Genomic DNA, 121,832 nt, shown 5'->3' with positions numbered 1-121,832 from the left:
TAGAGGGATATTGTAGATCTTTTAAACATAGAATTCAGCCATTTTACCACAGCTGGCTTAAATTAACATCTGAAAAAGATTTTTATACTTGTATCTTTGGCTGAGTAAATAAAAATATCATGGCTGATTGGGAAGCAAGCTGAAGTAGCATTTCCTACGGAAGTTGGATGTGACCCTCTTCACTGATGATAAGGAATAGTCAAAAATAGGCAACAATTCTAAGAACACCGGAGTCTTACAATGCCTTAGCTTTGCAGTGTTAATAATATAGCCTATCTTGCCAGAGAATTGTCCACTGCTACTTGAGGATATTAAGTATGAATGCTGCCACTTCAATTTTCACTTCAGTCATACTTGAAATATGTCTTACATGGTAGTTGTTTTCAGAACTCATCGTGCAAATTTATACCTTTAGCAGTTCATTGTTTACTAAGATGATTTAAAGTGGGAAATTGTTTAGTCTTGAGCATACAGATTATGATTGGAAATAAAGTTAGTGCCTAAAATGATAATGCCCTGAGCATATTATCTGTATTAATGTAATCAGGAAGGATTTTTTCCTAATAAAGCATGATTTAAAAAACAGTATGCTCTTGTGGACATGTATCTAAAGTTTGTAAAATTGTAACAGATAGTGTTCTTAGGTTGTTTTTTTTTTTTTTGACAGTCCTATCTATACCTGTTTTTTTGCTGTGTGTTAGACAAATTTTGCTGTGATTTTTATGGAAAGGAAAGAAAATGTGATTGTGAAGGGTAGAAGATGTTAGTATGTAGACAAGAGTCCAGTCTAAATTGCATGAGGGTTTCAGTTCATACAATTTACAGAAATGTCATGTGATTCACCATCAGGGTGGATGGTCTTGGACTTGTGAGCTACTGGGAAAGAGTTTGCATATTTCATTGTAAAACCCTTAAGAACTCTGCTGGCCTATTCACATACTTCTTTTTGATAACCTCATAGCTAGTAGGGAAAAAAAGGGAATTAGTAAATGTTTCTAGTCAGCGTTGCCCATTCCTGCAAGTCCTTTATTTCTGTGAAGGGGAAGGAAGAGAAGGTAGGTGTGTAATCTAAAATTTATTAATGTTTCTGCTCTGCTGTGCAGCTGAGTTTGGAAATATTTCATTTGGAAAACTGACTTTTTCCTCTGCTAAATAAAGTCATTCTGCACTTGGAAGCACTTCCAGATCCGGTTGGCATAGTCTGGTTGGTCAGCCAGATGGATCTTTTTGGGGAGAGAGGAATGCAGAGGAGGTGAAGGGGAACCTGTGGAACTCTTTCAGTGCGCTTATTTCTGATAAACGAGAGGGATGTCACGATTTTCTTGAAGTGCAGTAATGGATGGATACATGATCTTCCAGGAGGAATCTTGTTTGAAACAAACTGATTTTTACTTCTGTCACTGGTGTGTAGTGAAATGACACATGTCCTTTCTCAGTCCCCATACTTCAGATGAAGATGGCAGGCATCCCTGTCCTGCTTTTATCTTGAGGAACATGGAACATGGATGACATCATTGTAGATATTGGTCAAAAGAAGACCTTGAATTTTTTTGTCACATTTGAATGAGCGTTGCATGCTGATTACATTTCTTTCTTTTTAATCTTTATTGATGTGAAATTGGAGACCTGCTCTGTTGTAAACTTCTGTTCACAAAAGTTGAACTTCTGTGTATCATTTTTGCAGTAGAAGGAAACGTTGTTCAAGGTAATCACTTGATGGGATACATTATGTATATTTATTATCTGTGTGTTCTCATGTGTAGGTGGCTATTCATAGACCATACTTGTAGCTCCATCTGCTGTGCAACGCTTTGAGTCAAAACATTTTACAGTTTGTTAAACACCCTTTTCCTTTCTGTTTTAACACTATTGTATTTTGGAGTAACAGTTTAGGTTGAATATGTAGTTCTGCATTTCTCACCTAGGCTTGCAGATGCGTGTATTAGAGATGAAGTTATCATGGAAATGATCTTGAACAAAAGTTATGTTTAATTACCTGTTTTTTAACAGTAGCTTTAGGAGGCTGCCTCCAGTAGTTTTGGATTTTCAGGAAATGTTCTGGGAAGAAGTGGATGTAACTTTGTGTGTGTGGTAGGGACTTTCCATTCATTAGAAGATCAGGGCTTAAATGAGATCTTGAAGTTTTATAGCAGATAATCTCATGAGACTGTCTAGTCATTGACTCAACTGTTGTGAACTACTACATACACCACTAACTCCAGTCCTCCTTCATTTTCACCAGACAATTAAGGGCTTTGTCCCTGGTGGTCACATTTCTGGGGTGGGTTTATTTTGTTTTTTCATGCTGGTGGATGTCATCTTGAAACTTGAAGAAACAATTCTGTGCATTTGAGATTTCTGCTGTTTTTCCTGTCAAGATCAAAATGCCAGTGGACTCCAGCATCTTTCATTAAGGAACTAGTATAATACTTGTGTATCTCTAGTGGGGTAGCACAATGTGCTTAAAGTAAATTATGAAATTGATTATTTCACAACAATAAAAGTGACTAGAGTCAATTTTGGAAAAACTTACATGCATTTTGCCAATGACCTTGTAGTATTATATGATGTTATGAACATTCATCACACTGTTTCTGAAGCACAGGCCCATATCTTCCTAGAGGCTTTAAATAGCATAAGGGGAAAAAAAATAACAAGATTATTGTACTTTTCCTGGTGCTATACAAGCAAATAATATTAATTACAAAATAGAAAAGGGAAAGATCCTGGATAGAAAATGAGATTCCCTGAAAATGGCAGGGTTGGGGGGAGAGATCCATAGTGGTCCTAGAAAGCAGCACAAAGGAATGCCTGGAAACCCAGGATTTGGAGAGGCAGTGGGATTCCTACAGAAGTGAGGGAAATCCTAGAAAGTAGTGTTGGCATTTTCTTGGAAAGCCAGGAATTGCAAGGAGGTGCCGTTCTGTGCAGCAGTGTGGGCATTGTCAGGAAGCAGCACAGGAAACTCCAAGAAAGTAATGGGGCGTGGGGGGGCTAGTTCTTAGGAAATATTTGGGGGACTCCTGGAAAGCATTAGGGGAAATTCAGGAGCCCAAATGCCTAGATGATGCATACAAGTAAGCCTGATCATTAAGTATTTAAATTTTTTTTTTCTTTAATGTCCTTTTATATAGAGGTACTGGCCTGTCAAAAGATGAAGGTACGAGTAATAATGCTTATGGAGAAATAAAAAGGGTAGATTCTTGCAGCAGAAAGGGGAAGTGGGTCCTCAGTTCTATTACATCTGCACAGTTGACCTATTTCGTGCACTGAGCAATGTGTTTTCAGAAGCAGCCTTTTATGTGGGCTGGGATTTGGCTGCCCGTCTTTGAAGAGCCCTAAGAGTCTGAGTCAAGTTCATGGGTTACTGTGCTGTAGCTGAATCACAGTTTGTCCATCTGAACTGTGATCACTGAAGCATATATAATATGGTTTTCTCTATGTGGGCCACAGGTGAAGGGTATCATTCTGCATTATGCTTTATTTTGATAAAAGAATAGACAGCTGCTATAGAACCAGTCCTGCTTTCAACCCTTTGTGCTTATTTTACATTCTAGTTGTATATTTTCCCCTTCCATAGTGTTGATTATAGCAATTTTTCAATCTGAGTCAGATTTTTTTTATTCTAAGGAAGTCTAATTGCAAGTGTATTTCCCCATTGGATCAATGAGATCTAATCCAACTGACACCTGTGATCCAATCCAAGGCCATCAGTAGAGTTTTGTTGCTGGAGGTATAAAGAAAGAGCAAACCAACTCTCTTGATTGTAGTGGATAGTTGGGCCCACTTTAGGGTTGTATGAAACTGTACTCTTAACACATGTGGCAGTGCTTGGCATTTTAGCAAGCTGATTTATCTCAGTCATGTGCCTGAAACCACAATTGCCTGTAGTCAGTTTGCCAGAAGTGTTAAGGCCAAATGCTGTTGATTTTAAAGGCAGTTGTTGGTGATGAGTCTTGGGTACAGAAAACTAAAGACTGCTTCTGAAAAGCGGATGCTGAATTCCTGTGTATCTGCTTGTTGCAAAATGTCAGGGATAGCTGCCTGCCTTGTAAACTTGTAGAGGTTTTTCAGTCTGAAACAAAATTGAGAATTATTCACTTAATACTTAGCAACATGTCTTTAAAATGCAGTTCACCTCCTGACCATGATTATAGTGTTCATAACCTGAAAAATACAGTTGGCAGAAAAAGTGCTCTCCTGAAGGTTAGGGACAGAAAATTTTGTTAAGATCCATATGACAAGACACAGAAAATGGGGAAGGAACAGAGTTAGAGAGGAAGTAGTAATTCTTCATTTTTTCCTGCATTCTGAAACTTGTTTTTGTTTGTTTGAAGCCACTGTCAGGGGGAACTAATGATCATTAACCAGGAACAATCAGGTTCTAGTCTTGAATGGGATCTGCCACAGCTGCTGGAAAGAAGCTGTTTTTTTTCAGATTCTTCTGCATCTAGTTAAAAGTCCTGCCCCTTCATCATTTTCCCCTACCCTCTAAGGAGATTATGCAGTGTTTTTCATAGGACAACATATAAATTATTGATGAATGTGCTGACTGTTACCTGGAAAATTACACCAGACTGACCAGGTAAGCACAGTGTGATGTGTGTAGCTAAAAGAAAGCAATAGAAGGAGACAAAAAGTCTTTGGGGGTTCAAATCAAGCAGTAGGATTTAAAAATGAGCTGCTACTTGCTGCTAGGCTGTCATATGTTTTGGCATGTGGCATCGGTCCAAAGGCTTTTATTTTCTGACAGAGTTCATGCTGCTTTTGTTTCACTTATCCCGACCCTGACTTCCTGTGAGTCCTGTGTTTCTGTGCTGAAAGTTGGTGCGTTAACAGGGTGAAGGTTCATCTTGAAAAATACAGCCTCTTCAGGCTGCCAACAGAGTGCAGCCAGATGTGTCAGTACAGCAGGTTGCTGCAGAGAAGGTTTCTTCCAGCAGATGGCATATGGAGTTTCTTTTAACAGTACCGGTATCCAAATGAAGTAATTATCTACATACATGTGTGTGTTTACAGATTGCTTGCTTGAGCCAGTCCCAGTGGTCTTGGGAAGAGGAGATGCCAGGGAGCATCCCTAGCTGCTTCGGCAAGGTGAGTGTATTCTCTAAGCTCCTGCTTCCTTTGTATGAGGGATTTTCTTTTGTGATAGGGGTAGTGACAGCAAATTGGACTCTATAAAAATTATCTTTACTCCATGGAGTTTGTTCTCCCGGGTTTCCTGTAACTAATAATGATTCTGAAAGAACAGGAATCTCCTGTTATGTTTATGTTCTTAGGGCTTGAGCTGATCAGGCAGTGAAAATGATACAATAGCACCAACCGTAAAGAAAATATGTTATTTCAAAAAGGAAGGAGAAGACAGTTTGTTGTGGGAATATATGATCAAAAAATGCCTTTCCAGTCTGAGTGCAGTTTGATGCTAGCACGAGTGACTGTGCCATGAAATCCCTTGGGAGCTTGTCAAGTGGACCATCTCTCCATTCTTCAAGTAATGCTGTTTTTCCCTTTAAATACCAGATCTATTTGATAGTGGATCGGATAGTGACAAGTAAAATGTTAATTAATAATTATTAAAAAGTAACATTAACTTCTCCCTCAAAGAATACACATAATGGGTTAGGCAAGAAAGTCAACAGTGAGTTGGACAGAAGATGCCATGAGAAAAGTGAAATTTACTGCTCTATATTGGCTCAACTCAATTCCTGCTTGATGGGATACCAGTAGCAGATATGCATTGTAGAGTGATCAGAAACAACACCAAGAAATTACCTGCTCTTTTTTCTTCTCAAAGCAGAATCACACTCATGTGAGAGTCTTGATGACTGCTTCCCTTGCTTCTTATTAAAGGCTCTCATGATAGAGATCCTGTATTTCTCCCAGTAATCTATTCTAGTGTTTCATTATCCTTTATGATACAAAGGTTTTCTTCATGGCTAAACTGCTGCCTCTCTTGCAATTTTGGACCATTAAATCTTTCTTATAATAAACTGTGACAGATGTAACCGTTCTACCCAGAATAAGTGGAAATGAAGAAGCGTAGATGGCCCAGCCTTGAGTGATGTGTGCAGGGGCAGAAGGGTCCTGTAACACCATCTGTAGATCTGTGGTGTCTGCAGCAAAAAACAGCTTTGGCAGCTCAGAGCCTGCAGGGTTCCTGCCTTGCTTGTGTCCTGCTCAGCTTCCCTGTCTAGTGCCTTTCTGCTGCTGTGCCACGACGTCTGTGCCAAGATACTCTCTGGAGCCTTCAGTGGAAGTACTGGAGAGGGCTGAGCAGGGTCTGACAGCTCCTCTCTCTTGTGCATCTGTTCCGAATCCTAGTGCAAGAGTGATCCTGTGAAGTCATCTGAAAGGGGCGAGTCTGCCTGCGTGTTGGTCACAGGAGAGGGCAGGGAGGCGTACGCTTCAGAAACTTCTTGCTAGCCAGGTCTTTAGCTTTCGAAGAAAACCAAAACCATGAATGAGACCTAGAATTCTGTGAGATGAGAGAGCAGGTAGGATTCAATGTGCTTGCTTCTGTCATAGAGGTGATACATAATTACTGGGTGGGAGTTTCAAGGGTAGTTTGTGTCTGCAACTACCCCACTGCTGAACTAAGCAGGGACAGAAGAAGGGGTCATTATTCCTCATAGAAAAACTATTGTGAAAGCTTAATATTGGTGAGCAGTCCCACTCCCACACTACAGAGTTGATTGCTGATGTCTTCAGAGGGGATTGAATCCTGCCTATTAACTTCCTGATGCATGAGTTCCGTTAATGACCTAATTTCATCTGAATTCTGGACAGTTTCAGTGGTAGGGACATGCATGGTGTTGGGTAGGAGGATTCTGGTGCCATCTGCATGTCACTGCCATGCGCATTGCATCTAGCTGCTTCGAGCTACTACTGTCTACAAGAAAACGGTGTTTGTTCTAAGTCAGGCTTAAATATTAGGGAAGTCTGGATTGTAAATTTGGAGTTTGACATCAATACTAGGTTGAATTTTAATTTCTAAGCCCAAATGACTTTTCCTGTTGCTGTGTTTGCTGAATTACATATGTTCCAAGTGGCTGCAGGTAGATCTTGGGAAATAAAGAAAGGGCAGTTGGTCTTTGTGAACCGTGCCAGTGCAGGCCTAGGTTCCCATCGCGATTAGCAGATAGACCCCCTGCCCTTCTCTCGGATGGCCTGCAGAGTGGAATGAAGCGGAGCCACCCAAAAGAAGCGCTGGCAGCTCCTTTTGCAAGAGGAAATTACCTGCGAGTGCCAGCAACAGGATTTTTGTTTCTCGTTTTCCCTGCCCGATGTGACCAATGCCCAGCGTGCGTGATCTCTGCTCTAAGAGGGTGGGCCGTGACGGTGGTTATGGGTCGGGTCCGCCCGCAGCGGTGCGTCCGAGCGTCAGCGGGGGCTCGGGCTGAAACCCTGGGCGGGAGAAGCCCCGTCCCTCCCGTGCCGGCCGGCGGCGGGGCCAGCCCGGCCGCTCGCCCCAGACCTTCCCCCTGCCCTCGGTCCCGGCTCGCTCCGGCGGGCAAGGGCCGGGGCGGCCAGGCCCCGCCCCCACCCCCTTTCCAGACCCGCCCCTCCGGGGGCGAGCCCGCGCCGCACTTCCCCATTGGCCGCGCGGGGCGCGGGGCTGCGGGCGGCGGCGCGGATTGGCTGCGGCGGGCGGCGGCGGGGGCGCGCAGGCTGCAGGCAGCGCGCGAGGGGGCCTGCGACGATGCGTGCCTAGCCCGGCGCGGCGGCGCGAGGAGACGCAGCCCCGCACCTCCCGGTGAGCGGCGGGACCGGCGGCCGCGCCCGGGGCCGCTCGGGGCGGGGGAGAAGGGGCCTGCGTGGGTCGTGCGTGTCGTCGTCCCGCCCTCCCCACCCCCCCCCCCCCCAAGCTTTCAGCCAGGCTCTCCTGCCCGGCGAGCGGGACTCCCGTAGGCCCCGCGGAGCTGGGAGCCCTCAGGCTGCCGGGCCGCCCCCCTCCCGGCGAGCGGCGTGGCCCTGCTCGCCGGGAGCCCCACGTCGCGCTGGGGGAAGGAGTGCAGGCTGCCCTCGCTGCCTGCCCGCGGCGAGCCGCTGCCGGGCTTCCCTCCGCCGCTGTCCCCGTCCCCGAGGGCTGCCCTGCCGTGAGGGGGGTGTCGCTGAGGGGACCCAGCCGTGGCCTCTCCGCGAGGCTGGCGCGTCCGTGGGGGCTGAGCCGCGGGGGTGCCGGGTGCCGCAGGGGGGCTGTTCGTATTCCCGCCAGCTTTCGGGGTGCTGACATCCTCGCGGGGACCTCTTTTTGTCGGACCCCGCGAGTGGGAGACAGGGCGCGGGCGGCAGTCCTTCCCGCTAGGTGCGGGGACCGGCCGCGGCGGGAGGGTTTGTTGTCACCCGTGCGATGCGCCGGGTGAGGAGGCGGTGTGGGCAGTGCCCCGCGCCCCCCGGGCGGCACTGTCCCTGCGGGCTCCTGCCCCACAGACACACAGGCGGACCCCGGCACAGACCTGCTGGGGTGGTAAGGGGAAGGGAAGGGAACGCGAGCGCATAACACCCGTGAGAAGATGTATGCATCCCGTGGGGAAAACACGGTTGGCTTTGCATATAGCTCTCCCCTTCTTAGTAAGTTGCAGTCAGCTGAGGGGAAATCTTCAATAACGGTGTTTATGGAGGCCTGCTGCTGCACTTCCAGCTGAGATTCACCGATTCTTTTCAGTTTCCTGTTCTCCAGCAAATGCTTGTGATGCAGAACCCAAGCTATGTACCCAAGGCTTTGCTTTGAGACCTCCCTGGCTTCATTCCATTTTCCTTCATTTGTACTTTAAAGTAGTGTGTGGCACTTTAGCCAGAGCTTTGCCTTTGCCTGGCTTGGCTTTCGCCTCTGTGATTCTCCTTTCTTGTTTATAAAATAAAGTGAAGGGAATGATATACAAAGAAACTGAGCTATTGTGGGAGATTTCCAAGTAATTTTGTAATCAGTAATGAATGTGCAAGCTTACAAAAATTGGATTTTGCCCTGCAGTTCAAAGGCATGGCTCATAGGTGTTGGTTCTTGAAATAGTCTTTGCTCCTATAATTTGAGGCAGGAAGTTCAGTAAAGGATGAAAGCCAACTGGTATAAAAGGAGGGTACTAGTAGTGTTACCTTCTGGAAGCTCTACAGTGAGGAAATTACCTATTGAATCCTTTTATAGTCTGATTATTGTATTATAAATGGAATTGAGGACATTTTTTGCAGCTCTTCTTGCACTGGGTTTTTTCTTACTGTAATTGGTCTTTCTGTATACCTGAGTAGTGTGAGTGTTGGGCAAATTGTGTCTGGGCTCAGTTTGTTTGCTCTGACTGGAGTTACATATGCAGTCTTGGAGGTCAGTGATTCAAGTGCTGGATCATAGCTCACAGTTCTAAAGCACAGCATATGAAAAAAATACCTGGATGTCATAGCATTCCTTATCCTTAGCATTTAAAGCACTTCATCAATGAGATAAACATCACTGGACTGACTATACAGATAGGGAAACTGAAATAGATACAGGGAAAGAAAGCTGTTATTGCAAGTAACCTGCTGGGTAGCCTTTGGACTCGGGATCAGTGTTCAGGTCTTCCATGTCTGAGGTCAGCCAGTGCTCTGCCATTACACTGTGTTGTACCTCTTGGACAATTTGGAGTGCAAAAGACTGGGATGCAGACATCCCCAGATAATGGAGACCTGCGTCTGTAAGCGTATGGTGTTATCAGACAAGCTGACTGCTTGTAAAATGCATGGGGGGAATAATTAGGTTTAGAGCTATACTGTACAGTGAGGTGCCTTGTGCATCCAGATACAAAGTAAACTGAAATAAGTGGATAAAATTGGGTATTTTTGCCCAGGAGGCAGCAAGCACAGCATGCAGATAAACGCCAAGCAAATCAGTAGGTGTCCTGCTGGCAGCTGTGCTGTCATTGGAAAAAGAAAATGTCCTGATCTGGATTCTTTCAGAAGCAGAGAGGAATTAAGATGCTCACAGGCTGTGTGTATAGTCATCTAACCCAGTTCTTGCTGCACCTGCCAACAGCTTAGAGGTTTCCAGGTGGTTCCCCTTGCTCTGTCTGGTTTGTATGGTACTTAACAGTGAAGCTTCTGAACCATTTGTACAGTGCCTGGTATCCCCCACAGCTGTATTTGTCAGCAGCCTAGCAGTAGCTGCCTGTGTGCGTAGGTACAACCACACGGGTCTCAGCCTTGCCTGTGTGCTTACAGGGACAACTCCTGCCCTCTGAGTTTTAACTTGAACTGCAGTGTGTGTTCCTGCTTTGTGCTCTGATCACTGGGCCTGAATTAAAGCAGCTCAAGTTACCTCATGACATACACCTCTACTACTGTTTAACTTCATACTTTCAGTGATTATAATGTCAGGCTTCACAGAATTAGGAAGATGTCACAACTGATCTAAGACAAATTTGATCCGGTTCTTGGCTTCCCAGCTCTGTTTTATGACTTCTAGGATTTAGAGTCCATTCCACAAGCACTTTGAAATATTTTTAGCTGTTTCAAGTACAAATAAAGATTCCTTTCCTTTCTTAACCAAATGGCAACAGGTTGTGGAAATGTCTCAGAAAAAAGGGCTGTTTAATGGTGGCACACGTGTGTACTGTATGAACAGTATAGCATTGACTGTTTTATCCTAAAATCTTACTGTATTGGCTCTATATCAGAAACTTTTAATCAAATGATGACTCTCTGAACTTAGATGAATCTACTTTGCTCTTGGCTTTGCATTTGCAAGAGGGAGCAGAGAGAAGAAAAATATGTCTTGATGGGGTAGTTCTGTTTCATGGAAGACACTTCTCCTCTTTATTGTTTTTAAAGACTATTTGATTTCTTTTTGTATGTTGAAAACTGTCAATCTGTGAGCACTGTTTTTGTTCAAGCAGGCTTTTCCAGTAGTGCCTACTCTTACAGTTCTTTATATAAAGTTCTTAACAGTTTTTCAGGCATAATGATAAGTCTGAATCAAACAGTGAAGTATCTTATCCCATTTGAAAGAGTAAGTAATAGAAAAGAGCTGGATTCCATCAGAAGGAGAGCAGCTAGTACTGACATGTAGGAAGCTGTGGAAATATTTGTAAGTAATGTAAAAATGACACATCAGGAGCAATGCGGCTTAAAGACCATGAATACACTACACAGATAATTATCAGTGTGGGCCTACCACCTATGGAAGGATGGATATGCTTTAAAACTTACGTAACAGATTTATCATACAGGAGGCTGAAAACACCCTATTCTTCTTGCAGACCAATCTGCTTTCCAATTCCTTTATGGAAAGAAGAGGTTACCTTAGGGGTCAGAGCTGCTACCAACTTAAAGCAGATAATTCTACCAGTGACTTCTCTGTGGCTTGAAAGCCATACATCTCTGTCCCCTCTCTGTTTCTGAATTTTGTGATCTGTTTTATCAGATCACAGTCGTGTTTCCTGAAAGGACGGCTATGGGCCAGGAAAATAGAGAAGGTGTATTTTCCTAACCACATGGTGTTTGTGCAAAAATAACAGTATTCCCGGGGTTTTTCCAAAGCATGCAAAGTGTACAAAACAGAGAACATTGTCCTAAACTGTTTCTGTAGCTTTCAGACTCTTTTCTGATCTGTGGGAGTAGGGTTCTGGACTGCATCCTTGTATTAGATTGTTTGTCTTTCCCTTTGCAAAATATTTTACTGTTCATTTCCCATCTCTTAGCCAGATACTAGAAATTTAGCAGACGAATCAGGTAGGAACCTTGCTTATGTGTTGCAGTTCTCGGTCATAGGGAAGAAGATTGTCTGTCTTGCTGTCCAGTGGAGGTATGTCTATTTGCAGCAGAGTGAACATTTTCAGAGAGTATGATTTTCTTTTGAAAATAAATCCTACTTTTTGCAGCAAGAGGTTTGTTCTTCTGTCTTAGTTTGTGGTTTTAGAGTGTTAACGCATTTTGTGCGTGGCAGGTTCTACAGTTGTAAATTCGGTTGAGGATATGAATACATGTTCTAACTTGGGCTGGATAGTCATTTAATTATTTTACTGCACCAGCTAGGAGCTGATCTCACTAGCTGCCTTTGTGAAGGTATATTGCAGTCGCTCCTGAAGCTGTACTTCGGAAAGCTTGATGCCTGCAGTCTCAAGGACACAGGTCTGCCCTACTGATGAACTTACTTTTTAAAAAATTATAAAGCTGCACTGTTCTGGTTAATGTGAGAAAGCACTAAAACCACTCTACTAAAAGTGCTGCCTTTAGTAAATGAATGCTGCCAGCTTGAAGAAAAGGGTCAGGAATGTGAACTTAGTTATTCAAACTTAAGTGATTCCCTTTTATATTGTCTGCTGCAATTATTGTAGTGAATCTCTCTCAGTTTTAAGGCAGGAGAAAATTGTGTAGATGAGTGCTTATATTGTACTGTATCAAACTTATTTTTGCCTCTGGCTGAAAGTAATTGTAATATATAACTCCTTCTGTGTCAAGGCATAAGGCACTTTAAAGGCAATAAAGCTTCAGACTTGGTGAGTTTCCCATTTAGATTTTATGATTTTACTGAAATACAACTTGGCATTGTCAGGGAGTGGTGCTCTCTAAGAAGTGTTTATCTTCTTGTGACTCTTGTGAAACTGAGTAGTTTAAACAAAATCTAATTCTGATGGTGTTTCTGGGGGCAGTTTAGAGTAATGCAGCTTGCTAAAGATTTCATGTAAAAAGTCAGTATGTCTCAAGTGCACTCTGGGTGACAGGATGAAGTGCCAAACTACTGGTTTATCTGTACATCTATAATTCTGAGAGTAAAACAGCTTCTAAACCTGTCTCCAGCTTTCCTTATCTTGAACACTTGAAAACATTCCTTATTCCAGACAGAATTTTCTTTGCCATCCCCAAGCAAAGCTTGGTTTAAATTTTACAAGTGAGAATACGTTGCTTTGCAACTGTTGTACCCATATATAATCCTATTTTACTTAGGAATTTTTTAGCAATGTCTTCAAAATGCCTGGAGTTTGAAACCTGGCATAGCTCAAGTACTTTTTTTTTTTTTTTTTTTTTCTTTTGGAATATGTTTCTAGCTAGATCTGCAGCAGAAAATTATCTGGATAACAGCAAATACACCGAACAGTCACTCTTTGAGCAATTCTTACCTGGCACCTGTTAAAATTCACTAGTAGAATCCAATTTAGCCTTGGCCTGTTTGGGGTACGGCAGCGTGCCCTCTCCCAGCCCAGCTTGGCGGGCGATGGTACTGCGAGTGCATCCCTGAGATACAGTCCTCCAGGGCAGAAGACTCTTGCTTAGCCATGGGAGGAGACTGCTGCTGTGGAAGAACCCTGCATATGCTTCCTTTGGTTCATAGCACATTTGTATTTTGTGCTGACTCCTTAAGATACTTCTCACTGAGTCAGCTGAGAGATTTGGATTTAGGTTCCTGTGCCAAAGTCTGCTCTGCATTCCCCACTGACAGTGCTCCTTTCACAGCAGTATCAGCCATGTTTGTGAGCATGAATCCTGGCGTCAGGATCGGCCCATCTTTCTCCCATTTCTTTCCATCTCCTCTGCCATCTGCACATCTCAAGGACCACATTTTCTTTCTTGAAGCCTTTTAGCCTACCCGCAATGCCAGCATGACATACTCTCTATTTCTACTGGTCTTCCCACATAGCTTTCCAGCCCTGGTGTTGATCTGTGTCTTGGATCTCTTTCAGGGACTCTTAGTCCTACCTGTCAGCTCTGAAAACAAAAGCTTTTGACTGGAAGACCTCTATAGATCTGTAGGAGCTATAGCAGAACATAGACTAACCAGTTGGATAAAAGACCTGTGTGGAAAAAGGGAAGCTGGAAGGGTGGGCAGGGTAAACTGAAAGAAAAAGTGCGGAGCGGCGCTGTCCTGCCAGTGACGTTAGCGGGCACCTCAGCCTGGAGTGCACAGGTTACTCGTGGGTCAGTTGGATGGCTAGGAAGCCATTTGTGACTTCTAGCCATTATTCCACATCCAACTGTGATATAGTTATGGGTGTGGAAGAGTATTACCAAGATGTGGATTTCCAGAACAAGGTTTTCTTTCTAGTTGTTTGTTGAGGGGAGGGGTCTGATGGCTTTTGTTTTTTTCCTCCCCTTGTAACCTTGGTTTCATCACTGGTTCCTCACCGAACAAAACAGTGAGTGTTGGGAGAAGGTATAAATTAGTGACAATGTTTTCATGATGTCCTATTTTTGATGTTTTTCCCAATTTTAAAGTATCTAGCTTCCACCTGTAAGCCTTATACCAGGCAGAGCCCAAGGCAGCAAGCTCTTGATGAAAATCTGTACCCCAGTGCTGGATGATTTCATGCTGGCTTTCTTGCCTGTAATATTTGTATTAAATCTCCCCTTCCTCCTCCTCCTTCCTACCCAGCAAATGAACAACCCTACAGATTTTTTCACAAGAGATGTCACCACTTACTGTTCCAGCACTTTTCCTTTCTGAATGAAGTAATGCTTGAATATAGGCTTGCAGAAGTCACTGAGGAAAACGGGAAAAAAAAAAAAAAAGCTGTTTTCAGGGAGAGGAGAGAATAATACCCCTCATTTGTATTTGTATCGCATCAGACTCAATCTTGATTAAAGTCTTTGAACATTACAACAGCATGCCAATTTTGGCTTCCTCTTTTAGCAAAGGATAGTGTGCAGAGGTTCTTGGCAGCATCCCTTGACAGTAAACACAACTGAAATCAACTCACATGTTTTAAATTGGTCTGGCTGTAATACAAAAATGTGAATAAGTAACGTAAATAATATAAAGTATTTTAGTTAAGCTTGGTGCAACTTATTAGCAGTCATATTTTTTGTTTGTATTATGTTTCCTCCAAATCTCTGTCAGGCATTCTTCATGTTAGATGCCAAATAATGGGAACCAGCCATCTTGTTCTTCTCTGTCACCTCTCTTTCCGCAGCTGGTGTGAATGACATTTTTTTTTTTTTTCCAGGTGCTTGCTCGATACTAGTATTACCACGTACACCAAAAAAAATTGGGACACTGGGAGTAGGATGGAGGGAGTAAGTTTTTATTGAAGCATTTTTAACTGCTCACTGTGTAAATCTGATGAAATAAATGATTGCCTCAGTGGAAATTTGAGAATATGGCAGGTTAAAAAGCTGTGTAGAAACCAAAGCAAACTGCTCTGGCATGACAGGACAGATTTCAGGCATCAGGTGCCTTCTGGCAACAGGCCAGAGCGTAATCCTGCCACATAGTGCTGCAGACAGGCTAGAGGCCATGACTTCTGAGTCCTTACTGATTTCATCATTTCAGGTGAAGCACACTGCTGAGCATACTGACAGCAACGGTCCGGGCGGCAGGCATGAGGGGTGTGTCTTACCTCTATGGACCATGCTGCCATCCACCTCAATGTTCTCTTGTCCTGGCTCCAGTATAAAGCACACCTTGTTTTTTGCTCCACAGCTATTGCTGCAATGCAGCTTCCTGGAGAGGGAAATAGGATTACACAATCAGAATGTGCTGGTGGAGGTAGAAATGCAGAGGATGAGCTTTGCTCAGGTGAACTTCACGCTCCTTGTTTGCAGTACAGTTTTTCTTTGAGCTGAACTTGTGACTACGCTGGACACTGTGAAGCGTTTGGTGATGTCTCTTCTCCAAACTGGGAATCTCTCTGGTGTGGATGGGAAAGTGAGCCATGCAGGTGACAGGAGAGCTAGATGAAAGTGGAATTCTTCAAAAAAGAGGCTAAGAAGATGCTACTACCCTCGCAAACCCAAGGTTGGTTGCGTGACATCATACATAATTTCTCGATGCAACACTTGCATAAGGTGTATTTTTTTTTTCTAGAAAATATGCAGGGGAAATCATGCTCCAGAGTGATCTGATAAATGATGGGAAACAGCTCACGGGTCCAATGTTACTGGTCTGAATGGAAAAGGGAGGAGAAAGGGACTGTTTGTTACATCTGGTCAAAATCCATATGCAGCCTTGCATAACTGATCCTCTGCTCTGGCTGGTAAGCAAGCTTTGCAGGCTTGCAGCTGCATTCCTCTCATCTGTTGTGAAACTTCACTCTCTGGTTATCTGTTCCAGCTACTGTCCCTAGTTAACAGCGAAGAGGGAAAAGGGGAAGCTTAAGATAATACTGACACACTGATTGTAAAGGCTAACAAAGCACGTGATTTAGTAACTTCTGTGAAGAATTATCTGATTACTGATAAATCCTGCAGTTGCACCCATTTGGTGAAACCCTGATTTTTATGAAGGAGAAGAAAAATTTGCCTTTTTTTTTTGTCTTTTTCTGAGCTGCTATGGCAGTGCTCTCTTGGGGCCTCTTGAGAGGTTAAATACCACTGAAGGAGGATGGAGGACAGTAGTCTGAAGGGAAGTTCTCTTCTGTCCCATTGTGCTAGCGCTGCTTACTTTCATGAGTTATCCTTAGAAAGATAAGTATTTCCATTAACAGATTTTTGTTAAATAAATAAACAAGTTGTTTAACATAACTACTAGCTCCTTATGCCATGCTGACTCTATTCATCCTGGTGTAACTTGGGGGAGCTGTTTAAAATCACAGCGGCAATAGACTTACCTTGATCTCTGACACGGCAGTCATTCCTAGAGTCTATTAGTGCCTTTGTGGCAATAGTGTCACTTAATAGAGGCAGGCTTGTATGACAGTGCAAAAAGAGAGGATAGCTGCTGCCCCATGCCACTGGACAGCTTACACTTACATTAAGATGCCTTTCTCTCCCCTTGTTACAGCATTTTTGTGGCATTTGACAGAGAGGGCAATCTCCTACCTGTCCCACCACACTCAGGCTAGTGGTATTACCAGGTGATTTGTTACTTTATCATTACAGCCTATATTTGCATGATATTTCCTTGCAGCACCCATGGCTGTTTCTCATGGGATATTTGCGGAGCTGCAGGACATCCAGTGGCTCTCTTGGTGGCTGGAAATTAATAGAGCCAGCACAGAGCTGCTCTGAAACAGTTGGTGCTGGAGGTGCGGTGTGCGGCACTGAACACCAGCTGGTAGTGGCATGGATGCTGGCTTGGGGTACTTCTCGCAAGGTTTCAAAACATGCTTGGAGTGTGGGTGTAAGCAGATATTCCAGAAGGTTCTCAACCAAATTCATAAAATCAGTTCTTCTCCATTGCTGCTTTTAGCTTGTCTGCAATTCCAGTCCAATGGGCCTTCTCCTTTATGAAATGGAAATAGTGGGTATCTTCTGTGATTCCAGAGCAGCTGACATAATATTATGGGTTTGTGTCCCCACTCTCAATTTGTGCAGTCTCTCTGAGTATCACAGCTACACGAGAATTCCTTCAACAGCTTCTTGATTCCAGGTCCCTCTTCTCTGACCCCAGCAACTGAGCTGGACTTGCTCAACTCATAATAGAAACTGTTATGAAGATTTTCCCAGTACTAGCATCCTTTTCAAAACTGTCCAACGCTTCTTAACTACCTAAATGTGACGTACAGAGTCTTCACATTCATGTGGTTCATAGCTTGTGTGTACCAGACTGAAAGAAGAGCACTCCGTCACTTATGTGGATGTCAGTGTTTTCGTGAGAGTATGGGTGCAGTATAGATATACCTCAGTGAGACTTTACCAGTGAGTTTAGCTGATAGCATACTTACTAAAGTCTAATTTACCTCCTCAAATTGGTGTCCAGGTATTTAGTACTTGTGTGAAATGTAATGAAGCAGCTTCATTACTTTTGTCAACTAGGCAATATCTAAGGAGTAAATAAGTACAATTTATGCAGTAGCCACATAGGGTTTTTTTCCCTAGTGGGTAAGTTTCAGATTTTGATAACCTACAGTGAGTCTTCCAGTTACCAGTTTTTCTACCTTGCTTTTAATTCAACAGTGCTTTGGCTCATTCACATCTTCAATTTTGTGAATGGGCCCAGTGAAATAAAAGGACCTACTTAAGAAATATGTATTTTGCTGAATCAGATTGACTCTAGTTTCCTTGACCATCTGGAGCCCAAAAATAATTTTCTAAACATACTAGGGAATTTAGCCACAGAGTCTGTTGATTAACACTGTGTACAACCTATGTTACCTAAACTGTTTTGAAAACTGCTCAATTGCTATTTTTAATCTGTTGCCTGAATAAACAGACAATAATAGGACTTTTGAATAGTAGAAATTCGTAATAATTGTGCTTAGTTCTTACTCCTCCTTCTGAATGAGAAGTGCTCGTGTTTAATGGGAATTAAAGTAGTTGGCATCTGAAGAATGGGGCAGGGAGGGAGGAGGTGTGATCCCTGTGTGAGTGTTATACCAGTTACTGATTTGTAAGTAATGCAGGTGCAGTTCAGGTGTGCCCTTGCACATATGCAACCTCTGACTGCCCACGAAAAGAAATCCCTGGATATTAGTGGTATTGATTATGGTGAATTCCACTGTGTTCATGAGGCTTTCTACTTCTTTCAAAGAAGAAAAACTACCCCTGTACACTTAGTGTAATTTTATTGAATGTGTTACAATAGGAAGCAGTCTTCTGACTAGCCATAGGTTGGAAGAACTGCAGTGTGCTGGGTTTCCTGCAAAGCTAAGCAATCCCAGTCTTTCCTTTTATTTTCTGTTTTGTTCTTCATGGTAATTTTTTTTGTCCAAATAAGATTCTTATCCTTCTGTCTGCAAACTATTTGCTCAGATTTTTATAATTAACTTGGGGTCAACATTTCTATAGTCTTACTTTATGTTTTCTTCCAACTGCATTGAAAGACTTTTTAAATACATTTTAAAGTGAACCTAGTAATTACTGCTACTGCTCACAGTACCCAAAAGTTGATTTGACACTCCAGTTGGTGCTTTATTCCTTCTCTAAACATGGCAAGCCCTTACAAGGGATGTTGCTTTTCCTCTTCATGCAAGTTTGGAATCCTGAGATCCTGCTTTTTAGTCTTGTGACAACTCTTTTTTGAAGGAGGACTTAGGACTTGGTGCTGAGAATCCTGGTGTGCCTTGCATTCTGCTCTGTGATACTAATGTGTTTTGTTCCCAATTCTTGCAGATGTATATGACATTTAGGATTTTGACATCTCGTCTCTACCCTAGAACTGCTATTTCTGGATACTGAATTTTTCTCAAGTACTGTAGCTCCACGTTGTTTGAAATGCTTTGTTTTTCCTAAAAGAGGTTATTGCAGATGCTTTCTAGAGTGTGAGACAGGGATTAAGGAGGGCTATAGAGTTGCTTCTGGAGGAATCTGCCATCATTTGCAGTGAAATCCAGCAGTTGATAACATAATTAAACCTTCCAATATTTTCCATAAAAGCAAAATATCCTTTATACTAACCTTGTGCTATTTACTTGCTCTTGTGGACCAGCCTGGTCAGAATCTGATCCCCATTTTGCCTTGTATCATTCTAATATATTTCAGAAGGGTGTATGTAGTATAGATACATAAAATCATATCTAACAGTGGAAAGGCATGCTTTTGATTCTGCTAAAGCAGGAGATTATTTTCTAACAGTGAAAAATTGTGTAACAAGTCTTCCTTGGAAAAACTGCTCATCAGTTCAGATTGCATGCTTATTGTGGGTGGTCGGCGGTCCTTTCCAATGGCAGAGCATTCGACTAGATCTTATTACCAGTGTTTTCTTGATTAAATCAAAAGAAAGTCTGTAGCTTTCTTGTTACAATTCACAGTTTTGTTAACTGCACATTTTTAATACATCTTAAATAGGTGTTTAGCAGTTACAGTTGCTTCAAATCGCTGACATAAGAATGATTTCTGCATTCTGGACTGTGATAGGACTTACAGGAGTCATTGTCATCCTCTTTGTACACGCAGCCTGCCAGGCAGGGTAGTTATGGATACGGAGGGGCTGTGCTGTAGGCAAAGGGGCTGAAAGGAGCCATACGTAACAGCAAGTACTTACATCCTACCTAGGGAGTTACAGTTCAGTGTTGAGCCATTTGATGCAAGGGTTAAAACAAAAAAAAAATCCACTACAAATAAAAGTCTACTGCTGAATTACTCTCTCTGGAGGATAAGCTTCCACGCAGTTGAACATAACGCAGCTTAGTGTGATGGGACATGACACTGTTTGGAGTCTGTAGATGATGTTGTTTTATAAATTGTTATAGTACCACTGTAGCACCTCACAATAAGAAATACTTTCCATCTAGGATAATTTTGTTTAATGAGTTTAGCGTCACATCATGTAAGATAGCACTCAGCAGAGGCACAAGAATTTCTTTGTCATACCTCGATCTCCCCGAATTGCACCCTTAGGAGCTGTAGTCCTGATTATTCACTGAATAAGTGTAGTAATAAATCACTGATACAAAGCATTGCCTTTGAATCGAATGTTTTGTATGTGGTGAGTGTAAATACCTACAACTTTTATCAGCCCTTCCCCCTCTACTTTATGATGTGTCCCTTCACTAACCATCTGTCTGAATGGGATTATTGCACTCTTGGTGTTAGATTAGCTAGTGAACAATTTCAATTTAGAATCAGCAGTTTGTTTTACTGTCTGGCAACTAGTACAGGCCAGTTTAAATGTCTTTTGCAGTCTGTGTATGTAATTAATAACATTTTAAATTACAAAAATGAGGCGATACCATCTTCAATCTTTAATTTGGATCAAATCAACAACTTGTTACTTGGGAGTGATATGGTGTCATGTGTTAACCCCAGCTGGCAGTTAAGCAGCCACTTGCTTACTCTGCTGCAGTGGGATGGGGGAGAGAACTGAGCAGGGGAGCAGAAAAGTGAAACGCATGAGTTGAGACAAAGACAGTTTGATAGGACAGAACACTTTGACAGAAAGTGGCTTGTTTGGGTCAGCTGTCCTCTCAGCTTCTTGTGCACTCTGCTGGCAGGACAGTGTGAAAAGCTGTAAAGTCCTTGATTTAGTATAAACACCACTGAGCAACAACTAAAACATTGGTGTGTTATCAACATTATTCTCATCCTAAATCCAAAACACATCACTGTACCAACTACTAGGAAGAAAATTAACTTTATTGCAGCTGAAATCAGGACATACGCTATCTGTCTTCTAAACAACTGCAGTCTGGGCTCCTTTCTTGACAGCTGCTAGCACTTCACGTGGGATCCCAGGCCACAGTCTTATGGCAAAGGAGAAGGGAACTAAAACAGAGGTAGTCATGTCTGATACACTTCTTTATCAGTGTTTTCATTAGCAGTTTGTCTGGATGGTGATCAGTTGTCCATTTTGTGTAGAAGAGCTATGTCGAACAACATGGTGACTTTAAACCACGTACTCCTGCAATGGATATAAATTGGTTGTGTGGATGCTGGCGTCATATCTGTTGGTGTGTAAATTATCTGTGTCTGAGTAAGGTTGCAATGAAGAGAGACCTACAGAGTGTGTTTGGTCTGCCTGAACGACTTTCTATCCCTTGTCGTTCCTGTATTAGCTGGGTAATCACAACATCCACCCCAGCCGAATAAATGCTGCTTCTGTTATTGCACTGAGAGAAGGTGGAAGAAGAAAGCATGGTGCTGCAACAGCAGCACAAACTGAACTTGCAAAATTCCCAGGGACCATAGCAGCTTCCTATAAGCATTGCATCTTCTGTCCTTGCCGCTTGCTTCTGATACCTGTCCTTCCCTCTGTCTGTCTTAGACCCTTCCTTACGCCTCCCTGTGCTTGTGCTGAACTCAGACAGCACAAGTCCAAGCTCGCTCTGCTTCCCCGAGGACCCAGCTGCTCACTCATCTCCCTCCTTGCAGCACGTGGGTGCAGACACTTTGGTCGCAGCCCCTCGGGCAGGTTTCAAATCCTGCAGTTAGGAAAGCATCCTGCCAAAACGTCACATCCCACAGCTGGAGCCTACGGGAGAGAGAGCGTAAAGGAGGTCCCACAGCTAGGATCTGGCCCCTGGCTCCCTGCTGCAGTGCAGCCCTGCCTGTTGGGGGGCAGGGATCACCCCTTCCTCTGCTCGAGTCGTTTTAATGTCCTGATTACTGAAGTGGGTAAGTCACCATCTTGCTTGTAATAATTACAGATTTCCTCTGTGATTTTTCTCTCGTTGGTTGCCACAGCAACTGTGCAGTGGCTCGGCCGAAATGCTGTCACAGGGATTTAAATTAGAAGCGGCTCAGCCTTTTCCTGCGCCCTGGCGTATCTTCCCTCTTGCCAGCCGGCACCATGGCAACCTGGCGATGGCATCCCTGCCTCGGCGATGGCACCCTGTGCTCGCCTTCCCTGGGCCCACGGGCCTGAAGGGATGCTGCTGCTGTTCTCTCTGCATAACCGCGTCTCGAGCAGTGTGTGGTGGGAGGTGGTGTTGGGGTGCGTGCTGGCTGTCGTACTGCCTGTGCACGACCTGAAGGAACTGAACCGAACGAAGGTTATTTATGATAGTTGTGTGCCGGGGTGTCGGGGTATTTGCAAACCAGAGTAAAATGAAGGGTTTTAAGGACAAAGCCTGTTCTTCATCTTCCACAATTCTTGAAAACGAAGGGGCCATTTCCAACATCAATACAGTCTGGCTCTGCATCTCAGGAATTTATTTTCAGAAACCTGCTGAGAAGGTATTCAGGTGAACTCAGGCTCCCAGGGGTCCGAGCCGATGAGCTCCGCACACATGCTGGAGGTGCTGGAGTAGCCATGGGCAGAGCCAGATGATCTCGGTTTGAGGCGGGTTGGATATTACTCTCCACTGGGTTTGGCTGAGCATGGGCTATAGCTGACAGGGGCTGGTTTCATTAACCTTCCTTAACTGGGGCATTCCCTCCAGCTGAGCTGCAGGGTCACAGCTTGAGGTTTCCTCTGGGTGATGCCTGTCCTCGCTGCTGGCAGTCGTGAGCGGCTTCTGGAGGGAGCTGACAGCAGTGGCATTTCTCATGAATGCAGCCGACAGCAGCCGACTCTAAAGTGAAGGAGAGCACGGTGTTTCCAGCCGGCAAGCTGGCAGCGGGCAGTTTTCATCCAAGTCATGTAAGTGCCTTTGCCTTGTGCCTGCGTGCGGGAGGGTTAGCACAGGCTCCGGCCGAGCCTGCCAGGGCTGCTCCCGCGCGCCCGGTTCAGAGGGGAATGCGTGTCTCCATGCCTGCACAGGCATGTGGGAGATTAAAACGGCCATGTCACAGATAGGCATGGTTAGGTGTTCCCCCGTTTGTTTGCTGGACCCCTTGTAAAAGAAATCTGCATGCGTTTGCTTTTCTGTGTCCCCAGCTGAAATGGGGGTCACCTTGAGAAATCAGAGCACTTGCTCCCATTTAAAACATTTCTCTTGGTTTGGTGCAGGCTGCCTCCAAGTGAGCTATTTTATGAATTCAGGAAGCAGAAGAATAAATTGTGCTTTTACAGTACATTTTATTTTATGCTATTTATCTGTCTGTTTTCATGACCTCTGAGGAGGCAGTTTTAGGATGCTGAGGAATAAAATCTTACAAGCAGTATAACTGGATTTTCTTGGATGAAACTCCACTTGAGGGTATTCTGCAATACTTTAATTTTTCCAGTACTGCAGAATGCTTGTGGAGCAACTAATCTGAAAAGCACAGGTGTGTCATAATTAAGGTGTTTAACCCATTGAGGGCTGGACTGTTTTGGTGTGGGAAATGTGTGGAAATTAACAGGCATGGTTTGGATATGTTGTTGCCATCTGCATTTAAAATAATGGATTTAAAATACGCAGGCTTGAAGAGAGGTTCTTATGCCTAACACACTGTAAAGTTCACTGAAATATCAAAGTGCAGTTTTTTTCAGTGGGAACTATTAAGGAATGACAGAATAAAAAAATAATTTTTTAGCTAACATTAGTTTAGTTGTGCTTGGTTTTCATCAGCATTTACATACAGTAATGCCATTTATGTAGGTATTTGTGGATCTAGAACTTGCCCAATTTCTAACAGATGCTCTTTTGACCCCATTTTTTCTTTTCCTGAGACAATGTATTTTTTTTCACAGGAAGAGGTAGGCACATCATATCCTAACTTAGCTGTTCCAAAGGTTCTTGAATCAAAAATGAGCTGCTCAAAAGTTTAGCAGGTCACCTGAATCCTAGTGTGCCATAATCTCAACATTCCCACCTGTTCTTATTTATTGGATTATGGATCAGGAGTCTCTTCTTGGTCTAATATTTGTTGGAGAGAGGGAAAACAGAGACAATGGCAGAAAGATTTAAAAAAAAAAAAAAAGTTTTTCATATCCAACCACTAAACCCTGCTTAGAGGACAACTAAGGAGGTGAACCTGGACACACGAGTCTAATGACACTTCTGACTGCAGATGAGTTTTAAAACTTGATGGAAGGACAGAAGGTTTCTGTTCTATCCTTGCTGCTGGTTCAGCTCTGATTGTTGGTCTGATTAGGCAGGTAGGTATTGCCATGTCATGATGGATACTGTATGGTACTTCCAAGTACACATGAGGATTTTGTCTCATGCATTGCATCTTGCTTTGAGCTTTTGCTGCAGTTTTCAGAACAGACTGACTTGAATGCCAGCTGAATGTGGAGTGAGATAAGGTAGCTGTACAAAAATCCAGTTTGTTAGGATAAGAGGGAAGACTTACACTGTTGAGTGCAATATTTATTGTTTTGTCAAGACTTGAAGGACAAAACCAGTCTCCCCATTTCTATTTTTCTGAACAGTAGTGGGAGTGCTTGATCCTGTTGGTGTCAATAAATAAATAAGCAACCATGAATAATAGACACTTGAGCTTTACTTGTAACTATGACAACTGTGTCCTTGACAACTTAAGTACAGTCATGGAGTTTCCAATTACATCCTGTTCTACACAAAGCCATTAAGGTTATTAGAGGCATAAACAGCAAAAGCAACTGTCAGCTTGTAAAGTATTTTCTGGCAGCATCCATTTTGGTGGTAGATACACGTTTCCATTTGAAGATAGCTGTTGCTTGTTTTGTTGTCAGTGTTGCTTGGTGAATGCCTTGGTGAGCTGTGCTCTCCAAGGACAATCTCACCATTCATTGGTGAGAGTCACTCTTGGCACTGACTTTTTTGGCTGCTGCCTGTGAAATTGCACCAGATAAGTGTTGAGCTTCAGAGTGCTCAGGGGTCTCTTTTTGATGTGTGGGTTGTCCTGTAGACCCAGCAGACCTCTTCTGCAGAGCGTCTCAGTCACTGCAGTGATCCTGGTATGTGACCTTGATGTTGTGGGGTGCTCGGAACCACCTTTGCTTTTCAAGTATGAGGCTGTGGCCTTTGATTGACCAAGTTGGGTGAGGAGCAGCTTGTTTCTTTCTATGTGCCATCTCGTGAGGATGGTGCTAGGTACTGCTCTTCCTGAAGTTGAGAGTTTTAGCTTTGTTTTGTGCTGGGTTTGTATAGATGCTGGATGGAAAAATCTAATGCTGATCTTATGTGAACACTGGATACTCATTTTCTTGCAACTGTCTCTTAACAGGACCTTCCTGTTCCCGTGATGATTTGAGATAGCCTTAGTCTAGCTATCACTAGAATTTCTTAGTGTTATTCTGCCGAACTTCTCTTTCAAATGCTGTTATAAGCTAATTAAATTTTTTTTTTGGAACTATACCTTTAAAAAAAACCCTGTTGTATTTCATTGTGTGCACTCAGGCTTTCATAACTACATAGTCTATGTTGAACTCTTAACTCTGCTTCTGGGACCAAGTGAATTGCAGTTAAATACATCAACATGCTGACAGGCTGCTTTATTTACTTTGTTGTTTACTACATTTAAGTGGCTAAAGCAGTAAATCAGGATTTCTAGCGTCACCCTGCGCTTTGTCAATAACAACTTAAGTCATTCAGTTTTTTCCTGCTTTGATCTATTGGATGTAGACATTCCCCATCTCCCCAAAGGAAGGTGGGGTGGTACTTAGTGATTGCAGTGCATTTTCAAACAGCGAGTGCTGTATACATCGAATCTTTTTATGTAGATACCACAATGGCATTAGGTTGCCCCTTTCTCAAATGCAGAGTAAGGAAGGGCATGATTTTGTTTAATGGATGACAGCCTCAGCTGTCTTCCACCTCACCCATACTTCTATTTCTTTGTGAAATTGTGGGGATATTCTAGACCGTGGGATCTACTTGAGCTGTTTTTAGAAGTAAAATACTTGAGCTGCATCACCTAAGTCATGAAAGATGCTTGTTCATGAACACTGCAAACCAGGAGACTTGCCTTCCTTTAACAAACGGCCTTAGAATTTTCTTATCTTTTTAAGACAGGGCTCTTCAACTCTGTTTTGTGGGCCCTAGACACACACTGTCTGCCTGAAGTTGATGAAAATAATAAAAATGAGTAACAAGGGATTTTCAGGAGTTTATGGGGTGCAGAATGTAGGACTGGTTAAGATTTTTCCTTCTAACTTGTCAGGCTGTTGCAGAGTAAGAGATGATAGGGTATGGGCAGCATGAGTGAGGCTGGAAAGCTTGTCCCTGGTCAGCTCAGAAGCTGCAGTCCCATCCAGCTCCGGTTTTGGCAGCCTTTTTATCTTTCTTCTCTTTCAGAACTGCTTATTTCATCTCTGACTTACTGTACGAGTCACTGCTCACGCGACAAGGTCTGTGACTCCCTCTTCTTAGGTGTCCATGTCCTGGCCCCCATTAGCCAAACTCTTTCCAGCTTGCCTCTGATACATTCCAGTCTGATTCTCTTCCACAAAAGCTGTTTGAAGAGCCCAGATGTGCAGGTATGGGAGCGCTGGGGAAGTTAGAGAAGAAGAAGCAAGAGCTCATGGAAGATAAACAACACAAAAAACTGGACCACTAATGCTCTGTCACGCAGTGGGTCTGTCATAGTAGTTGGACTCACTATCCTGTGAAGCCAAGGAAATTAACTTTTAATTACAAAGAAAGCCAGCTTTGCAGTGTTTCCCCACTTCCAGGACATCTATTTGAGTATTGCCAGGCTTTTTAACGTTATTCTTTTTTTTTTTTTTGGTCACAGGAACTATAGCAGACTTGGCATCTCAATTTGCAGTTTCTTTCACTGTTAAAAAACAGATGCAGAAAACAGCAGTGTCAGAGCACGCTGAGCTGAGAAGTGGAGAGCCTTCTCACCTCTCTGAGAAACACCCTCCTTGCAAACTGTCTTCTCCAGCTCACCTCCAGGCTGCCAGGGCAGGCTGGGGTGTGGAGAGGGTGGGTTTGCTTTCAGGCCTGATGCCGGTGCCTGGGGGCTCCCGACTGAGAGGGGCAGCAGCCACCGCCGTCTGTGGGGTGGCAGAGCTTCGGGACGGGGGGCTGCTGCCCTGCGCCCGCCCGCAGACCTGCACAGCTCCCAAAGCAAAGAACACTTGTGCTGTTTTCACACCGAGATGAATCTAAGCAAGCAGGACTAAAAGATAGTTTGAGATATTTTAAATTTCACAATCAACACACAGTACAATGATACTCTCGCTGCTGTACATCATAGAAAAGTCAAGCAAAGCAAAACAGCAAAGAAGGAATGAATTTGCCTTTACCTCCCTGCTCCCCAAATACCTATTGTGAAGACTTATAGAGTAATTGCCACATGCAGATTGTGCGGCTGTTTCCAAACCACTTAATTGTTCCTGGTTAAACGGGTTTGAAGCAGTTGAGGGACAGCTGAATGTCCCCCGATGAATTTAAAACATGCTTCTGTGTCTCTGGCATGAGTTGCAAGAAAAAGATGCAAATCTGCAGTGCTGATTTCTCATCTGTGTCTTGCAGTGTTTCTGTTTTACCTTTTACCTTTACATCTATCCCAAGGATGCTTTCAGAGGCAGGTTTTTGCAGGCTGCACTCTGAAACATGGTAATTACGCTGTGTTAGTGTCACTGCTAGCAAGTGAGAATGTTACACAAACTCCTAGTCTGTATGTTTTTGCTCTTGTATCTGGATCAAGCCCTCCTGAATGTTAGGGTCCCTCTCTAATTTTTCTTATTTTTCCAGGGGTTCCCCATAAGAAACATAATCTTGTTAGCTCACAGGACCAATGTGTCTTTATGTGTTCACAATAGGCTACTGCTACTGCTGCTGAATGACTGTTGTCGTTCCTAGTAACTAATTTTGCCTGTCAGAAATAATCACCCAGTACAGAATTTTAAGAGCTGATATTTAAAAAAAATACATGTAATTTCACAGCATGCATTTAAAAACTTCACATATCCTTGCTTCGTGTGCTCAATAAACTGTACTGAGCTTCCCCTTTGAAAATATTTTTTCTTACTAAAAGAACGTGACTGTGACTTAAACTGTATTTGCCAAGGCGTGTGTTTAATGCAAAATTACATACAACAATATATGCAAATATATTTACATATCTGCAAAATTAATGTAGTGAACATTCACTTCAGAATAGCTCTTCTGTACAGTCATCTGTAACAATGGCCTTCTCTGGCTCAGACACTTGCCATTAGACAGATAATAATTAGAGAAGACTTTTATGAATGTCTTTTTCTGGAAGAGTCTCACTTTTTTGAGGTCTAAGATAGCTAGCATTTAATCACACATCTAATCCAAACACTGTCCTTCGCATGCCCTTTAGAGTCTGATATCTGAAACTGGTGGATGTATTTTGCCTGGATTTTAAAGAATCTGAAACTGTATGTGGTTGCTCCAGAGCAGCAGTGGTGATGGAGTGTGGCTTTGCTGCGGTTTTGACATGTGCACAAGAGCTGATTTCTGCTGTCTTGCAAACTGTGCTGCAGCTGCTTGCAGTGCTAGAACAAGCTAGGCCAGCGGTAATTGATCAAGAGATGTATTGTGGAGGCAAAATTCAATTGGTTATGATGATAACCAAATAACATGTGCTTAGACAAATATACTAATCACATCAGCTGATCTCCTGTGAATATTTGTGTGCATGATGGAGATGGAAAAGTTGATTTTAGTTATACTCACATGTGATATTACAGGATTTATTCAGACTCAGGACTAGAAGACGGTAAATCATTTTATATAACAACTGTCAAGGATAATTGGGACTAAGCTACTTTATTTTTAAACCTCTTGCAGTAATTTTTTTTCTAGGAGTATTTCAGAAAGCCAATACCATTTTTGAGCCTTTTATGAATACTGTAATTTAACTATTAAAGGACTTCAGATAAACAGTAAATGTAAGTAAAGGGTAAAATAACATTCTGGGAGCAAAGATTTAGGAGTGGTTCACCTAGGGAAGGAAGAGTAGGTGCCGCTGAAGGGAAACCTGGACACTGGTGGGTACAACCATGTAGTGTGACTGGAGGTATGTTTGATTTGTATGTGAAGAGGCATCTCAACATTGTGGGAAAGGTAGATTAGTCACTTGGTCACAAAACCTACGGAAGATCTCTCGGGGATTAGAAGGACGAAGCGAACCTCGGTGGGTTGCTTTAGCCTTCTGTCGTAGGTACGTTTGCACTGCTTCGTTTGTTAGTTGCTGCAAAGCTGTGTTCATGTTAACTTTTAACAGGCTCCTAGAGACTTTTAGAAAGTAATACTTTGCAGAGCAGACTTACGGAGGGAGTTGTAGATTGCAGAAATACAGACCAGATAAATAGCTCTGAGCAGAGGATATCAATCAAGGTAGTTAATCATTGTGAGAGGTGCTGGGCCGACTCACCCTTCCAACAGCTTTTTTCCACAGTGGTAGTCTCACTGACTTACTTGCATTTGTTTTTTGCTAGAGGATGGTCACAACATAAGAAATTGATGGTATTGGGATATTTCTTTATGCATTGATTGTGCAAGAGTTAGCACAACTAAAGAAAGAAGCAAAGAGTGAAAAAATAATGAATGAATTAAATTAATCTTGTCTTATAAGTTGTTACTCTTTTCTGAAAAAAATTAACTAATTCCCTCTACACTTCTGACCCAAAACCTTACGAAGCTAATCTAGTTTTTTCCAGCATGCACACAAATGTGCAAGTGTTTGCTCACCTTGGCAGATTTAAAAATAATTGAATTTTAAATTGAACTCGGAGCAAGCTAAGTGAAACCAAGTACTATGTCAGTTGTCTGGGAAGGCACAGGGAATTTTCTTTGTACCTGAGTATTAACAGGTCCATGAATTTATAGATCTCCATAGGCAAGGAGGCTTTTGTTTTCCTTTGCCAATTTTGAAAAAGCTCAAGCGTGAAGGAAAACAAATGGTATTTTGGCTAAAGTCAATACAGAAATTAAATTTCTGATATGTTAGTGTTGGGTGAGAGATACTTCCCATCATGGCAGCAACAGATCAACTGCTTCCCTGCATCTAGTCATCAACATCTGTTTGCATATTTTATTGATGGCATAGAAATGATGTAAGCAGTAAGCTGTGATCTCTGCTGGAAGATCAGCTCTATTCTCAGAACATATTTGTTAATAGTTCTTTCCAGGAGGTTTATGGATAATAGTGACATTTAATTTGGACTGCAAGCCTTGTTCCATTGCTGCTAGATGGTCTACACCCACTGGGGGTGGAGGGACATCCAGTGAGGTGAAAAATGCCTGCTTAGTCTCTACAGGCAAAGAAGGGCCCCTAGTGTCCTACAAAGAACACAGGGTACCACACTTGTAAGTGTAAAGTTTGCGTTTAACCTGTGTCCTGGATAATAATTCAATGACCTGTTTTATGTGTTTATAACTTCCAGCCAGGCTTTCTGCACAGGTGATACTTAGTGAAAAAGGAGTCATTTTACTGTTCATGCTACTTGACTTTACAAGGTCATTTATATTTAACTAGCTGAGGTGGAATCACAGACTGGTTGAGGTTGGAAGGGACCTCTGGAGTTCATCTGGTCCAACCCTCTGCTCAAGCAGCCTCCCCTAGAGCAGGCTGCTCGGGACCATGTCCAGCTGGGCTTCGAGTATCTCCAAGCATGGCAACTCCACACCCTCTCTGGGCAACCTGTCCAGGCTTTTTCTGTGTTTAGATGGAACTTACTGTATTTCAGTGTTTGCCTACTGCCCCTTATCTAGTCACTGGATACTGCTGAGGGTGACCCTCGCTCCTTCTTTACTGCCTCCTGTCAGGTATTTATTACACATTGATGGGATGCAACCTGAGCCTTCTTCAGGCTGAACAATCCCAGCTCTCACAGTCTGTCTTCGTAGAGATGGGATTACTTGGTAGAAACTGTTTTTTCAGGGGATTGATTTTCCTTTATTTCTTAATGCTTGTCCTGCTGTCTTCTTGTATTAGATGAAATTTTTCTCATAAATTTAGTATGACTCAAAATAACAGACTACCTACATAGAGAAAGTAGAGAAGAGCAAGGGGAAACAGATAATGATCTTTACCCCCTGGCCCTGCTAAAGATGGGAGATACAGATTTAGCCTAGAAGTCATTTGCCTCAACAAGACCTAGCATCAGACTTGGGTCTCAATCCTGAGACTCCTCTGAAGATTAGCATTAATCCATCAAAGCCTGCTTTCAGTTTCTTTGGAATGAAATTAGTGAAAGGGGAGATGGAAATGAATGGCACAGTAATAGTGGCTGCATCCATAGGGACATGAATAAGCGTTTGTTTTTCTTTTTTTTCAGAACGTCATCCAGAAAAATTCTCAAGATTGAGTCTTTTTGAATAAAGAAAAGATAAAATGGCATCAATGTTGCTTAGTCGACAGCTGACCTGTTGCCTGCAGCAAAACTCCAGACTGCTTGTACTCGGTAAGTGGTTTTCTGTATTTTCTTGCTTTGTATTTGGTAAATGTTCACTTCGTGCTAGTGGACAACGTTCCAGTTTGAGGCATTGCTGAGGTTTGTCTGGTGGTGTTGAATTTTTCAAAACTTGAAGAGTATGATGGTCTGTGTCTTAGATAATGATGCAGTTGTAGACTGGAAGTGGCCCACAAAGGTGCTGTGGGTTATTTTTTTTTTTTTTAATTCTGCAAACAAGAATTCATTTAGTCAATCATTTGTGCTGTAAACAAGCTAACTGAAACAAAGCTCTTCAGCCCTTGGAACTCTGCTCTTAACTTTCTGTTGTTATGTGGTGCAGAGATGAAACAGTCATCCATCAAAATCATCCACTTTTTGTCTTTGTGCAATGTAGCATGACCCTGCCCATCTTCCCTTGGGGAGAGGTTTTGTGTGACTGATGTGAAGAGATGGCCCTCTCTGGGGATGTGTGTTTCTGCGTGGAGTTATCTCTAGTGTGAAATAAAAACCTACCACGTGACATCAAACTACTTTCTCCTCAGTGTATAATGTCAAGCTCTTGCTTGGCCCCAGATTGTGATTTAGCACGTATATGTGTACACTGGACCTACAATCTCTGTGAAATACATACGAAAACTAAATTTCTGTTGGCTTTGTTGGACAAAGCAGTGTAGAATCTAAGACCTGGCATCCAGTTCATGTGCCGTTATAGTGAATGCAGTATGGCTGAATGGCTTTTTCTGTGATTGAGTAAATATTAATGTTTCTTCTCTTCTCCAGCCCTTCTTCTGCAGTGCCATTGCTCTCCTTCTGCCACTGCCAGACAAACACAGAACCCTTCCATTTGCTCAGAAACTTAAACGTGATTGATTTCCGTTTAAATAATACACTTTGGGGAGCAACTGACCTTTGGCTAAAGAACACAAAGTCTGGTCTTGGAAAAGTGTTAGGTCAGTGTTTCAGTACAGGATGTGCTTCTATGTATGGGAATGACGCACTGATTATCTGCGCTGTGCAAGAGCAGTGATTGTGTGGTTGATAGCGGACAAGGGAAAGTGCTTGCAGCAACCAGGCCTTCGCTAGTTGTCAGTCCTCTGAGCTAATCTGTCATCTCAGTATCACTTAATGCTCCCTGTCCCTCTTGTGTGTCTTGCATGCTTCTATGCTGCTTCCCAACCACAAAGACAAATACATTGCAGTTGTGCAAGATACCTGAGGTCACTGGAGGGCAGATGCACTAATTCACTCTTCCTTTCTCACTATTGCAATGAGGGGGTGTAGATCTTCAAGAAGAAAGGACAGCATCTCTGGGCTCCATTAATCCATCCTTGCTTTCAGGAAACTTGTAAGTGGGAAAGCCTGCTGAAATATTGAAGCAAAGAATAGAGGGCCTTGGCTACGGGTTGTATAACAGACCTGAGACTGCTGGGCCTGAATGCCTGGCATGGGTGTCCAGAGGCTAGACAGGATGGAGCAAGAGGAGAACCCCTCACCAGAAGGAACCATATCCTGGCAGTTTTTCAGCCTGCAACATTCCTGGCTGACAGAATAGGCAGAAGGCTCTGATGCTTGTAGCAAAATCAGAGCTTCAGACCGTTTTTCTGGTAAGCCCCAACTAAGGTTGCAGTGCTGGTAGTCTTTGCTGTTTTAAGGAAATGCTGAGGGCGACATCCAGGAGCTCTCTGCTCCAGAGTGCTCTCCTCCAAGGTATTTTTGAGCACTCAAGTTCAGAGCTTTACAGACTAAAAAAGGGACTTGTACATTACTCCCACAAAAATCCTGCGGTGCCATTTGGTCTGCTAATGTTTTTTTCTGTCAGTAGTGAAATGACAGGGTTTGCAAAGGTGTGATGGAGGTGAAGAGGAGGAGAGAATAGATTGCCTCTTGGTAGAAATCTCGACATCTGTGGGCTGTCATGTTTCAGTTGTGTGTGTGCATTAAGCACAATAATCCTGTTCAGCCTGAATCTATAATAAACTTATTTACAGAAAGGTTTTTTTCATCCTTGATTATTTCTGCTTTTTAAAGCAAATGTGGGAGTTAGCATTGTGCTGGTCCTGAGCATGGAACAAACTGGTTACTGACAAAAAAAGGGGCATGTGAAGAGGAAGGGTGTTGACAAATTTGCATTCATTGCAGCAAAGAATCACATGCACATTCACTGTTGTAAAACAAGTGGGAGCAAAGGTATGAAAATATTTCTAGGAACCTTTTCTCTAGTTGTACATGGCAGATAGTGTTTAATTCTAATTAAGATGGATTTCAAGCTCTCAATCCTTTAAGGAACATGGGTCAAGAGATAAACATCTGGTTGGAGAATCTTTTTTACTTAACCATTGTTTGTAGAGTTCTCATTACTAACACAGTGCAAGCTAACTAGAAAGGGAAGATTAAAATAATTTAAGTTGATCAAAATGCAAAAGCTAAGCAAACCATATGAAAATAATACATAGCTTAAATCTTCCCCAAAAATGTGAAGCCTGTAAGTATTTGGAGTCCTTATGCCTTCCTTAAAAATAAGCCTTAATCAGACACAGTTTTATTTTCCTTATGTATTTGATCTACTTTATAGTTTTGCCTCATAAAGTTCGCTAGAATTTGAAGGGTGACATAAGAACAACAGACTGAGTAGCCAGCCTAATCTGCTTTTACAAAGACTCCTGCGTAGTGCTGTCAGTACAGTAACAGCCAGGAAATCCAGGAGAGGCGGCTGATGTTGGAGAAATGATGACATACCTTGGTGTTACATCTTACCTGAGTTAAGCTGTATTGTTACAGTCAGCCCAGTGTGCTGCAAGGTGATCACAGCTGGTAGTCTGAATGTAAATACTTACTCCACTTTGTGCCAGCTCTGGTTTTATCAGCTGTGCCACTGTAGTAGGAAGGCTGTTCCATTTCCATGCTTCGAAGGCAGATGAAGATGCAGTTGGTTGTTAGCTGGTAGGGTAGTACCATAATTATGAGGACAGGCCGGGACTCCAGAGATCTAGGTTCAGTTTTGTATTGATTACCCTAAGGGGTTGAGTTAGTCTCTGAATCTTGAACTGGAAAGCATGCCAAAAGGTCAGTCTTCTGCCTTAAGATAGCATCAGTTTGCATTAGTGTATGCCCATGCCCTTCTATGATGCTGACCTGTTCTTAAAGACACCCAGCAGTGTGGCTTCTGCAGCCTGCCCAGGCAGTCTACTGTATTGCTGAACTGACCTTACCTTTTAAAACTTTTCTCTAATATTTAACCTAAGTTTCAAAACAGGAAAAAAAATAAAATCCTTACTATTTGTCCTGCCCTCAAAGGACCTGGGAGCTGGAATGTTTTATTTTTTCTTTGCATTAGTCTTTCATGTATTTAAAACCTATTACCTCCCCCAAGACCTTGTACTTTTTTCTCAACTGGTCTAAAGACTGTTTCAGTATCTCCTTATAGGTCCAGTTTTTCTCCTCCAAATTCTCTGCACTTACATTGCGGTGCCCTAAATGGACTAGCTCTGGTTCAGGCAGTACTTCATCTATCTCAGTCTGTTTCCTATCTTCCTACAGAGGATAATAATGTTTTGTCTCACAGGTGTGCTCAGTAAAGTCAGAGAGATGTTCATGTTAATTATTGACTTGTCCTCATCACAGTCACTGGAAAAAGGTTGGAAAGCCATGAGGAAGATTTACTCTCAGTCCTACTTTTGCCTCCAGTATTATTCCTTGCTAAGACTTTTTTCATTCAGTTTGTACATTAGGAGCTTCCTTAGGAAATCAGAGAGAACAACCTGGATATGTGTGAGGGATGTGTGGGAGAAGCAAGGATCAGTTCCCTTCTCTGAATTGTAGAGAACATGGGGACTTGAGGTCAGCTTCAGCTGGTGACCTGGGAACTGGTTGTTGATGACTCTGGAGTGCAACCTCTTCCACTGGACCAAGTGAACCTTTACTCTCTGTCTAATCAAATGTTCCCACAAAAAGCTGAGATAGATAAAAATGTTTGTATAAAAACCTGTTGTTGGAAGGAGGCTCTGCTAAGTTTGGACTTCAGTTCTCAGTTCCTTGAGTGAATGTAAAGCCTTTAATGTTCCTATCTAATTTTCTTGCTCTTTCTGTGCCACAAAGGGTGGCTGTGGCAATGCTGTCTGTGTTTTCCCACCTGGGCATTCCTTGTGGCTGTTCATCTCTAGAGGTGTCCTGATGAGCTCTCATAGCTATTGCTCTGGTCTGTTGTGCTGCAAATGAGAAGGCATGTTACAACTGAATCAGATCACAAGACCTAGAAGAAGACCACCAGTTGGATGCTCCTATAACACTACTGAAGAGGATTTGAGATTATGCTGTGATGGGGAGAGTGAGCTGTTCTTACTCTTTCTTACAGGAGCTTCTGTACGGCCTCTTTGGTATCAGATATTTTTTCTTAGTCTTTGGAGAATCCTGTTCCAATAAAATCTCCAGTATGTACGTGGGAGTACTGAAACACATACAGTCTCATGTGGAAGAGCTTCTGATCTTACAGCGTAAGCACTCTGTAAATAGCAATCTCAGTTTTCACAATATTATGCAATAGCGATGTTCGTTTTTCAAACATCTCTAGCTAGCCTGGCCTTTTGCCATTCCATTTCAAGATCTGTTAGTAACAGATTCTACTTGCAACACCTAAAAGAGGACTTGGGGGAAATCACAGTCCTCCTACTTTTGGCTGTCAGGGCCTCCACGCTCTAAAAATTCTGTCTGAAAGATGGTTTGATAGACACTGTGGAGTGGAAGTTAAGGACATGCAAGGGAGATTGCCTTTCTGCATTCACACAGGGCAGCAGTACTATGGCACATGTAATGTGCCTCCTTGGGGACTGGAGAGCTTTGACTTTACACTCTTTCATAGCAGAACACTTGCATTTGAGAGATCTGGTATGCCAGCATTTATTTTCACCTATCCTCTTTTTTTTCTTTTCATTTGACCTAGTTCCTTCTCTTAATTATACTGATGTGATTTCAGTGCCTCCACTGGAGTTTCTCCTAGGTAATATCCAGTTGTTGTACACTCAGGAGCTGTGTTTATATGTGTTATTTGTGGTCAAACATATCAGAGGTTTAAGCACTTTCTTTCCAGCCTTGTGTTGAACCTAGCTCTTGTTAGCAGAGATCGCTACATAGCACAGAAGCCTGCTAACAGTAGTGCTCTTTGTGACTACCAACATCACAAAATGTTAGAAGGGTGTACTTATATTAATTATGTTGCTATAGCAATGTGATACTTTGTTAAAAATTGCTGAGTGAGACACCTGGTGAGTGATGAGGGTAGCACAGAAAAGTTTGAAAATGAGCTTTTCTGTCTGCTAGCAAATTATGACATCCTGTTAGATGAAAAGGAAGGATGTGATAATTTGCTGATGTTAGTCAAATGTTTAGAAGGATGATGTGTGTTGCATAGAGCTTTGAGAAGTCTGCGAGAAGCAAAAATAGTAGAATTTAACTTACTGTAGCCACCCTTTTTAAATGGGATGGGTAGAAAATTCTCAGCAAATCGCTCAGCCGATGTGCTCTCTGATAGTTTCATTAATAGTACATATGATTGTTTTTTGACTTTTGCCATGATGTGAAGAAACAGCTTTATTTACCAGGGAAAAGAGGGTGCTGTTCTCAGTCATATTAGCTAAATGTGATTTAAGAGCTTTCCTAATGCTTCTTCAAAGACGGACACTCTGTTGTGGCCCGTTACCTCTACACACTTTTAACATGAGAGCTGAGATCATGTGATTTGGTCCTGTCCTTAAATTAAGCAAATATAGCACAAGAAACCCTTTTTCTATTGCAGTTTCGTCATAGACCTCAACAGAAAGTCAGTGGATTGACTTGATCCATTGATTCAAAGGCATAACTTTAATTAAACATCTAGGTACTGATTTATATGCAAGTTATAGTGTAATATAAATGTAAGAATTTTAACCTAAAATTATATTGTTTTTAAAAATATATGTGAGGATGTTTAGGTCAATAATATATTTTTGTTAGGCATCCATCTTTTCTTTTGTAGAAATTTTAAAATAAAAAAGCCGCACAGCCTTCAGGCTGTCTACATGGAGAAGTTGGAGCAGTACAGGTGCATCAGTATCAACAGTGACGGATTATCATGTGCATATGCTGTCAATCCATCAGTGGTGAAGTCATAATAAACATATGTACTGTGGAGATTTGTTGGAATTTCAGCTCCACCATTTGGGGAAATACAGATCTCACTTGGCCTTTGTGGCATTTTCTGTATTCCAGATCTCTTATTACAAAGATAATGCTGTTAGTTCACTGAAAGACAGCCACCAGATATTCTTAATTCTTGAAAATACCTTGCTTGGACATAATAAGAATCTCAATTTTTATCTGTCCCATCTCTGTTGTCTTTTGGAGAGGCAAAGTACAGTGACCAAAACCAAGACCTGATGTGCAAATGTCTAAACTTGTAAGTATCAAATTGGAGTAGCCTGAGTTATGGGGTGACTTCAGGGTTTCTACTGTAAGGTAGTTGATATTGCAGGGTAAGTTGATAGTAAAAAGTCAAATAGGAGTAATTTGTGCTAAGTTGTAAAGTACATTGAGAACCTTCAAGACAGACATGCCAGCTGAGCAGAGCACTTTGCAGTTTACTAGGGGATGAAGCACCATAGTGAGTGATCTGATTTACTTGCATTTACTTACATCATTAGGAGAATGCAATACTGGTACTTGGGGTGGGGGGAAGCAAGAGCGACAGAGTATGGCCTCTGGGCTGAGATCTTCCTCGAGGCAAAACAAAGCAGATATCGATGCAGCCATCCATCACGCAGTGGCCAGGTGCTTGGAAAAGCCTTTACAGGAGAGCGAGCTGCCTCCGGGAGCTGAGCTCGGTGCGCGCCGCCTCGGGTGCCTGGAAGCAAGAGGCAGCACCCCTGCCCTGCGGCCGTTCGGGGCCCGGAGGACAAAGTGTTGCAGTGTGTCCAGAGCAAGGGATGCCAGAAAGCTGGTGAGTCTTCACACCGGGGGTGGCCACACCGTCTTCACCAGGGCTCTGACCTCAGTGCCTTTTGAGAGCAGTCTGAGCTCCAAATCTGCCTGTACAATAAGGGCAGCCTGTGAGTATAATGAAATGGTCTGTCTGAAGGGGAGCAGTGCTGGGGCAGTACCTCTCTGTTCATTAAACTCTGCAACACTGAGCTGAGCAGAAGTCCTCAGCTAGTAAAAGCTGCTGTGCTTCCTTTCATTTCATTTTCATGAGCATTTGGACAGGTCCCTGAGCACTGAGGTAGCATTAGGCTTCAAAAGCCTTCAGCCATGTGGCAATAAGACAGTTTGGTTCTTTGCTGTTAAGATGGTGTTAGGTGAGGAGAGATCTTTACGTGTGAGTGCCAGTGACGTGCACAACCTGTGTGTGCCAGTACAAGTCACACAGACAGCTCTTTTCAGGAGCTGGCCATTTAGACTATCGTTAATATTGCTGATTGGAGTCCTGATTTACTTGAATAAGAGTAGGGTAATTAAAAAAGAGTTAAAAGAGAGAAAGCAGGGGAGCCATGTTTTTGTGTTCTTAAAATTTGGGTTGTTTTGTTTATTTTTAACCAACCCTGTGAACAAGTATGCATATCTGACGAGTAGTGAAGTGGGCTATTTGGAATAAATCTGTTGACCTTGCTAGAAATTGTGTGAGTTTGTGCCAATCATTTATGTTATACTCTCAAAGGGAGAAGAGGTTCATTTAAAAATAAAAAGTTTGAGGATTAACTCTAGTTTGGTTTTAGCTTTTGTTATCAAAGGCTTTGTTAGTATATTGAGGTTTTGTATTTTAGATGGCTTTGTTCTAGCCTGTATGTGTCATCCTCTGCCTAAGGAGAAGAAAAAAAAAAAATGATACTTTTCAAAGTCATTTGGTCTGGTAACATGGGGCATTTTCATTTTATTTATGGCAAGCTCTTCCTTCAAATTCAAGCCATAGTGTTTACCTGAGCTAGGAGGTGGAATGACTCTTTGGCAAGTGTAAGGATCAATAAATCAGTATAGCCGCCATTATACTGGTATTAAAAAGAGCTACTCTGTGGGCTCCTGAAAACAAGTATATAAAATTAAATTTGTATCAGTGAATCAGCCTAGAAATCACTTGCTTGTAAAGCCTGATGACATGTAGCATGCTGTAGGAGATAACAAGCAAATGAAGGGAAACCTGTCACTTGTGATGCTCATTTTTTAGATGGCTCTGGTTTGCAAACTTACTGAAAATTATTGTGGTTTGGATAAGCTGCTTCTGAAGCTGTTTAAAAAAACATTGTCTCACAAATCGACCTACATAACTAATTTGATAAAAATGATCTTTAAATCAGCTCTTCTTCTGGGAAGACCTGTATGTTTTAGTTTCACTTGACCAATCTTTGCTGTATATGAAAACCTGTCTGCTGATAGACACTAGCTATGCCAGTGTGCATTAGTGCAGCACTGCACAGCAAGGTATTGTTTGTTCTTAATTGCTCATATGTGCCTTTAGCAAATATCTAGTTCAACATACCAATGCAAAAAAGGCTGTAGGATAAACAGTAGCAAAAAGATTATGATCTTCCGAAAAAGGCTGGCTGGTTTTGGTCTTCTTTTGCACACAGCCTGGCTGATGGAAGCAACCTCTTCTTGACTTGTGATGTTAAACAAGTTAGGACAACAGTAAAATATTCTCCAAATTAATTTACTGTTGTACAGCTCTCTAAATATGTGTTGTTTTCATAGGAGAGACAGTGCCCTTTTCAATATCCACAGCAGAACTTTCTTAGAGAAAGAATTAAATTTGTGTTTTAATTTAAAATCTTCATCAGTTAAAATATTTCAGACTGTCCTTTAGGGAAGAGGGAAAATGTCATCCACACCTCACGGGTCATAGTCCGGAAATCTTTGGCTATTGGTCTCAGTTTTAGAGCCTGGCAGTCAGGCATCCTCCATGTTTGCAGGAGTGGCTTGGTTGTTAACAGAAGAGGAAACCTTTAATCACTGTCCAAACAAGTGCATTTTTCTTATGAGAACTTGGTTAAAAAGACTGAGGAAGGCAGTGTGGCTGTGTAAGCAGCTGCTCAGCTGGGAGGACTCTGGGAGATGGATGGAGGGGCTGTGGCGGCAGAGGGTCTCTGGCAGCAGAGCACCAGGCAGGCTGGGAAGGCGGAGGAGGACCATGCATTAGAGTTCACCTGTCTTAAATTCACAGCTGTGTCAAATGATTCCAAGTATGCTGCTGGGTCTTCATATCTTTCCTGTTACTGCTGACTACCAAGATATCCTATATATTCTGTGCCTTTCTTGATGCTTTCCCCTTTATCGTATCAAGTAGCACCCAGAGCCTAGGGAAAGGGAAAGAAGAGGACACAGAAGAAGGAGAAATGGTTGCTGCTGGTTTGCTGTGTTGTCCATCGAGGAAGGAACAGGGTGCACAAGAGGGTTAGTTTGGTCCATTTCCCCTTTTAGGCCCCATAGTGTGTCTACTAAACCTGCACCTTTATTTGCTATGAATTGTATAGTTTTGATCTTTTATATGCAGTAGCTTTTTTTTTTCCAGTGTAGCAATTGTCATGCAGTCTCCGATTTACATGAACGCTAAACAGAATGACACAAAAATGAAGTGTTGCTGTAACGAAACCTATTAATAGCTTTGCGGAGAGGCACTGACGCATCTCAAATATAAGGACTTGGAATTAAAGCTGTGGAGAGTAATCATCTTTGCAGACTAAGTTTTTCCAGAATGAGCAGTGAAATTAAGTGCTTGGTTAGAGAGGGCTGTGATTTTTCAGATAAAGTTTCTCAAAATCTGGCTTGCTTGAGACGTCTGAACTTGGGCTGACACAAACTGAGGAAAACATCTCTAATCACTATTGGAAATTTTGGCTGAATGGCTGTATTCGAAACTCTGCTAAGCAGTATCATAGTACACCTTCTATTTTTCTTGATAAATACTCGTTTTATTTGACAACTGTTGTTTCCAAACAAAAAAAGTTTTTAGTATGTTTCTGAAACAAAACTCTGGCAGAAATGGCTATGGATGGAAGTGAGGAGGGGCTGGTGCTGGCTGGGATTCCCAGCAGCAGCGCTGCACCCAGTGCTTTTCGGCACTGGGTGCTGGCCTGCCTCCCCGTGCATCTCCCGTTCTGCACCTCTGCCAGATTGGGGTGTGTTGCATCGTTTTAGCATCTGGCAGTGCTGGCCTGGCACAGCATGCTGCTGGTGAAGGGTAACCAGACTGGGCTGCTCTGCTCCACGTCGCCCCGGGCAAGAGCTGGTCTTGCTGGGCTTCCAGTGGTGAGTGGGGCACTCGGAGCTGAGGAGGAGGAGGAAAGCTAGGGATCTTCATTTTGGGCTATCCAAATTGCACCAACTTGAAAATGCCTATTGCCAACTAAAATAAGTTATGTCCTCATCTTCTGGGTGTTGATCTGGTCCAGGTGTGATACCCCAAAGTTAAGCATGTTAAGATTAATTTGTTGTTGACATCATGCTGAGTAGAGGCTTGCAGGTGCTCCATGACAAAAATATAATTGGTAAGAATGTTAATTTAGTTCAACACTTAACCAGAGTGTACAGAGCAAGCTCATAGTCTCTTGCTGATCAACTTGGTAGAGCTCTTGTGTTTATACTTCCTTTGTTGCAAATGTACAATTCCCATATTATCCTGTAATCCCCTTAATGGAATATATACATACTTGGAATATATGCTTACCAGAGCTGTCTCTATCATACAAAGTATGCCTAAGCCCTGTGTTTTGAAACACATATTTCAGAAATGGAAGTTAAGCCTGTTAAGGCAAAAATCTCCCGTGTTTTATTTTGATTTTATTAAGATGTCATGGTTACTATGATTCCCCAATTACACACGTGGATAAAGAACAGCAAGGTCAGAGGCAGGATCAGAGGAAAAATTGTGACTATTTTTGACCCAGATTTCAGAGTTGCACTGCAAGATGCTGGATTCATGTGAGATTTTGAATTTATTTTAAACATAACCATTTACCTTTCTGAGACAAATCTTTCCCAAATGGTGTACTTTGAGCATCACGATTTTTTTTTTTACCTGTGGACTCCATCAGGCTTTGCGGTTATTACTGATAGCGAATGGAGCCATCTCTGAATAGGAGTGGGGAATTTACAGCAAAGGCTTGCTCAAGGCATAGTGGACAACAGACTCAGCAACAGAGATGGAAACAGATGTGTTCTCAGTGCTCCTGCCCTTTACAGTAGGATTTGCCTCTCTTTCTCTAGGGTTGCCTTGTCATTTGACTTGATATTTTTTTTTTTTGAAAGTCACCTCACTGGTATTAGTTTTATTTTAACACTTGTCAAAGATGAGATACTTAGTTCACTTCAGACAGTACAATGTAATTGGTCTCATCTGTCAAATGTTCTCAGTCAGGTAAGGTATGGATATTTATTCTGAGAGGAGAGCACAGAAGATATGGTCTGTACTCGGGTTTTCATTATTTCTTACAGGACACAGATATATCAGTCAAGCTGCAGCTAAAATTGATGTGGATTTTGATTATGATGGACCTCTGATGAAGACAGAAGTTCCTGGGCCACGATCTAGAGTAAGTTCCTAAAAAAGGAGGGTAGCTTGTTTTGTTCGTGTTTTTTTTTTTCTTTAGCTGTGTAACTTGCTAGAAAACAAATTCCATTCCACACATTAAATCTGATATGTATAAACATCATTACATAACAGTCTATGCCCACTTTTAACAAGATGCTGAGAATTAAAAGCTCATGAACTAAATGCTCTTCTCTGAGAGAAAGATCTGAATCTCAACTGCCAGCTTCCTGTATGAACGAATTGAAAGCAAAAGAGCATCAGTTTGATGAAGCATCTCATCAGGCTTGGTTACTTGTGCTCCTGCTGAAACAGAAGCTTAGTTGGCTTTTTCTGATGTAAAATAATGCCTTGGTTTTGAAATGAAGCAAGAGTTTCAATTTGCTGGACACCGTTTTACTCTGGCAGAGTCAGTATTTATGTGGTGGTAGGGGGTGATTGTTTTTTTTTTTAAAAAAAAACAACAGGAGCTCTCTTTTTCTAGAACCAATGTGCCGATATCCCTTTGTGTATCTCTGCTTTCTCATATTTTCAGATATCTCTTTTGTTTTCTTAGTTCAGTTGATCAATATAGAAGAGGCAGCTTTCCCTTTTTGGAGATTTACAGTTAAACTGTGTTTGCAGCCCATGTGGCTCTACATGCCACAGTTAATAGTTTTGACTGTAATATTTGCAAGATGCACTATGAAAGTTCATGTGACAAGTAGAATTGCTTGGTGAGCACATAAGACTGAAAGTTTTGCATATGATTTATGTGATCATAAAAAAGAAACATACATTCTTCTTCAGTATTTGGTAATTACATACCTGAGACTCTTTGGTGTTTGATCTTCTACAGGAATTAATGAAGCAGCTGAATGGCATTCAGGTAATTTGTCAAGTTTTCTGAGTTTGGGGGGTGTTAATACTATGATTTCAGAACTTGTTTAAAAATCCCATTTTGTATGTTTAATTCCATACCAAAAAAATGGTGAAATACAGACTCAGGGTTTCCACACTGAGTATATTACGTATGGTATATATGTGCATTTGAGTAAAATATTTTTTAATATATTTTGAACACTGCAGATGTTTTTTTGCTAGTATCTGATTTTTCTTTTAAATGCTGTATGTACTTTTTGATTTGTTATGAAGTGGCCAATGAAAGCATAGGTATATTTGATCTTGAGCTTAAAAGTATGTCAACCTCAGTGCATATTGCCTTCCCAAGATGAGCAGGTCCTCAGTCTGTGCTTCTTTTCTGTAGAAAAAATGTATACTTGCCCCTTAAACAGTCCCTTTTTATAAAAGCTCTACAGTTAATTCCTATGCAATGCATATAATGTGTCTTTGTATCTTATCATTAGATATTTTTATCATTTTGCTGTATAACCACTAGTTGCACCTTGATACACACTGTTGCTTTTTAAAGTGTTCATTGTTTTTTTCCTTTAAGAATGCAGAAGCTGTACACTTCTTTTGCAATTATGAAGAGAGCCGAGGGAACTACCTAGTAGATGTAGATGGCAATCGCATGCTGGATCTCTACTCTCAGATTTCATCCATCCCAATAGGTAGGAGACAGTTGTACCAAAGCTTTTTGCTTTGTCCTCAAGCTGTTGTTTTCTTATCTCAGCCACTACCAGAGAAGTTGGTTGATTAACTAATAACAAACAAAGCTGAAGTATGTATAATGTACTAGGGCACACTTCACTGCTGTGTATTATGTAGTGGTGATTTTGAATAGCTGAAGAAGCTACAAATCCAATACTTACAGCTCTCTTGAAGTACATAGTGGTACCTGGGAGAAGGTCTACTATTAATCTTAATTTGAATATGCAAGTTTGACAGTTTAGGTTGTCTTTGGTTGGATTTGTGTGCTTTGTGATTCTGTAACAGTATGTTACTGTTTTAAACATTAGCAAACATAACAAACATTTTAGCATTAAATTATATGCCTTGGTTAACATTTCTATGTGAAAAGAAAAAGGAGTTGGCTGTGTAGACTCCAGACCAAACACCAAGTTGTGGTGCTGAGTGAAAGCAAACGTGGCAGATCAGTTGGGCTGAGGAACCAAACAGTGGACTTGTCGATTGCTTGGGAAAGTCTGCTGATTTTTTTTTTTTTTTTTTTTTGTGAAGCATTTCAAGAAGTAAAAGAAGCAAGGCAGAAATGTTGGCCCCAACTGCAAGGAGTATAGGTTTCAGTAGGTGCTCATTTTGTTTGTTCCTTGTCCATGGTTCCTTTCAGTTGCTTAAAAATACATTTCCACGGTAGCAAAAAGAGCAGAAGTGCTGGGATAATTTAAAAGGTAGATGTTGTGCTATGTATAGAAACCATGATGACTCAAAATCATCTCTGCAGGCCTTCTTTATTGGGAAACAGAATTTAGTGATGTTCAGGTTGTTACCAAATTTTGGCATCTAAGACCTTATGACTGCAGTAGGTTTTCAGTTGTCCCAATCTTCATTGCTGATAGTTAATATTTTTGCTCTCATGTAACACCTCAATATGTGTAATCATTCCAGAACTCTTCAGTGTTTGTAGCTTATTTTCATCAACACAGATTCTAGATATTTTTATCTTTTAGAGGCCATACTGAGATGTTTGTCACTGCTAATGTGGAAATAGGGTGAGACAAAGGAGAACAATGGTTGTATTCCAATGCTCATCTAACTTAAATGGGATTGGATTTTAGGTTTCTAGGAAAGGAAGTGCATGGTCATGTAGTTGAAGGAAAATCAGTGCATACTCCAAAAGAATTAAATTAAGGTTGTGCAGACATAAATATAAGACTCCAGTACTTATAACTGATCCTCAGCTAAGCCATCTAACTCCTCCTTCATGTGTGGCAATGCCGCCTTGAGATTAAGCTGTGGTTTTTTGTCCTAGAGGACATAGTCCTCAGTCATGAAGGAACTATAGCACAGTGCTTCATACACCTCCTCAGATAATGGCTCTACGATGTGTAGCAACAAGAAGTAAATGGAAGTTTAATAGTAAGAGGCTGACCTAAATCTAACTGAGCACACATCATTAATGTATTTTTTTTTTTAAGTTGTACTGAATGACAAGACTGACTATCTGAAGCTGCAGAGGTTGCTAATAATGTCCCTCTTGGTGACGGAGTTAGGTTCTAGACTGGGACACCAAAACAAGATCATAAGGTACTTGCTAGTCATCTGTTCTTATCTGTCTGCAAGTAAATCCAATAAAACCTTTCATGAATCTGTCAGAACTCCCCAAGATTTAATAATGATCTCCTACACTAGAATATATTTATCAGCAGAGGTTGAGAGGTAATAAGTGTCTGTGTGGAGAGATAAGAATTAAAGTATAAAAAACATCTAGGCAAAGATGTTCTGGGCTGCTTCTTGCTGAAAAACAAAAATTAACAGTTTTGTATCACATGGGATTTGGGAAGTTGTAGCACAACATACTCCTTTAAACCTGTATCTAATCAGTCTAATAGAGTTAGAAACCCCATGGAGCCAAATGCAAGAGGGGATTCTATTGACGTGTTTACTAGCAAACATCCTGGAATAGCAAATGAAACAATCTGTTTTTCAGTGCTGGGAAGGAATGTTTGGGGAGATGCAGAGAGGTGTAGTTTGATATTATTGACAGCAGCCTGCTGCTCAGTTCAGATGGATTCTTTGGACTTTCTCCATCTCATTATTTAGCAGCCTCCAGTTTCTTTCCTTTTGCAGACAGGCACATTCATGAGCCTGGAGGACATGTGCTTTCCTGTTGCATTGATCCAGACAGACAGCAAGAGGGATGGAGCAGGTGCCCTTCTCTTAAGAGCCAGCTCTGTCACTTCTTATGGGAAAGTATTTGAGAGTGGATTTGTAAAGCTACAAACCCTTGTGTTGGTCATGACAATGAAACGAGTTACTGTGTGTCTGCCATCCCAGCCTAGAGCTTTTTGATTTTGTCTACCATAGTTTTGTAGCAGTTACTTAATCATTTAGTTCTTTCTGGTGTTAGTTTTATGACTATGAACCCATGTTGCCAGTTCAGCATCTTTCTACACGCAGACCTACTCTTTCAGAAACAGTTGGGCTTTAAGAATTCTCTCTTCTTTTACTGGGGCCTGTTTGAGGATGCGCCAGTGGAATAGGGAATGTTAGGAGGAAGACTAGGCCACTCGGCCTGGAGCCAAGAGAATGGGAGAGACATCATGTATGGGTAGGAAAGGGTAAGTTATACGTAATAGAAGCCTCGAATTTGTGTTACATAAAAGAAGATGCAGAGATCTCTGCATTCTCTGCATCCCTTATGCTGCAGGGAAGGGATGCTGTCATGGATGAAAGTATTGGACACAGTTATGATTTAGTAGCAGTTTAAGAGTTATTAATGGCGTGAGGTAGATCAAAAAATTGAATTTTAGCAGCACTTAATGATTAATCAATTTAAAGATTAGTAAGGTGATTTAGTAGTATATGTTAAGATTAAGATAGTGACTTAATTACAGATTTGAGAATGACGATTCGCACTAACTTATTACAACGTATTCTAAATCACAGTACATATATATTCTAAATCAAAGTGTATATATATATATATATATGTATAAACACAAAACATATACACACAAGCAGCACAGAAATATTTGGATATCCAGTGAAATATATAGACACCCACACTGATGAAGGGAAATGTGCATATTCAAACACCTAGACAGGTAGAGGGGTGGATGGAAGAGACTAGTCTATAGTTAAAATTTCCCTCTTCTCAAGTTTGGAGCAAATGCTCACAATGAGTTGGTATTCCTCAATGGCAATAATTGAGTCTTGAGAAGTCTGGCTTCATGCTGGCCTGTCATCAGCTTTGTGGGCAGACAGTCTTCAAACTTTGAGGAGTCTGTGCCTGAGAAGTGTCCCAGCTCAGGGGAGATGCTGGTCACAGCCCACTGTGATCCAGGACAGCTCAAAGGTCTCGCTTAGAATTGCTGTTTATAGACTCTGAGATAATTGACTTTCATCAGATACTTTTCCATTTCAGCCCAACTTGGATGACAGAATATTCTGGTATTTCCTACCAGTTGCACAGGCCTAGAACTTGCTAGATTTTGAAGTTCTGGTATCACCTCCTTTGGGCCCAACCCAAGTACAGATGTATTAGGCTGTCAGAAGGAGTTGTTCTTAAGTGATAGGGGAGAGGGCAGAAAGTAGGTGTGCTAAGGGGCTGCCTTAACGCTCTGGCCCACTACCTTCCTCAATTCATCTTGGGTTGGCGTGTGGCCCGGAGCAGGGGAGATGGCACCGAGCGGCCCAGGAGACAGGGGGGAGTTGCACCAGCACAATTCACCCCATGACTAAAGTCAATTTATCTTGTCCATAGAGTGACGGTGTGGTTGCCTCTTGCCTCTATGCCTATAAACAGATAGTACTGTAATCCAATTATAATTTGAGGGAAATTTTGTGTTTAGTTAGCCTCTATTCATTAATCAAAGTTTCATTAAATGTGATTTAAAGTGATATTATGCATGTGAGAAAATATATACGTGGGGAAATTTCTGCATTAGTGCAACTTGTTTAGCTATCCTCCAAACTCTAACATACAAAACAATGATTAACAACAAGCAGAGTATAACAGCACTTACTAGTATTACGATGGGACGCAACATCAGGTTCAGTGCTCCACTTGCTGCTGGAGACCATCCAAACAGGACTTCCCACCATGGGTGTTCTCCATCCTGTTGACTCTTTTTAACACTTGATGTATTTCCTTAACATCATGCTGGACTGTGAGTCTTTGGTCCAGTTTCTTGTGCTTGTTGTAGAGAGTTGATTAGATCAGAGTGGTGGAGGAGTTGTTTGATGATAATTAGATTCCTTCTGATAGGTGTAGGTTGTAGCTTGTGATATAGCACGTAATCAAAAGATAAGCTACTGTGTGTAGTTACTGGTACAGGAAAATTAAAATCACAACCAATAATCAAAGAGAAATTGCATACACATAGATTGAACTGATTGGTTATGTTGTAAACAAAGTCATCTATTATTAAGGATTCACACAGTGTTAGCATGCAGACACATCCTTTTCCAACATACACGACAGCGGTTTCAGGAATCTCTTTTGGGTAGATTTCAAAGTGGAAGATGTTTTGTTCTGTGTCCAAGAAGATGCCATGAGCTTCAAGAGTATTACTTTCACAAATGAAACCTTGTTGTTCTCACACAATGCATACATTTATAGCAGTTGTTTGCCACTTTCCCTCCTTTTGATGAGCCCACACTCTGTGCTCTAATGGAGAGAGTACAGCTCCATTTTGATTTAATCCCAGCACAATGATTGAGTATATGGTGTATACCAAAGCACTGCGTATTGTCAGTGGGGTCACCGCTGAAATTAACTGGACACCACCAGGACTGAAATTCCCTTTCAGATTAAGTTGCATTATCTCAGTTGACATTTTGAATTTCAGTGGATAAGGTGCCCTCTTTACCTTCTTTTATAATTGCTGTTATAGTACATTGCACCCACAACATGCGTAGTGCAGAATATGTTACCATATTGATTAGCATAAATAAAAGAAGTGAAAGTCTCCACCCTGAGTCAAACTTGTTGATGTGTCAACTGGATTTCAAGTTGCACCACCACAGATGCCATCCAGAGGGACCTGGACAGGCTGGAGAGGTGGGGCTGTGCAAACCTCAAGAAGTTCAACAAGGCCTAGGGCAAAGTCTTGCCCATGGGTCAGGGCAATCCCAAGCACAAACTGAGGCTGGGTGAGGAGTGGCTGGAGAGCAGCCCTGAGGAGAGGGACTTGGGGGTAGCAGTGGATGGAAAACTGTGAGCCAGCACTGTGCGCTCACAGCCCAGAAAGCCAACCCTGGCCTGGGCTGCAGCCAGAGCAGGGGGGGCAGCAGGGCCAGGGAGGGGATTCTCCCCCTCTGCTCCGCTCTGGGGAGACCCCCCTGCAGTGCTGGGGCCAGCTCGGGGGCCCCCAACAGCAGAAGGACACGGAGCTGCTCGAGCGGGGCCAGAGGAGGCCACGGAGATGCTGGGGGGGCTGGAGCAGCTCCCCTGGGAGGCCGGGCTGAGAGAGTTGGGGGGGTTCAGCCTGGAGAAGAGAAGGCTCCGGGGAGACCTTCGAGCGGCCTCCCAGGGCTTAAAGGGGGGGCAGGAGAGGTGGGGAGGAGGGACTCTTCATCTGGGGCTGTGGGGTTAGAACAAAGGGTAACAATTTTAAATTGAAAGAGGGCAGATTTAGATTAGATAGGAGGAAATTGTTCCCTGTGCGGGGGGGGGGGGGGGGGGGGGGGGGGGGGGGGGGGGGGGGGGGGAGGTGAGGCGCTGGCCCAGGGTGCCCAGAGCAGCTGTGGCTGCCCCCTCCCTGGAAGGGTTCAAGGCCAGGTTGGACGGGGCTGGGAGCCCCCTGGGCTGGGGGAAGGGGGCCCTGCCCGGGGCAGGGGGTGGGACTGGGGGGGCTTTGAGGTCCCTTCCAACCCAAACCAGTCTGATTCTATGATTCTTCATACATCTTAACACCATCAGCAGAATTACATGTTTTTACAAGCAATACTAGAGTTAATGGTTAAGCTTCCTATGCAATGGGACCTATTTATAACAAACTTGTGTAAGGTTTAGTTTGGAGATTTCTTAAAAAACTCTATACACTCCCAAAGGTGCTCTCAGTGGTAGCTACAGCTCTCAGTGACACAGCTTTCAACAGTGTCATTCCCTCTAGCCTAACAACAGCTCTTCCCATGACAGCAGATGCAATGCAGATTTAGTTATCTGTGTCCCAAATAACCACTTGTATTATCTTCATAATAGTTTTAATAGATTCTTTGCAGCGTGACATGCAGTTAAAACAATCTGGATATTTCCTTGTTTTGAACTAAAATATTCCAAACACGATTTATAATTGATTTATTAATGCAGTAGCCCAAAGCTCCATTGGTCAGACAGGATAATCAAGGCTATTGTCATTCAACTAGACTGCAGAGTTCAGAGGCATGATAAGCTTTTGTAATGAAATCAGAGTGGTCTTGACTTCTTGAGCAGTAGGGAAGTTGAGGCTTCCAACTGCTTCTACAAGGGAATATAAAAGATGTTAATCTCTGGTTTTGGCATTTCATACATTACAAATCAGGCTTAAAATGAACTTTTCTGGGCTCCTTCAGTGAAGATTTATTTATTTATTTTTTAATTTTCATTAAATGCAGTGGTTTACCTGTAAGCAAGCAAGTTATCCCATAAAACAACAATGGGTATAAATTAAACACCTTTGTTGTGTTAAAGCTGAAGCATCCTTAGTGTCATGTTGTTTCTAGGTAAAAAGGACAAATTGTTGCATCTTTTTCCAAATAAATATTTGTCTAAGTAAGAAAAATGGGAAGGAAAAAATAGCTAGTCATGAAAGAAAGTGAAAAGTGCAGAATCTCCTTCTTTAAAATGAGACAGCAATTTATCAAACAAGCTTTTTTTATGGGGATACACAGCTGAGGTATATAAATCTATGACTGAGAAAGGAAGATTTCCAGATAGGTGTCTTAGAATATCTAATGGGCTGTGGTGGGTTAGAGATTTGGATGCTTTATTAGTCCATGTGTTTTACGTGTATGGCTGTCTATGTAGAGACTTGTTTCTGGTAGGATTGTTAATAGACATGCAGGAACATCTGCAGTATGCAGGGGCAGAATATGCATCTTCATGTGTGCAAATAAATATGAGTGTATATATATGTGAAAGCCTAAATAATGTGGAGGCCAGTACATGCATGTCTCAAAACCAGGTTTGGCAGCATCTTGTGCAGAGAGAGTGTTTAGATAGCGTTGCAGGGGATCGCGGTGATGAATGCCAGCCAACTGCGGCAGATGTCGAGGAGCGCTGTCAAGCCGTTGGCAAAATTCTGCTGGAGTCCCGGGGCTTATCCCTGCTGGGTCTGCCACGACACGTGCTCATTGCACGCGTCAGCCGTGAAAAACCATCTCTGAGAGCAGCACTGCTGTGCTAGTAAGGTTACCCCGCACCTCCCGGCTGTATCAGCTGAGGGACAAAACGCGCTTGCTGATATTTTGTTAGTACATTATAATGCACTGAAACTACAATTGCTAAATGAGAAATTGGTAAATATGTGGATTTTTCTTTGGCTGTTTCTTATGGTCAGCTGCCAAAGACTGGGGAACTGCATGGAAGAAAAGCATAAAGGGGGGAATATATGTTTCTGTGTTGATTTTACAATGAGGAAAAATCTGATCAGTTAAAAAGCACAGTGAGGGCGGGAAAAGCTTTGTTATTGTGCTAGGACTAATCAGTCTGATATTTAAGGAGGGTAAAAATTGGTATGAGACTAGAAGTGTAGCACCAGCTCCTGTAAATGGACACAGCTGCATGGGGAGCTTCCATCTGTGGGTCAGGGTGTCCGAAGCCGTTTCTGAAATGCATGGTGGGTGCTCAGGGAGAGCCGCGTAAATCGAGCAGATCTGCAGCCTGCTTCAGGCAGGAGGGACTGGAGACCGCAGCTAAATGGTGACTAACGGAAACAGCAGCTTGTGGGCTGCATTGGCAGAAAGTGATTTCTGCTCTTAATTGAGGAAGAGGAGAGGTTCACATGTTGTACTGCAGAGAAACCAAATACATGTGGGAAACCTAGAAAGCAGAGTGAGCAAGCATTTAATAATGTTGGTCCTGCAGTACTTGGTAGAAACTATAATGCTTTAATCAGACCCTGCAAGGCAAAAGATTCGTGTCATGTTGATTTGTTTTTGTATTCAGTTTTTAACTTTCAATACTAAAATATGTTTTGTTATTGTCTGACACAAAATTTGTACCAAAGTTCCAGATAATATATTTTGTATAAGAAGAGAAGTTTCTCCTACTTTGAAAGAAGTTCTATTATTACTAGTTAAAACATACACAATTTACACAGAAACAGTCAAGCAATCTTAAGGTTATTCTCTGGGTTACACTTCACGTCAGTTTATTGAAACCAGACAGAAATAACTGTTTTCTTGCTTTGTTCTTTTTAATTAGGTTACAGCCATCCCTCTCTGATAAAGCTTCTACAGCAGCCACAGAACTTGGTAAGTGAATTAAAACATTAAGTACTTGAAGGAGTCCTTCTCTCCCTCCTTATGGCACTTTCTTATTTTTTCTTAAACTGATGATGGATGCTTAATGACTCAATTTAAAATAAGATAGGATCTGATTTCTTTATTTCTCACTAGATGAAGAGATCTTGGTAGTATTTAAGATGACACCACAACCTCTGTGAAGCTTTACAAGAAGTAAACATTTGGGTGATGCAAGCACTTGGTATGCTTGCAAGCCAGTTTTAAATCATAGTTCAAGCACAGTGTTTACAGTTAACCATTGTAGCAATGTTCTTGAGTGAAGATTTTTGAGCTTGAAAGCAAGCACAAGTCCTTGAGGGAGTATATAGCATTTTGAATATGAAAATGGTGCCCTAAATCTGGAATGCTGGGGGTGGGCGTGGTTGGGGTTTGGTGCAGGGTGGGGGTGGCAGGACAGGTAGTGGCTGGTTCCCCTCTCCTAAGTATGAAGTTGACTAAACTACTGACATGAAAAATTAAAATCATTAGACTAGAGCAACAGGATTATTTCAAAACAGAGTAACTGCTTCTTACATAAATTATCTTCCTGTTTTTCCTAATAGTATACCTATAGTGATTGGAAATAACCTGGATTAAATGATAGGTATTGTTGAAATGATGTTGCATTCTATTTCAAGCTTAATTTTTTCACTGTTTGGGCAGAAGTTTTGGATTCCATAATGATTTTGTTCAATTTTTAAAATTGTAAGGTTTTTGGCACAAAAGCTTATGCATATAGTACATGGCTAAACTGTGCTCACTGGCTTCTGACCACACATCAATAGATCCTTGTTGGTTGTACTGTCTTTAGTGACTTGAGCCACTTAGCAAACCAGAAACAAGTGTCCACGCTGTCTGCAAGGGCATAGCTCAGGTGTGGGTCAGTTCCCTCTCAGACCTGCATTTCTTTTCCAAAAGAGCCTGCTGGCTCACTCCAGCAGAGCGTAAATCCTAAACCAGCATGTCAAAGTGGTACAGACATTTTTGTTCCCTGAGCTGATTTGCTTTATGGATCATAAAAGCTCTGAGCTCATTTCTTCAGGATGAGAAATTCTGCCTTCCCCAGAACTAAAATACTTAAAGTTTTTAAAAGAAACATCAGGGCTAGAAATGCTGGAGTTATCAAAGGCAGATTCAGATATTACAGAAGCACTAACATTTCTGAATACTTACATTAACTTCTAAAAATTATTTCTGAGGAGATAACAAGACCTTCATGACAATACAGCAGTAGGAAAAGTCAGATTTAAAAAACAACCAACAAGCTCACAGCCCCCCAAACCCCAAAACCAACAAAAAAACAAAACCGAAAAAACCTTTTGTCTTGTGGCAGTTTCAACTTTGTCCACTGGAAAAGGGAATTTAACAGGCTGCCAGCTAGAAGCCTGCAGTAAAAGGAACTGCCTCCAAAGTCCAAAATGAATGGTGCAACTAGGGACCCCTCTCTCCCCGATATGAGCATCAAAGATGTTTCTGGTACCCTCTTCTGATTTCTGAAACCTGCAGCAATTCAGTGGAGGGGGTGGCACTAAACCTATTAGTCTGCACCTGACTGCGCACTTAGGATTTCTGGCAGGCTTTAGCCTGGGCACGGCATAGGCAGGATGTCAGGTTTGCAGTGAAGTTTTGCAGTGCCAAGGCCAGAGAGTTGTGAAGAGCCAGAATCTGTGCAAACCTCACTACATCAGAAGTGTGTGCTGGAGTCTGACTGCGGATGAAGTGCCAGCTTTATTGTGAAAGTACTTTTTTTTGGGTAATAACACTGAGGTAGGGCCCTTGGTTAATGTTAATGATTGGATTGGTGTTTTCTTGTAGAGATTTTTTGTTTGGTTTGTTTGTAATGCTCCATGTACCCTCTTTATAGCCAGCTATAAAGAACAGAATATGCATCTGTTCATTTGAGACTGTAGCAGCTTGATGTCAATGTTCTGTTTTTCTCAGTACTGGGTATCTGATTAACAACAAAAGAAAAATACTTTTTTGCTTAGTGGCAAATGTTGTCAATTGACTGTGGTAGTGCATAATCAAATTCACAACAAATTTATGGTCTCGTATCTCTAACTTTATATGAAAATTTACTTCTGAACTGAGATAAAAAGTCAAGTAAGATTTCTCTTATGTACTAAATCAAAACTTTGTGTTAATCAGTCAATAACATCTTTACTTATTTTTAAGCTTGAGTCTGAAACAAACACTGTTTTGGAAGTAACACACTTGTACAAGTTACAAAGTCCTAGCTCATGTTCCTTCATATTTTGTGTGAGAATTCTGATGAAGAGTTCTTACAGGTACAGTGTGACCACTCACACCTCTTGCTGTGGTCCACACGTCTGAATAAATGAGTACTTGTATTGAGGAAAAAGACTGAAGGATGCTGATAAATGTGCAAGCTTGAATTGCACTGAAAATGGGAATGTTTTGAGGAATGCAGTCTGTCCCCTCTGGAGACCCACAAAGATTTAAGTCATCAAAGCTCAGCCTTTGATTTCAATGACAACTTGTTACAACAACAACAACAATAAAAACAACAAATGCACAGAGGCAAATAATGTTGCTTTGCAGTTGGCAAATTTATTGAGCTTGTCATTTTCTGAGCAAATTTAATTTAAAACAAAAAGTATCACATTGTGAATTGAGTAAGATTACCTACAAAGAGCAATGATGAATCAATTTTAATCCATGACACTTAATTTAAATTAGTTGCATAAACATGACAACTTCATCTCCATTAGTGAACTGGGGAGACTGAGAGTTTATTCCAGAGCTGCTGTTTAGAAACACCTGTGTGAGCAGCAGGCTCAGCTTTCCAACCTGCTGCTGTTCATAGACACCAGAATGAACCTCTCTCAAAGGTGTGAATCCTGAACTGGTGTTGCCAGTTCACAGGGCCAGTGGGACAGTTGAAGTTGGAAGGGACCTCAGGTGGTCTCTTGCCCAACCTCCTGCTCAAAGAGGGTTGGCTGTGGGATCAGCCCAGGTTGCTCAGGGCTTTATCTGGGGACTTGAAAGCCTCCAGGTAAGGAGCCTGCACAATGTCTTTTGGCAACCTGTTCCACTGCTTCACTGTTCTCTTCGTGAAAAAGCTTTTCCTTATACCCAAATCAGTACCTCTCATATTTTCATTTATGCCCATTGTTTCTCCCCATTGAAGAGCCTGGCGCCTGGCCCCATCTTCTCAGTCACCTCCACGTAGGTATGGGAAGGCTGCATTCCTGTAGTCACTTCTGTGATTACCAAGGCTCTTGCAGCAACCCAGGGTCATCTCTGCTGACAGCCAGGGAAGAGGAATGGTTGGAAAAAGGAATCTGGGAAGGAGAGATCACATTGCATCTGTGAAGACTATTTCAGCCTGAAATAGTCCTGGTCCATGTCAGACCTCAATCAAGAAATGGAAAGGAGAAAATCTGCTGTTAAAATGCTCAATAAAGAATCTACCTATAATTCAGGCTGATACACTGAGAAGGGTGACAGTGCAAACTGAAGGCCCTAGAACAGGAAATATTTACTTGCAAATCAGCAAGCTTCATGAAAACAGTACATGGATGAAAAGGAATTTCACCAACATGTCTGGATATATCATAGTCAGTGTTCTTGAGCTTGATTAAACGCATGTGGCCGAGTAGTGAGGTAACAATATGCAGGGTAGCTTCTTACAGATATCCTTGCTGCACTGCCCATTACTGTACATGCCAGAGGAGTCTAGAAGGGAGACAGCATGCCTGTGTGCACGGATTTTTTTGTCAGGAATCTATTTTATTGTAGCATTGTGTTCCCGGTCCTTGTGTGTGTGTGTTACCTTTCTCAGATGTAGCCCCTATCCTTTAAGTTTGTTTGCCTTTGCCGTCTTCCCCTAAATCCCATTGTGATAGTATCTGGAGGATGTTCATAACCACAACGTTCTGAAATGGTCTGTCTTGAAGCTCAGTAAGGAAGAAAGTGCTGCTATCCTAATTGAATTTAGATTTAGCTACTCAAGCTGAAGGGAAGTAATTAAGATTTTAAAGTGTTTTTCTTTGTGTGTAAGGAAAATTGAGATTGAGCAACTAAAATGGCAATATTGAAGAGGAAATATCAGTATCAGTTAGCATGCACTTTTTCTGAGGTGTCCCGCAAGAATAAAGTATTCAGGATTAGACAGAAAAATATATTCCAAGACACAAATATTATTGCCAGTTTTTAAAATTCCTTGTGCCATGACACCAGATTTCTGGCCAGTATTTGTATTTAGAATAAACTGTAACTGCCTTGATATTAACATGATATTTTTCATGTCACAGTAAAACCTAACGATTTCTCTTTCTTTGTCTTTGTAGAGCACTTTTATCAACAGACCTGCCCTAGGGATTTTACCTCCAGAGAACTTTGCTGAAAGACTGAAGGAATCTTTGTTATCAGTAAGTTTGAGATAGCAGTGATGAGTTACCATGTGCTGTGCTTAGGGACATGAGCATATCAAGGGATGTTAGGGATTTTAATAGGGAACACTACAGATTAGCTGTTAATCCACCTGCCTTCCCACTGCAAGTAATAAGATCAAACCTTTTTCCCTGACTTGACAGCTGAATGTAAGAGGGTGACATGTCTGCACTGCACAGATACAGCCTCTTTCATTCTGGATTCAAGAACTGATGAGAAAACGCATTTTCATTAACTTCTGTTCACCGTGCTTTCATAAGAGATAGTGGAATAAGTGGCTTCTGTTTGTCTTGATTTAAATTTGAAGATCCTTGGGACTGCAACTGAGTCGAGCCCTCTCAGATGCAGTTGAAATTGTCTTTCCTCATCCTAGGCACGGTTGGTTTCCCATTATAGTGAAGCTGATGATGTTAAGGACGGATCAGTATTACCATCACTTTGTACTATATTTGTGCTTAATATTTTGGAGTAATTTTCTGTCTTCATTGACAGGTGGCTCCTAAGGGCCTGCCACAGGTGATCACCATGTCTTGCGGATCCTGCTCTAATGAAAATGCCTTTAAAGCAATATTTATGTGGTACAGAGTGAGTAAAATATTAAGATGTTTTTTCTAGGTTTAGATGTAGAAATAAGCATTTATTCATCATCAGAACTGTTACTGTAAAACAGAGTAAGGCTTGGAGGTTGTTTTGTTCATGATGTTATTTATATTCAACCTAGTATAAAGTCTTTATTAAAAGCTTTCATCTTATATTGACACAACTTTAGAAATTATAAAGAAAAGGAAATAAAGAAAATTCAGATTGCAGTCAGTATGTAAGAGCCACAGTCAGTATCTTCATTGGCTCTAATTTGGAATACCAACATTACTAATTTGTGGTTCCACTATAAATACATTCATTTACAACTACAGGAAAACCATCTGCTGGGTTGTGTTTTGTTTTGTTTTGTTTTGTTTGTTTTTTTCAGAACAAGGAGAGGGGCCATAATAACGTCACAAAAGAGGAACTGGAATCTTGCATGATTAACCAGGTAACATCTGTTCTTTACTTACACCTACAGACATTCCATTAGCTTGGGTTTATAAGGGAAGACTGGGAGGAAAAATTGGCTTTACTACCTCTGAAGTGGAATGTTGGTTTTGTAAATTTAGGAAATGGTGAAATACAAACTGCTTCCAGCAAATATCAACACCTGCTGCTTGTATTCTTTTGCATCCTTGCTCGATTGTGAATCTTGGGAAGATCTCCCTTTTTTCATGACATACCATTTGCTAGAGGGACCCATATGATGCATGGGTCCATAGAGATCATTAATATGTGGAAGAGTTTACAAATAATAACAATAGACCTTCTAATAATATTCTAATTTTCAGAAGTTGTAATTTTATGGCTTAAAACTGATCAAGGTGTTGGTTAAAATTTGACTGACTAAAGGCAAACAGGCAGGATGAGGAAACTGAGATGCAGCTGATAAACCTCTGAAGTCCTGTTCATCTTCAACTGAGGTGGTCTTGCTCTTGTCAGTCACAAATCTTAACATGGAACAATAGCAGAAAACAGAGTATTTAATCTCTTCTGGGGTTAAAAATTAATAACCTGCTGGTCCCAGCCTGATCTGTGGCACTTCTGTAGTGATGATTGTTTCAGTTCATTCATGTGGAATTTAGGGAACTCATTTGGCTTTCAAAATGCAGAGGGTTCTTGGGGTTTTTAAGTTTTGTGGTGTTGCTTACAGCATGGTCAGACAGATGGCTGTGACAATACAAATGAGAGGATGGCATAACGTGACCTGAAGGAGCAGGAATTTTACAAGATGGCCAAAGACTTGTAAAACTGATGATCACTGTTTGTTCTAGTTTAGCTACCTAAACATTAGGGTTCCTCTTTGAGCTAATTGTCCGAGTTCTCTTTACAGCTGGGGGGGGGAGGGGATGGATTTGAGAGGGCAACTCCATCCCTCTTTTGGGGAGGATCCTCCAGAATCCAGTTACAAATATTATTAGAGCCTTGACCCTGTAGCTGAGCGTGGGGTACAAGACTAAAGGTGTAAATGGAATGTGTAAGTGGTGACAGTCTCCTCACTTGCAGGATAAGAGAGGCATAAAGGAAGATAATTTGTATTTTTAGAGAAGGTGGGGGGGTTATCCCAAGTATATCTTTCTGTTAAATTCCAAATAGGCTACAGTTTGCATGTCTTTTGTCACGGTTCCTGCTCATCCTTGGTACAGTGAGTCATCAGGATTGCACGGGGCACCTGGCAGAGGGCAGCCCCTGGTGCCACACCTGGGCACGGCCACCCCTGTGCTCGTCATTTGTACAAGGAGGGGCTGACTGCACTCGGTGTTCAGCCTTTGTGTGAGCTCCTGTGTGCAGTGGTATTATGCTGCAGTACAAATTGCCAAGTATTCATTAGTATTGATGTATTTTCGGAGGTCAGGCAGTTTTTCGGGGAGGACAAATGCGTTTCTTTAAACGGGTAAGTGTAACAACTGGTGGTGCTGGGTGTGGAAGAGGAGCCCGATCACGCTGTGCCGTGGCCGGGGGGCGGCCGGGCCCCGCACACTGACCGCCCGCCTGTCTCTCTGCTTCCAGCCCCCCGGCTGCCCCGACTACGCCATGCTCTCCTTCCTGGGCAGCTTCCACGGAAGGACCCTGGGTAAGAAAAGCACTGCTGGCATCACCTCCTTTCCCTTCCCTCCTCTCAGCCGCCGCAGTGACCGTCATCTCACTGTCATTTCTGAAAAGTGGTTTTTTCCTTAGACAAATGGTACCAGTGGAGCAGCTGTATGTTTACTGAAAGTTTGCCTTGGAAGCATCACCAGTACCGACACAGACTATTTGAGTGACAGTGGGAATAATTTTATAGTTTCTGAAAATTTATTTTCAGGAGGTCTATTATTTTCATTCTGAATCTAAGGTTTCCTGTCTATACTAGTAAAAATCGAACTCCTGGGGTAAAATCACCACAATATACAAACAAGATGTCACTCATTTTTACCATTTTATATCAGCTCAATCCCTGTTCTAAACACGTTACCCAGGAGTGCTGTAATTCTGAGTTTTGTGAGCAGTTGTCTTTGGACAGGTGAAATGGTCTCGTCTGAGCAGCCTGTTCAGATTGACAGAAGTTTTCCCATTCTTCTGAAACAGTGCATGTGGAAACTGATGCTTAAAAGCTAGAGCAATCCACTTAAGCCTGAGTACATCCAAATACCAAATAATTCTGAAATACCCAGTATTTCAGAAAATAAAGTAAAAACATAGAGCTGTTAAGAGAATTCTACAGTCCTGGTGTCAGGCAATTTTTTCACCTCTTGGTAGCTTTTTTCCTGTATCGTTCCTAGGCAGGTATTAATTTTTGCTTTCCTGGGTTTAGGTTGCTTAGCTACAACTCACTCTAAAGCAATTCACAAATTGGACATTCCATCACTGGACTGGCCTATTGCTCCATTTCCAAGGCTGAAGTATCCTCTGGAAGACTTTGTGAAAGAGAATCAACAGGAAGAGGCCCGCTGTTTAGAGGAGGTAGAAAATTCACTGACAGCTTTCTGTTGTTATTTTTTTGAAATAATAGAGTTAGTAGGATTAGCTGCTTTGTACTAAAACAGTGTTTTCAGGGATTGGAACAGCATGTGATTAAAACAGCATTCACAGTTGTTTACGGTCAGAAGTTTGTCCCTGCCTTTCAGAAGAACAGCCAGCTTACTGTGAATTAGAGGCCTGCATGACTCATATCAAAGTGAAATTTCACATATAGAAGTTCATTATATCACAGTGAACTTGTCTGCCAGATCTTACAAAGGGGACTAAGAGCACAATGTGTGTGAACCTCTGCAAAGAGAAACTGTAACAGTATTACAGGCTTTTCAGTTTTTCTGGCACAAAGCTCTGGTTCTACCTGTGGCTGCAGGGAGTGAGTGGGCAGGGGCTCCGTGCCTTCCCTAACCCAGGAGAAAGGAAAGGTGAGCAGAACAGAGTTTAAGAGAGGAAAACTGTTTCCAGGTACCAGAACCCTGGGATTCCTTGTTGGGCTCACTGGGATCCAGGATCTGTCACTTGCAGGGGCTCACTCTTGAGAGATGGTGGTGGGGAGCAGGGCACAGTGTGCCCTGTAACTGGAACTGAGCTGGTGCACAGCTGGGAGCATCATAACCAGCTACAGAGGAGGGGGCTGGGCTGTGCTGAAGGGAGCACAGCAGCACCCTGGATGGCTGTGCAGAGCTGGATAGAAGAGGTGATTTATTCAAACCTGCCTGACTTCAGAGAAAACAGAAAGTGTAGTAAATTGCTTCCCTGGGTTTGTCCCACAATAGCTTGGGGCAAGGGAATTGTGATGCAAAAAAAATCAATCCATAGACTTAAAGCCATTACTGAAAAAAAAAAAAAAAAACCACAGAACAAAATCAACCCCAAAATAAAAAGCCAAATGCTTTCTTTGAAGGTCTTCGGATTGGCTTACTGGCACCCTTTGGAAACGGTTGCTTTATACAGCCTATGGGGGTCATGGGCCCTGAAAGCTGTACAGGGAATTTCAAGTACAAATGACATTACTAATCACAGCAACTGGCACTACAAGGTTAATTAAAACTTCTGCAAGCCCCTTATCAGCAACAGGATTTCTGCACTATTTCATCTGATTAATTTTAAAGTATCTGAAGTGGGTGACTAGAAAAAGCAAATTTACCAGATGACCATCTTCAATACATTAGCTGAGTTCTGTTTTCTGACACAAAATCTGTTTTCTTCTATATTGCATAGGTGGAATGACAGCAATAGCAAGCTACAGTGGTTTCCACCATACTTTCAGCTGGTATTTGCTAGAGCTTTCACACCATTGTAGATAAATCTGCAACTAATTGCAGTGTGTTTACAATATGATTTAAATTTAAGCATTATTTAGGAACAAGAGGGCAGTGTTAAACCCTGGAGGAACTACTTGTTAATCCCCTGTGCTTCCTGGCACCTTTATAGCCAGGAATGTCTATAAAAAGTTGAAGTTCTGCTGCTGAAATTTAATCTTTCTGGGAGGAAATATATGAATGTCCTGAAAGGAGAATGTACCATAAATGTTTGATTTACAGGTGGAAGACCTGATTGTAAAGTACAGGAAAAAGAAGAAGATTGTGGCTGGAATCATTATAGAACCAATACAGTCAGAGGGTGGGGACAATCATGCTTCAGATGACTTCTTCAGAAAGCTACGAGACATTGCCAGAAAGGTAATAAAATATTTCACTGTTTGCTCAGTGGTAGCTAAACATGCAAATACTTCTTGGTGTCTCCAGAGACCTTCCCCCCCGCACCAGGCACTCTGAGAGCTTCACAGGCCTCTGTAGTAGCAGTTGGGGTAGTTATGCACATGTATTCAGATACAAGCAACCCCTTGCCAGCACAGTATTTTCTCTTCCATTTGATGCACACCCACTCGTTTCTAGTGCCTTTCTGAAAAAATAGCTGAAATTTTGTCAAATTTAATGTACAGTGAGTGGCATTGGTGTGGGGGTTGGGGGGGCAGATTTGGAGTGGTGAAGGGAGAGGAAAGAGGGATGTTGTATGTAATTGGCTTGTATTGATCTGGTCACTAAGGGAGGTATTTTTGTTGTGGAAATGAGGGCTCACATTCCCTCCTCTTTACATCTATCTCCTCAGCATGGCTGTGCGTTCTTGGTGGACGAGGTGCAGACGGGAGGTGGCTGCACAGGAAAATTCTGGGCACATGAACATTGGGGCCTGGATGACCCAGCTGATGTGGTAACATTCAGTAAGAAGATGATGACAGGAGGATTTTTCCACAAAGAGGAGTTCAGGCCAAATGCTGTAAGATTTTCAATTAAACTTGAATTCTGTCCGAGTTGGTGACCAATTCATGAGGAACTGTAATTTCTACGGAAGAGACAAGCTTTCCTTCAGTAATGCAGGTTCAGCTAGATGGAGCTGCTATTTCATAGATACTTGCTTTGTGTTTACACAAAAGTTACCATCGCTTCTTTGCTTTTATTCTGGTTGCTGTCAGTTATAAAGGGAGTGGAGAACTGTGTTTCACCTCATGAACTAACCTTCAGTACAAAATTCAACCACAAACTGACACCTTTTTCCGTAGGGCAACTTGGTATCTTCAGAGCTTGTATGTCATCATTGCAGATTCTGTCAGCAACATTTCTTCTTCACATTAATGACATTTTAGATGTAATAAATGAAAAAAAAAAATAAGGGGGAGAACATAAAGCTTGAACATAAAACCTGTATAGATGATGCTGTTTTCCATGCCACCTATAGCCATGTTTCAGTGAGATGTTAGAACAGCAAGACAGAATGCACTAAATTTGTAGCATAAAGTAGTGACCCTTTGTTTCTGCTCAGCAGGGCACCTGTATTTTGCTCTTAGAGCAAAAAAAAAGGGGGTTGGTGAGATCAGTGCATGCTTTTTCATACACCAGATGTTTACATTACTAGTTTGATAGCTTGTTTTTCTTTATTATAGTGATTTGCCTGCTAACATGTTCCACAACTCTCTTTCCAACCTCTCCCAAGCCCTACCGGATTTTTAATACCTGGCTTGGAGATCCATCCAAGAACCTTATGCTTGCTGAAGTCATTAAGGTTATTAAAAGAGAAGACCTTCTAAACAATGCAACCCACGCTGGGAAAGCACTACTGACCGGGCTGCTGGATTTACAGGTAAACATCTTGAAGGATTATAGATAAGAAGGAGAAATTTGCTGCTCAGGTAGGTTCTGACCTCTTGTAGTTTAAACACATGGGCTGAGGAACTCTGGCTGGGGACCAGACCATAATGATAACTTGCTGGTTTAGGTATTTCAATGCAAGCCTGAATAACTATGTCCCATTTGGAACTGAAGTAAACTTTCTTTTACTGACTTATGGATGCTGGTTTTATATAGCTTAATCCAATATAAAGGGTGACCCCCAAAATATTTGAAAGTGTGAACTGCAGTTGGTTAAATTATTTTGCTAGAAGTCTCTGTTGCCACAAGCAGCTAGCATTTTATTAGCCCAGAAGTTCTTTTTAAAGGGAAAGTGCCTTCATATTTTGTTACAATTCCATTGGGCTGTTGAAACAAGAAAATTGTAGCTTTCCCTCCCTCAACTAAGGGAAATTCCTTACAGCTTCAACTATGGAGCCCCACATGAGAAGGAAAATCAGACGGGCATTTAGGGGTAGGCTTGCAGATGCTTGCCTCCCAAAAGGCATTTTGTACAGGATAAACCCAAACACAATCTGTGCTCTCTCCACAATGTCAAGGCATAGCAGGCAGGAAAACACAAAAAATTTAATCTTCGTATCTTGGAGGGCCAGAATGCAACTAGTACTATCCAAAAAAGGTTATTCTTGTAATAAAAAAGACAAGGATCGTAACTGATAGTAAGTGAAGCAAGTAATACTAGTGAGTGTCTTAGTACAGTGTAAGAACCGAGCCGGTTTCTAGCCCCGTTTCAGATTACTTCTGCTCAGGTTTTCCAGGAGTGAGTGGTATGTGTAAGGTGCTTTACGCTCGCTTCAGGAGGCCCCAAGTAAAACCCTGCTTGTCCCAGCAAGTCACCGACCCATGCAAATTCATTCTCACTCCCTGCTCAGATGTTTATCTGCTCTGCGAGGAGAGAACCAGCCGGCTGTTGGGCTCTGCAGTCTGGGGCTGTCCTGCCCCTGCTCAGAGCGGGGGAGCAGGACGCCGGGTGGCGTGAGAAATCCAGCCTGTGGTGCAGAGCGGCGGCGGCAGCGGGTTGGGTGCGGCAGGACGCCCGGCCTGGCGGCGCAGGGCCGGGCACCGGGGCCCCCTGGTGCAGCAGCTGCCATGTGTGCTTCCCCCCTCTCCATGTGTGCTTCCCCCCTCTCCATGTGTGCTTCCCCCCTCTCCTTGCAGGCCCGGTACCCCCATCTGATCAGCAGAGTGAGAGGAAGAGGAACATTCTGTTCGTTTGACACTCCAAATGATGCTACTAGAAACAAGTTAATTACAATAGCCAGAAACAAAGGTAAGAAAGTTTGTGTGTGCGGATTAGCTTCAAATGACAAACAGCAGCACATATAATGCTTTAAATTTTCCTTTTTCATATGGTGTATGTGTACTACAGCATCAGAGGACAGAAGTGAAATTGCAAACAAAGCTGTGTTTAGACTTTTATGGAAATACTTGTATTTTCAGAGACATCAGACCAGTCCATTGCATGGTGTGTACATTTACCTTTTTCTGTAGGTCTAACATTATAGGAAGCAATCTCTGTAGGGCATAAGTTTTTGTGACATTGCTTTCATACTCCTCTGCAGTGACCTCAGGTGCACCTAGGGATGGCTTACTTCTAGGAACAGGTCAGGAAAATTAGAGGAAAGTTAATGTAACTGTCACTCAGGGAAAAAAAAAACTATTAATTTTATGGAATACTTTATAATGAACTATAATGAGTTGCCTAAAATGGACACAGATCTACAATTACACCTCTCTTCCTACAGAACTCTCACCCAGCTGTAACAAGCCTGGGTATCAGGAGGGGAATTTAACTGTGTGTGGGCCCTGGGATTGCTGCTGTCAGCTTTTGCTGTTACTTGCATCCCTTGAAAGACACAGGCATGATGCATCTACACTACTGCGAAACTAAAAACATTAAGAGTGTAAAAGACTTTGGTATTTTTTGTTCTTGGAAACTAAGCCAGCAGAGAGAGAAGGCAAGGGCTTTGTTTCATGGTAAACCAAGGCTATGCTTAGAGGCAAAGTAAGCTCAGCTCGATGGTACAGATTCTTGTTGCCCATAAACATTTCAAAGAATTAACTGATTTTGGAGTAAAAAAAAAAAAAATTCCAGGCATTTAAAATTCTGCAGAAATAAGTTTGCCAGCAGTTGAGATTTTTTTTTCTAATTAAAACCAAAGAACTTTAAAAACAAAATTGCAAAGAAACCTACTGTGTCTTCTTCTGGCACTGAGGTACTTAACCAGTGGAGTATTGCAGCTTTGAAGTCTCAGATGCTGTTTGAGCTCTGCACCAGGTGGAGGCTTTCCACTGATGTTGGGGTTGGTGCCAGCATACCCCATGTTCCACGGAACAGCCACAAGCACCCACAGTGTTCCTCTGAGCTGCCGAGAAGCTTGAGGCCCCTCTGCACCACTGACGGTGTGCTGTACCCCAGTGTGGTTAGCACTGATTTGGGGAGCTGCTGCTGCCCCTCCACAGTGAGGTGAACCTGAACCTCATGTGCAGACCTGCATTTTCTGGATATTTGGTGAAGATGGCAATGACTAGAGGACCTATTCTGTTCTCGATTTAGGTGTTGTGCTGGGAGGCTGTGGCGACAGATCGATTCGTTTTCGTCCAACACTGATCTTCAGGGACCATCACGCGCACCTCTTTCTGAACATTTTCAGTGACATCTTAGCAAACTTCAAGTAAAAAGCAGTTCCCTCGCGCTGAACAGCTGATTATGAAATTAGTTTGCATTAATTCATGTCTTCTCTACTTACAAGATAAGTGTAAAGTCATAAACTAAGGTTTGTGTTCTGTCTGTAATCCTGCCCAAGGCAAGCTGCTCCATGCAAACTCGACAGGCAGAGCATTGGTACTGGTCACCAGCAGGTACCTGCAGCTGTCCCACACTGTGCACTTGTAGAAGCTGTGGCCCTCCCTTTTCTGGCTTGGGTCACGTTAACTGCAGAGTCCTCTCTACATTCATGGCCCTGACTATTTGACTGTCTGACTAGGACCTGGTACAGTCTGTTTTCACAGCTAATCCCAGCGGATTTACTCTTGTGTCCAGAAGCAGCAACAAGTATGGCCTAACACTTAAAGCCACATGCCTGCCAGACAGAACGTGCCATTCTCTAATGGCAGCTGGAATAAAATCAGTGTTTCAAGGAAAGCTCTGCTTTCCACCACTGCCGTGTAGGGTACTTTAAAGAATAATTTCCAGCTGTATTCCCTTGAATACAGCCATCTGTCCCCCCAGCTGGATCAGGATGCTGTCGGTTACTCTGCTCAGCCTTCAGCCCAATGTACTGCTTCAGAGGCACTCCCACACTCAGCCACATGTGCAGCACGCTCTGAGGGGAACTGAAGTAGTTGTACTTCTTTCCTCATCCTGAATTTTAAAAATTTTGACTTCTCTTACAATCGGACTTGTACAGAGAAAACTATACCCTGAAGTATGTAATTTGACAAGTCTCAAGGAATCACGAGGCACATTATGTCGACCTCTGTCAGCAATCTAGGATGATCTGAGATTATTTTACCATTTGGCCATTACACACAATAGCCATTAATTTATCTATTACAAGTTCTACATGAATACTTGAGGTATTTTGTAAAACTACAGCAGAATAGCTTGATCTTAACCATTACCTGACATCAGAGCCACTACAGTGAAGGCCTAGTCCTAACTGCACATTTATAATGCAAATAATTCTATTTTTGTTCTAATAGTTTATTTTAAATCAGTGATACTCCAGAGATCTTCTAGAAAGCCACAGGATCAAAGTGTCAACAGTTCATTAATTTGTTTCTCTTCAGAGAATTGTTCTGGATGTCTCTTTACTATGTACTCTTTTCTGTTTGCTTAAGGCTGACTTGAACTAAGTCTGATGCCTGTTTTTTTTTTCTTTGCCAGCAAGCATCTGGATTTTGCTTACTAAGTTTAACTTTATGTTGTGCACCAAAAAACAGGAACCACAGTGGACATTACAGTTGCCCTATTAGGATCTGACAATTTTTAAGTACATAGTAAGAGACAGAGCAGGTAAAATATTTACACATTCACTACAGCTACCAAAACGTGAAAGGTGTCTTACCTGCTTTGAGAAGTGTTAATCACTGTTCTCCCATTATATTTTTTGAGTGCTGGTATTGGGAAACTCAAGTGCACTCACTTCTGCTAGCTTAGAAACAATGGGATTTCTGTAAGCCTCTCTGCAGAAACCACAATTCTGGTACCAGCTGGTCAGAACCCAAGCAGGTTTTTGAACAGAGGTTGTAGAAAGTGGGGGGAAGGACTGGTAAACTGGTGTTCAGCAAAACCTCACCGTCATCACTGTCCTCGGAAGCATATTATCAGCAAGAGGAAAGTCAGAGAACTGTATTTGACAGCATTTTGGGAATTCAGTTCGTTCAACATATCAGTGCAGTAGTTCTAGTAAATGTCTCTAGCCAGTCTTGTACTTTTACAGAAGCAAAGGTCCAGTAATTTGAAGTCTTACCCCATCTTCACTTTTATTATGAATACTCTAGGTGTTTTTATAATTTTTACTGACAGTCAGTAACTGTATAATTGTGTACAACACGTTGATGAAATCATGTTAGAGAATACATAGAACTGCAGCTGAAGCATATAAAGTTAATATTGTTTACAACATACTGTGGACAGTGCCAAATAAATGTTTAAACAAGTACTTAACTACACTTCATGGTGTAACTAGTAACTGTACACAGATTCATAACAAATTACATCTCATGTGTAATCAATATTCTTAAATAAAATATTTATAATTGAACTTCTCCAGAGCTTTTTATTTTACACCTAGTACACACCTAAACTGAATCATTAGTGCATATTAAATACACTTGTATGAAGATAAGCCTCCACAAAACATGCTGCATGCATACAGTCCAATGTATTTTGCTGCCATGGTGTTGGAGCCAAGGACCGTTTCTCTTTTCCTTTAGATGCTGCTGTACCACACAGTATCGGCCAAAATTTAAAATAATGGAGCCACCATTAGGAAAAGTTCAACACGAATAAATAGTAAATTGGGGTTAGCACCATGGCAGTTTTACTTACCTGCATCTGCCAATCCACCAAGAGACGGAGGTTTCAATACGTGTGAGGAAGAAACAGGGAGAACACCACTCTGCATTTCTCTGTTGGTGAGGGTCAGTTTATTTGCCAGTTTCAAATGAAGTAACAGCTAGAAGAGCAGTGCAAGGAGTTAACTTGCTTCTGACAATTCAGAAAAAGTTTGACATGTTTCAAGTGATCAGATTTGATTCTTTCTTGGGTTTAAATCCTGCTCCTCATTTCTGCTGAGATTTGGGAAAAGAGGGAATTGTACTAAGGCCACAGAATAAGACCACTGCCCTTCCCAGACACAGGTGCTGAGGTGACCAACCTGCAAGTTCAACAGAATACAAAGTACGTGTATTTTCAGCCCCAATTCAACGTAGCTTTTAGCTGTCTTACCTTTTTTCTCTTCGTTTTAGGTAAACCTAGACTGGGGGAGTAGGGAGTGGAAAGGGTATTTGGCAACAGAGCTTTTGATGTTAAAATATTCCCAAATCAGTAAACACAGCAAGGGATACAGATGACTTGTTTCCCAGGCTGTACAGTAATCTTCACAGAAGACGACTTAATTCACATAGTCTGAGATAATTTTGGTAATATTTACTGAAGTTTTTGCAACTCAAGTGTTACAGCATTGATTGAATGTCATTCACACGCAAAACAAACACAAACATGAAAATATGCAAAGAAGGACAAGTAGTTCCCAATTTTCAGATGATCATTAGGATCCAATCTAAACAACAAATCACAGGCTGCCCCTGTAATTCACAGCACCAGAGCTGAGGTACATTCTTCCTTGATTCCAGCGGGAAAGCAATTTCTATGAGAGGCTCCTGAAATGCTGTCCCAGCCTTTAACTTACCCTTCCAGCTGAACTGTCAGTGTGTCCTGCAGCACGCACCCTCGTTTTGCCCAGTTACATTCACATCCTAAAGCCCTTGCCAGGACACCCCCCCACCTCACACAGCACTGTATACTGCTCTTTCCAGTTACCTCAATGTCATTAATGCATGAGCATGCATCTCTCTGACATCCAGCATTATTTATCATATGTATGTACAAGACAAATTTAAATTTGTTCAAGAGATTGAAGAAACAAACTAAAACTACGAATTTAAAGTGAGGACGCTCTGGCACTGTTACTGCATTTGACTTCAAGAGTTTTTCCTGTTTCAGAACAAACAAGGCCAGCTGAAGCAGTCCGGGTCAGCAATGGTAATTTGGCCCCCTACGGCACATGCCAAGTAGGACGGTTCAGACTCAGGACTGCTGGTGACAACACACCATGCACATCATGGTATCTGACATGGAAGAGATGCTGCTCATACAAGCAAGTTAAACAAGTTGCAAAGACATTTAATCTAGTGAATTTTTCTTTACCATTTTTACTTTCCATGCTGAGTGCACTTAGCAGCAGGCTTTGCGTGGGAAAATGACAGATGTCAGTTTGGTAAACTAAACTTCACAGAAGAATAAGCACAATGAACATGCCACAAGGAAAATCATTGGAAATTAGCTGCTATATCACTGAAATTCTCCAAATATTTGAGCAAACTTCTGTCTGTCTACAATCTGGCCAAACTTAATCGTAAAATATAAGATATCTGTACTATTATAGCGTTTGAACTGGAGAAGTAGCTCCCCCTTGCTATCTCCAACTTCATCCAAAGTCATCACTGTCTCTATGGGACAGTAAATGTCCTTCCGCCTTCCCCAAAACGTCAAGTGGGCCACTCTGACAGTATGGCCAGTTTCACTTAAATAGATTAATCCAATAATGCGTCTGAAAAAGTAGCTCATACCATACAGCATTGCACCAGCAAAGATCGCAATGCCAGTTGTATATAAGAGGATATTCTGAGAAACCTGGTCTTGCAGGTAGAAGTAGCAGACGGGTGGCAGCATGACCATGGTGGTGGCAGTCTGTAACAGCTTCATCCTGGACAGCACCCTGCAATACCTAATCCCCGGAAACCGGTACACCAGTTTGAATTCTTCTGTTTTCTCATCCACAGGCTTTTGTTGGACCACAGCAGCAGGGGCTGAATGGTGCAGACACACAGACGGCTCTCGCTGTCTCCCAAGATAATTATTAGCACCATTAACTCGCTGGTTTCGTGTCTGCAAACACTCCCATGTTCTGAAAGAACAGGGTGGGCAAGCATCTTCCTTTTTCCACGGCCTTGTCCAGAGCTCCTTTTGTAGACATCTCCCCAAAGATGGTGCCATGCAGACCTTAGTCCTAATTCTGCAGAGCCTAGCCTGCAAGGAAATATTCCCACAGGTCATCATTTGAGTCTTCTTTATAACTGAATCACATTTAGCTGAGAGTCTGCTCCTTTGGCACCTAAAGACACTAATAATAAGCCCCACCTCACTGTAACCTTATAATTGAGACCAGCATCCCTCCCTGCAGATGCACAGTTGATAGCAAAGTCAGCTTCCTGAACGTAACCTTACGGCATCCCACGCCTCTCCCTCTTTTGGGGCAACATCAAAGTGAAAGCACCAGCACTGCAGGCTGCTTCTACGCAGAGAGAGTAAGGGAACCTGGGGCCGCTGGCCAGCGAGATGTTACATAACCGCTTCAATAGCGATTCCGGAGAAAGAGAGAAAAGTCGACTATGCGCGATGAAGGCGCGGGGGGAAAGCGTGAGCAACGCCCGCAGAGGGCGCAGAGCCGGGGAAGGTGCGGGAGAGCCGCGGCCGGGAGGGGGGGAGGGCGGTGCCGCGCGAGGCCGGGGCAGCAGCGCCCAGAGCCCCGCGAGCCCGGCCCGGCGCCGCCCTCCCCGCGACCGTTCCTCGCGCGTTACGCGCCGCGCGCACCCCTAGCCCCGCCGCCGTTACGCGCCGCGCGCGGCCGCCGCCCGCTCCCCAGTGAGGCGGCCGCAGCCGCTCGCGGCCCGGGCGCGCGGCCGGAGAAGGGGAGAGGGAAGAGTGAGGGTGCGGAGGGGGAAGCGTGGCCCCCGCCGCCCCGGCAGGGCCCCCCCGGCGGCAGCCCCCCGCCCCGGCAGGGCCCCCCCGCGGCAGCCCGTCCCCCCGCCGCCCCGGCAGGGCCCCCCCCGGCGGCAGCCCGTCCCCCCCCGCCCCGGCGGCCCCCCGCCCCGGCAGGGCCCCCCCGCGGCAGCCCGTCCCCCCGCCGCCCCGGCAGGGCCCCCCTGGCGCCGAGGCCGCGTGCTCACCACCGCCATGGCTCCGCCGCCCCGCCCGAGCGCCGCGCGGCGCCTCCCGCGAGCGCCCCCGCGCGGCACGGCGGGAGACAGAGGGCGGCACCCCTGGGGGCGGGGGCGCGTTCCTCCGCCTCCCGGCGTGCCCCGCGGCGGCTCCGGTTGGGCGGCCCCGCGCGGGCCATGGCGCCGCCGCAGCGCCGCGCGCTCTGCCTCTTCGACGTGGACGGGACCCTCACGGCCCCGCGGCAGGCGAGTCCCGGGGCGGCTGGAGGCGCTGAGGGAGCGCTGGGCGGGCGGGGCGGGACGGGGCGGGGCGGGGCGGGGCGCGGAACGGCCACCGGCGGGCAGAAGGCGGCTGGCCGCCGGGCAGCACGGCGTGCCCGCACAGCGCCTTCCGCGCCCGCTGCCGCGGCGCTGGGTGTGCAGACGCGCTTCGCCCGTTAAGTCAAAGAAAAAAAATCCTCCGTTTTTCCGAAAGATCGAGACAGGATTGCCGGTCTTTAGTAATTACTGTGAAACAGAGATGCTGGTCTCGCGATAGGAATGCTGACGTGTCTCCTTGTTCTGTTTTGGAACCAAGAAAATCACAGCAGAGATGGCCTCATTTCTGCAGAAGTTGCGTCAGAAGGTGAAAGTTGGAGTCGTGGGCGGTTCAGATTTTGAAAAGATCAAGGAGCAGCTCGGTGGTGACGGTAAGGATAGCGGCTGATGCAATCCCTTGCACTGAATGGCTTACAGGGAAGTCGTGAAGGTTAAATGTAGGTTAAACCCCATTCATTCCCCTCCTTCCTTGCTTTTAACTTTTTTCCTGTTTTTGTTGTGTTTCACTCAATCTGTGAAGAGCTTTGAGAGGCATTTAGAAACTGCAACCTCTGTTTGCCTTTTAGACATCTCGGTGCCTTATTAAGGTAGAGTCACTAGTGGTGAAATCCTGACTGTGTGACAGTACCTCAGGAAGGCACTTTAACGTTGTCTCTTTAAAATGGAATTACGTATGTACCATAGACATGTGCAGGCTGCTCAGTTGTCGAGCGTATCCCTGAAGGATCTGATCTTGTTTGACTGTGGGGTTGCAATGCAGAGTTGGACTCTTGCTTTAGTCCTTTGAGAGGCATTTCCTTTTCTGTATAAAAGACTATCTTTAATGGTCTTTATTTAAGTGATGCCACTGGTAGCCTACTGTAATGCCCAAATAACTCTGAACTTGTTTGGCTTACGGGTGGTCTCCAGTAAGCCATAACATCTTGCATTGTAGCAAGGTTCTCACAACTCTTGGACATCTATTGTAAGTTAGTAACGTTGAGAAAACCAACCTACAGTGGTAGTGTTTGATTTGCCCTCTAGCCAGGTTGTGTGTCAGGCTTTTGTAATACTTGAGGTCTCCAGTCACTTCCTTACATTTAATGCAGAGGCATACTTGCAGGAAAGGAAGAGCTTTTGAGCAAAATGACGGGTAATTTAACGGGAAGACTTCATGGGATTTGAGGTGTGTGTTAATCTTGGAGAGAAATGGGAGTGGCTTTGATCTTGTGCTCAGTGTTCTGCTGCTGAATCTTTCATGCTTTGTGATCTGATGTTTGCTGAATTTTAACTTATTTAATGTGTAAGACAAATCTGCATTAAACATACAGGAGAAGTTACAAGTTACTGTCTTTTTGTTTGGTTCTAGTGGTTGAAAAATTTGACTACGTTTTTCCAGAAAATGGTCTTGTAGCATACAAAGATGGGAAATTCTTGAGCAAGCAGGTAAATGTGAAATATCCAGTAACGCAAAAGAGAAATTTTCTAAACAAGATTTTGTTTTGTGGCTACACTGCTGTCCTCTGTGATCATTCTTCTAACTCATGCCAAAATTGCTGCTGATTTCATGCATTACTTCTGTAGCAGATCATTCATTTGGCGTTCTGATTCACGTAATGACAACCTGCACCTTATTCTTTGTGTTCTCCACACCAAAAGCTACTGAGAGTCCGGAGTGTCTGATCAAATAAGAACAGTGAAAATCCTGGAACAGCCTTTCCCATAGGAACAGCTTACCTATAGGAAATGTGGCCAAGCCTTCTGCTCCTGGAGGCATGGCATGGAACAGGTCATTTCATAGCTGATGTCTGTCAGGTCTTAGGGTTCAGAAAGTTTCTTGTAGATCTCTTGTAGCTGCTTTTTAGTGTTAATTCAGAGTGCACGTTCTGTTATGTTGTATAAGCTAGAAAGTAAATACCCTAAATTAATATAAATGTACATCTGATTCTAGATACCCTGACTGTCTTAATTGGTTCAGCATAAGTAATGGAGATCAAAAATTTCAGAGATCTTGGCTGAAACTGCTGACTTGAGCAGTGGTTTCCAGTGTACTCAGTAACGATCTCCATTTCTTCATGCTTGGCTTGTGTAGACATTAACTGCAACTTGTTTAGGTCTGCTGTCTTTGGCCCATGCTGTTTCCTTCTAAAGCAGGTACTAGTAGGGAGCGTATTAAATGAGAGTTTGGTGTTATGGTTTAAAAAACCCAAAGTAAACAAAAAGAAAATTGAGAACCTTTAGTTAATACCATGTGCGCATCAGCTGCGAGTTACTTATGGAAGGCATATTTCTTTGTGCTATTAACAATGCCTGATTACCCAATGTCTGTGTTTTCCATGTAACTTGGTGTTAGAATCTCAAATTCTGGACCCTTGGCTGAATGCTGTTTATTTTGTTAGAACATTCAGGGTCACCTGGGTGAGGACATACTTCAAGATGTAATCAACTACTGCCTGAGTTACATTGCGAAGATTAAACTGCCAAAGAAAAGGTATGTTCATACACACATCTCAGTGTCACCATATTCTCCATGTTACAGTGTTGAGCATCAAGATACAAAGCAGGCTGCTCAGCAAAAAATGAGTAATTTGTGTGTTACGAACACTGTATACGTGAAACAGAGCTCAATTCATGCATACAAAGACAAGCTCACAGCTGGAACCCAGGATTTGAATACCGATTCAGCATTTTTATTTAAGAGGGACGGAAGTTTGAAGTAGGAGTGTTTCCCTAGCATGTTTGGAATTCAGCAGCATAACATTTTCCAGAGATGAGAAGCATGCAGCAAGATCAGTTCTATGTGACATGTGAAGGTACAGCTGCTCAGGACATTAATATGTACCATCTGTGAGGCTAGCTAAAAGCACTGCCAAGAATGCTCTAAATTTTGCTGTTTCACCCCAAAGCTGACAGATTGGGCTGCCAGGGTCTGAGAATTGGGTTGGCGGGATGCTCCACTCATACTTTTAAAACCAAATCATACTTCTAAAAGTCAGCAAGAATGATACTGAGGTTGCCGGTCCAAAAGACTCCTTGATGCCAGAGGTACTGGTTCCTACGTTTGTTTTTTTATGCGTACAATGAGAGGCTGAAGGAGACATCTGATTCCCACTGTCTTCAGAATTAAATGGAAGTTCATTGTGATACTCAGTATTTTGACCAATTTTCAATCTATCTTCTGTCTTGTTAATCAATTCTTTTTCAGGGGCACTTTTATTGAGTTCCGAAATGGGATGTTAAATGTGTCCCCCATTGGAAGAAGCTGCAGCCAGGAAGAACGAGTTGAGTTCTATGAACTTGATAAAGTGAGTTACAACTTGAAAAATATCCAACTCTTCTGGAAGAGGCAATTATGGCCAGGTTATGATTTTTTAAAAGCTTTTGTACATTGTGCAGCTTTTTTCACTTTAATCCTTTCCATATGGTTTAACTAACTAACTTCTTCCTTCAGACTTCAGGAAACATATAATAGTTTTTTTGTTGCAATAGTTAACAATGATTACTTGTGGAATGGGTGGGTTTGGCTCACGTTTCTTTTAACCCGATATCCAGAGTACTGAACATCCTACCTCTACACACAGGGTTCCTGAAAAAACCTGTCATAGATAAAACCATACTTAAGTTGCAGTTCTCTTCAGTATACCAGCCTATGTCCGTTCAACTCAATAAAACTATTCCTTTTCTTGTCAACTCTTTAAAGCCTTCTAAAGCAGAATTTAATAGCTGAGGTCAAACTATTCACCATTTATTTTCCTTTGTACACAGCTAAATGTGCGAGGCTGAAATGAATCTGAGCCACAGTATCAGAGTTTGGGTCCCTGCTGCGCCATAGCAACTGTTTCTGACCTGATACAGAAACTGCAATCTAATTCCTCAAAAGCAGTCTGCCTGTAGCTCAGTCAGTTCATGCTGAAAGTTATCTAGGCCCAGGGCATTCTGGAAATACACTTTTTGGAGTATGTGGCATTAGAAGATCAGTACCAGTTTTGAGACTCTTCCTATGTCACAGTCTCCCCATTTGACAAACTGAATTTGGCCAGGAGTTGAACCATAGTTCCTTAGTATTCAAAGATTTTCAGACAGGAAAGCAAATATCACAGCACATATGTGAAGTTTTGCTCTCATTTTTCACAGGTTGGTAACACATCAAAAAGAAATATTCTTATCATGCTTTCAGTAATAATAAAATGTATCTGTATCACACTAGTCCTGGTACTTAGATCTTTGGATATTTTGGGGGTATTTTGGGTGGTTATCTTTTTATTGATAAATTATCATAGTGTATAACTCATGTTTGGTCTTGTTTGTTTGTGGGTTGTTTTGTTTTTTAACAGAAGGAACATATAAGAGAGAAATTCGTAGCTGATTTACGAAGAGAATTTGCAGGAAAAGGCCTCACATTTTCTATAGGTAAACAACACAAGAATTTCATTTAAAACATCATTTAATTTAAATTTCACTTCAGTCATATCCTCTTAGGGCTATGACATATCCTATCTCATTGGTGTGACAGGTACCTCTCTGGGGGTGGTTGCAGACATTACATGCAGGACTAAGCCTCTTTTTTTTCCCCTTGGGCATTTGGTATATTTTAATTGAAATCCATCAACAAAGAGAACTTCATTGCTTGTCATCAGCTCATTGTCTTCTAATGTCAGTTGTGTGACTGATTCTGCTCATTTTGAAACATATTACATGCTTCTGATTAGTCAGAGTTGTTTCTGCAAATCAATTTTCATCAGAAATACTACATCAGTACTGTTCCCTTGGTTTTTCAGCTCTGTAGTTGCATTGTGTAGGAGGAAGGAAAGAAAATCCAAAAGCAAGTACAAGCTTAAAGAGAAAAGTTATAATAAGCAGGAACTAATTTTCCATGCATTTTTTCTTTTTTCCCTCTCCCCAATATATTACCACATTCTTGCCTTTTATTATTTTTCAAAATTATTAAAAAGTATGGTTGCTGTTAGTGCTGTGGCAATGAAACACTAAGGCAGGAGTGAACTGCGATGTCGCTCTCCTAAAGCATGTTGTAAATACCTTTTTGACACCTGCTTCAACTGGGGATCACACTTTTAAGTCCAAGGATTCAGACATGGAACAGTTGTTGTCCTGTTAGGCTGTGTTAAAAAGCCTGATTTCCTCCTTTTTCTATTCTGAAAGTCTTTTGCATAAGATTTTGTGGCTGTCCATACACTGATGTCTGTATTCATTCATGTAGTTTCTTTCTAAAAGTAAAAACATTAAGTGTAATCATTACAAAAACGTTCCGTTTGAGAGCAGTGAGTGCTTGAGAACATGCTAAGACTCTCACATTTATTTAATGGGTAAATAATAAATCTGTGACTCAAAACTGTAGTAACTGATACCCTATAAAACAAACTCCAGGGTCTCATAAAATTTCTGTGACTTCTGCAAAGCTCCCTCTACCAAGAATCTTACCCAGTTTACGTTTTCTCACTTACTCTCCCCTCAGACATGGGTTCTTGTAATACAAAGTTTGTTTGGTTCCTCTCTACCCCAGGAGGCCAGATAAGCTTCGATGTGTTCCCAGATGGCTGGGATAAGAGGTACTGCCTGGGAGTCATTGCCGATGATGGATACGAGACTATTTATTTCTTTGGAGATAAGACTATGCCAGTGAGTATGTTGTTTTGTATCAGAGCTTCTGTTTTAAAGCACAGGCACTGTAGGTTCTGACCAGTTGCCTTATGCCTGACAGGAATTGAGGTCAGACTATAAATATGTGTCTGTGTTTAACTGGCTGTGCGTTACTGGTCAGCATAATGCTGGGAGATAGCCACGAGCAGAGATTTTTCTTCTGTTTCCTGAAGTGAACACATGGTTCAGATTTGATAGAGCGTGTTCTTAAACTGAACTTCTGTAATTATGCTAAAAACCTAGGTGACATGACTGTGTAAAACTGATGAGCCTGTTTGGTTAGTATAGATTGATGCTTCTTGTTGGCTGGTGTTTATTAAGCAGATTTATTTTCCACTGAATTTAATACTGTTCCTTTGCTAACTGCTCTGTCTGCATTCACTTGGAGGAACTGAAATGATAAATAATCCTGTGGATGAAATCAGAGCTGTCTGAACAGGGCCAAGGGATGGCATCAGGCTAAGTTGCGTAGGAATAGGCTTACAGTTTTATAAGTTCTTATAAAACTCTAAGTTACAAAAAACTTTATAGCTTATAAATTTTAAAAGGCCAAGTTTTATAAGGAAAAGACAAGCTTTAATTTAAAGGGTTTTTTTACCTCTTGCCACCAGCTGAAGTTATCACCTGTCGTAATCACCAGTCCATCTAGTACTGAGTTTATGGACAGTTGATTTTCAACCCTGTAATTGGCAGTGCAGAACTTTCTGAGATTTGAAGTAGCAAGAGTTGCTGCTGACTCACTGGAAGGCAGGGTGGCAAACGATGTACAAGAATGAGGTTACTGCTTCCTGTAGTGCACAAAGCTGCTGCTTTCAGGGACCTCTGCTCAGGCAGGTGGCAGTGCCTTTGTTCTCTCAGCCAGCTGTACAAGGGTGTTTCATTGCTCTCCTGTGGTTAGAAACCAGCTATGAATGTCACGTCAGACCAGTAGCTAGCAAGGCCAAAACACTACTGCAGGAGCAAAGGATCAACAGCCTTTAATGATTTAACTAAAAGGAAAGAAAAACAAGTTGGAAGGAAGAAGATAATGCAAGTAAGTTACAAATAGCACATGCTGGTATAGTGTTCTGTAAGAAGCCGTACACCCTCATGTTAACAAGTGAGCAATTTTTAAAAGTCAATACTGGGTTGCTATACAAACCTCAAAACATGGCTAAACATATACTGCGAGTTCTGCTCTTTCATTACCATGGCTAACGTGCAGGTCAGGCCACTCTCGTGCATGGGGTGGTGGTGGGCAGCAGCAATTTCAGCACAGGCATGCTATAAGCTCACTATGCAAAATCTCAAAATGGTGGGTCACAGGTTTTTTTAGCTTTCCAGAAGACATCTCAGATGTGACTGTGTTATCACAGACTGGTTTGGGTTAGAAGGACCTTAAAGCCCCCCCAGTCCCACCCCCCTGCCCCGGGCAGGGCCCCCTTCCCCCAGCCCAGGGTGCTCCCAGCCCCATCCAACCTGGCCTTGAACCCTTCCAGGGAGGGGGCAGCCACAGCTGCTCTGGGCACCCTGGGCCAGCGCCTCATCCCCCGCACAGGGAAGAATTTCTGCCTTATAGCTAATCTAAATCTGCCCTCTTTCAGTTTAAAACCGTTACCCCTCATCCTATCCCTACATGCCCTTGTAAAAAGTCCCTTCCTTCCATAATTGTTACTGTCCCTTCTTTCTCTAATTTCCTTTGTGTGTCCCTTTTCCACCCCAAGACTGTGACTATACGTTTAAGTTAAGTAAAATTAAATCCTCTAATGCTTTTTTCCTTTTCTGCTTTCAGGGAGGGAATGACTATGAAATTTTCACAGACTCCAGAACAGAAGGCCACAGCGTCACATCCCCAGAGGATACAAGAAGAATCTGTGAAGAGCTATTTTTTAAATAAAAGACTTTTAGATTTCACACTTACAAAACGGTTAAAACAGCTTTATATCTCAAAACATCATCCTCCCTTTTGTATTGTTTTTTGTAATTGGTCATGAATAGCAAGTGCTTGGCAGGTCAGTCATTACTGAATGGAAAGGTTTTAACTGAGGAGAACCTGGCTGACTGGTGGAATACAGCAGAGGTCATTTAGCATCATCCTTTTGCTCTTTCCATTTGCACAAGTACTTTGTTTTCAGTTGGTTTTGTTTTGTTTGGTTTTTTTGTTGTTTTTAAGGTCATCAGTAACATTCCTTAGATAATTAGTTATGTTTTAGGGGAGTGGGGAGGGAGTATAATATGCCTATAGTTGATGTATGGTCTCAGAATTGGTCTGCACTCTTCATCCCTGGTTTTTATTTTGAAGCTGATATTCAGAAGATGAATGTTTTAAGAGTTGGATTTTTTCCAAAATATTACCTTGTGCTATAAAGACATGAACTATAAAGTTGGGATTTTGTTTAAAATTGGAAGATGAGTAAAAGAGACAGGTTTATTTCTTTCTGGGGGTGGGAAGACAGCACTGAGGCAGAAGTCCCTGACCTCAGCCCGGTGCCAGTGCCCGGTCAGAGGGTGCATCGCCTCTGCCACCGCGGGAAGGGCTGGACCAGGTGGTGCTAGTTACCTCCTCGCTACAGCTAAGGTGCCATGCACAGTACAGTTTGTGGTAGGTACACTTTTTGCAGACTTCTTAAATCTAAAAAAATAAACAACTTGAGCACATAAGTGACATTGTGCTAATTACATTTCTGATTTTCCTGATAAGACATTAAGGGTAGATGAGCTTTTAAGCACTAAGAAAAAATGACCTAAACTATGTTTCTATTAAAATTCAAGTTGAAGCATGACAATCAGTGCAACTGTTAATATTACTTTTCTCATCTGGCATTAGGAAAGTAATCTTGTGTATGAACAGTTTAATTTAGCGAAGGAGATTAATATCTCATTCTATTTCAGTTTGTCATGTTGGCAAATAAAATATGTAAAGCAGACCTGTTGTATGCTGCCTCTCTGTACAACGAAATGATTGACCTGAATCTTGCCAATTCCAAGTTGATGCGATACTTACACAGTAAAGAAGGGGAGAACACAGTCATTGTGTACAAACCCAAATCCCCAAAAGGAGTCATGAAAAAGGTGGGGGAGCTGTGATACCCTCGTGCATTGGAACCATCTTACCTCCCAGTGCTCCTCCTGGGCCTCTCCCACAGGGTAACTCAGCCTCAGCCTCTTTACTGGGTGCAGACTGGGGACCAGAACCCCAGCAGGGTGGCCAGAGCGTGACAGCTGCTGCTCTATGTCTGCACACTGAGAGACCCGATTATTTGGTTACTTTACTGCATGGCAGTTCCCCATATTTGCAGCTACCTGTGCAAATCCAAACCCAGAGTTGATGTCAGCCTCCAACACAACCCCTGTGTGCACGTACCTGCACACGTTCGCACCTGGAGCCTGCTCGACCGTCCCGCGCAGCCACCGCCGGTAGCCAAGGTTTACCTTCTGCCCCTCACACCACCAGAGAAGCAAACATTCTGTCTCTCTGAGGGCAGAAAAAACAAATAGCAAAGCAAAGCAACCCACAACACCTAGTCCCTTGCTCCCATCTTACTTTCTGTAGTGTGAGTTAAACAGGGCAGGCACTGTGGCTCCTGCAGCCGGCAGCCCTGCCTGCACCTGCCCCTCCAAAGCCCGGCTAAAGTGCTGCTGCAGCATTTTCCAGCGCTGGCTGCTCTGTCCTGAGAGCCCCTTTGGAAATACCCTGGCCTTTCTGCCCCGAGTTTCAGCTGAAATGACCAGGCTATGCTATACCTCTCTGTTCCCCTCAACTATGTGTTAATATAAGAATTAGCCAATAATAAATATTATACAATGAAAGTAAGTAGTACAGTAGTATATATGATACACTTGACCTATTAAGCAGCTAGAAAACCTGCTAAATTACTCGCTAATTGTTTTGGTAATGCCAATCAGTTCATACTACAACACTTTAAAAAAAACTTTTAAATACCATCACACAGGTATGCATATGCAGGCACCTGCATTCTCCTCTGTCTTCGATGCTAAACATCTTCAATGCCGACTACGCAGAGAGCAGACCGAAGACATACGTTAAAGCATTATAATGGTCACATTTATTTTAAAGGAAGCAGTATGTGATATTCCAACAAGCTGGAGAGAGTTAAATCCACCACTACTAGGTCTTATGGTTAATAAAAAACAAACAAAACCCCAACCCCCCACTGCAGGCTGGCCTGTACCGGCTGCTGTGCTGTCACACAGGGACAGCGGAGGCGAAACAAGCCACCGCAGCGGTTACCGAGCTCCCTACAGCTGCGCCCTCCCCGGGTCAGACCTATCATCTGTGGTCAGAGTCTTAAAGGCATTTCACAACAGCGAGCACTGCAAACAGGCAACTGAAGTTACACTGTTTCACACAACTAACAGAAGAGTATCATGCCATTTTGTATTGGTTTTTATTTGCAAAGTCAATAAAAATGCAATGTTAGGAACATAATAGAGAAAAACGCTTCACTTGAAAAAAAGATGTTGAAGGCACAACAGAACAGACCTAAGTTGCACTACAACTACATGAAATCTTGCAGGCAGAGAAGAGTCAGGGCAAGGGTGACCATGTCACATCCTACCAAGCAAGTTTTCCAGGGAAACAGCTGGAGAAGCTCCTTCACTGAGACAGCTGAGCCTAACTCGCACAGAACTCTATAGACGGTCATCTGAACAGCACACAACTCGCTTTTCAGAGGCACAGTTACTCTGCCTGCCCGGCGCGATGCCATGGCAGACGTTCGACTATATGCGATCAAGAAGGTAACCTTCAGCTTTGTCTAAATCCAGACACAGTCAGAGGCTATGAAGTATCCGCTACTCTACAGCTTTCTACCACTTACCTTGAAGCACATTTTAAAAATTTTGGTTTGCACTTTGCCTTTTTTTTTTTTTTTTTAAATACTGGCCTATAAAATCTGTTGCTAATCAATCATCAAGGCACCTAAGTAAATCCACAAACAATCCAGGCTTTAAAACCACAGCATTCTACACACAGGCAGCCATGCCATTTGCAGAGGGTGTACCCGAAGGGCACCCAGCCGAGGCCATCAGAGCGTAACCACCAGATGGAGATCTTTCCCCTGCAGCAGCCGCTCTCTTTGTGAACTTCCTTCCACCGGGAAAACAAATCGCAGCAATGAACACTCTCTCTCTCAAGCCAAGGCATTCCAGCACTGCTGTCGGCAGTAAGCGTACTCCAGCCCTCAGAGCAAAGCAGCTCAAGGCAACACAGTGCTCACGCACCGCCAGGGCCTCCGAGTCGCGCCTCTGCTACGGCCGCCTGTGCTAGAAAAGCTCTCCTTCACACTTCTCCCCGATTTCCCTGGGCATTTCCTGGAATCAGTTCACAAGATAAAAGAAAAGCCAAACCTCCCCTTCTCCACCAAGCACACAAACTAGGTCTCTTTAAAATACATTTTTTGTAAACACATTACGCTAGATATTTTTCATTAGCATTTGAATTGCCCTTTTTTTTTTTTTCCCCCTCCAGGCCAGTTGTAAAAATGGTAATTTTGGCCTGCTTCTGCTTTATTGACAATGCAGTATTTCCTTCCACACAATATGTAGAATATTCTTAGGACAGGTGCCCTGCAGCCAGTTGTTGAGCAGGGACCACGCAGGCAGCAGCCGCGCTCCCCCTGGGACGCCTCAGGAGCTGACGACGTGCCCCGACCAGGTCTCGTGCTTGGTTCCAGGAGCCAGATGGGTGATCACCACCTCCACCGCCTGCAGCTTCTCGTTCTTCGGAGGGATGGTGCACATCTTGTAGGTGACTTCATCACCTGCCACAGGGACATACTCGCCTTCGATACTGTGGAGGGGAAGCTTCAGTTAAGCATGAATCACATAAACACTCATAGTCTTTTGCAGCTTTTAAAAATTTTTGTCATTGTGATTATCTTCAGTGCTCAAGAAACTTCAGGTTTTTTTATAATGCCCATCATACACCAAAGTGCAAGGCTGATTTTGTTTGTCTTGCAGCAAAACCCCATGAAGACACTATAAACAGTACCATCCCCATAAAAAAATCAACCAAGAAAAAACCAAAACAAACAAAAAAGAAAAAAAAACCCCACCCACAAATACAAAAAACCCCCATTCTAATATGCCTTAAAAAAATAATCAGGTAATTAGGTGAGACCAGCCTTGGACAACATTGCTGTGAACCACACCAAAACCTCTTGCTTGCTAGCAGCACTAGAGGGCAGGGCTGACGCTGTTTGGCACTTCATTTGGGGGTTTGTTTGTTTTAAACAATAGGAAGTTGATTTTATTTTATCTCCTCTCACTTAAACTTTTGAAGTTTGAGGGGCAGGGGTATTTCACTTTTTCTTTTTTTAAAGAAGGATTATATCGTGCCAGTCACTGATTTTACCTTTATGCTACTCCACCATAACACAGTTTGTCTGTGGTGTGAAAACAAAGAGCCCTAGTAAGACAGTGTCAGATATTTCAAAATTACTTCCCATGAAGAAAAGAGAGTTCTGTGACCCTGATATATTACACTGCAGAAACTCTCCTCTAGCATCCAGCACTCCAGGAGATTTCCAAGAGTTGCTCACTCCTACCTAGCAGCCTCTACCGGTGTGATGACATGGGATGCTGGAGGTCTGGCACCGTGCATTTGTTACTGCACACGAGTCCTTCTCTGGAGACACTGGGCAATGGCAAAAGGGCCGTCACCTTCTGTTCAGAATCATGTACTGATGAAACAGAACTGCAGAGGGTACCGGCCTTCCTTGCCTCTACCGCTGCGTTCAAGATCAAAGCTTTTTAATAAAAATCCCAGCATGCGGCACTGAAGACAGGCAGAGATGCCTTCCAACCTGCATTGCCAAGATTCGGACAGTGGAAAGGATGCCACTTCATCTTTAAATACCTGCAAAATCCCCTCCTCTGACAACCTAGGCTCTAGATTTCTTGTTTGAGGATTTTTTTTCGGTGTTTCTCAGCAGCATTTGTGTTTGTGAACAGATAAACACTAATTATAAATTCTACTAGATGCCTAATTGGTATGACCTGCTTGTGTGCTCATATTACACTACAGCTTATTTTTTTAAAAAAAAGAGAGGAAAAAAAAAGTCTTCTGGGTCAGAAATTTGGCACGCACTGTTGGCTTTGGTATTTGCCTTCACTGAGAGCATACTGGGAACATACAGACACCACCCAGGAATTTTACCATACAAACTTCATATCAGATTTTGCTTCTCCCTGCAGCTCTGCAAAACTTCTTCAGCTTCACCTCCGGCACTGCCTCTCCCGCACCATTCCCCCTTTGAGGGCTGCCTCACCTCCTGCTCCCCTCTGAACTGCACATTGCAACTGCTGCTCAGGGAGCTGGTGCATCAGCTGCAGCTGAGCAGAAGCAGCCTGTACTCAGGGATGAGACAGGATAAGCACACATGTACAAGGGAAGCTAAACCTGACCCATAAATTATAACTTCTCCCCTGGGAAATTCAGAAGAAAAGTCATTGTTTGCTAACTGATGGTATCACCGTGACATTGAAAATGCTGCTGTGTCTAAATACAGATCTAAAACCTGCTACGAGGAGTTAAAGGCATTCCAAAGCCTGTGGCTTGAAACACATGTCCTTCAGACTTTATTTCCCTGGGCTAAACCCCTACTCCAGAGCTGCCTGTGAGTGCAGGAATCCGACCCAAGAGGGCATGTCCTAAGATGAACTCTTCAGAGCAGTGCCTGTGAAAATGGCAGTAAGTTGAAAGCAGAACAAATATTTACAGAAAAGTGAAGATAAAGCCTCCTTAATCAGACCTGACAGCCCTTTCCCCCCCACACAGGCTGATCCGACTGACCTTTATTTACTTCCAAAGTCTCCAGGCCCACCTGTCAGCCCAGCCCTGTACCGCACTGGACAGACTATGTTCAAGCTCCCACATCTAGACTCTTGCTTTGGCTGTCCTCTTCACTTATTGCCCACATTTGTACCCTGCTTCCCCCACTTTTAACAGGTTTAAGATTTCTTCAAGTGTGAAGGGGGTTGCACACCCAGTACTTACTGTCCTTTCAGGATGAGAGATTAGTTTCCCTTTTTGACTGTTAAAGGAATTTGTCACCAAATTCTCTGCAGTTTACTCTAACTTTGAAACAGAGGATTTCAAGCAAGGTTGAAATACACTGTCTCAGAGCCTGACAAGTGAACATTAAGGTCTAAGAAGAGACACAGGAGAGGGTCAAATCAGAAGTGAAAACAGAAATGCCATGTAAAAAAATGACATTACTTTTCCCACTTGAATCTCATGAATGATCCCTTGTTAAAAAAACTTGTTGCTACTGAGCTAAAACCACCTTGCCACGAGCAGTAATTCAGAACACAACCCATGCAGGATGGCAGTCCCACCTGAGCAAGGCAGCATCCTTCAGCGGAAGGCAATACAGCACAGACATTTTATCTGTACAAAGGAACATGGGATTAGCAAAACACAGCAGAAACATTTCCCATCTCAGAGGTAATGAACGCAGAAAATAAGAGCTGAAGTGGAAAGTCTACACTGACTCAAGTACAGCTCAGCCACTGGAACAAGTCGCAATGAAACATGTTTCTTCATGTGGCCTCAAGCACCGGGACCAGCTGTGGACAGTGTTTCAGGGATAACAGGCAGAGCGGTGACATGGGGCTGGAACTAAAGCAGCATCTCCTTTTGACATTACAGCCACCCACTCCACAGCCCCAGGTATTGCCTTTGACTCCTGCACAGAGGATGAACACACACAGCGAGTGGTGAGCTCAGAGTCACTACTTCGCAGGCATCAAATGAAACGGATGCCCTGCCCAGGAAGGGATCTTATGTTTGGGTGAAAGCTTTTTTTTTTAATGAACAGGAACCTTACACGTTCTTTAAAAGCTCCTGTAAAACAGGATGAGATGCAGTTAGTGAAATAAACATTTGAAATCTGCAAAAGATATCAGTAAGTATGGTTAATGTAGAAGGAAAGTAGATTCACACCCTGTCCTGAAGCACCAAAGACATGTCAATATACAAAGGCAGGGTTTTAAGCTCCTGAAAAACAGAAATAAATTAGAGATCACTTGAATCTTCATATTCAAGTGAGGAAGAAGTACTGCTTGAGTGCTAAAAGAGACAGGCGTTTTGTTGGAGTGAGTTTGGTTTAAAATTGAAATATGAATATATACCAGGTCAGGTTCTGATAAGAAAAGGGTTGTAGGTGTACTGGTAACCAAAGTGGTCCTGTTTTTCCAGGAAATTAAGAACAAGTGAACCAGTACATGCACAGAAACGGCATGCCTAACGTATGACAAGCTGCAGTCAGGGAGAGGAGAAGCAAAGGGACTAGCCCAGACTGAAAGACATACCCTCAGCTATCCCTGAAAGCCACTGCATCGCTCAGCACTGTTTGGGTGACTGGGGTACTGTCTACAGCCCCTGGTCCCCTGGTGCTTGAATCACGAGGTTAATTACTCCTGTTCTTTCTATTAAACAGATCAGATCACATCACCCCCAAAATCTGTACAGCTCTAAGCATTAACCAGAAAGTTACACTTTTCTCCAGCAGAAAGCATTTCTTACAGGGCCGAACATTATGCTGACAGCATCAGCTCCTTTCTTGTTTTCTTTCCTTATCCAAATCGACACTACAAGAGGCTGAAGCTTGCAAAAAAACCTCATTTAACCCCAACATAGCTTCTTCTCATCCCCTAGTTTGTCTTATTTCTTTCCTTCCTTGTTGAGGTGACCTTACCCCATCAAGACCAGGCCTGTCCTTTGTATAGCTGTGTAAAAACGTTGTGGCCACACAAACAGCTCAAATTTCATGTTCTGCTTTTGGCCTTTAAACTTTTCTCCCACAGATCAGATATTTTTTACTCTTCTGCAGCTTTCTGATTACCAGTTATTCTTGGTGCACATCAAATATGAGACTGTTAACTCATTGCCCCCAGTGCACATGAAAAGCAAGAGGACAAAGGTCTTAGTTTGCATCTTGAGTAAACCTGTTTGTGACCAGTGTCCCCAGCACAGTGTTTGTCCACCAGATGCTGCTGCTGGCATTGATGCAGACTTACTCCAGCATTGTTATCACTACATGATGCTTAGAAGCAAGAACAAACAACATCCAGATTATGCAGTACTTCTGGTGGTATCAAGAAAGAACAACATAACGGCACCTGAAAGATGATGAGATGGTATGGCACTGGAGGCAGAACCCTACCCAAAGCTGAGGGAAGATCCTCCACAGGGAAGCAATTGCCTTAGGCGCTGGGATGGAAATGAACTGGAAAAGACCAGAGACAGTAAAGAGACCTTGGAACAGATTCAGCCTAAAACAGCCACTCTATATACAATATAAGTTACCTGGATAATTTGGTAGAGGAAGTTAAATATAGACTTTTTAAATGTTATATCTTGATTAAATATTTTTAGACCTGTATTTTTTACTTTTACTCTAACTATGTATTAAATGTTGATCTAGAGGAAGGTGAAGATTTTCACTACTATTTAAGAGATTGGTATGCATGTTCTATTCGAAATAATGGATATCTACTTATCCAGAAACTTTAAGACACTTCAGCAAATTAAGCTAAAAATAGGAAACGCTTTCCTGATGTTAGTATCAGAGTGAGACACAATGGAGTGAGTTTTAGATTATCCAGCAACTCCCATTTCCCAGCCCAGCGCCAGTCGGGTACAGTGGAGCATTTTATCCTGCACTATTTTTAGGGAACTCGGAGGTTATTAGGAAATTACCTAAATAAGGAATGTTCTAGTTCTTCCCTCTCACAGCTGCTATTCATATTCCAGGGCTCTAGTTAAACCTCTTGGGACAAAGACTAAGTCACATGGAAACATTTTTGAACAAGAGTTTTCAGTGAATTCAGAGCCTTGCTGGTCAACAAGCCTGCCATGGATCACATCACGTAGCTGCTTTCCATAGATCAACGGGCTGTATTATCTTGGGGGCTTCTGAAAGCTCATTTAACACCTCAACACACCTCCCAGGAAACCTGTATTTTTATTAAACAGTGGGACATGACAGAGTAATAAACTGTTATGAGTTACTAATCCTGAATGCCTACCCATGCAGTCCCAGGGTAAACTGACAGCTTCAGCATTCATCAGCAAAGCCAGAGATGACCTTATCAAGCCAGCTGGCAAGGAAAGAAGAAGCAGGGCTGCCTCTCACCCACCAGTCACACTCATAATTGGGACAGACAAGTGTGACAGAGGTCTGAACACAGAAGAATGCCAGCTGTTAATATCCCAGATCTCTGCTGTGGGACTGCCCTGGTCTCTGTGCCACTGCAGAGAGATCTTCCAGAAGCTGTCTTGTCTAGGACAGAAGCTGCATTTCCCTCCCAGTACAGGGGGATGTATTGTCCTCTTGCCCAGTTCTCCACTGAGATCTCTAGTCATGATTTTTCAGTCCACACCCGGGGATACTTATGGCTCTATATCTACTTTCAACAGCTAGTTCAACACCCAGCAGCACATCACACACCATGAGGAAGAAACTGGTGATCACAAGGCAGAATTTTCCAAGGATGCCTACGTGGACTTAGTAAGAGGCACAGAAGATGCCTGCTCCTGCAAGCATATATATGTCACAATAATACCTACTGTTTGCATCTGGAAACCAAAGCCCAGGGCAGTTATGTTCTGTGCTCACTAATCACAAAGAACATTCATCCTCGGGCGGCCAGTCTTCTTCAATGCTCACTGCCTGGCTTGCAGCTAGGGTATAAGTCTTGGTTTTGACATATTACAGCTTATATCATTTAGGTGGAGATTCTGGGAAGGTTTTGCTACAATCACAACCACAGCAAGCTGGCTCTCCTGCATGCACCTGTGCAACATGTGAGTTTTCTGAACCAACTGGGGGTGACCCTTAGGAAAAGGCTATCCATGTTCTATTCATTTCCAAACCCCTCTCAAGTAAGATCTGGTATTTGGCTGCCTTTCCTCCCTGCTCCAGTTAATCTACTTATTTCAGACACTTCAACAGATGCAGAAAGGCATCGGAAAGGGAGCACAGGAAGGAAGTGTGCAGCCCAAAGCAGGTATGTCATCAAGTGGTTTAAGTGGTTCAAGTATTTTGAAGGAAATCAGAAAGCTCAGATTTGGCTTCCCAGCAGCTCCAGAACAGTCAGTTGCAGCCAGCAGAAACTGTTTTGCTGCTAGTTCACAGAGAAGGCAGAGAGGTTCATTCTCTCAGCTCAGATTCAGCTCTCAGTTTGTTTATAATTATCAGTTAATTTCCAACCCATATTGTTACAGTCCACCAGAAGAACAGCATCACAGAAGAGCCAGAAGAAGTGATGTGGCATTAATGCTTTAAACTAAACATAGTGATGTAGAGGAAAATCTAGAGGAAATAAGGAGCATGAAAAGATGATCCCTTCACAGACATGAAAAGCTGAAAGCCAGCTCCTCAATGCAGCAGGACAGCAGCAGGGCCACAGCTGGCTTCCTCCCTGCAGGAAGATGCAGCTGATAGTACATGTCCAGCATAGCCAGAAACTGAGATATAACAGCAGAATGGGACTGTATTCTCACCTGGGAGCCCACTGAGAGACCACTTCTGTTCTGTTTAGGACTCCTGCGTGGCAGGCACTATAATCTCCTGAGATGACAACACAACGCACAAGCAAAGCACAGCAAACTCCAGGGACCCAAAGGTGCTGTGTGTCAGCCTCCCACGGGAAGTACAGGTCAATTCTCCAAAGCCATCATTACGCATGGGGTCAGGAATCCAGCCTGAAGGACAGCCTCAACACCTCTCTGCAATGCAGCATTTTCTCCTTCAGAGCCAAGTACTAGCAAACTGCAGAAAACCCACAAGCACTGCACATGTTTTTTCTGTTCCATTAAATCAGCTGCTTTTGCAAAATAAAATCTTTTTAAAGGAAAAAAGAGTGTGGTCAGTCACTCGTCACTGCTCTCTGGTGAACTACCTCCTCGCCTTGCCCTTACAGCTACACAGATTTCAATCCCAATCAAATGCAAAAGCCCAGAACATAAACGAGTATCCATCATGTGCCCACTCCCAAATACACTGGGAAAGCTGAAAAGTGGGATTCTCGGCAGCATTCTAAAGCACATCACCTCATCTGCTGCTACGGGCACCTGCACCCCACCTCCCCCCTCACCTTGGGCCATGCCCTCAGCACCCGCTGTGGAAGGCGAGCTGGTGGGAACCTGGCTGTACAGGCAGTCACCCCCAGCCCATGGTGGGGGACCTCAGCAGCCAGCACGGCAGGGAGTGCCCCTCTGCTCTCCCAAAACGTGCCACATCTACAGGAAGAGTGGCAAGAGAGTGAAACTGAAGCCACCAGAGCCATACATTTCAGTAACAACCAAACCAGCTCGTATTTGTGAGAGCTGACTTACTCCCACTATGAAACAACAGCAGAGGAAGTAAGATATCGAGACGGTTACAAGTTCTCGGTACTGACGCTACAATAACACCATCAATCTGGTGACAGTGAATCCTGACACAGGCTGCTGGAAATGAAAGCATTAACAGCACACATCACTATTAAAAACGTAATTAAGGGCTTTTAAAAAATTTCACTCCAGGCAAATGAATTTGCTTTTGCTTCCAGCTTTCCAGAGACATTATCTGGAATTACCATCTCAGCAACACCTCCATCCCCATGCTTGCCAGCTAGAGTTTTACACTTACTATGAAGCAAGCACATTTTGTTTTCTGTTCTGGAGAAGGACGCAGTATTAAACTGAGGAAAAACAAAATCTCACCACATTCAACAAGCCATAACATTTTCCTAGTACAATTGTTTATACTAACTTGAGAAGTGTTTCCAACAAACACAAAGCAGGGCTCGCTGTGCATGCAATGCAGAAAGCGGCAGCGAGCCCGTGGCTGGTGCCTTCGGCAGGGTGGCAGGGGCACGACAGCCTTCTCGCTGCGCCAGGCCACGCATCTGCAGGCAAGGACGGCCCCTCAGGTCGGTGTGCATGAGCTGGCTCTCATCTGTCCATCCCGAGCACCGACGGTGTTGCAGTTGTGGTACAGGGTTTGAGCCGCAGATGCTTTACCCGCAGATCGACACAAGAAGGTTCTAGGAGTGCTGCCAGGAAGCTGCTGCCACCAGAGCTGCCACCATGCCGCGACCTGCCCCACGAGGACAACTCAAAAGGAAACGCTACCACCTACCAGTGTCAGCACTTCCAGAGAACTCCAGGCTGCCCTGGTTAATTGTACAGTTTTGTACATTTGTACCTAATCTGTTAAAAAGGAGAACTGGGTCCACACAAGTGTTATCAAAACCCAAATCAAATCTTCTCTGCAGTCTTCAGAGCCACTCATTAAAACAGACAAAAAGCCACACAGAAAACACTTTTAAAACTTGCATTTCAAACCGACATTTCTTGTACTCTATACTCACACCTCACAAGTCCAACTTCACAGTAATGCAGCTTTGCTGCAAGTTCCACTCATGTCCACATGCCTATATTCACCTTAAGCTCTCACATAGATATTGAAATTTAAAATTTTGTGGACGCCAAGTGGAGAAGCTTTTGAATGTCACATATATTTAACCTTATTGTTAGGCTAATGCTCATTTACGGAAGTGGGAACACCATGTTAAGCGTTATTACCTTACAAAAAGAAATGGAAAGGTATGGGAAACAAACATCCTATTTTACAGAAGACATTTTCACTGAAGTGTCACCTTACAGGTCCCCAAATCGAGGGAAGAAAAAAATTTAATTTGGTAAATTTTTATGTTTAAAATTGTATTAATCTGTAAGATAGGCATCTAGTTCTAATGATCAAAACCTTCACTAGTCATCACAGCTTAGTGATGAACACAGCAGAACAGACTATCTTGCTGAATCCAAACTGGCGTACCATTTTATCCACGTTTCTGAAATCCTAGCTTTCAGGCAGAACTGATTCAGGAGAAACAATCTTCTTTCATTTCTCAAGTAGATGCCTATACCACATTGAGACAGCGAACAGATTGATATGTCTCTCACATTCAGGTTTAACAGAGTAAAACAGGTGGAAAAGAATCACATGATAAGATAAGCAGTGTCTCAAAACTCACACTACACAAACCAGAGTCACTGGAGTCCCCTGAACCCCAGTGATGATTATAGAATGCTGCTGCAATAAGTAATTCCCATGAATAAAGAGCAATGTTTCTAATCCACTGTGAAATAAACTGAAATGAAAGTCAATATTAATTTGTCCTTCCAGTGCTGCCTTGCATCACAATTAAGACATTGATATCATTACCCTCTAGCACTAAAAACCGTTTCCAACAATTCAAATACACTCAGAGTAATTAAAGAACACAATATGCTGAAACCTTCAGTACTTCAATAATAGCACTTTTTAGTAACTGGCTGAGGCAGAAATATCAGCTATTTTTGAATTTAAGTTCTGAGACAGTGCGCACATAAGAAACATTTAAAACAGTGGCCCAGTGCTGGTTCAAAAGAAAAAGATATCCTGTTGGCTTCAAAGGAGCAGAACTGAGCCTAGTAAAGTTGCATAAAGCACATTTTTCAGTCCTACAAATTTCATACAAACTAACCCTGCTAAAATGTTTCTGAAAGAGCAAGAAAAACAGTATTTGAACACATAAATGATAGGTTTAAAGAGGAAAGGCATCATTTATTTACCTGCTGTGGAGATGGAAGGAGAGAAGGGCCACATTGAAAGCAAGGGAGATGTCCGCTAAGTATCAGAAACAATTAAGAGCCAGGTCTGTTAATTACATGCAGAGATCACCCAGGGAGGCAGTGGATCCCCAGAACTCAAATTGTTAAGAGTGCATTGGGTAAAGCATCTGCCAGGAGGGCTGCCAGCAGCAGACAGGGTAGAAGAGGGCCTCTCCAGTCATCTCCTCTACAGTGAGCTTAAGACAGCTGCCATACCAGAGGAAGGCTGCAGCGTCCCGCAGCATGGCGTACAGAGACAGCTCCCCACCCACGTGAGCGTTAGCTTGAAATGAAGAAATTAAAAATGAAGAGAAGCAGCCTGGTCCAGCAGGTAGAGCACGAGGTTGAGGCCTGGGAAGCTGGAGCTCAGGCGGCAGGTTGTACCTGAACGGGCCAGAGCCCATCACCCCCTGCCTGCCCCATGGCTCTCCCACTCATCCTTTGTCTGCTCCAGCTTTCCGGTGCTGGGGTGGCCCGAGGGCACAGCTGAGTGAGAGCAAGCAGAGAACTGGACACATGTTGGCAAAATAAACATGCTGAAAAAGCATCAGGAAGTGCGGTTGCCCATGAACATTTACAACCTTGGTGACTCGTTCAATAGTGTTTTCAGGATAGACTTAGCGCATGGAAGAAAGGGGCGGGTGGCACACCACACTCAGGGCACAATTACTCCAATATAGCTTATTGATGGCTCACAGTCAAAGCATTTTGAAAGCATACAGGATCGATAGGTCAACTAGCACAGCCCACGAGAGGGGACTCCTGTGAGAGGGGGCCTCTGGCACTGACCACCAATCACAGCAGACAAAAAAATACTTTTCATAATGTGATAAAGGATTTCAGTATAGGAGACAAATGGGAATCTTAAATAGCCAAACAGAAAAACACCACTGGAGTTTCTGAGAATTATGGCTGCTTGGATGGGGATTGAGGGTAGGAGCAGAATTACCAGAATACCCAGAATTGAGTACTGGGGTCTGGGCCCAGAGAGGAAGATGTGTTGGGCCATAGGATAGGAACTGGGAAACACCTGAAAGATTAGTTCACATTTTGTATAGACAAACAAAGGACAGCCCCAATCAAAAAGTTACCTCTAGGGTTTTAAAAGGGTTAATTTCAGATAACTGAAGGAAATTTTACCGAATTAATTGGAAGAGAAAATGTAGAGGAAAAAAACAGAACAGACAGTTCTTTAAAAAGAATTCATTAGAGGGCTGAGAATTCATGTTTCTGTGAGAGGGCTGTTTTAACTAAACCCTTGCTAATCAGTAACTGTATAGGTCAGACTAGATGTTCATAGTAGAATTTTTTAATTGTCATGTAAGAAATGTTATTTTAAAGTTATGCAGGAAATAAGGAGAACTTGTGCATTTGTATTAGATGAAAGAAAACAAAGACATTAATAGCATTTCCTTGGGTTGAACACATAAGTCAGATCACTCAGCCCATTTGCACCCACGAGTCCTAAAAAGCTTTAGCTTGCCAATGCCCATCATGCAGTAACATTTCAGAAAACTGGAAAACGGCCAATGTACTCCTTCTCTGACGACACGTGTTACACACACAAGCAGGAAAGAGAGCTGGGGCAATGTGAGTAACTTTGGCAAGGGTTTTGTTGACTTTTCACTGGATAAGCACTCCAAACAACGAATAAGGATTATACAACTTCAACACTGTAAACAATATGTAGACCAAAAACTGGTGATAGATCTAAAAGAGGTTATTTGAGAATAAACATTGAGCCATCTTAATACATGCCCTCAAAGACCAGTTTCAGCCCCAATGCTAGTCAACATCTCAATCTAAAAAACAAACACAAAACTGTCTATTAAATCTTGCAGATTAGCCAAGCAAAGACAGTACAGTCACAGAGCGTGATCTGGATCCCTTGGCAAGCAGGGCTTATTCAAGTAAGATGTGCTGTAGTGCAACCAGATACAAAGTCATACATCTAGGAACAAGGAATGCAAAGACTGTTGTTGGGGATGCCAGACTGAATCTGAGACTGCACCAAATTCTGACGCTGCAAAGGATGCCGAGGTCAGAGCAGATAAGCAACTCAGTGAAAGACTAGGGATGAGGGGGCTAATGTCATTACTGTATGTTCAGAAAGAGAAACAAAGGAGTCTGGAGATTTTATCTCCATATACTGAAAATATGTGTACGGTGTTTTGTTTTAAAATGATATTTCAATTCTACAGCACACTTAGAAAAGAGACTGGAAAGACTGTTTTAGACTGGAGAAAAAATTCTCAGTGAGGGACTTGAAAAGTTTAATCTGTTTAGTTTATCAAAAGGTAGATTCAGAGGTGATGGTTCAAGGCAAAAAACTGGAGGTAATAACAAACCTTTTAACAGGGAAAGCTTTAGCTATAAGCTGCTCAAAACTGAAGCTAGATAAATTCAAGGAAGTAATAAAAGTATGACTTTTCTTAACAGTACAGGTAATTAACCTTTATTTTAACAACGGTACAAGCAGTACAAAGTAGGAGTGAATTTTTAGTGTTATAAATCTTTAAATTAAAACTGGATACTGGCTAGATCATTTGCTTCAGGTAAATGCAAGTTTCTGGGTCTGGGTGAAACTGCACAGCTTATTCTAAGAGATTTGCCAGAATTATCTTCTAATTTTTAAGTCAATAGATTTATTGTATTACAGGAAAAGAATAGCATAATCTATTGCTGCCAATAACTTCTGCATAACTGCTCTTTGCCGAGGTATGACAGATTATAAACCATTCTTGTGTCTGAACTATCAAAAGCATTCATTAATTAAGGCCAATGAGTCTCCAGCCTTCCTCAGCCACCCAGGCGACTTACTCAGAGATGTGTACGAAGATGTCAGGCCCTCCATCCGCAGGGGTAATGAAGCCGTGACCTTTGGAGCGACAGAAGCATTTACAAACACCTTTGTAGATGGGACCCTCCGATGCTCTCACAGTTCTGCAAAAGAAAGCACAAAAAGAGCAGTTCATTGCTGAGCATGGATGTGACGGCTTCCAGGGGTGTCAGCCAGCGCACACTAAGCAAACAGGCACAGTGGTCCAAATACTCTCTCCCAGTGAGTCTACTCCTCTGTAGCAACTGCTCAATATCCAGTTTCACACACTGCACATATTTTGCCTGTAGCCTTTTTAAGGAAGATAAAAACAATGAAGATGCTTGCTAGCATTATAATCCATCAGTTGCCATCTTGAATCCACCTATTGTATCACCCTGCCAAATTTTCTTTTAGACACTATACTAATGTAAGCATCTTATACTTTTAATGAGTTCAGGATTACCAGAGTGCACCTAGGTGTTGTATGTGCTTTCACAAATTTAACAGTAAGTGTGTGCATGTATTATCGAGATAATGAAGTGTATAATGACATGTATAAATGTGTACACATGTATGTATACACATATACACACACACCCTCTGCATGCACGTCTATCATTATCCTGTCAGACTAGGATCCAGTGAAGTCAGTATTTCACCTTCAAATGACTCCAGCAGGCCATGAAGCCTAACTGGTATACATAACACAAATACTCAACACTGATCTCCTCTTCCACTGTATCTTAAAAGGAGACAGGTTTGAAGACAAACCTTTATGATGACTTACTGCCATCAAGAAAAACAACTTGCATGAACTATGACCCATCCTGAAAACTGTGTGATTAAATTATTTTCTCCATCACGAGTTGCATCTCCACCCATCCAAACTCACTCAAATTAATGAAGGCAACTGCTTTAGACACCTTACTGGGTTTACACAGAGGAGTTACTAGATCAGGACCTTCTCATCCCATGACTATCCAGTAGGTTGCTTCTGTGTTAGAAGAGGATTTTGGTGCAATTCTTCAAAATCAGTGACTGTGTTGCCACTTGGTTACATGCATCATGGCAATATTGACATCGCCTTCCCAAATGTTTACCAAAGTCTAAATAAAATCATTAAAATGTGTGGTAACAGCACTGTTCCTTAAATCAAACTAACACTAAAGAAATACAGTTGAAAATGTTAAAGAAAGAAGAAATCTCCATTAAATCACTTAATTTCCAGCTCTATAAAGCTGTTGATGCACCTGACCCCACAAGCGCTTGTTACACAGAAAAGCACTCACTGCCCTAAATAAGCAATTTTGCATCTTTTAAGGAGATAAAGCACTGTGGGGGATAAGGTCCCACACTTGCAATGAACCAAAGCTAAATAATCCCATGAATAAGACGCTGCCTGTCACATCCATCTTTTTGTATACAAATGTGGGGCCAGAGCTCACCTAGAGCTCCTCTTGTTTAAAGAGGACACTAAAAAAAATACAGTAAAAGTTTAGAGCAATTTTGATTTTCAGGGCAAACAAATACAGCAAGATTCCTACACTAATTAATGATTAAAGAACTGTGGAAGGCAAGTTACAAATTCTTTAGTTTTGTAAGAACCAGACTAGGATTAACAGCTGAGAAGAATTAAGAAAAGCTCATTATTAACACAGCACTGAGACAAACTAGCTTGGAATTGTTTTTCAAGGGCAATCCCAATTATCAAGTCAATTATGTTCCTTTTAGCGATCTACTTCCATTACAAAGTTTAGGGCATTTGAAGGCTTTGGGAACTGGCAACGTATAAATTTTTCTTCTGTTGCTGCTGTCCCTTTTCACCTCATTTTGAATACAGAAGTAATAATACAAAGCATCATTGAGATTGATGCTATTTAAATCTGCATGGATAACACGAAGAAAAGAGCTGGGTAATTCCAAGAAGCAAAAAAGAAAAAGCATACCAACTAGATGAAGCAGCACAAAACAGGCTAGCTGCTGGTTTGAGATCTTCCACAGTGTTTCACTCAGCAGTGCCAGATCTCCCTTACACAGAATTGCAAAACTGTGACAGAAGTGTAATGGATTGACCACAGCTTCAGGTTACACCCTGATTCAAAGGCCACTGAGATTAACAAAGTAGCCCACATTGACTTCTACAGGTCGGCAAAGGCACTGGGGGCCCAGTACAGGCACTGGGAATTTTTTGCACGGGCCAAATTTTGCAACACCATCCTCTGCTGCTGTGCTGTGGAGGAGTCCCTTTTGGGGAGCAGGGGGCTCACAGTAGCCTGCACAGCACCATGGGACCACAGGAAAACTCAGGGAAACCCAGCTCTGCTGTAGGATCACTACCTCAAATAATTACAAATAGCAACAAACCTCATCTCATTTTATGGAAAACCTCATATAATCTTAGAGAACCAACGAGATCAGGGTTCACACCTTCAAAACAAACATTCTTTTACAAGTCTGTTTGAGCAAGTTTAAGATGGAGATGTGAAAGCTGAATAAGAAAAGGAAACAAGCCCTCTGAAAAGTGACAGGGTCATGGACCATCCCTAAAATGTAACCTAGCTGATGGTAGCACAGGTGTCAGGACTGAAAGAATTAAAACCTCCAGTGAGATGTGGTCCAGTGCTTCACCAGCAGTGAGAAGAGAGGACATGCCAAAAGAGGAGGTACAGCTGATGAAAAAACACTAACAGGAACTGGTCCCAAGAGCCACAATCCAGTGTCTGAAGTGAATCAAGGCTTCAGACAACAAAGTCTGTTTTGAAAAATCTCAGGGTATTTTCCCCTCCCTGTAACACTCTGGTCTGAAAGAGTGGAAAAGACTTTGAACATCCTTTATGCAAACGGAACATTGAAAAACTATAGGCGATTTGCACTAGAAGTCTAGTGGCATCAGAATATATTGGAGAAGAGATAACAGTAAAATACCAAAGCACCTTCCAGATACAACCCCAACCCCTCCCCACCCTGCCCTGCCCCCCTTCACCTCGGCAGGGGCTGATCACTCTGCCCAAAGGCAAACATTTGGTTGTGTCTATGAAATGCAGGTTTCCCAGTACTCACGCTGAAAACGTCCTGGTCCGTCGTGTGGGCAGCGGACTGGGGATGAGGTACCCTCTCATGGGTGAGGGGGAGCGATCTCTCGCCCTGCGGTTTTCAGGCAGGTGGAGAGAACTGGGTGAGGGTGGAGAGGTGGGGGACTGCTGCGAGGCGGATGAAGTGGGCTCAGAAGACATTCCTGGTGCCTAAGAAAAGCCTAGAGAGAGGACGAGATCTGACTTAGCCCAAAATGGGAAATATCACAAAAGTCACAAATCCTTCAGCTGATGATTTTGTAAGAGTACGACTCACTTCCTGCAGACGTACATGCAGGCACAGTTGCACCAAAAGCTCCTGCTTCAGTCAGTTATCTATTTTTAAATCTCACAGCTTTTGTAAACTGTACTAGGAAACTCCACTGAAATCGGGTTACTCCACAACTAACACATATTTGCTTACTCCTGCCGTACTCACAGGCAATGGCTTCTGAAGCACAGCTCAGCCCCAGCTCTAGGTAACTAGGTATCAGTGTGCCCCACGCTGCTCCCAGGCAGATGGTGTTTGACCACTCACACACAGCACAGAGGAGCCTCCTGTATCTGCACACAAACACATTACAAGAAAGAGACACTAGAAGAAGAAATGCTAAAATAAAGACTGCATCTCCATTGCTGGAGGTTAGTTTCGTGGTGAAATCACTGCTGCTAACTTTGTTGCTGCTGCTCAGCTATTAGCACATTTCTGTCAGAGCTCATAATACCTTCAGCTTGACTGTAAGAGGAAAATCATATGAGTGCTCCTTAATTCACTTCAGAGAGAGTCAGAAAGTTAACTTACTCCACCAAGGACAGGAACACAGACAAAGCTGGGGGGCAGTGGCGGACCAAAATGAGGTGACCCCTCCAGCCTGTAGAGATCTGGCAGACCCAGAAGCTCCCTTTGGTAAGTCTGAGTCTGCTATGATCTTCCAGCAACTAGGAAGCCAGTAGTCCACATCTGCGTTCAGAACCCCAGCAGCCCCAAGTCAGATTTGTTCTTTTTCACATCCTACAGCAGAGTAGGGAGAGGGTCCCTTTCTCAGCACACCAACAGCAATACACATCTCCTCACACAACAAGCAAAACTCACAGAATCCATGGAAAGAGGAGGACTGATAAGAAACAGTAGTACTTCTACACACACAAATGCATGGCTTACAGGTACAGCAGTGACAGAAAGAACACAAATCAATCAGCACTGCTCTGGTATTACTGTGCAAGTCCCCAACTGCATTGGTAGGGGAATAAGCTGTACAAAATTAATCAATAACCCACCACATTCTTACTTAAGAAAATCTAAAAATATCTGGATGAGTTAGCAAAAAGTGTGGCAATCTGGGTCAAGAAAATATCACGAAGGTGAGAAAAGCTGCCTTTAAGACCAATAGTTTCATTGAACTGAAATCTCTCATACCCATTATGCACACTCCTTTTGACACCCACTCTCCCCAGTCCATGAATTATGGAGTGAATCCTTCACACGACATTTGAGAGATGCAGCCTTCTTGTCAATGACAAATTCCCATTATTTCTTCCTGAAACTAAGGACTAAAATTAAAAAGGCCTCTTAAGAATGAATTCACCAGGGAACAAAGCCTTTTGTGTTTAATTGCTCAGGGTGCTAAGAAGGTAGAAGTGGATAGTCATGTTCCCTGGTGTACCAGCTTGAGCTTTCCATACTGTTCTGAAGAATAACAGCTAAAAACAAAACCACAGCTTTATAGATGGCATTTCAAATACGGATGGCATTTGCCACCCATGAGCTGATGCTCTGATCAGCATCATGGCACAGTGTTCAGATGAGACCGAGATGGTAACACCAAAAGGACAGGATTTTCCAAACTTCCTCCAAAGAGACCTGCTGTGCTGGCTGGTACTGAGGAAGCCTCCTCAGATTTCAAAACACCTCTCTTTTGGATGCCTTCCTCTCAAGGAATGCATGTTTGACATAACAGGACCGTAACTCTTAATACAGGAAAAGTAAAAGCAAACAATTAAAACCCCATTCTGATAACTCAGCACACACTGTCTGACCTTTGCACAAGTGAACACACAGCTTTCAGAATCACACGCTTTCTATCCTAATCTAAATATAAACCAGCTTGTCAGGTGACAAACAAAATGCAGAGCTATTCACAATACAGTAGAGCCAACCACAAAATACTGCCCATCACCTTCCTCAAACAAGGGTAGAGAGGCAGGAGAATTTTCCCTCCTTTCTTTAAAACACAGATGAACCACAAAAATAGTTACAAATAAAAAAGGCTAAATGGAGCTACAAGTGTGCTAACATACATTACTGTTCCCATTTATGCTATTTTTGTGCCCTCTGCTCTGTAAACATAAAACAGTGATGTAGAACATTCAGTGCCATTTCACTGTACAAATACCCTTTTTGTTCTCTGCCCACAGGCAAAGTGGATGAATGGCCTCGACTCTCATAATTTCTATTACACAAATTCTAAATCGTGATCAGAGCTCTGTGAGAGCTCACACAAAAATGCACGCAGCTGGAGGCAGCCAGGAGCAGCTACGCTTGACTTCACACCCGTTGCAGCAAGTGAGTACAGCTCAGAAGAGGAGGGGATGTAAATGAGCAGCGATAGAAAGCCTGTGGCTGCACTACAGCTCAGCAACAGCCTATATTGGCATGGATGTTTTATCACTGTGTGTGCAAGTGCACCGGCACATCCGTTGCCTCTTGGGCTCCTCTGACAATCATAAAAATCGGACAGTGTCAAGGATTGGACACTGAATTACCAAGTTTTACCATGTGCACTGCACACAGTGGGATGACAGCAGCCCCTGCCTCCTGCAAACCTCCACTCAGCTTTCTCAGTGCAGAAGATCACTTCGTCTGAATCTATTTGGAGACAAAGGTGGAGTTTAGCTATTTCACTTTGTTCTGGTGTGACCACTATTTTGACGTTGTTCATACAGGGGTTAACTCCTTTCCACTGGCAGCACACTTGAAGGAGCGGAAACGCTGTCCCCACTTGTACGCACAGCTGACGGCACTCCGAGGCTGGGCAGTGCTTACGCAGGAAGCCTACAGCAAACACTCAAACCAAAACCCTATGCCCCCAGCCCTCCTCTTCACACAAGTTTTGCCTTCCAGATGCAGTTACTGGCAGTCTTCAAAGGTGCTTTTCAGATGTCATCCTGGGTTCTGAACTGACCCTCTGCAAATCAAGAATCACCCTTGGGACTCAGACAGCTGCCTACCAGCCCGTTCTCAGCAGCCACAAATACCTTCGCCTCTGTGATTAGCTGAACAAACCTACTTCCTTACATCTCTCAAGCCCACCACCTCCCACCATGTTTCCATTAGTTTTCCCCTGTCCCTCCAGCCCAGTCAGCACCCTCCACTTCCCCGTGGCAAGGAGGGCATCACAGGAACCCCAGACAGGGCTAAGGGAGCACCTCGAGCTCCCCACCAGCAGCCCTCCCACTATGCCTTGTGAAGGCAGCCAGGACTTCACAGCAGCAAACCATAGCTACAAAAAGCCCAGCAGTGTGAGATTACAACTACAACAGAGATGAGGGACAATACAGACAGTATCTCTCTTCTGTTTGAGACAGCAAAATATTTGCTATCAGGTATTTACAGAATGAATGTAACACGATGCAAGGTGGTGATAGATATTTTCGGACTCTTTAGGAATCTCCAACCATGTATCACATTACCCATAAATCTGCCCATATTTTAACACGCATCATTCATCTTTTACTGATGTGATTTTTAATTTTTTTTTTTTTTTAGACTGTGGGTATCTACTAAACAAATATAAATAAAATAAATCACAGAAGCACCATGGAAACAACAGGCTAATTTAACATTTCAAAGAGAAAAAAATATGGTTTGGTTTTTTTTTTTAACATACCTTTTTCAGAACAATTGGCCAATGTATACACAAAGAGACACCAAAATGTCATCTGTAACAGGTGCCCTACAAAGCACAGAGTGCAATATATGCAGGAGAAATTTCTGAAATTCTCCATAAAATACTACTCAAAAAAATCTACTGAAGTAATTAAGGTTAGGGTGCTTAAGGATGTTAAGTGTTACCATCATTTCCCTATATATCTATAAATTTGTTTTCTATTCTTCTTTAAGTCTACCCCTTAGGTCTAAAAATACCCTAAAAAATAGCAGTTTTGGGGAAGTTATCCATTCTGACCAGCACAACACTACCACGGAAATCTGGTCTCACTTTCAATTAAAGAAAATACCTGGAAAAAATTCAAAATGGATAGGGTAGGGTGACAGACTCCAGGAAATCTCTCCGTCTCTAAAGGGTTTATTTTTCACACACCAGGCATTGCAACACCTCCAGCAGGCATAGAGCTCATCCCCAGGAAGCGCTGCTCTGCATGCTTCAGTGCTCCAGCACAGAGAAAAAGCTCTTTCTATCCTCCCTCGCCTGGAAACGCCGCTTTCAGAAAGTACCACGATGACCTATGAACAGGACAGCACTGGCCACACATGCCTGGAAAAGCAGGCCTTTCCTCAAAGAGAGAGAGAGGCTTCTGTACACCAAGAGCAGCTGCTTTCAACTGGGTTATGCTGGAAGTTAGCTCTTTCAGTACAACCTCTAAGAGGAATGGGGACATCTGAAAACATTTGTTTTCTGGGTTTACCTTGGCTTTAAAAGGAGTTCTTGACGTTGTTTCTAAGTGATTCACTTTTAAATGTCCTGGCTTCCAAATTTATTCTACACAGTTGCACTTCTTTCCTTCTCTAAGGAAGCTGTGCAGGTAAGCCCCTGAGCTTTGCCTGCTCTTCTGACAGATACAAGCTCTTCTCAGCAAGGGAAAAAAACACAGCTCAATGGCACATGCTGGGCACTAGAGACTGATTCTGCTCCAAAGTGCCCTTTCCCAACAGTATGTCTGTTGCTCTCATCTACTGAAGACACCAGGGCCCTCTGCTCCCCCCATTATTTACCTTGCCCTGATGAAGGAGAGGAATTGGGGTGCTTGGCTCCCAAGGGTGCCTCCAGTTCTTCTAAAGCAGCTCCCAAGCACCCCTCTGAGGCACCAGAGCACCAGCCTACAGTACTGCTCCCACCTGCAGTTTCTTTCCAAAGCACTTTCTGGCACTCAGACCCCAGTGTACACAAGGATCCCAGCACCACAGAGCATCACAGCATTTCTCCTGCGTCACAGAGTTAAGCAGTTACGAAACGCACACAGTCACAAAACAGCTGGTTCAAAAAGCTTCCCCTTCCAGCTTAGTTTGTGTGACTAACTTTCCACAATTAATACTGGTATTTCAATTAATGCTGAAACTCAGAGGATTTGCAACATGCATGTGACGTGTTAACACAAAGGATTATGGTATAATCATTATGCTCTTGGAGGCTGCAGAGGAGTGCCCACACACTGCAGTGATTTGGCAGTTAATGGAGACCGGGACATTGCCCAACCATCCTCATGTCCAGTAAAAGCCTAATTACAAGGTAAAGACAAGACAACAAGGAAAATACCTATTGCTTGTCTGTGCATACAAATTAATTTGGATTAGAACAGGCTTGAGTTTAAGCAGCAACAACTATTTCCACACAGTCTGAGCAGTGAGCACCTTTTCCCCAAACACTGTGGCTGTCCTTCTGGTCCTCTAGTGAGCAGTGTGCTGTGTCTGAAAACCAGCCCTGCACAGCAGAGACAACAGAGAGGGGTGGGAGGGGAACTAAGTCAACAGCAGCCTATATAGTAGAGTGAAAAAGATGAGGACTTCTAACAGTCCTGAATTTTCCACTGTTCATGTAAGCCACCAGATGCACTTAAATAAAATGCATTTAGATTAAGGAACACAGTGGATAGTTAGATTAGGTACATTTCAACTGGTTTATGGTTATACTGAAGGGTATATGGTGATACCCTGTGGTTCATCAAAAGTACAGAGGAATCGAGATCCTCTCATACTGGAAATCCAGTACTTGCCATGATTAATGCTGCATAAACTTCTCGCTCCCAATTGGCCCAAACAGAGTTAGACAGGGTCACTTGCTTAAAAGCAGAGGGGGTCGTAACCAGCTGTAGTGCATTGGCTGCCGCAGATGATAGCACTCACTAGGATGTGCCTGAAGGAAAAGCATGCACAGTAATATGACAAGGTCCATATTTCATCCTACCTGTTGTCAGAAGGTACTTTGGTGGGAGCAGAACACAACAGGACCCAGTGGTAAGGTGACTTCCTTGCGACAATGCTGGGCAGCACTTGCCAAGCTGGGAACAGCAGAGCTGTCCTGAGACCAGCACACGTCCAAGGCTTCAGCCTGCTTTCAAAATCTCACTTATCTAACTCTTTGTTTAAAGAGCTGATTAAAAGAGATGGAAAACTCCCCAGCTCATGGTGAGCCTGGACAGGCAACAACAGGTCCCAGGCAAGTATCCTCCAGGAGCTCTTCCCAAGGAACAATGAAGATGATGGTGACATTTAGTGCATCTAATCAGGTGCAGCTGTTGCCAAGTGACTTACATTCCTGTGCACATATATTAGTGGTTAATGTCATCAAGAATTTAAATTACTGTCACCTGCAACACTGCTCACTTTGCTTTGGTTATCTCTAGTACAAACCAAAATGTTCACAAGACAGAGACAGCAAGAAGATGGGGGGGAGGTTCTCATGAGCACCCACCATGTCCATGCTACCATGGCTGCAAGCACAAGGCCATGAGAACAGTATGAGGAGGGCATGGAAAGAGCAAGGGAAAAGTGCTGTCACAGTGGCTCTGGGAAATCCTGCCTTATCAGTGGGGGGAAAAGTCTGTGGTGCTGTGAAGCATGGGCCCACACTGCTTCACAGCACTGCTGAGGCTAAAGCCTGGAAGGGACTGAGCTGTGCTCTGCACCAGAGCTGCTGTCTGCACAGCGACAGCCTGGCCTGTGCCCCACTCATGTGGGACAAGTGCAGGCACCTCCAGCACCAAGAGGCACAGTATACTGATGGTGTAACCTTACCTGAAATGTAAGCCCATGGCAACTCTAAAGATCGTGCATACAGCTTCATTTATTTCCTTGCTCATGCAAATCTGCAGGCTACGGAGCACCATGCTTGAAATAAGTCTGAGAGACAGACCCCCTGCACCTGGGCAGGGCACAGCCGCCTCTCACCGACCAAACACGGTGGGACCAGCTGGGAGCCTCCATGGTGGGGACGAGCTGCTACACCCATCCACACACTACTGGGGCAGCTAACGGCCCAGATCTGAGCCAGCCCCAGGCATGGCTGCCGGCAGATCATGAATCATCACTCCTGGCCTAGCAAGATCACCATGCTGAGCCAGCCCAAGCCTGGGGTGTGATACCCAGTGTCCTGCCTTGCTTTCAGTCTGCCAACTGCTTTCTGCATAAGCTCCTAGTCCACAAACTCTGTTTCTGATCACTCCTGACCCCTGCTCCCTTCATCACACCTCCATTATCCAAGGCTGGCAACTCTTTAATACATCTCATCCTATTCTTGCTAAACACACTCAATCACAGTAAGCTTACGTATTTCCCAGATGAAGTACAACATATGGCTGAACAGGGGAGAAGCTTTCCCTTCCAGCACTTGCTCTCGAGCTCCGCAACTCAGCTCTTCCTTCAGTGCTTTTGCAAGTCTGAAGCCCTGCTTCTGCCACTACTTCCATGCTGGCACATCCCATGTGGATTTATTCCAGGATTTATTTCATTTTGGCAGAAAATATTTATACCAAAACATGAGAAATATCTCATGTGTCTTGTGTCTAGGGCTTATCTACAAGGCAAATGGGTGTATACAGTGTCATACTATTATAAAGAATAGTTATACATGTGTAAATCCCTAGACACTTTTGAAAAGCTCTCCCTTTGTTAGCTCCCTCTTACATCACAAAACTTCAGCCACAATTACGGGTAAGTTTGTTCATGTGCAACTTTGAGCCTTTTAAGGCTACTGAAATCCCCTGAAATATTTATGTGGCTCAAGTGTTACTCAGAACAATTAGTTCACTGTGTTTCCTCCCTAATCAACATTTTCAATAGGGAAAACCAGTTAACATTACAGAGATCTATAACCATGGAAATTTATGAGGCATACAAGTATTGGCAAAGAAAAAAAATAATCCTCTGAGGATATTTCATCTGCCAGTATTATAGCAAGATGCAGATGGCAGGGTGCAGAGTCAGAAACCGTTCATAAATAACTTGATACTTACACCACTACCGTGAGGCACCCACACACCCCAGACTCCTTTTTGCAAGGCCTGGCTATTTTCTGTCTATCCCAATGCACAGGCCATCTCCCAGTCTCACTGTGACACCTCCTATGCATATTTTTAAGCATCCTTGTCTAATAACCTAAATATATTTCAATTAGATCTCTCAGAAATCAATTAAACAAAAGGTCTGTGATTGAAATGTCATTAGGAACCTGCATCAATATCAATTAATGACCAACAGATACACAATTTACTGAAATACTCTAGGAAACAAAATCTTCTGTATCTGACACAAGAGTGATGAAAATTCTCACTTTATATTGAGGAACAAAGAAATGCTCTTGATTTCCATTAAAGCCTTCTCCTGTCCTATCCTGTCCCACAGTCCTACCTGCATCCTACTTCCCAGGCTTCAGCAGCACAACTGCACAAGCAGCTGCACCCACAATAGGTTTTTCTACCACAGCAAAGTTTTAAAACTACATTCCACCTGCATGAAAGGTTAATGACTGGCTTCATCACTCCAACAAAGACAGCTTGATGAAACTTATATTCAGCCTGTGCTAACTGACAGAGCACCTGGAGGTATACAAATGCACATGCCATTAAAATCACACAAAAGGGAGTATTTTTGCACACACACACACACAATCTCTCAAAGACAGGAGATGGGATGACAGGTGTAAATTTTAATGGAGAAGGTTCATATATATATGCTTATAGGTCACTGGCCCATTTAACAATTCTGTTTTTCTTCCCTCCACCATGTTTCTCAACTCAGTTTACAGTGTCACTCACCATGATGTACACAAGCTTGTGCTTGTGACCCTGAGACTCCCCCTCACTGTCCTCATTTCCTCAGCTCTAAAGCAGACAACAATTTCCTTCGCAGCAGCGTGATGAGGACCAGCCATGTCTCATCACAGCTGATATAAAACCCTGACTGAGCCACAGAGGTTAAGCCAGCTGATGACAGCCAGCCTTGGTTCCCTGATCAAATTCAGAGTCCGTCTCACTCCAGTCTGGATCATACTGCTGGAGAGCAATGAGACCTGAAAACAGACTTCTTGCAAAACAGATTAATTGAGGGAGGTAATGCTCCCTTGCTTTCCTCCTCCAGCAGGCAACTGTGCTGTGCCTCCTCAGCGTGGGTCTCAATTGTGGCAAGGCTTGGTCACTGCTGAGCCCCTCCCAGCACCTGCCCCTCCTGAGGCTGATGTCTGTCCCGCAGCAGCAAGCGGAATGCAGCACAGCCACTGCCAAGGTGCCTGTCCCAAGACCAAAAAACCTCCCTGCAAGAGCTTCCATTCTGCTTTTGGTGAAAAGGAGACTGAGGCAAAGGATCTTCAAACACTGTGTTCGTGAATGCTGCTCACAAGCAAGTCATACTCACGCTCCAGCAGGTGGCAAGTGCTTCATCAACACTATAAAATTAATGGTTAGCTCTTGACTCTCAAGCTGAAATTGTCTTTATTTGTTTATCTAAAGTCTATAGGACAAGTGCCATGTAAATACACATATTGCACAAATCTGTTTTTTCTTATATAACTAATCTACTTGCAAAACAGAGAATACATAAGCAAACACACTCAGATAAACTACTTGCGAAATAGAAAACGTTGCCATTTTACCTTAGGTCTTGTTATACCTCTCCTCAGCTCAGCCTTGCTAGCACAACTATTCCCACTGCAAACTGCAGCTTTAGACAGATCTGTGCGGTCTACTGCACTGACAAACAGGTAGTCCCTATATGGTGTAATCAAATCTGTGATTGCGTGAATAGTAATACAGCCAAAGCACACACCCACAGCTCACAGCCTCCAAAACTGCTTCAGGGACAGCAGCCACTTCAACAAACACGGAACCCTTTGGAACCTACGTTACACAAATCCTCCATCACATCCTCTTGGGTGACAGTCTGGAAAACATCACTAATAATACATTTCAGACTTTTAGGAAAAAAATCTTTTCAGTCTCAAAAAATGGCTTACAATACCAATAGTCCAGCAAGTCTGTTGTAGGCAATGCATCATTCTTAGCCAACTAATGAGAAAATGGACCTACAGGGAGTGCGACTGCTTTCCCCAATTAGGGTGTGTGCACAAACTAGTCTTTCTTGCTCAGCACATCCAGTCTCTGCACTCAGAGCCAGTTAAATAGCAAAAGGAGTCATATTGTGCTTTACTGCCTGCAAAACTGCAGCGCCAGCACAGGCACATGTGCAAGGCTGGGTTTCATGCCTACTTACACGTCAACAAAACTATTTACCATGCTGTGATTTCGAGAGCCATGGCTCCAGTGATGTGCTGGAAGTGTACGGAAAAGGACAGAGCTGTCCAGAATCACAGATGCCATTGTTGTTATTTATGTCTATGTGTTAATGCTCAAAAGATAACACAGACCAAAGCAAGGGAAAAGGCAACACAAGCTTTTCAGGGGAGGTAAAAATCAACTGTTATAGTTGAAAAAAGGCAGATGAATCTTGAAGCATGTGTGTTCTTCAGGTATAAAACTAAAAATTAATATAGAAGCACATGTTTAATAGAAAATTGTACTAAGCATTGTATTACAGCAGTCACTACCCCAAAGAGCTGTACCTACTTCAACAACAAACACAGAGGGCATGGGACACACAAGCAGAGCAAACACTGCACACAGCAATGGTGGCGAGTGTCTTTATGAAAGATTATTTTAATTCAATTTACCTGTTTGGTCACGTGCTAACAGTTACATGACCTTAAGAAGTTAACATTTTCCAGATTTGCTCACTTGGAGCTGATAGCAGACTCCCACATACCAGCCACATACTAGCCACATACCAGCAGCACAGCAGGGTAACCAGACCCACTAGCTAGCACCAGGGCTTCTGCACCAGGGCTGGTGGAAGAGGCAAAGAAAATGGCCAAACCTAGAAAACCACATGTACTGAGGGCTGGGTGCAGGCAAGCAGAGGGGCTCCTACAGCCAGCTGGCAGCCTTGACAGGGATGGATGAAACCCAAAAGCAAGCTGGGCTTCTGCCTGCCACACACACCCAGAGAGCAGGGCGAGCAGCCCAGCTGGGAACAAGCCCTGCGCACACACCACAGATGGACATGCTTCTTCAATGCACCCTCTCACACTGGACTCTGGGGAAGTATATTCATATATCCAAGATTCACAACCCAACACCCTACCCTGCAAGCTGGGACCCACAGCCTCTCCTGCTGAAAGCAGGCAGGAATCATGCTTGCAACCAGGAGGAAAAGGCTGCTGCGGCGCTCTTTCTTACAGCAGTCCCATGCACACAGCGCTGGGGTGCAGTCCTTCCCACAAAGGTTTAACACAACGCACAAAGGGCCTGTACAGGAGGGACGTGAAGCTGGAACAGACCCACAACCAAGAGAGATTCGAGATCAGCAAGAAAACGAAGGCAAAGAAATTAACAGTGCCTTTGTTTTTTTTATCCAGACCAATGTTTTGCATGAAACATGGTGTCACACACCTAAGTAACCTCAGGTAGGCTTGCACGTCTGCCTGCCTCAGAAGCAATCAGTAAGTCCAGAACAAGTCATGTCATAGCACTGGGAAACCAGTTACACGCACGTCTGGTGGGTTCACCCTGGTCTTGGTATCCAGGAGACCCCAGGCTGCACAGCTCCACGTCGGTGGGGCACCAGAGAGAGAATCATCCTCAGGATTGGTGCCAGGGAGAAGGCAGCACTACAACCCAGCCACATTTGAACATTTAAGAACAAATTCGATTAGGATCCCAGACCCCAATTACACCAGCCTAGCAAGTGTCCAGCAAAACCACTTTTCTCCCCATGGGGCTGTGATAAATGCCAAGGCAGTTCTGCACTACCTTTGTTTCTTATTTTATTCCTCTGGCAGGATTTTCAGGAGAGGTTTGTCTACATTAAAAGCCTGACGAATAGAAGGGTGGGAAAGGTCAGCGTGTGAAAAACTGACAGTGCAGACAGCAATATGATGACATCGTGACCCTGGGACGCTGCCAGCAGTGCCTGTGCAGCAGCCCTGCCACATTCAGCCTGGCCTAGTTCCAGAAGTGAGTTTCTTTACCAAAGTCCCTGTACTGGTAAAAGACACTGCAGTGCATCTCATGTCCCCAGGGAGAGAGATCTTTCTTGCTTAAACATGGTACTGGGGAAAAATTAAAATAAAATCTTTTAAAATAATGTATCAGAGGACAGTGGAGCTGCACAGATACATATATAAAGACAGGTATTTTCCTCTAGAACCTGTATTCTAAACATTGGTAAGAATAATTCTGAGGACTCTGTCAGAATTCCTAGGAAAGGGAAAAGCAGCCTTTTTGCATGGAAACAAAGTACATGTTTATTCAGGAACTGAGACTTGTGTAAAATCACGTTTCAGGCACACTTTCCATACCATCATAAAGCAGAAAATCAATACAAATATTCACTCTATTTATTCTCTCCCCTACTAGTAAAGTGAAAAACATACCATGTGAAATAAGAACTCCTCCTACCAGTCTCCATCACAAAGAGGCTCTATGAAAAGGCTATCATCACATTTCATAATCCCCATTGCTAGATTTTCTCAAAATATTGGAGGAAATAGAGTCACAAAATACACAGCCGAGTAAATTCTACCTTTCCTGGCTACTGTCAGCAGAGCTCCCAGTCTGGACATGCCACTGCATAGACAGGCACTGCCTTGCTGAGCTAGGTGAAAAAAATCTGAATCATTTATTTACACCTCAGTAGTAGGTATAAATTTTTCTAGATAGGAAATTCTTTTAGGTTGGCAGTTTCATTTACCCTTTTCAGTAATTGTCAAGAAGTTGCAATCGTGACCATGGTTTATTTTAATCAAGTAACTGACATAACTGAAAACAAGCAAATGCCTTTGACCAGCCTTCTGAAATTGTATCAGGAAGAGAAAGCCACCAAACAATAACCACCGAGAAGGCAGGAGCTCATAAAATGGTATACTCCCTATCACTAGAGTGCCTTGAGCAACCTGACTGGCTGCACAATGTAAACAAAGCAAACATTATATGAGTACTAACATAAAAAGAAAATTCTTCTCCAACTGGACAGGCAAGATTAAATGTTTATTTCCTGGACAGAGACTACTCTGTCTGGACAGTCTCTTAAATAGCAACTGGCAAATAACTTGAAAGCTTGTAAAACACATAGCTCCTGGAAAAGTTTTAAGATGCAGAGTTGTGCCTGAAGGGAAGCAGCGTAACTCCCCATGGCAGAGCTGCCACTACAGAATACACCATCCCTCCTATCCTGCCCAAGACCAGCACTGGGAAAGTAAGGTGAACATCAGATGGTGGGTTGCCTACAAACCTCCTTACTCCTTATCCCAAGTTAACTGCATAAACAGCTTCTGGAGCAGAGGTTCACACTCTGATTTTCAGAATTTTTTTTTTTTTTTTTTTAAACTGTTAGTCATCAAAAAGCTGTAATTGCACCAGGCAGCTGTGGCTCCACGCCAACTGGCAGCCTGTCTTCCACCATGGGACAAATACACCACTGCTGATGTGACATGCAGCACGTTACACGCGGCTGAGCGAGCCAGTGGCCCATTGCTACAGGCTCCTACACCGCAGCAGTGTGGCTACAGCACCATCAATACTTGATCCAGCTTGGCTTCCTACCCCAGTTTCAAAGCAGTCCACAGAGCGTTAGCTCACAAGCTTCCAAAGCAGCACCAACATGTACTTTGCCTTCCTTCTTGGGATCAGCCTTAGCTCTTAATGCTCTGCCACTTCCGAAGTCATATGCCACTCATGAGGCATGGCAAAGGACCAGCGTGGTTTAATATTCAAGAGAAACTACCAGGTCAAGGTTCTCTGTTTTCCTTTGTCCCGCACAAAGTGGTCTGTGATCAGATCAGGCACAGAGCCATCAAGGTAAGGAACACGGCCGTGCAATGCAGTGCACGCAGGCTTACTTGCTTTTTCCAGAAAACTGTAATGGAGCCTTTCCCTGCAGTGCTGCTCTTGGTGGAAAACCACCCAGGGATTTAGCTGCAGGCTATTTTGTTTGCTCTGTGCCTTTATCCCTCCACTATCTGATCACCCTTCAAAGGGAGGCTGCAGCTCAACCCCAAATTTACCTTCCCAGACCCCGTTGCTAGGTGAAATGTGTGGTCACAGGGTACCTATTGCCCAACCAGCCTGGCAAGAACCCAAAGGCTAAATTCATATTTGCTGTCCTTGAAACACCCTAGTATTTAAACATCTGCGAAGACCTTCACCCTATCTCCAGCTCCTCCCTGGAGAAATACAGAATTCAAGGCAAGTGCTAGATTAGCCCGCAGAGCCTAACACTCACATCACGGATAAAGGGTCAAAAATTTAATGTTCATTTCCTTTAGACTTTTATTCTCTTTTCAAATTGCATTAATAATGCAGCAACCTCTTAATGTGTCGTTACCCTCAATCGTTATCTAAAAAGGATTTCTTAGGTTACTTCAGTTATCTATATTTAAATTGGCCCAATCCCAATGAAAAAAAGCAGCTGTGCAACAGCCTCAAATCAACAGCAAATAAACAACTAGCAAGCCTCTGAAATCAGGAAGATTGTAGCATTGGAGGAACCACACAAATGAAATCTGACTTAACTGAAGTGGGAGGGGGTTCTCCAGGCCACTGAAGCCCTCTCCATTAACGCGAGGCCATGCTCCCAGGACAGAACCCACGTCCCATTTACCCGTAAGCCCTATGGCCAAGCCTGAGAAGATGCGACTTGACTTACATGGTATTTTACAACTTCCCTGGGCGACAGCAAACTACAGAAGCACCACTTCAATATCTCCAAATGATAGAAATAAAAGCTAAGTAAGTGTCTTTCTGCACCACGCAGAGACAAAGAAAGTGTCAGTTTGGTTCCTCTCACAGACACACCTCACAGCTGCCACCGAGGTGGGGATGGTGCTCTGAGGTGCCCCCTCATGACAGAGCAGTTCCAATCTCTGCATGGTCTGTTCCTTAATGTCTTTTTTTATTTAGTAACGAAGCTAAGGGGAAAAAAGCAAAGTCTTCCTCCAACGTGATCATGCTTGTGCCTGTTTACAAAAACCAAGAGGCAGCTGTTTATTCACAGAAAAGGGAGACTGTGCAAGAAGAAATGCTGCAACAGGGAGAGTTCAACGCCATGTATGCAGCACTGCCTTTGTTACCTGCACAGACACCAGTCACTGCCTTGTTCAGTGCTCTTCCTGGTAACAAGGGTTATATCACACAAACTACATCCACACCCATGTCATGAAAAAGGAGAACAGGCACAAAGAAAAATCCTGAAACGGCTACCTAGCTAGCAGAGGTTGGCTCAGCGGAACAGAACTACGGAACTGAAAGAGCAGAGAGCAGCGCAAGGCAACCGCTGCTTCAGCCGGGCTCTGAGTGACCCCCTGCAGCCCCCAGAGACCATCGGGACCGGCAGCCACGAACGGAAACGAGCAGAGATCAGCGTAGGAGGCAGAGGAAATGGAGATTACTGATCTGTGCAGAGGGCTGCCTCGGACATGAGGAAAAAACAATATTAGACTGAGATAGAAGGAATCAAAACAATTGTCTCTACCCTGCCCGGAGAGAAAAGAGAAAGCAGTTAGTCAGATGAATGCTTTCTCTTTTTCATTTTATCTGAACTACACTGGGGAGTGATACATCATGCAAACCCAAATTACCACTCTGCATCACTTGTTTCTCTACAGTGTTTCAGCTGTTTCTTTTTGTTTGGCTCTCCACATCAACCTGTTGCAAAAAGCAGGATTTGAGTTTTGGGGTTTTTTAAACCGTTGTGCAGAAAACCCTCCAAACATTCCGTTTAATTCCTTTTTTTCTTCTCCAAGATCGCCACCCCTCTGCTGTGCAGTGCTGTTTCCAGCCCTGCTGCCTGCCAGCCCCCAGGAGAAGGCAGCTCCCAGCCCCACAGAAAGGCCATGAGCCCCACTCAGCACTGCCTCCATCCCCTCCCTTGCTCCAAGGCAGAAGTTAATGGGGTTTGCACTTTTCAAACTCAATTCTTCCCTTTAGACTCTGTTAGAAACCTTCCAGACGAGCAGCAGATTAACCATCAACTCTCCTCACCAACATCCAGAATGTTTATCAACATGGACTTGAAAAGTTACAATCTCATTACATTTTGCTAATGATGATCATGACCAGTTTCAAGCCATTATCAGTCCCTACCAAGTCTACCCCATGAGCAGTGATCCAAAAATGGTTCCTGATAGAAACACAAGACAAAAATAGAAGAAAAGGTGAAATCCACAACAGCTTCCACCCTGAAGCCACCCTAGCCACAGCCAGCAGCTCTCAACCGTTTCTGCACCCTACAGCTCACCTACTGTGAAATGGAAGAAGGGGAAGGATTTCTTTACTTCTTGGTGCCAGGCTTAGCACCAAGAACAACCTTGGCCATTGCCTGCTGGTCCTTTCATCTAGAAATAACCCCCACACACCACATTTCTTCACCTAAAGAACCACATTTCATGTAGCGTAATACCAACACGGGCTGGCAGTTTGCAGTAAGGGAGCTTTACTAGCAGTAGATACATTCATATTCATGGTGCATTTAATTTTTCAAGTGTATATAAAGACTGGGTTCACCAGAAGTACACCACTACCCAAAAAGCAACAAACATAAGGCTGAAGTCAGCATTACTTGGCCTTATCTGGCTACTTTCAAACTATTTCTATGCCAATATTTCTGTGCTTACATGCACGCAAGTAAAGGAGGGGGATGACGCTGATCAAAATATCTACAACCATGGACAAACCATACTGACAGAAGCTCCAGGGAGCAGAGAGAGCAGTTGTAGCCAGAAGTGGGTGCATAGGACACAGGGGACAGAGAGGCAGCACAACCATGCAACTGGTTGTGTCACACACGGGTGTCACGACGAACGGAGGGCTGCAGGCTGAGTTCCAGCCTCAGCTCTACCCCTGCAAAGGGCCACTCGCAAGAAATGTGTGTTCTCTCCTTTTACACCCCCACACAGCATGTGAAAATTGCCAGAGAACAGTCATATCTTTCCTACATTTTTTCTGGCACACACAATTTTTTCTCTAAAAACCAGAAAATCTTCATACATGCATACTTCAAAAAAAAAAATCCTTACTACATGTTATTTAAGCCTCTTGAGATTTAGCAAGGTACTAAGCTGCATTTCTGAAAGTGCAAGCCCTCTGCAGCTACATTCATGGGACTTGCTATGTTCCATTATTAATAATCAACAGAAAGAAAAAAAAAAAAAAAAACATTTGCCAAATATAATACAATAATCAGAAGGTAAAGGTGAGGAACAGCAGTCAAAAAAAACCCTTTCTCAACCTCACAAAAAATAACCATCAGGAGGATCATGTCAAAGCTGCCTCAGAATTTTCTCAGACTCTCTAAGAAATCAAATCTGGCACCACAGAAGGTTTTGCAAACATTTCTCAGAAGTAGCTCTGCAGTTCCAGCAAAAACAGTCAGAAAAAACTTCAAATCCCCACCCTAAAAAACAAATTCAGAGGCATAGATCCAAAACTGAAGCTCAGAGGCTTCTCTACAAGGGCAAGAAGTGACATGCACACACATCCAACATGCAAAGAGAACGTAAAATAAAAGTTGTTTTCCCCAGTTTTAACGAAGTGGTAACTGCAAGAGCAAACCATTCATGCCGCAACAACAGACTCTCTAGCAAGACTCTATAAGAAGTTTGGAGGTATCCCTCTAAGCAACCAGTGCTACTAAACCTTTTTCTTCCTAGTGGGAGAAAGCTCTTATTTAACATGATTTTTCTCCTGATTTATAAAGTAAGCAATTCTGAGTGTAACAATGACACATCCCCAATTCCAAGAAGTGTTTTTTTTTTTTTAAAAAAAAAAAAAAAAAAAAAAAAAAGCGCAAGCAAACTACCCCCAGTATCTCAAGTGAAATAAATTCACCGCTACGGAGGAGGCGAGAGCAGAGGAGGCTGCACCTCCCAGCAGGCACACCCGGGGCGGCTCCCCTCCCCTGCCCTGCCAGGGTCCCAGCCCCCAGCCGGCCACGCCGGGCGCAGAGACCTTCCCGAGCTCACCCCCCGCCCCGCGCTTCCCTCGGGGAAACCCCCGACCAGCCCCGGCAGCGGCTCGGCTCGGCTCGGCTCGGCTCGGCTCGGCACCCCCGGGGCCGCGCCGCGCTCACCTCGGGCAGGAAGGGCCGGGCGGCCGCTGCGGGCCGGGCTGGCGGGCGGCGCTGGCGCTGCCGCGGCGCGCCCCGCGCTATAAGGCGGGTGGGCCGGGCCGGCAGCCCCGGCCGCGCCGCCCCGCCCCGCCGCCGCCTCCCCGGGCCGCCCCGCTCCGGGCCCCGCGGGCGGGCAGCGCGGGCTGCTCGGCTGGGGAACCGGAGCCGCGGGCTGGCGTCTTCCGATGCGTTTTACTGACTGCAGAGCTTCGCTTCTTTATGTTTCATTTCATGCCCCCCCCCCCCCCCCCCCCGCTCTGCAATGCCCACGGTGCACGGGCACACACGGCACACACGCGGGCTCTCCTAGTCACAGCCACGGAGACCTCCACTGTCGGCCACAGGCCCGTTTGTCAAAAAATAAAATTACAGTAACGAAGTGACAATGGTGTTCAAGAAGGGATGGTATGGCCAGAGAGCTCAGTAAAAACAGTTGAAGCTACAAAAGAAGACTTCTGGTAAATTTTCCCATATTTTGCAATGAGGAAGGATGAGGGACTGAGCTGTGGTGCAAGGTGACGAGAAAGCCCACACATGTGCTCCATAGTAGCATCATTCACATGTGTTTGGCATCTCCTGCGTGAGCCAGAGCTGCCACAACAGGGCCTGAAGTGGAAGCTGCACCAGGACAACTGATGAGACAGTACAGGACAGCACTGAGGACACACTCTGCGTTAATTGTCAAGGACCTTACTAGGAATACAAGAATCACCAAAATATGTTAGGGCAGTACCCATTTCCAGTCAGCAGAGTTTTAGCAATGCTCTCATGTGTGCAAAATTCTCCTAACTGGTAATAAACCACAGCATTTTAGAACATGGTTTTAAAAACAGTGCTTAGGCACTGAGTTAATTCTTTCTGTTTCTTTTCCCCTTACAGGTACCAGACAAAGCATGTCCTCATAATATTAGTGACGGGAGACAAGAAGTATACGCTCTTTTAGCCAACCATAATCATGTAAGAAACAGCAGTGTGCAACTTCTGTTACAACTGCCACAAACAGATTTTAGCAAGCCTTTTTTTTTAATGAAGAAAAATAAACGTAAGTCCTATAACACACAGTGTTTGATCTGAGACAGGGCATCTAGAAGAGGTCACACAATATGAAATAATGGGCTTCCTATGTCAGCCCCATGGTCGTCTTCCAAAGTACCTTACCTCTCTGTTCCACACAAGATCCTACCCCTTTGTAAGATACATAGTAATAGGACTGATGACTTCACTTGCTTAAAACATTATTTTTTTTTCCCTGGAAATCTTTTCTCTTTTGTTTTGTGTGGCAAAACTGACTGATTTTTTCAAGGTGGAGGAGGATGAAGGGAAAGCACTACGTAAGTGAGCACTGTTCAGAGCAAACTCCCCAGTCACACGGTCTGGAATTACAGCTGCACTTTCCTCAAAAGTTCAGCACTCGTGAGTCATCCTTCTTCCTTCTCCCCTCTTCCCAAGTGAAAATGCATGGCCTATGAGACATACATGACAATATATGGCCACAGTCGTGAGGTTGGTTTTCAACACTAGACTGTGGGCTTGGGGGACCCTCCATGTGAATGTGCATGTGTCCCCCCAGCTATCACAGTTAGGAAATGTGATTTTGCCTGCTGCTTTTCTCACCAGCTGCTGGAGACAACAGAGGTTCCAGCCTCCCCCTAAACTCCAAGTTGCCTCCCTCCCCTCCTTTCCCTCAGTACAATTTCTAAGGATCAGTTAATCATCTTCAGCACACGTGCCTACCTTGCTCTCTGTCCCTGGCGTGGGGTGGTCAGCAGCAGGGCAGCACAGGCTCCTTCCCAAGATGCAGGCAGGGCTGGGTGCCCTCCCCAAGGCCACTGCCAGCACCTCACAGGGCAGGAGGTGGTCTAGAGCTGTGGGGCTCTCCTGCCTCTCCTCTTTCCTCCTGGCTGGTCCCCTGCTTACTCAGACACAGGTCTGGGCTGTTGCAGGGACTGAGCACTCCTCTCAGCAGTCCTGACAGGGAAAAAACAGAAGGATTTCTTGATAGCATAGCATCATTATACCACTTTTCATTCATTTAAAGTATTCAAACTGCAATTACTTACACGATTTGAGTCAAGGAAATGAGTGTGTAGGGGGGAAATGTATCAGCTAATGTGATTCATTAGTAACAGTGGGTGATATACATCCCTGTGCAGCAGCAAGGATGAGGTGACTTGAACAGCTCTTAAATAACTAGATGGGTGCTGGTTCTTGACACAGGGCAAATACTGTCCACCTCTATTAGAAAAGCATAAATTAGTCTAGGACAGCTCCAGCAAAGGCAATCCTGATTACCAATTGCAGTTTCTGAACTGGTTTTTGGAACTGTTTATCTAAAAGATATGGCTGGCGCAAGTGCAAAGTGTAGGCTGGACATGAATGAACTGTGCCTGGAAATTAGAAGCAGGATCTTAATGATTGGAGAAATCAGATTGTAGCAGAGAATAATAGGAGGAAAATTACCCTTAACTCCTTGAATATGTGGCATATTAAGTATGCTTCAGTCCAGAGTACTCCATTGCACTTTATGTTCTCATGTCCAGTCTCAGTGCTGACTGGAAATTGAGCAGTGCAACACCAGTGTGCCAAACCGAGAGCATGTGATCAGCCTTTCACTTAAAGCTGTTTACTATACAATGGGATACAGTCATTCTATTTTATAAAATCAACTTTTTCATACCAGGTATCTGACAAGTTATTGTATGCTCTCACTATCTTAGTCATCTGTAGTGTTGAATCATGCTTCAGATGAGTTCTGTTAAGTTTGCAAAGCGTAGGAATTGAGGACATCTTTGCTGTTCTCAGATTAATCACAGCAGCAAGACCAGGGGAAAAAAAATGATTGTAAAGAAACAAATCTCCCTCTGTGGTTAGGGTTTAGAATTCAGATAATGCTAATTACAGACACAAATAACCTTGCAAATACTTTACAGAGATTTGAAATAAACAAAGCCTCAAATTGCTGTACAGTCATCAATAACACAGTGTAGTAAAAGTAGCATTAACACAACTTTCTCAACAAGAACTTCATCAAACATCTTTCTACCTTTCCCTCAGGGGGAGGATTTAGCCTCCAACCTTAGTTATCAAACCCAGAGCACTCTTAGTAGCAGGGTGAGAAACGAGTTTCAGAGCCTCACAGCCAAACTTGGGACACTATGTCATGGAGAAGGAGCACATCAGCTTCAGGTTGTAATCACCTCCCATTTTGTACTCCTGGAGGGTGTACCAAAACCCTACCAAACAGGTATTGCTTAACTCTTAATTTGGCCAGTTGGCTCTTTCACTTGGCTAGTGAAATAGTGATAGCTGGCATGAGCTGGCCTTTATCAGGCTTATCTTCTTATGTTCATTTTTAACTTTTCTACAGTAAAATAGTTCCAGGTTCCTCCTCCCATGATTTGCATGTAGGTGAAATTTAGTTGTCTATTACGAAGTAAGGGACTTCATACCAGTGCAGGAGTCATCAGTGAACATCTTGGCAGGAGGTATAATCCATCTAGTCACTGCAGATAATTTTTTCTCTTGTCTAGCATGTCTTCAGG

At 43.2% G+C, this 121,832-nt stretch overlaps 4 protein-coding genes and 1 long non-coding RNA gene across 11 annotated transcripts; 2 read left to right on the top strand and 3 right to left on the bottom strand.

Moving 5' to 3' along the window:
• Positions 1-7,650: 7,650 nt before the first annotated feature.
• Positions 7,651-68,949, top strand: ABAT (4-aminobutyrate aminotransferase). Of its 5 annotated transcripts, XM_032983584.2 has the most exons (17): positions 21,702-21,891; positions 22,659-22,858; positions 31,328-31,453; positions 42,893-42,990; positions 43,825-43,854; positions 44,422-44,539; positions 52,957-53,006; positions 57,350-57,430; positions 57,945-58,037; positions 58,423-58,485; positions 60,048-60,111; positions 60,832-60,980; positions 62,537-62,674; positions 63,105-63,272; positions 63,987-64,133; positions 65,339-65,450; positions 66,738-68,949. In XM_032983584.2, the coding sequence occupies exons 3-17, from the start codon at positions 31,384-31,386 to the stop codon at positions 66,857-66,859; spliced, it is 1,503 nt and encodes a 500-aa protein (XP_032839475.1). In that variant the 5' UTR covers positions 21,702-21,891; positions 22,659-22,858; positions 31,328-31,383; the 3' UTR covers positions 66,860-68,949. The 5 variants fall into 5 exon arrangements, with proteins under 5 accessions (XP_032839477.1, XP_032839479.1, XP_032839475.1 ...); XM_032983586.2 differs by lacking the exons at positions 21,702-21,891; positions 22,659-22,858 and adding an exon at positions 7,651-7,753; XM_032983588.2 differs by lacking the exons at positions 21,702-21,891; positions 22,659-22,858 and adding an exon at positions 15,553-15,697.
• An 872-nt stretch (positions 68,950-69,821) lies between these two features.
• TMEM186 (transmembrane protein 186) lies at positions 69,822-72,505 on the bottom strand. Its single transcript, XM_032983590.2, has 2 exons — positions 72,419-72,505; positions 69,822-71,498 (listed from the first exon to the last, which is right to left on the bottom strand). Exons 1-2 carry the CDS (start codon positions 72,425-72,427, stop codon positions 70,761-70,763), a joined length of 747 nt encoding a protein of 248 aa, XP_032839481.1. The 5' UTR covers positions 72,428-72,505; the 3' UTR covers positions 69,822-70,760.
• A 14-nt stretch (positions 72,506-72,519) lies between these two features.
• On the top strand, positions 72,520-81,270 carry PMM2 (phosphomannomutase 2). Its single transcript, XM_032983591.2, has 8 exons — positions 72,520-72,655; positions 72,987-73,098; positions 74,076-74,152; positions 75,106-75,197; positions 75,912-76,011; positions 77,041-77,116; positions 78,228-78,343; positions 80,136-81,270. Exons 1-8 carry the CDS (start codon positions 72,587-72,589, stop codon positions 80,238-80,240), a joined length of 747 nt encoding a protein of 248 aa, XP_032839482.2. The 5' UTR covers positions 72,520-72,586; the 3' UTR covers positions 80,241-81,270.
• On the bottom strand, positions 77,541-79,820 carry LOC122153981. The gene is made up of 2 exons (XR_006165864.1): positions 78,963-79,820; positions 77,541-77,931 (listed from the first exon to the last, which is right to left on the bottom strand). It is a non-coding gene; the product is annotated as an uncharacterized LOC122153981 (long non-coding RNA).
• A 1,117-nt stretch (positions 81,271-82,387) lies between the features above and the next one.
• Positions 82,388-120,159, bottom strand: CARHSP1 (calcium regulated heat stable protein 1). 3 transcript variants are annotated; one of them, XM_032983593.2, is made up of 5 exons: positions 120,025-120,159; positions 100,345-100,469; positions 99,895-100,087; positions 96,834-96,956; positions 82,388-84,155 (listed from the first exon to the last, which is right to left on the bottom strand). In XM_032983593.2, the coding sequence occupies exons 3-5, from the start codon at positions 100,065-100,067 to the stop codon at positions 83,993-83,995; spliced, it is 459 nt and encodes a 152-aa protein (XP_032839484.1). In that variant the 5' UTR covers positions 100,068-100,087; positions 100,345-100,469; positions 120,025-120,159; the 3' UTR covers positions 82,388-83,992. The 3 variants fall into 3 exon arrangements, with proteins under 3 accessions (XP_032839484.1, XP_042654646.1, XP_042654644.1); XM_042798712.1 differs by lacking the exon at positions 120,025-120,159 and adding an exon at positions 118,252-118,299; XM_042798710.1 differs by lacking the exons at positions 100,345-100,469; positions 120,025-120,159 and adding an exon at positions 118,252-118,303.
• Positions 120,160-121,832: the final 1,673 nt, after the last annotated feature.

The sequence above is a fragment of the Tyto alba genome, unplaced genomic scaffold (assembly GCF_018691265.1).
Source record: "Tyto alba isolate M040663 unplaced genomic scaffold, T.alba_DEE_v4.0 Super-Scaffold_28, whole genome shotgun sequence".
In the NCBI taxonomy this organism is placed as follows: domain Eukaryota; kingdom Metazoa; phylum Chordata; class Aves; order Strigiformes; family Tytonidae; genus Tyto; species Tyto alba.
The sequence above is the reverse complement of the archived record's forward strand: the minus strand, read 5'-3'. Positions and strand labels throughout refer to the sequence as shown.

Coding starts and splice junctions, on each gene's coding strand:
- CARHSP1 (XM_032983593.2), bottom strand. CDS start 100,067: ATGTCTTCTGAGCCCACTTCATCCGCCTCGCAGCAGTCCCCCACCTCT. Junction 96,957..99,894: donor CGGACCAGGACGTTTTCAGC/GTGAGTACTGGG, acceptor TTTCTTTTGCAG/AACTGTGAGAGCATCGGAGG. Junction 84,156..96,833: donor ATCTTCGTACACATCTCTGA/GTAAGTCGCCTG, acceptor TCCCCTCCACAG/TATCGAAGGCGAGTATGTCC.
- ABAT (XM_032983586.2), top strand. CDS start 31,384: ATGGCATCAATGTTGCTTAGTCGACAGCTGACCTGTTGCCTGCAGCAA. Junction 42,991..43,824: donor TTCCTGGGCCACGATCTAGA/GTAAGTTCCTAA, acceptor GATCTTCTACAG/GAATTAATGAAGCAGCTGAA. Junction 60,112..60,831: donor CTTCCACGGAAGGACCCTGG/GTAAGAAAAGCA, acceptor TCCTGGGTTTAG/GTTGCTTAGCTACAACTCAC.
- PMM2 (XM_032983591.2), top strand. CDS start 72,587: ATGGCGCCGCCGCAGCGCCGCGCGCTCTGCCTCTTCGACGTGGACGGG. Junction 73,099..74,075: donor GGAGCAGCTCGGTGGTGACG/GTAAGGATAGCG, acceptor GTTTGGTTCTAG/TGGTTGAAAAATTTGACTAC. Junction 74,153..75,105: donor GGAAATTCTTGAGCAAGCAG/GTAAATGTGAAA, acceptor TTATTTTGTTAG/AACATTCAGGGTCACCTGGG.